Source organism: Seriola aureovittata, chromosome 22 (assembly GCF_021018895.1).
Source record: "Seriola aureovittata isolate HTS-2021-v1 ecotype China chromosome 22, ASM2101889v1, whole genome shotgun sequence".
Taxonomy (NCBI): Eukaryota; Metazoa; Chordata; class Actinopteri; order Carangiformes; family Carangidae; genus Seriola; species Seriola aureovittata.
The window spans coordinates 5,008,167-5,152,345 of record NC_079385.1 but is presented as its reverse complement, the minus strand read 5'-3'; the positions used below and the strand labels follow the sequence as shown (position 1 = coordinate 5,152,345).

Genomic DNA, 144,179 nt, shown 5'->3' with positions numbered 1-144,179 from the left:
CCTTACTATACTTTTACATTTTATTCATTACTATAGTATCACATTTTTTGACGTGTTTTGCCTTACTGTACCATGACCTTTTTATGCCTTAGTATACTCTGTTGTTTTAATGACTTTTTAGGCCTTACAAGATTATGATGCTTACTATTACTTACTATTTTTATAGGTTTTTCATTCCTTACTATACTATGACTTTGTTATTCCTGACTAAACTATGACTTTTTATGCCTTATTATACTGTAAAATTTTTATGCATTACTATACTATGCCGTTTTTATGCCTTACTATAATAGGATCTTTTAATGCCTTAATATAACATATTGTTTTTATGCCTTACTATACTGTGACTTCTTTATAAAGTGGCATGGTAGGTAGTGGTTAGACCTGTTGCCTAAAATAGAGAAGTTCTGGGTTCGAAACTCAGTTTGAGTTCTTTCTGTTTGGAGTTACTCGGGCTTTCTCCTGCAGTCCATGACATATGTTGACATTTAATGCCTTACTTTACTATGATGTTTCTGTGACATGTTATGTCATACTGTACTATGACTTTTTTATGCCTTACTATACTATGACGTTTTTGATGTTTTTATGACATTTAATGCGTTAAAAAAAAACAATTTTATGCCTACTATACTATCACAATTTAATGCCATTCTGTCCCTTAATATGACGTTTTTATGACATTTTATGCCTTACTAGACTATGATCTTTTTAGGGCTTTTTATGCATTACATTACTATGTTGTTTTTATGACTTTTAATGCCTTACTATACTATGTCATTTTTATTTTTATGCCTTACTATACTGTTTTTTTTATTTTTATGCATTACTATACTATGTCGTTTTAATTACATTTAATGCCTTACTATACTATGACAATTTTGAGAGTTTTTATGCCTTACTTTACTATGTGGTTTTTATGACTTTTTATGCCTTACAATACTCTGTTGTTTTTATGACTTTTAATGCCTTACTATACTATGTCGTTTTTATGCCTTACTATACTATGTTGTTTTAATTACATTTAATGCCTTACTATACTATGACAATTTTGAGAGTTTTTATGCTTTACTTTACTATGTTGTTTTTATGAAATTTTATGCCTTATTATACCATTCATTTTTTATGACTTTTTATGCCTTACTATACTATGTCATTTTTATGCCTTACAATATTATGACGTTTTTGTGACTTTTTATGCCTATTATAGTATGTCGTTTTAATCACTTTTTATGCCTTATTATACTATGTCGTTTTTGTGACTTTTTATGCCCTATTATACTATATTGTTTTTTTATGACTTGTTATGCCTTACTATCCTATGACAATTTTGAGACTTTTTATGCCTTACTATACTATGTCGTTTTAATGACTTTTTATGACTTACTATACTATGACAGTTTTGAGACATTTTATGCCTTACTATACTATGTCGTTTTTTATGCTTTAATATAATATGACTTTTTATACCTTTTAATGCCTTACTATACTAGGTTATTTTTATGCCTTACAATATTATGACATTTTTGTGACTTTTTATGCCTTATTATACTATGTCGTTTTTATGCTTTACTATACTATGACTGTTTATGGCTTACTATTCTATGTTGTTTTTAGGACTTTTTATGCCTCACTATACTATGTTGTTTTTATGAATTTTTATGCCTTACTTCACTGTCTTTTTTGTTACTTTTTATGCCTTATTATACCATTCTGTTTTTATGACTTTTTATGCCCTATTATACTATGTTGTTTTTTTATGACTTGGTATGCCTTACTATCCTATGACAATTTTGAGACTTTTTATGCCTTACTATACTATGTTGTTTTTATGCCTTACAATATTATGATGTTTTCGTGACTTTTTATGCCTTATTATACTGTGTCGTTTTTGTGACTTTTAATGCCTTACTATTTTATGTTGTTTTTATGACTTTTTATGCCTTACTGCACTGTCTTTTTTTTTTTAAGTATATTTTTTGGGCTTTTTATGCCTTTATTTGATAGCACAGTGGAGAGAGACAGGAATCGGGAATGACATGCAGCGAAAGGCCGTCTGATGCGGGATTCGAACCGGGGCCAACTGCAGCGAGGACTGTAGCCTCTACACATGGGGCGCCTGCTTAGACCACTACGCTACACGAAGCTCTGCACTGTTTTTTTTGTTACTTTTTATGCCTTACAATATTATGATGTTTTTGTTCCTTTTTATGCCTTATTATACTATTCCGTTTTTATGACTTTTTATTCCTTACTATACTATGACAATTTTACGACTTTTTATGCCTCACAATACTATGTTGTTTTTATGCCTTACAATATTACATACTATACTATGTCGTTTTAATCACTTTTTATGCCTTACTATACTATGTCGTTTTAATCACTTTTTATGCCTTACTTCACTGTCTTTTTTGCTACTTTTTATGCCTTATTATACCATTCTGTTTTTGTGACTTTTTATGCCTTGCTATACTATGTCGTTTTTATGACTTTTAATGCCTTACTATTTTATGTTGTTTTTATGACTTTTTATGCCTTATTATACCATTCTGTTTTTATGACTTTTTATGCCCTATTATACTATGTTGTTTTTTTATGACTTGGTATGCCTTACTATCCTATGACAATTTTGAGACTTTTTATGCCTTACTATACTATGTTGTTTTTATGAATTTTTATGCCTTACTATACTATGTCGTTTTTATGAATTTTTATGCTTTACTATACTATCACGTTTTGGATGTTTTTATGACATTTAATGCTTTGAAAAAAAAACAATTTTATGCCTTATTATACCATTCATTTTTTATGACTTTTTATGCCCTACTATACTATGTAATTTTTATGCCTTACAATATTATGACGTTTTTGTGACTTTTTATGACTTGCTATACTATGTCGTTTTTATGACTTTTTATGCCTTCCTCTACTATGTCGTTTTTATGCTTTACTATACTATGACTGTTTATGCCTTACTGTTCTATGTTGTTTTTAGGACTTTTTATGCCTTACTCTACTATGTCGTTTTCATGACTCTTAATGCCTTACTATAGTATGTCGTTTTAATCACTTTTTATGCCTTACTATACCATTCTGTTTTATGACTTTTTATGCCTTACTATACTATGTAATTTTTATGCCTTACAATATTATGATGTTTTTGTGACTTTTTATGCCTTACTATACTATGTCGTTTTTGTGACTTTTTATGCCTTACTATAGTATGTTGTTTTTATGCCTTACAATATTATGATGTTTTTGTGACTTTTTATGCCTTACTATACTATGTCGTTTTTATAAATTTTTATGCCTTGCTATACTACGTCGTTTTTATGACTATTAATGCCTTACTATTCTATGTTGTTTTTATGACTTTTTATGCCTTATTATACTATGTTGCTTTTATGCCTTACAATATTATGACGTTTTTGTGACTTTTTATGCTTTATTATACTATGTCGTTTTTATGAATTTTAATGCCTTACTATACTATGTCGTTTTTATGACTTTTAATGTCTTACTATACTATGTCGTTTTAATCACTTTTAATGCCTTACTTCACTGTCTTTTTTGTTACTTTTTATGCCTTATTATACCATTCATTATTTATGACTTTTTATGCCTTACTATACTATGTAATTTTTATGCCTTACAATATTATGACCTTTTTGTGACTTTTTATGCCGATTATACTATGTCGTTTTATCAGTTTTTATGCCTTACTATACTATGTCGTTTTTGTGACTTTTTATGCCCTATTATACTATGTTGTTTTTTTATGACTTGTTATGCCTTACTATCCTATGACAATTTTGAGACTTTTTATGCCTTACTATACTATGTTGTTTTTATGCCTTACAATATTATGATGTTTTCGTGACTTTTTAGGCCTTATTATACTGTGTCGTTTTTATGAATTTTTATGCCTTACTATACTATGTCGTTTTAATCACTTTTTATGCCTTACTATACTATGTCGTTTTAATCACTTTTTATGCCTTACTATCCTATGTCGTTTTTATGCTTTACTATACTATGACTGTTTATGCGTTACTATTCTATGTTGTTTTTAGGACTTTTTATGCCTTATTATATTATTCCGTTTTTATGACTTTTTATGCCTTACTATACTATGACAATTTTAAGACTTTTTATGCCTTACTATAATATGTCGTTTTTGTGACTTTTTATGCCTTACTATAGTATGTTGTTTTTATGCCTTACAATATTATGATGTTTTTGTGACTTTTTATGCCTTACTATACTATGTCGTTTTTATAAATTTTTATGCCTTGCTATACTACGTCGTTTTTATGACTATTAATGCCTTACTATTCTATGTTGTTTTTATGACTTTTTATGCCTTATTATACTATGTTGCTTTTATGCCTTACAATATTATGACGTTTTTGTGACTTTTTATGCTTTATTATACTATGTCGTTTTTATGAATTTTAATGCCTTACTATACTATGTCGTTTTTATGACTTTTAATGTCTTACTATACTATGTCGTTTTAATCACTTTTTATGCCTTACTTCACTGTCTGTTTTGTTACTTTTTATGCCTTATTATACCATTCATTATTTATGACTTTTTATGCCTTACTATACTATGTAATTTTTATGCTTACAATATTATGACCTTTTTGTGACTTTTTATGCCTTACTATACTATGTAATTTTTATGCCTTACAATATTATGACCTTTTTGTGACTTTTTATGCCGATTATACTATGTCGTTTTATCAGTTTTTATGCCTTACTATACTATGTCGTTTTTGTGACTTTTTATGCCCTATTATACTATGTTGTTTTTTTATGACTTGTTATGCCTTACTATCCTATGACAATTTTGAGACTTTTTATGCCTTACTATACTATGTTGCTTTTATGCCTTACAATATTATGACGTTTTTGTGACTTTTTATGCTTTATTATACTATGTCGTTTTTATGAATTTTAATGCCTTACTATACTATGTCGTTTTTATGACTTTTAATGTCTTACTATACTATGTCGTTTTAATCACTTTTTATGCCTTACTTCACTGTCTGTTTTGTTACTTTTTATGCCTTATTATACCATTCATTATTTATGACTTTTTATGCCTTACTATACTATGTAATTTTTATGCCTTACAATATTATGACCTTTTTGTGACTTTTTATGCCTTACTATACTATGTAATTTTTATGCCTTACAATATTATGACCTTTTTGTGACTTTTTATGCCGATTATACTATGTCGTTTTATCAGTTTTTATGCCTTACTATACTATGTCGTTTTTGTGACTTTTTATGCCCTATTATACTATGTTGTTTTTTTATGACTTGTTATGCCTTACTATCCTATGACAATTTTGAGACTTTTTATGCCTTACTATACTATGTTGTTTTTATGCCTTACAATATTATGATGTTTTCGTGACTTTTTAGGCCTTATTATACTGTGTCGTTTTTATGAATTTTTATGCCTTACTATACTATGTCGTTTTAATCACTTTTTATGCCTTACTATACTATGTCGTTTTAATCACTTTTTATGCCTTACTATCCTATGTCGTTTTTATGCTTTACTATACTATGACTGTTTATGCGTTACTATTCTATGTTGTTTTTAGGACTTTTTATGCCTTATTATATTATTCCGTTTTTATGACTTTTTATGCCTTACTATACTATGACAATTTTAAGACTTTTTATGCCTTACTATAATATGTCATTTTTATGAATTTTTATGCCTTACTATACTATGTCGTTTTAATCACTTTTTATGCCTTACTTCACTGTCTTTTTTTTTACTTTTTATGCCTTATTATACCATTCTGTTTTTATGGCTTTTTATGCCTTGTTATACTATGTTGTTTTTTTATGACTTGTTATGCCTTACTATCCTATGACAATTTTGAGACTTTTTATGCTTTACTATACTATGTTGCTTTTATGCCTTACAATATTATGACGTTTTTGTGACTTTTTATGCCTTATTATACTATGTCGTTTTTATGAATTTTAATGCCGTACTATACTATGTCCTTTTATGAATTTTTATGCTTTACTATACTATGTCGTTTTAATCACTTTTTATGCCTTACTATACTATGTCGTTTTAATCACTTTTTATGCCTTACTATACTATGTTGTTTTTATGAATTTTTATGCCGTACTATACTATGTCCTTTTATGAATTTTTATGCTTTACTATACTATGTTGTTTTAACCACTTTTTATGCCTTACTATACTATGTCGTTTTAATCACTTTTTATGCCTTATTATACTATGTTGCTTTTATGCCTTACAATATTATGACGTTTTTGTGACTTTTTATGCGTTATTATACTATGTCGTTTTTATGACTTTTTATGCCTTACTATACGATGTAATTTTTATGCCTTACAATATTATGATGTTTTTGTGACTTTTTATGCCTTGCTATACTATGTCGTTTTTATGAATTTTAATGCCTTGCTATACTATGTTGTTTTTATGACTTTTCATGCCTTACTATACTATGTAATTTTTATGCCTTACAATATTATGTCGTTTTAATGACTTTTTATGCCCTATTATACTATTTTTTTTTTTGACTTGTTATGCCTTACTATACTATGTCGTTTTTATGAATTTTTATGCCTTGCTATACTATGTCGTTTTTATGCTTATTATACTATGTCGTTTTTATGACTTTTTATGCCTATTATACTATGTCGTTTTTATGCTTATTATACTATGTTGTTTTTTTATGACTTTTTATGCCTTATTATATTATGTAGCTTTTATGCCATACAATATTATGACGTTTTTGTGACTTTTTATGCCTTATTATACTATGTCGTTTTTATGACTTTTTATGCTTTACTATACTATGTCGTTTTTATGACTTTTTATGCCTTACTATAACTATGTCGTTTTAATCACTTTTTATGCCTTACTTCACTGTCTTTTTTGTTACTTTTTATGCCTTATTATACCATTCATTATTCATGACTTTTTATGCCTTACTATACTATGTAATTTTTATGCCTTACAATATTATGACCTTTTTGTGACTTTTTATGCCGATTATACTATGTCGTTTTAATCACTTTTTATGCCTTACTATACTATGTCGTTTTTGTGACTTTTTATGCCCTATTATACTATGTCGTTTTTGTGACTTTTTATGCCCTATTATACTATGTTGCTTTTTTATGACTTGTTATGCCTTACTATCCTATGACAATTTTGAGACTTTTTATGCCTTACTATACTATGTTGTTTTTATGCCTTACAATATTATGATGTTTTCGTGACTTTTTAGGCCTTATTATACTGTGTCGTTTTTATGAATTTTTATGCCTTACTATACTATGTCGTTTTAATCACTTTTTATGCCTTACTATACTATGTCATTTTAATCACTTTTTATGCCTTACTATCCTATGACAATTTTGAGACTTTTTATGCCTTATTATACTATGTCGTTTTTATGAATTTTAATGTCTTACTATACTATGTCGTTTTAATCACTTTTTATGCCTTACTATACTATGTCATTTTAATCACTTTTTATGCCTTACTATCCTATGACAATTTTGAAACTTTTTATGCCTTATTATACTATGTCGTTTTTATGAATTTTTATGCCTTACTATACCTTGTCGTTTTTATGACGTTTAATGCCTTATTATATTATGTTGCTTTTATGCCTTACAATATTATGATGTTTTTGTGACTTTTTATGCCTTACTATACTATGTCGTTTTTATGAATTTTTATGCCTTGCTATACTATGTCGTTTTTATGACTTTTTATGCCCTATTATACTATTTTTTTTTTTTTTTTTTTTTTTTTTTTTTTTTTTTTTTTTATGACTTTTTATGCCTTATTATACTATGTCGTTTTTATGACTTTTTATGCCTTGCTATACTATGTCGTTTTTATGAATTTTTATGCTTTACTATACTATGACTGTTTATGCGTTACTATTCTATGTTGTTTTTAGGACTTTTTATGCCTTATTATATTATTCCGTTTTTATGACTTTTTATGCCTTACTATACTATGACAATTTTAAGACTTTTTATGCCTTACTATACCATGTCGTTTTTATGACGTTTAATGCCTTATTATATTATTTTGCTTTTATGCCTTACAATATTATGACGTTTTTTTGACTTTTTATGCCTTATTATACTGTGTCGTTTTTATGAATTTTTATGCCTTGCTATACTATGTCATTTTTATGAATTTTTATGCCTTACTATACTATGTCGTTTTTATGAATTTTTATGCCTTACTATACTATGTCGTTTTAATCACTTTTTTTGTCTTACTATACTATGTCGTTTTTGTGACTTTTTATGCCCTATTATACTATGTTGTTTTTTTATGACTTGTTATGCCTTACTATCCTATGACAAATTTGAGACTTTTTATGCCTTACTATACTATGTTGTTTTTATGAATTTTTATGCCTTACTATACTATGTCGTTTTAATCACTTTTTATGCCTTACTATACTATGTTGTTTTAATCACTTTTTATGCCTTACTTCACTGTCTTTTTTGTTACTTTTTATGCGTTATTATACCATTCATTATTTATGACTTTTTATGCCTTACTATACTATGTAATTTTTATGCCCTACAATATTATGACCTTTTTGTGACTTTTTATGCCGATTATACTATGTCGTTTTAATCACTTTTTATGCCTTACTATACTATGTCGTTTTTGTGACTTTTTATGCCCTATTATACTATGTTGTTTTTTTATGACTTGTTATGCCTTACTATCCTATGACAATTTTGAGACTTTTTATGCCTTACTATACTATGTTGTTTTTATGCCTTACAATATTATGATGTTTTCGTGACTTTTTAGGCCTTATTATACTGTGTCGTTTTCATGAATTTTTATGCCTTACTATACTATGTCGTTTTAATCACTTTTTATGCCTTACTATACTATGTCGTTTTAATCACTTTTTATGCCTTACTATCCTATGACAATTTTGAGACTTTTTATGCCTTATTATACTATGTCGTTTTTATGAATTTTTATGCCTTACTATACTATGTCGTTTTAATCACTTTTTTTGCCTTACTATACTATGTCGTTTTTGTGACTTTTTATGCCCTATTATACTATGTTGTTTTTTTATGACTTGTTATGCCTTACTATCCTATGACAAATTTGAGACTTTTTATGCCTTACTATACTATGTTGTTTTTATGAATTTTTATGCCTTACTATACTATGTCGTTTTAATCACTTTTTATGCCTTACTATACTATGTTGTTTTAATCACTTTTTATGCCTTACTTCACTGTCTTTTTTGTTACATTTTATGCGTTATTATACCATTCTGTTTTTATGGCTTTTTATGCCCTATTATACTATGTTGTTTTTTTATGACTTGTTATGCCTTACTATCCTATGACAATTTTGAGACTTTTTATGCTTTACTATACTATGTTGCTTTTATGCCTTACAATATTATGACGTTTTTGTGACTTTTTATGCCTTATTATACTATGTCGTTTTTATGAATTTTAATGCCTAACTATACTATGTCGTTTTAATCACTTTTTATGCCTTACTATACTATGTTGTTTTTATGAATTTTTATGCCTTACTATACTATGTCGTTTTAATCACTTTTTATGCCTTACTATCCTATGACAATTTTGAGACTTTTTATGCCTTATTATACTATGTCGTTTTTATGAATTTTTATGCCTTACTATTACTATGTCGTTTTAATCACTTTTTTTGCCTTACTATACTATGTCGTTTTTGTGACTTTTTATGCCCTATTATACTATGTTGTTTTTTTATGACTTGTTATGCCTTACTATCCTATGACAAATTTGAGACTTTTTATGCCTTACTATACTATGTTGTTTTTATGAATTTTTATGCCTTACTATACTATGTCGTTTTAATCACTTTTTATGCCTTACTATACTATGTCGTTTTAATCACTTTTTATGCCTTACTTCACTGTCTTTTTTGTTACTTTTTATGCCTTATTATACCATTCTGTTTTTATGGCTTTTTATGCCTTGTTATACTATGTTGTTTTTTTATGACTTGTTATGCCTTACTATCCTATGACAATTTTGAGACTTTTTATGCTTTACTATACTATGTTGCTTTTATGCCTTACAATATTATGACGTTTTTGTGACTTTTTATGCCTTATTATACTATGTCGTTTTTATGAATTTTAATGCCTAACTATACTATGTTGTTTTAATCACTTTTTATGCCTTACTATACTATGTTGTTTTTAATGAATTTTTATGCCTTACTATACTATGTCGTTTTAATCACTTTTTATGCCTTACTATACTATGTCGTTTTAATCACTTTTTATGACTTATTATACTATGTTGCTTTTATGCCTTACACTATTATGACGTTTTTGTGACTTTTTATGCCTTATTATACTATGTCGTTTTTATGACTTTTTATTCCTTACTATACTATGTAATTTTTATGCCTTACAATATTATGATGTTTTTGTGACTTTTTATGCCTTACTATACTATGTCGTTTTTTATGAATTTTAATGCCTTGCTATACTATGTTGTTTTTGTGACTTTTTATGCCTTACTATACTATGTAATTTTTATGCCTTACAATATTATGACGTTTTTGTGACTTTTTATGCCTATTATACTATGTCGTTTTAATTACTTTTTATGCCTTACTATACTATGTCGTTTTTGTGACTTTTTATGCCCTATTATACTATTTTTTTTTTGACTTGTTATGCCTTACTATCCTATGACAATTTTGAGACTTTTTATGCCTTACTATACTATGTTGTTTTTATGCCTTACAATATTATGATGTTTTTGTGACTTTTTATGCCTTACTATACTATGTCGTTTTTATGAATTTTTATGCCTTGCTATACTATGTCGTTTTTATGACTTTTAATGCCTTACTATTCTATGTTATTTTTATGACTTTTTATGCCTTATTATACTATGTCGTTTTTATGACTTTTTATGCCTTCCTCTACTATGTCGTTTTAATGCTTTACTATACTATGACTGTTTATGCGTTACTATTCTATGTTGTTTTTAGGACTTTTTATGCCTTATTATATTATTCCGTTTTTATGACTTTTTATGCCTTACTATACTATGACAATTTTAAGACTTTTTATGCCTTACTATACCATGTCGTTTTTATGACGTTTAATGCCTTATTATATTATGTTGCTTTTATGCCTTACAATATTATGACGTTTTTTTGACTTTTTATGCCTTATTATACTGTGTCATTTTTATGAATTTTTATGCCTTGCTATACTATGTCATTTTTATGAATTTTTATGCCTTACTATACTATGTCGTTTTAATCACTTTTTTTGTCTTACTATACTATGTTGTTTTTAGGACTTTTTATGCCTTATTATATTATTCCGTTTTTATGACTTGTTATGCCTTACTATCCTATGACAAATTTGAGACTTTTTATGCCTTACTATACTATGTTGTTTTTATGAATTTTTATGCCTATTATACTATGTTGCTTTTATGCCTTATATACTATGTCGTTTTAATCACTTTTTATGCTTTACTATACTATGTAATTTTTATGCCTTACTTCACTGTCTTTTTTTTACTTTTTATGCCTTATTATACCATTCTGTTTTTATGGCTTTTTATGCCTTGTTATACTATGTTGTTTTTTTTTTATGACTTGTTATGCCTTACTATCCTATGACAATTTTAAGACTTTTTATGCTTTACTATACTATGTCGTTTTTATGACTTTTTATGCCCTATTACACTATGTTGTTTTTATGCCTTACAATATTACGATGTTTTTGTGACTTTTTATGCTTACTATACTATGTAATTTTTATGCCCTATTATACTATGTCGTTTTTATGACTTTTTATGCCCTACTATTCTATGTTGTTTTTATGACTTTTTATGCCTTATTATACTATGTTGCTTTTATGCCTTACAATATTATGACGTTTTTGTGACTTTTTATGCCTTATTATACTATGTCCTTTTATGAATTTTTATGCTTTACTATACTATGTCGTTTTAACCACTTTTGATGCCTTACTATACTATGTCGTTTTAATCACTTTTTATGCCTTATTATACTATGTTGCTTTTATGCCTTACAATATTATGACGTTTTTGTGACTTTTTATGCCTTGTTATACTATGTCGTTTTTATGACTTTTTATGCCTTACTATACTATGTCGTTTTTATGACTTTTAATGTCTTACTATACTATGTCGTTTTAATCACTTTTTATGCCTTACTTCACTGTCTTTTTTGTTACTTTTTATGCCTTATTATACCATTCATTATTCATGACTTTTTATGCCTTACTATACTATGTAATTTTTATGCCTTACAATACTATGTCGTTTTTGTGACTTTTTATGCCTATTATACTATGTTTTTTTTTTATGACTTGTTATGCCTTACTATCCTATGACAATTTTGAGACTTTTTATGCCTTACTATACTATGTTGTTTTTATGCCTTACAATATTATGATGTTTTCGTGACTTTTTAGGCCTTATTATACTGTGTCGTTTTTATGAATTTTTATGCCTTACTATACTATGTCGTTTTAATCACTTTTTATGCCTTATTATACTATGTCCTTTTATGAATTTTTATGCTTTACTATACTATGTCGTTTTAACCACTTTTGATGCCTTACTATACTATGTCGTTTTAATCACTTTTTATGCCTTATTATACTATGTTGCTTTTATGCCTTACAATATTATGACGTTTTTGTGACTTTTTATGCCTTGTTATACTATGTCGTTTTTATGACTTTTTATGCCTTACTATACTATGTAATTTTTATACCTTACAATATTATGATGTTTTTGTGACTTTTTATGCCTTACTATACTATGTCGTTTTTATGACTTTTTATGCCTTACTATACTATGTAATTTTTATACCTTACAATATTATGATGTTTTTGTGACTTTTTATGCCTTACTATACTATGTCGTTTTTATGAATTTTAATGCCTTGCTATACTATGTTGTTTTTATGACTTTTTATGCCTTACTATACTATGTAATTTTTATGCCTTACAATATTATGTCGTTTTTATGACGTTTTTGTGACTTTTTATGCCCTATTATACTATGTTTTTTTTTTGACTTGTTATGCCTTACTATACCTTGTCGTTTTTATGAATTTTTATGCCTTACTATACTATGTCGTTTTAATCACTTTTTATGCCTTACTATACTATGTCGTTTTAATCACTTTTTATGCCTTACTATACTATGTCGTTTTAATCACTTTTTTTGCCTTACTATACTATGTCGTTTTTATGACTTTTTATGCCTTACTATACTATATCGTTTTTTTGTTACTTTTTATGCCTTATTATACTATTTTGTTTTTTTTTGACTTGTTATGCCTTACTATCCTATGACAATTTTGAGACTTTTTATGCCTTACTATACTATGTTGTTTTTATGCCTTACAATATTATGACGTTTTTGTGACTTTTTATGCCTTACTATACTATGTCCTTTTATGAATTTTTATGCCTTGCTATACTATGTCGTTTTTATGACTTTTAATGCCTTACTATTCTATGTTATTTTTATGACTTTTTATGCCTTATTATACTATGTAGCTTTTTTGCCTTACAATATTATGACGTTTTTGTGACTTTTTATGCCTTGTTATACTATGTCGTTTTTATGAATTTTAATGCCTTACTATACTATGTCGTTTTTATGACTTTTAATGTCTTACTATACTATGTCGTTTTAATCACTTTTTATGCCTTACTTCACTGTCTTTTTTGTTACTTTTTATGCCTTATTATACCATTCATTATTCATGACTTTTTATGCCTTACTATACTTTGTAATTTTTATGCCTTACAATACTATGTCGTTTTTGTGACTTTTTATGCCCTATTATACTATGTTTTTTTTTTATGACTTGTTATGCCTTACTATCCTATGACAATTTTGAGACTTTTTATGCCTTACCATAATATGTTGTTTTTATGCCTTACAATATTATGATGTTTTCGTGACTTTTTAGGCCTTATTATACTGTGTCGTTTTTATGACGTTTTTATGACTTTTTATGCCTACTATACTATGTCGTTTTAATCACTTTTTATGCCTTAATATACTATGTCATTTTAATCACTTTTTATGCCTTACTATCCTATGACAATTTTGAGACTTTTTATGCCTTATTATACTATGTCGTTTTTATGAATTTTTATGCCTTACTATACTATGTCGTTTTTGTGACTTTTTATGCCCTATTACACTATGTTGTTTTTTTATGACTTGTTATGCCTTACTATCCTATGACAAATTTGAGACTTTTTATGCCTTACTATACTATGTCGTTTTTATGAATTTTAATGCCTTACTATACTATGTCGTTTTAATCACTTTTTATGCCTTACTATACTATGTCGTTTTTGTGACTTTTTATGCCCTATTATACTATTTTTTTTTTGACTTGTTATGCCTTACTATACTATGTCGTTTTTATGAATTTTTATGCCTTGCTTACTATGTCGTTTTTATGACTTTTAATGCCTTACTATTCTATGTTGTTTTTATGCCTTACTATACTATGTTGGTTTAATTACTTTTTATGCCTTACTATACTATGTCGTTTTTATGCCTTACTATACTATTTTTTTTTAATGATTTTTTGTACCTTTTAATGCCTTACTATACTATGACAGTTTTGAGATATTTTATGCCTTACTATACTATGTCGTTTTTTATGCTTTAATATAATATGACTTTTTAAACCTTTTAATGCCTTACTATACTACGTAATTTTTATGCCTTACAATATTATGACGTTTTTGTGACTTTTTATGCCTTATTATACTATGTCGTTTTTATGAATTTTTATGCCTTCCTCTACTATGTCGTTTTTATGCTTTACTATACTATGACTGTTTATGGGTTACTATTCTATGTTGTTTTTAGGACTTTTTATGCCTTATTATATTATTCCGTTTTTATGACTTTTTATGCCTTACTATACTATGACAATTTTAAGACTTTTTATGCCTTACTATACCTTGTCGTTTTTATGACGTTTAATGCCTTATTATATTATGTTGCTTTTATGCCTTACAATATTATGACGTTTTTGTGACTTTTTATGCCTTATTATACTGTGTCGTTTTTATGAATTTTTATGCCTTGCTATACTATGTCGTTTTTATGAATTTTTATGCCTTACTATACTATGTCGTTTTAATCACTTTTTATGCCTTACTATCCTATGACAATTTTGAGACTTTTTATGCCTTATTATACTATGTCGTTTTAATCACTTTTTATGCCTTACTATACTATGTCGTTTTAATCACTTTTTATGCCTTACTATACTATATCGTTTTTGTGACTTTTTATGCCCTATTATACTATTTTGTTTTTTTTTGAATTGTTATGCCTTACTATGCTATGACAATTTTGAGACTTTTTATGCCTTACTATACTATGTTGTTTTTATGCCTTACAATATTATGATGTTTTTGTGACTTTTTATGCCTTACTATACTATGTCGTTTTTATGAATTTTTATGCCTTGCTATACTATGTCGTTTTTATGACTTTTAATGCCTTACTATTCTATGTTATTTTTATGACTTTTTATGCCTTATTATACTATGTAGCTTTTATGCCTTACAATATTATGACGTTTTTGTGACTTTTTATGCCTTATTATACTATGTCGTTTTTATGAATTTTAATGCCTTACTATACTATGTCGTTTTTATGACTTTTAATGTCTTACTATACTATGTCGTTTTAATCACTTTTTATGCCTTACTTCACTGTCTTTTTTGTTACTTTTTATGCCTTATTATACCATTCATTATTCATGACTTTTTATGCCTTACTATACTATGTAATTTTTATGCCTTACAATATTATGACCTTTTTGTTACTTTTTATGCCGATTATACTATGTCGTTTTAATCACTTTTTATGCCTTACTATACTATGTTGTTTTTGTGACTTTTTATGCCCTATTATACTATGTTGTTTTTTTATGACTTGTTATGCCTTACTATCCTATGACAATTTTGAGACTTTTTATGCCTTACTATACTATGTTGTTTTTATGCCTTACAATATTATGATGTTTTCGTGACTTTTTAGGCCTTATTATACTGTGTCGTTTTTATGAATTTTTATGCCTTACTATACTATGTCGTTTTAATCACTTTTTATGCCTTACTATACTATGTCATTTTAATCACTTTTTATGCCTTACTATCCTATGACAATTTTGAGCCTTTTTATGCCTTATTATACTATGTCGTTTTTATGAATTATAATGTCTTACTATACTATGTCATTTTAATCACTTTTTATGCCTTACTATCCTATGACAATTTTGAGACTTTTTATGCCTTATTATACTATGTCGTTTTAATCACTTTTTATGCCTTACTATACTATGTCATTTTAATCACTTTTTATGCCTTACTATCCTATGACAATTTTGAGACTTTTTATGCCTTATTATACTATGTCGTTTTTATGAATTTTAATGTCTTACTATACTATGTCGTTTTTATCAATTTTTATGCCTTACTATACTATGTCGTTTTAATCACTTTTTTATGCCTTACTATCCTATGACAATTTTGAGACTTTTTATGCCTTATTATACTATGTCGTTTTAATCACTTTTTATGCCTTACTATACTATATCGTTTTTGTGACTTTTTATGCCCTATCATACTATTTTGTTTTTTTTTGACTTGTTATGCCTTACTATCCTATGACAATTTTGAGACTTTTTATGCCTTACTACACTATGTTGTTTTTATGCCTTACTATACTATGACAATTTTGAGACTTTTTATGCCTTATTATACTATGTCGTTTTTATGAATTTTTATGCCTTACTATACTATGTCGTTTTTATGAATTTTTATGCCTTACTATACTATGTCGTTTTAATCACTTTTTATGCCTTACTATCCTATGACAATTTTGAGACTTTTTATGCCTTATTATACTATGTCGTTTTAATCACTTTTTATGCCTTACTATACTATATCGTTTTTGTGACTTTTTATGCCCTATTATACTATTTTGTTTTTTTTTGACTTGTTATGCCTTACTATCCTATGACAATTTTGAGACTTTTTATGCCTTACTATACTATGTTGTTTTTATGCCTTACAATATTATGATGTTTTTGTGACTTTTTATGCCTTATTATACTATGTTGTTTTTATCAATTTTTATGCCTTACTATACTATGTCATTTTAATCACTTTTTATGCCTTACTATACTATGTTGTTTTTATGCCTTACTATCCTATGACAATTTTGAGACTTTTTATGCCTTATTATACTATGTCGTTTTTATGAATTTTAATGTCTTACTATACTATGTCGTTTTTATCAATTTTTATGCCTTACTATACTATGTCGTTTTAATCACTTTTTATGCCTTACTATCCTATGACAATTTTGAGACTTTTTATGCCTTGTTATACTATGTCGTTTTAATCACTTTTTATGCCTTACTATACTATATCGTTTTTGTGACTTTTTATGCCCTATCATACTATTTTGTTTTTTTTTTGACTTGTTATGCCTTACTATCCTATGACAATTTTGAGACTTTTTATGCCTTACTACACTATGTTGTTTTTATGCCTTACAATATTATGATGTTTTTGTGACTTTTTATGCCTTACTATACTATGTCGTTTTTATGAATTTTTATGCCTTGCTATACTATGTCGTTTTTATGACTTTTAATGCTTTACTATTCTATGTTATTTTTATGACTTTTTATGCCTTATTATACTATGTAGCTTTTATGCCTTACAATATTATGACGTTTTTGTGACTTTTTAAGCCTTATTATACTATGTCGTTTTTATGAATTTTAATGCCTTACTATACTATGTCGTTTTTATGACTTTTAATGTCTTACTATACTATGTCGTTTTAATCACTTTTTATGCCTTACTTCACTGTCTTTTTTGTTACTTTTTATGCCTTATTATACCATTCATTATTTATGACTTTTTATGCCTTACTATACTATGTAATTTTTATGCCCTACAATATTATGACCTTTTTGTGACTTTTTATGCCGATTATACTACGTCGTTTTTGTGACTTTTTATGCCCTATTATACTATGTTGTTTTTTTATGACTTGTTATGCCTTACTATCCTATGACAATTTTGAGACTTTTTATGCTTTACTATACTATGTTGCTTTTATGCCTTACAATATTATGACGTTTTTGTGACTTTTTATGCCTTATTATACTATGTCGTTTTTATGAATTTTAATGCCTTACTATACTATGTCGTTTTAATCACTTTTTATGCCTTACTATACTATGTTGTTTTTATGAATTTTTATGCCTTACTATACTATGTCGTTTTAATCACTTTTTATGCCTTACTATACTATGTCGTTTTAATCACTTTTTATGACTTATTATACTATGTTGCTTTTATGCCTTACACTATTATGACGTTTTTGTGACTTTTTATGCCTTATTATACTATGTCGTTTTTATGACTTTTTATTCCTTACTATACTATGTAATTTTTATGCCTTACAATATTATGATGTTTTTGTGACTTTTTATGCCTTACTATACTATGTCGTTTTTATGAATTTTAATGCCTTGCTATACTATGTTGTTTTTATGACTTTTTATGCCTTACTATACTATGTAATTTTTATGCCTTACAATATTATGACGTTTTTGTGACTTTTTATGCCTATTATACTATGTCGTTTTAATCACTTTTTATGCCTTACTATACTATGTCGTTTTTGTGACTTTTTATGCCCTATTATACTATTTTTTTTTTTTGACTTGTTATGCCTTACTATCCTATGTCGTTTTTATGAATTTTTATGCCTTGCTATACTATGTCGTTTTTATGACTTTTAATGCCTTACTATTCTATGTTATTTTTATGACTTTTTATGCCTTACTATACTATGTCGTTTTTATGAATTTTTATGCCTTACTATACTATGTCGTTTTAATCACTTTTTTTGTCTTACTATACTATGTTGTTTTTAGGACTTTTTATGCCTTATTATATTATTCCGTTTTTATGACTTGTTATGCCTTACTATCCTATGACAAATTTGAGACTTTTTATGCCTTACTATACTATGTTGTTTTTATGAATTTTTATGCCTTACTATACTATGTCGTTTTAATCACTTTTTATGCCTTACTATACTATGTCGTTTTAATCACTTTTTATGACTTTTTATGCCTTACTTCACTGTCTTTTTTTGACTTTTTATGCCTTATTATACCATTCTGTTTTTATGGCTTTTTATGCCTTGTTATACTATGTTGTTTTTTTATGACTTGTTATGCCTTACTATCCTATGACAATTTTGAGACTTTTTATGCTTTACTATACTATGTTGTTTTTATGCCTTACAATATTACGATGTTTTTGTGACTTTTTATGCCTTACTATACTATGTCGTCTTTATGAATTTTTATGCCCTACTATTCTATGTTGTTTTTATGACTTTTTATGCCTTATTATACTATGTTGCTTTTATGCCTTACAATATTATGACGTTTTTGTGACTTTTTATGCCTTATTATACTATGTTGTTTTTAGGAATTTTTATGCCTTACTATACTATGTCCTTTTATGAATTTTTATGCTTTACTATACTATGTCGTTTTAACCACTTTTGATGCCTTACTATACTATGTCGTTTTAATCACTTTTTATGCCTTATTATACTATGTTGCTTTTATGCCTTACAATATTATGACGTTTTTGTGACTTTTTATGCCTTGTTATACTATGTCGTTTTTATGACTTTTTATGCCTTACTATACTATGTAATTTTTATACCTTACAATATTATGTTTTTGTGACTTTTTATGCCTTACTATACTATGTCGTTTTTATGAATTTTAATGCCTTGCTATACTATGTTGTTTTTATGACTTTTTATGCCTTACTATACTATGTAATTTTTATGCCTTACAATATTATGTCGTTTTTGTGACTTTTTATGCCCTATTATACTATTTTTTTTTGCCTTGCTATACTATGTCGTTTTTATGAATTTTTATGCCTTACTATACTATGTCGTTTTAATCACTTTTTATGCCTTACTATACTATGTCGTTTTAATCACTTTTTATGCCTTACTATACTATGTCGTTTTAATCACTTTTTATGCCTTACTATACTATATCGTTTTTGTGACTTTTTATGCCCTATTATACTATTTTGTTTTTTTTTGACTTGTTATGCCTTACTATCCTATGACAATTTTGAGACTTTTTATGCCTTACTATACCTTGTCGTTTTTATGACGTTTAATGCCTTATTATATTATGTTGCTTTTATGCCTTACAATATTATGACGTTTTTGTGACTTTTTATGCCTTATTATACTGTGTCGTTTTTATGAATTTTTATGCTTTACTATACTATGTCGTTTTAACCACTTTTGATGCCTTACTATACTATGTCGTTTTAATCACTTTTTATGCCTTATTATACTATGTTGCTTTTATGCCTTACAATATTATGACGTTTTTGTGACTTTTTATGCCTTGTTATACTATGTCGTTTTTATGACTTTTTATGCCTTACTATACTATGTAATTTTTATACCTTACAATATTATGATGTTTTTGTGACTTTTTATGCCTTACTATACTATGTCGTTTTTATGAATTTTAATGCCTTGCTATACTATGTTGTTTTTATGACTTTTTATGCCTTACTATACTATGTAATTTTTATGCCTTACAATATTATGTCGTTTTTGTGACTTTTTAAGCCCTATTATACTATTTTTTTTTGCCTTGCTATACTATGTCGTTTTTATGAATTTTTATGCCTTACTATACTATGTCGTTTTAATCACTTTTTATGCCTTACTATACTATGTCGTTTTAATCACTTTTTATGCCTTACTATACTATGTCGTTTTAATCACTTTTTATGCCTTACTATACTATATCGTTTTTGTGACTTTTTATGCCCTATTATACTATTTTGTTTTTTTTTGACTTGTTATGCCTTACTATCCTATGACAATTTTGAGACTTTTTATGCCTTACTATACCTTGTCGTTTTTATGACGTTTAATGCCTTATTATATTATGTTGCTTTTATGCCTTACAATATTATGACGTTTTTGTGACTTTTTATGCCTTATTATACTGTGTCGTTTTTATGAATTTTTATGCCTTGCTATACTATGTCGTTTTTATGAATTTTTATGCCTTATACTATGTCGTTTTAATCACTTTTTATGCCTTACTATACTATATCGTTTTTGTGACTTTTTATGCCCTATTATACTATTTTGTTTTTATGACTTGTTATGCCTTACTATCCTATGACAATTTTGAGACTTTTTATGCCTTATTATACTGTGTCGTTTTTATGAATTTTTATGCCTTGCTATACTATGTCGTTTTTATGAATTTTTATGCCTTACTATACTATGTCGTTTTAATCACTTTTTATGCCTTACTATCCTATGACAATTTTGAGACTTTTTATGCCTTATTATACTATGTCGTTTTAATCACTTTTTATGCCTTACTATACTATGTCGTTTTAATCACTTTTTATGCCTTACTATACTATATCGTTTTTGTGACTTTTTATGCCCTATTATACTATTTTGGTTTTTTTTGACTTGTTATGCCTTACTATCCTATGACAATTTTGAGATTTTTATGCCTTGCTATACTATGTCGTTTTTATGACTTTTAATGCCTTACTATTCTATGTTATTTTTATGACTTTTTATGCCTTATTATACTATGTCGTTTTTATGACTTTTTATGCCTTCCTCTACTATGTCGTTTTTATGACGTTTAATGCCTTATTATATTATGTTGCTTTTATGCCTTACAATATTATGACGTTTTTTTTACTTTTTATGCCTTATTATACTTTGTCGTTTTTATGAATTTTTATGCCTTACTATACTATGCCGTTTTAATCACTTTTTATGCCTTACTATACTATGTCGTTTTAATCACTTTTTTTGCCTTACTATACTATGTCGTTTTTGTGACTTTTTATGCCCTATTATACTATGTTGTTTTTTTATGACTTGTTATGCCTTACTATCCTATGACAAATTTGAGACTTTTTATGCCTTACTATACCATGTTGTTTTTATGAATTTTTATGCCTTACTATACTATGTCGTTTTAATCACTTTTTATGCCTTACTATACTATGTCGTTTTAATCACTTTTTATGCCTTACTATACTATGTCGTTTTAATCACTTTTTATGCCTTACTATCCTATGACAATTTTGAGACTTTTTATGCCTCATTATACTATGTCGTTTTTATGAATTTTTATGCCTTACTATACTATGTCGTTTTAATCACTTTTTTTGCCTTACTATACTATGTCGTTTTTGTGACTTTTTATGCCCTATTATACTATGTTGTTTTTTTATGATTTGTTATGCCTTACTATCCTATGACAAATTTGAGACTTTTTATGCCTTACAATATTATGACGTTTTTGTGACTTTTTATGCCTATTATACTATGTCGTTTTAATCACTTTTTATGCCTTACTATACTATGTCGTTTTTGTGACTTTTTATGCCCTATTATACTATTTTTTTTTTTTGACTTGTTATGCCTTACTATCCTATGACAATTTTGAGACTTTTTATGCCTTACTATACTATGTTGTTTTTATGCCTTACAATATTATGATGTTTTTGTGACTTTTTATGCCTTACTATCCTATGTCGTTTTTATGAATTTTTATGCCTTCCTCTACTATGTCGTTTTTATGCTTTACTATACTATGACTGTTTATGCGTTACAATTCTATGTTGTTTTTAGGACTTTTTATGCCTTATTATATTATTCCGTTTTTATGACTTTTTATGCCTTACTATACTATGACAATTTTAAGACTTTTTATGCCTTACTATACCATGTCGTTTTTATGACGTTTAATGCCTTATTATATTATGTTGCTTTTATGCATTACAATATTATGACGTTTTTTTGACTTTTTATGCCTTATCATACTGTGTCGTTTTTATGAATTTTTATGCCTTGCTATACTATGTCATTTTTATGAATTTTTATGCCTTACTATACTATGCCGTTTTAATCACTTTTTATGCCTTGCTATACTATGTCGTTTTAATCACTTTTTATGCCTTACTATACTATGTCGTTTTAATCACTTTTTATGCCTTACTATACTATGTCGTTTTTGTGACTTTTTATGCCCTATTATGCTATGTTGTTTTTTTATGACTTGTTATGCCTTATTATACTATGTCGTTTTTATGAATTTTTATGCTTTACTACACTATGACGTTTTTATGACTTTTAATGCCTTACTATACTATGTCGTTTTAATCACTTTTTATGCCTTACTATACTATGTCGTTTTAATCACTTTTTATGCCTTACTATACCATTCTGTTTTTATGAATTTTTATGCCTTACTATACTATGTCGTTCTTATGCCTTTCTATGCTATGTCGTTTTAATGACTTTTTATGCCTTACTTTACTATGACAGTTTTGAGACATTTTATGCCTTACTATACTATGTCGTTTTTTATGCTTTAATATAATATGACTTTTTATACCTGTTAATGCCTTTCTATACTACGTAATTTTTATGCCTTACTCTACTATGTCGTTTTTATGACTCGTTATGCCCTATTATACTATGTCGTTTTAATCACTTTTTATGCCTTACTTCACTGTCTTTTTTGTTACTTTTTATGCCTTATTATACCATTCTGTTTTTATGGCTTTTTATGCCTTGTTATACTATATTGTTTTTTTATGACTTGTTATGCCTTACTATACTATGTCGTTTTTATGACTTACAATATTACATACTGTACTATGTCGTTTTAATCACTTTTTATGCCTTACTTTACTATGTCGTTCTTATGCCTTTCTATGCTATGTTGTTTTAATGACTTTTTATGCCTTACTTTACTATGACAGTTTTGAGACGTTTTATGCCTTACTATACTATGTCGTTTTTTATGCTTTAATATAATATGACTTTTTATACCTGTTAATGCCTTTCTATACTACGTAATTTTTATGCCTTACTCTACTATGTCGTTTTTATGACTCGTTATGCCCTATTATACTATGTCGTTTTAATCACTTTTTATGCCTTACTTCACTGTCTTTTTTGTTACTTTTTATGCCTTATTATACCATTCTGTTTTTATGGCTTTTTATGCCTTGTTATACTATATTGTTTTTTTATGACTTGTTATGCCTTACTATACTATGTCGTTTTAATCACTTTTTATGCCTTGCTATACTATGTCGTTTTAATCACTTTTTATGCCTTACTATACCATTCTGTTTTTATGACTTTTTATGCCTTACTATACTATGTAATTTTTATGCCTTACTTCACCATCTTCTTTGTTCCTTTTTATGCCTCATTATACTATTCCATTTTTATGACTTTTTATTCCTTACTACACTATGACGATTTTAAGACTTTTAATGTCTTACTATACTATGTCATTTTTATTGTTATGCCTTACTATACTATGTCGTTTTTATGAATTTTTATGCCTTGCTATACTATGTCGTTTTTATGAATTTTTATGCCTTGCTATACTATGTCGTTTTTATGACTTACAATATTACTTACTATACTATGTTGTTTTAATCACTTTTTATGCCTTACTTTACTATGTCGTTTTTATGCCTTTCTATACTATGTCATACAATATTACATACTATACTATGTCGTTTTTTTATGACTTTTTATTCCTTACTATACTATGACAATTTTAAGACTTTTAATGTCTTACTATACTATGTCATTTTTATGCCTTACTATACTATGTCATTTTTATTGTTATGCCTTACTATACTATGTCGTTTTTATGAATTTTTATGCCTTGCTATACTATGTCGTTTTCATGACTTTTAATGCCTTCCTATACTATGTCAATTTTATTTTTACACCTTACTACACTATGACATTTTCATGACTTTTTATGCCTTACAATACAATGTCTTTTTTATGACTTTTTATGCCTTACTATACTATGACATTTTTAAGACCTTTTATGTCTTACTATACTATGTCATTTTTATGCTTTACTATACTCAGGCGTTTTTTATGCCTTACTATACTGCAAAATTTTTATGCCTTACTATTCCAGCCTCCCTATTACTAAAACTGCAGGCACAAACTAGAGACAGGAACATACAGAAGGACGCCAGACACAGATGCCAAATCAAGAATAAGTTTATTTCAAACACAGCCAAAAATGTAATATACTCAGAAAATTAAAGGAAACAAAGTTGGATTGGAGATCCCGGCCAAAAAGAAATATGAAGGGAAGGCCGCTGAGCCATCTTCGACATGGGCCGTCGCACTCAGCGACTGACCTCTAAATTGCCCAACTCAAAATGAACCTAAACCAAAACAAAATTTGATAACTGAACTACTGGTGATCTTCAACCCTGCAACTAAAATAAGAAACAAAAACAACAGAAACCAGCACTTTGGTGCTGGAGAATGAGGATCAGGTTGGGAAGAGATTCCACGCCCAAGCACTTGACAGGTAGGTGGCAACTGTGACAACAGGGCCCTTGCACTCAACAGGACCCTCCTTTTATGTCAGGGCGTAAGTGACAGCAGGTGTCGACAGGTGCTGGACTCCTATTGGAGAGAGGAGAGAGACAGAGATAAAGAGAAAAAGCGAGAGAGTGACAGCGTGAGAGAGTGAGGGAAAGAATAGAATAAACAAACCCCTGCGAACAGTTCACAACAGCGATCTGGAGCTGTGCGTAACATTACTGTTATGTCGTTTTTATGCCTTTTTATGCCTTCCTCTACTATGTCGTTTTTATGCTTTACTATACTATGACTGTTTATGCGTTACTATTCTATGTTGTTTTTAGGACTTTTCATGCCTTACTTCACTGTCTCTTTTGTTACTTTTTATGCCTTATTATATTATTCCGTTTTTATGACTTTTAATGCCTTATTATACTATGTTGCTTTTATGCCTTACAATATTATGATGTTTTTGTGACTTTTTATGCCTTATTATACTATGTCGTTTTTCTGAATTTTTATGCCTTACTATACTATGTCATTTTAATCACTTTTTATGCTATATTATATTATGTTGTTTTTTTATGACTTGTTATGCCTTACTATCCTATGACAATTTTGAGACTTTTTATGCCTTACTATACTATGTTGTTTTTATGCCTTACAATATTATGATGTTTTCGTGACTTTTTATGCCTTATTATACTGTGCCGTTTTTCTGAATTTTTATGCCTTACTATTCTATGTTGTTTTTGTTACTTTTTATGCCTTATTATACTATTCTGTTTTTATGACTTTTTATGCCTAACTATACTATGTAATTTTTATGCCTTACAATATTAAGATTTTTTTGTGACTTTTTATGCCTTATTATATTATTCCGTTTTTATGACTTTTAATGCCTTATTATACTATGTTGCTTTTATGCCTTACAATATTATGACGTTTTTGTGACTTTTTATGCCTTATTATACTATGTCGTTTTTCTGAATTTTTATGCCTTACTATGTCGTTTTAATCACTTTTTATGCCTTACTATACTATGTTGTTTTTGTGACTTTTTATGCCCTATTATACTATGTTGTTTTTTTATGACTTGTTATGCCTTACTATACTATGTCATTTTTGTGACTTTTTATGCCTTACTATTTTATGTTGTTTTTGTTACTTTTTATGCCTTATTATACTATTCTGTTTTTATGACTTTTTATGCCTTATTATACTGTGCCGTTTTTCTGAATTTTTATGCCTTACTATTCTATGTTGTTTTTGTTACTTTTTATGCCTTATTATACTATTCTGTTTTTATGACTTTTTATGCCTAACTATACTATGTAATTTTTATGCCTTACAATATTATGATATTTTTGTGAGTTTTTATGCCTTATTATATTATTCCGTTTTTATGACTTTTAATGCCTTATTATACTATGTTGCTTTTATGCCTTACAATATTATGACGTTTTTGTGACTTTTTATGCCTTATTATACTATGTCGTTTTTCTGAATTTTTATGCCTTACTATGTCGTTTTAATCACTTTTTATGCCTTACTATACTATGTTGTTTTTGTGACTTTTTATGCCCTATTATACTATGTTGTTTTTTTATGACTTGTTATGCCTTACTATACTATGTCATTTTTGTGACTTTTTATGCCTTACTATTTTATGTTGTTTTTGTTACTTTTTATGCCTTATTATACTATTCTGTTTTTATGACTTTTTATGCCTAACTATACTATGTAATTTTTATGCCTTACAATATTATGATATTTTTGTGAGTTTTTATGCCTTACTTACTATGTTGTTTTTATGACTTTTTATGCCTTACTTCACTGTCTTTTTTGTTCCTTTTTATGCCTTATTATACTATTCCGTTTTTATGACTTTTTATTCCTTACTATACTATGTCTGTTTGTTGTGGAGAGGAGGAGACATTTGTGGATAATTCAGCAATAGGTAAAAACCATTGAACCACTGACACTGAAGGAATCTAATGATGAAGACAATAACTCCCATGATCCCACACTACTTCACGACATCACCAAACGCCATCTTTTGTTATTGTTTTGACTGAGGGTTGGAACAAGATACATACTGTGCATTTAATGGACCAGATAAAGATTTTTTGTAGTTGTCTGATAAAGAGAGAAAATACATTTCTATTTATATCCATCAGAGTGTTGATTGTTTCTTTACATGCAGAATATATAATGTTACCAGTTTTGCTGCTGGTTTTGTTGTGTGACTCTCCCTCTGTCTCTCCTCCTCCAGACAGACTGGTTATTTGATTATAGTTTCAGATCATTCTGTTACTGTGGGTGAGGCCACATACTGAGCGTGTGCTTGTATGGGTCTTGATAGCCTATTTGGAGCCATAGTTTAATCTTGCATTGTTTCTTCAGTGTTTTTTTTTTTTTTTCCCTCCACAAGTTACATTTTACATAATCATGATAATGATGTTGTGTTTCTCTGGAATTTCTCACATTTTTTCCCTCCCGACTTCAACCACGTTTACAAGAGTCTCAGTAAAGACTGAAAACTCCTGGCGGCTGTCGGGCCTGCATCGAGTGAAATCCATCAGGACTCAGAAGATTATTTTTCTTCACGTAATGATACACAAGAGGAACAAGTGGCAGAATGAGCCTGCGCTGATGACAGATGTATTTGGCTCTTAGCCCGAAGCTTCCTACTATGTTCCCAGTCGGTAGTAATCACTCAGGAATAGTTGAACGACTTCCAGAACAAATAGTTGAAGCACTATCTCTCTATCCTTCTCTTTACATAAGATCTGAGGACAGGGACCAAAACAAATTTGGGAAAATAAAGCAGTATCTGTTATTTTCATTATTTGTCTCTGACTACAGAGAACCAAATAAAGATATTTTCCACCGCTGGGCTTTAGGATGATAGAGCAGTAAATAAAAGCACAACAGGAATGGCAACAATGTGAAATGTGAACATGGCAAGAAGTTAAAGTTAAATAAAGATAAAGTGCGCTATAATTGGACAAAGGTCGTAGAAACTCGTCACCTTTCTTATTAGTTTATGTTTGCTCTCATCAGAGAGGTCGAAGGCTGTTGTGTTCACATGATGTGAAGGGATGAGTTGTGTCTTCTAGTGTAGTGTGTGTAGTGTTGGCAAATTACGGTTTGGACCATGAAGCTTCATGGGAAAACTGCACCGGCCACATCGCTGTGTCCATGAAACCAACATCAGAATTCAGGAAAAGTGTTTTGCACAAGCTTCTTAACCTCATAAAATCTTACATTAACTCTCCTAACTATAGGATAAGCATTAATCCGTTCTTTTACTTTTCCACCACTTAGTGAACGTGTTTCATCCATATGGTTGCTCTGTTATTGCCTTTACACAACCAACAAAATGTCAACAGGTGGAAGGTATTCACTGAGAGGCTCCCTGATGTGTTGCGGTTTGATGACAAAACTCTTGGGAACGCTTTTATCCCACTCTATCTCTTGTTAACTGCGTTTATGTTCTCGTAAATTTCCCAAAGAGAACGTTGTTGAATTTTTTTTCTGGAGCTGTTATCAACACTTCTGACTTATCTCTCTGGACGTTAAGCCCTTTGTTGTTTGAGTTCCATTTTTTTTTGTACGTTTCAGTGAGAAATCCAAAGGGTTACATTAATACTTCAGTGAGACGAGATGAGAAAAGTAGCATCGGTTGCTAGGTAACAGACATAAAAGTTGATAACTGATGTTGCATTGAGTATTTAGGATTTCCTAACCTCATTTAAGACAAAGACAAAGTTAGTCGGGTTTTGCTTCTGTACCAATCCTCTTCCTGTCTTAACTTCAGACTTAAGGGAGGAAGCTTCTGTAATACGGCCCCTGGAGAATAAAAGAAACAGCAGCTGAATAAAAGAAATCAGATAGGGTTGTGTACGTCAAAGATCTTCTTCTAGGTTGCTGGTGGTGCTGAAGCCTAATCTATCTGATTTCTGATTTCCTCGCCAAAAGATGCCGACATGTAGGTTAAATGGAGGTTAAATTTGTCTGTATTTTTTTTACAGATCTGACTTTTATATAACTGCAGTTTCAGTAATATTTCAATGACAACATTTCACCATTGTAGTGAACAGAATGCAGAGTCTAGATTTTTAAAAAAAATGTATTACAGTAACTTGGAAATCCCCCGAACAACAAAGACACTCTTTCTATCCTCCTCGACTTCTCCATTGGACCAAGGTTGTCTCCCAAAGGGCACCACTGTAATATTTACTACACCTAACAGCAGTTTGGAGAGTCCTGCTCCAAATAAATGGGGCTTATTTATCAGCCAGTACAACCACCAAGCCTCAGTCCCCATTTCAAAGAACGCTCTTTATTACCAAATGAAATCTTCGTTATGTAACTTTGTGCTGTGAGCTCTCATCTGCAGCCTCTGCAAATTATCACAGTTTAATCACTGACATTTTAGAAGAGCAGCCAGCTGATATCTTATCTGGACCAGATTCAGGACTGAGGATCATCACTTCATCCATCAGAGGTTTGCACACTGAGCTGCACGTCATCTCCTATAGCAATGAAACTGCAACTTAAACAAACATGATGTCCGTTTAAAATGTTGCACTGGTCACATTCAGCATGTCACTAACTACTATCTACTGTTAAATAATTACAATCAAATGAATGGTGCATCAGATGAAAACTGTGGTCTGAGATTATGAACTGAAGTCGGATTTGTTCGCAGACACACAATGAAATTCATCATTAAACGACACAAAGTTGGATGGTTGTTAGTCTACACAAGTACACAGGACATTTCAGTCCAGAACGTTCTGCAGTACAGGATGAAAATCATTTTTGATGAATGGCAAATGTGCAAGACCGGGCCAGTCCACACAAAGCTACAGAAATCAGATAGGGGAGGTTGAAAGAAGTGCTGCAGACACACACTTCATGGTCTTACTTCTTAGCCAATCCTGTGTCTCACAAAGCTCATTCATAAGGAAGATTTATGTTTTAAAAACATAAGTTTGGAAATAACTGTAACATTACATTTACTCATTTGGCAGTATTAAATCTATTCAATAAGTTCAAGGAGATCGGATAAATAAGCGCACAGAAAGTTAAGAGCTAGTCAGACATGTTGGTGTGTTGGAGGTGTTGGAGAGGAGGTGCTCTCTGAAGAGATGAGTCTTTCAGAGAGTCTTGAAGATAGAGAGGGACGCTCCTGCTCTGAAAGCATTCAGTAGCTTGTTCCACCATCAGAGAACCACAGACCAGAACAGTCTGGACTGAGACCGTCTCGTGTGCAGGGATGGTGATGCCTTTAGAGGAACGCAGTGGCTGAGAAGGAGCATAAGACTGTGAGATTTAGTCGAGTACACTTGCCACATTCACATCATATCGAAGGCCCACAACTTATTAATCACTTCAGTAGGTACATCATCGGAGCATTAACAATTATACCAACTCATTACAGCCTTTAAAACAAATTCCAGTTATTTCTCTGTTTTTGATGTATTGATGCTGCAAATTTCAGAGATTTCAGAGGCCTGTGTCAAAAAGCATTAAATACTATATATATTCAAACTACCGTTAAAACATAACGAAAATAACTATTCAGTCTGAGATATGTTGAAATTCAGAACTGAGTGTGTCGCCACCACAGGTTGTTTTCTTACATTCTGTGTGTCTTAAAGTAACGTGAGCTTGTCAGTGGAGGCGCCGTAGGTGAACCGAATATCACTTTCACGGTGCAGTTCAGACATAGGCAACTTCAGCTATCTATCTTGGTATGAATCATGTGTCACTTTTATTTGAACTTTTAAGATAAAGATAACATGCTGTAATACAGTCGGACTGAGCTAAACGTCGAGACATTTTCACCGTGCGAGATGCACTGATATCCTGTTGATGCAGCACCTGTCGTACTAATCAAAGTTTCCTAAGGTCTTCTACACCAGGCCTCCCACCTTCTGACTTACGGTGTCAAACATACTACCACACAAATCCTCCTGCATCATTGCATTATGGGGAACAACAGCCCGTATGGTCCAGACACTTTGACGTCATGTCAGGGAGGCTTCCACCGGGGCAAATGCTAGAGGATATTGCTGTGACGTGCAAACCACTTTATGAATGGACGTCTGTTGTTCAGCGGATGAAAAATGCCTCATAATCCACATGTCTGATTTTGAACAGATCTGATATTAAACCCACTCACATCCACTTGATCTCCTCCTCGTCCTGTGTCCTCTTCACACTCTGTTCCTCTCGTCCTGTTCCCTTTCACCACCGCCCAGTTTTCCAAAATCCCACTCCATCAGAGCGGTGAGATTCAGAGTAAAGCCCAAACGGATGTATTCACTCCGGCGGGGACCACGGGGGTGGGAGGGGGGAGCGGCGATGGCGGGGGCTTCCCTGATGATGTTGTAGGAGGATTAACGGCCTGCTCTGCCACCTCTGTACTAGATTATGACCTTCAGATTATGTCTGCATTTAACCACAGAAAAAAAACCCAACCAAACTGACTCTTAACCCTTATAGACGCAGATCATGGACTAATTTAACTGGGAGCCAGTTTACTGGTCATGCAGCTGTGGGGGAAATCAATCAAATCTGTGTGAGGACAACTTTTGCTTTGCTTATACTGTACGCCAGGATTTCCAAGTCATCTTCTAAACTGTGTTTCAATTGCTGGAAAATCAAAACTGATGCATGAAATTTTGCTGAGCTCCTTAGAAAATAAAAAGGAAAAATGTAATAGAACAATGATTATTACAGCAAATGATTTGTTAGCCAACTTGCAATACCTTTGTGGCCCACCAGTGGGCCCTGGCCCTTATTTTGGGAACCACTGTACATCAGCCAGGTTGATAAGTGATGTTGCCCATATTTCATCCTAAAAAAAATAAACAAATAAATGCACTTGCAGTACCAGAGAGTGCTACTGTAATATTTAATATCTAATATTTATTTTTATATACACTGAAATGAACTGAAAGCTGAAGGCAGGGAAGGGACCCAACTTTGGAAAATGTTCTACAGTATGTAAAGTGTTAAAGTGTTAAGCATCAGTTGTGCATTAGTAGTGAAATAATAAGCAGAATATATTAATATGAAATAAACATATGCATGTGTGTGTCTGTATTTGAGTTTGTGTGTGTGTGTGTGCCTGTGTGTGTGTGTGTGTGTGTAATCCGTGCGTGACATCAGAGGAGCAGTGATTAACGCTCATCTCTACTTCCTGGTGGATTAGTCTCCGAGCATCGTGTGTATCGTCACGACAACGGCAGGAGGATGTGACCCGTTATGGGGACAGTGCCCCACCCCTCGTCCTCTGCCTCTCCATCCCAACATGGACTGCTGAACATTTCATTCAACAATAAGAGCTCGATTCTGGAATGTCATTTCTGCTTGTACGCAGCTTGTGTTTCTTAGGTTTGTGTTTGGCTGTTAACGACACCGAGAGCATTTTACCACTGCAGCAGGATTACAACTGAGACTCTTGAACAGTGTGACAGTCCATGAAATTTTCATTTCATGGCTGTAAGATACCAGCAGAGATACTGAGACATAAGCCTTGTAGGTAAAAAGTGAGATTTGACTGGTCACTCTCTTTTCTTACCATCTCCCCTCCTGTCACTGTTTATTATTGTCTTAAAGCGGACTGCAAATAGGTTATATTACCTTAACAAGTCTTTTGGGGGTTGCAGGGTCTTCTGCCTGGGGGCTCGTTTTACTGTCTGCGGTGGCAGATCTTCCACCAACACCACATCTGCTCGCAGCCGTGATTAATGAGGAGATGAACAATGGGAGTCTAGTTTGTTCAGCCTCAAGACACGAATATTATGAGCCTTGTTAAAGGAACAGTCTGACATTTTGGAAAATGCACTTGTTTGCTGCCAAACACAGAGTCACATGAAAGGATCAACAGCATCTGTTATAGGGATGAAGCTGATATCTGTCTTTTAGAGTAAAAGGTCAAACAAGTATATTTTTACAAAATGTTAGACAGCTGCTTTAACACTTCATTTGTTGACAGTGAGACGACCGTCCAGGACGTTTCATTTAACTTTGAACCAGAAGTGGGAGATATAAAATTCTCTATTAATTCTGAATGACAGTAAGATTTATATAAAATAGAATTAGAAGTTTTGGACAATCAACTGAAAAATTGTTAAATAAACATTGAGCAATGATTTTTTTTTTCAAATCAAAGAAATCAAATACCTCACAATCAAGATACCTCACTACCTGGAAAAAAAATCATATCGCAATCATATACCAAGACGAACACAATGTCTACAACAGTGGTTCCCAACCTGAGGGCCTGGGGCAACTGATGGGCCATGAGGGTATTGTAAGTGGGCCAACAAATCATTTGCAAAACCGACAAAAACGACATTGTGTACTCATTTGCTATCTCAGTCTGATTGTGCATTAACAGATGACATCCATAGCAGGAACTGGAGTATCAAATGGATAGCCGGTTAGCAACCAGGGGGAATTAAAAGGAAAGACAGTCAAGAGGCAGATGGTGAATCAACAAGTGATCTTTCACATGTCAAACAGAAAAAAAATATTGAGCTTCCCACATGTTTCCCCAGCTTTCAGTTCAGTCCTGAATGTTCGATCGTTATCGTTAAAATTGGGAACTGCTCAGAACCAAACATGCAGTCACTGCAGTTGTGTGTGCAAGATGGAAGTAAACAGATTTAAAACGTAAAGACATCTTGTGGGTCGTGGTTGTGTGAGTGTAGCCTGAATCAGATGCTAGCGATCACACGGCCTGTTTAGACAGCAGGAACGTCCTTAGCTTCACAAACTAAAGTTTTGGACTGATTAAAATTTGCACCTAATGAAGGCGCTAAAGACAAAGTTAGGGGTTCACAAAATGTATTCTTAGTGGGGACATGATTATCTGCACCAAACTTCATGGCAATCCATCCAATAGTAGGATAAAAGTGTTAGTATCTATGCTGCTAGCACGTCTAAGAACCGCCATAAATTTAAGCTCAATGTCCTTTGGTGTGTTTACTGCTGATTTTTCATATAGATATTTTGAATCAGCACACTGTCAGTTGACTAGATAAGAAATAATTTAATGCCAGTATACGGTAAATGGGCTCTTGGTGGGATCACAGCCTCAGGACAGCACTATGGCCAGCATGTCCTCATGAAAGGCGCTTCTTTTGCGATCTCGATTACATAACACTTGCTCCGTTAATGTCAGCCAAACCCACCATTGGCACCAAAATAATTTCAGTAGTCTCATGTGGTGTCAAGATGGCATGAAGAACAAGTTTGTATTTATGTGCTAAGTGGGGTTTTGTGTTTAGCCTTTGAGCATTAGGGGATTTTCAAGATCTGAGAACCTGTAGCACTCAGCAGAAAGAGACAGAAGGAGGTTAGAGCACAGAGGAGACAGCAGGGCCGAGAACTTAGGTCACTTTTGTTCCTCATTATGTCAATAGACAGAGGTGGTCTTGAGTTGGCTCGACTCTTTGCCCTACATGCCTGCTTTGAAGGAGTAGGGTTATTGCAAAAGTGGATTACATAAGACTACAGTAGAGTCAGTGATGTCCACAGACACTCTGCCTCTTATAATGCAGTTTTACTGCAGCTGTTATGAAATTCTGAGCCTGTTTTGACACCTACGGTTAAACCAGGATGCTGCTCACGAGGTTCAGTAATGGTTGATAACAGAGTCTTATTGTAACAGCTCAACAGTGCACTTGTCTTGTTTCCATTCAGCTCTGAACACAGACCTGCTTTCATTTAGAATTATTATGTCGTTTATCTTTATCATACATAGTACCCTTGTCTTTTCAATAGGTCTATCATTACTCCACTTCAAGCTCTTCCACTACTTGGAAGTACAAATAATGACAAGCTATGTTGAAAAATGAATGCTTTACTGAAAAAATTGTAGATGGCTTTCCAGTCAGTTCACTTTAAAGGTCCTATATTGTATGAAGTGAGATGTCCATGTGTTGTTTGATTATAAATCAGGTCTAGGTTCTATATTAATACTGTGAAAGTATCAAAGCCTCAGTCCACAGAGAAATGCACACAGCCTGTATTCAGAAACTGAGCCTTAAAATGAACCATCAGGACTGTAACTTTGTGATGTCACAACTATACAGTCACCGCCCTCAGCTATGCCCAAAGTCCTGCCCACCTGGACCCACTGTCCAACCCAGCAGGATTTTGTTTTGCTGATTGTTTACCTTAAATCTGCTATATTTTTAATCCTTCAGAAAACAGGCTCACCGACCTGTTGTTACTGGAGCTCCAGAGAGAATCCTGAGAGAGGAGACGTAAAACTACATTGAGACGGTTTTTGGTTCGTAAAACCACAAATATATCTTCTTATGGCTCAACACTTTAATTAAAACACAAGAGAAGTGTAAAATATAATTTAGCTATTTTAATCGATGCACATTTAGATTGCATAAACCTAGCGTTTTGTTCATGACTGCAATGAACCATCTGGAACCCAGATTTAACACTTCTAACTGGTGTATTTGGTACTGTAGAATTTTTTTTTTTCACATAGCAAATAAGAAATAAGTCTGTTTCTCCTTAAAAGTATAAACATAACCTATGTCCATGAGATGACCCTACAGTGTATAGTATCAGTTAGAGAGGAAACTATGAAAAAAAGAATTCACGGAACCACTTTTTGTCACATTTATGGCAACATCATTCTTGATATACTGATGTATACAGTATGTCATATATTTTTGTATGTGTTCAGTTCATCACTATCTCAAAAACAAACAAACAACAATAACAACAACAATATTTATTGTTTGGAGTATTCTATACACCACAAAGTATTCAGTATTAAATCTTCTGATAAAATAAACCAATATTATTTAAACCACATTATTGCTTTATAAAGCAGCAGTAATATACTGCCGTGGTAATGCTTTAACATTTTTTTTCTAGTTATTCTATTTATATTCATTATTATTATTTATCTATTTATTATATTCTATTCATATTTATTTATTGTAGCTCATTTGTTTAGTTTTACAGCATCTGTTTACCATTCAGTTCAAACTTGCCACTTCCTGCCCAGCACAAAACAGCAGACGTTCCCAGCTCTGTTGATCATAGTGGAGCGTTAAGTAGCTAAAGAGCCTCACATTTTCCTAACGCTACATTCATTTTCGCGATGTTTACACCTGGCGTCCACCACCACCACTACTACTACTACTACTACTACTACTACTACTACTACTACTACTACTACTTTCAAGCCTGTAAAACTGAGACGTTTGGAAACACTGCTGACTTTTTTTTAGTTTGAAAACACTGCGGTTGCATTTTAGTCTGAAGACGAAGACACAGACACTCACGTTCACCTCCTAATTGGGTCTTATCAGTCACGCCTACCAGCCGTGAATGCAACATGGATAACGAATTACAAGTGCTGCTGACCTTGTTGTCTTTACTAGCGGCTGTTTGTGCATTTGTTGTTCCTCTTTTGTAGTATTTTCCGCAACTAACCAACTGCAGAGTAGACAATCTGCATGTGCATGCTCGGTGCATAAGTATGGACGCCCTCTTGATGGAGATCGTTTTGGTTGTACAACACCATGGTATTAGTGTGGACATAACCTCAGAGCTACAGTATATACAGTGTAAGACTGAACTGATGCTCACCAGGTCCCCAGAAATATGAATTAAAATGAATGCTACTGCACATCAATATGACTTTTTCCTTATCGTGCGGCTATACACTGAACCTTAGATCACTTCTGTGAGCGGACAAGTCTGATCCTGAATTACTTAATAGTTTTTTCTATGGGCATGAAAGAGATTCACTATTGAAAACCTGATTTCATAACAGGGACTGGACTGGCTAGAGGCACTGAAATACAAAATCATAGACCTCTTTTATTACAGTGATGTCACAGAACAATGAAACATTTGGAATCAGCAATTTAACACCAAACTAACTTTGACACCAAACAAGAGCTTCACAGAAACTCCTCACAAGTGCTGTTAAGTGTCCTTAATGTCACAAGCTCTGTCTTTCTATTAATACTGTAAGTGCTGGTGTTAGGGGAATTTGGAGAGCGCAGTGTTGTGCGTTAAAGCAGCCTGTTTGTACAATGATACTGTTGTCGGCCTGATTTTCTCCGGGATCAGAGACTGTGATGAGAGCATGGTCTATGATCAGAACGTATCCTCTCTCTACCTCCTATACACTCCAGGCTCTCATGTACATTAGTCCGCAGCGATGCTGTTTTGCTCCCGAGCCATATGTTCCTGCTGACCTGGGACTGAATCCCACTTGTGAGAGTTTTCAGCCGCGACGTCCCCAGTTTATCTCTCTCTCTGCTTTCCCACTGTCTAAATAAAGACAAATGACTCTGAAGGAATGTGTCCTTGCTCACCAATTTTCTAAATTTGGCTGTGATTCAAAATGATGATTAATTATAGTTTGACATTATTGGTTATCTTGGCAAGAATTAGATAAGAAGATCAAAAAAGCTACACGAAGCTTTCCACGTTAGCTTAGCGCAAAGACTGGAAATAGAGGAAAAAGAAAACAAAATCTGCCTACAAGCACCGTGAAGCTCACTTATTAACATGTCACATCTTGATTGTTTATCCAAGGAAGCTGCCTCGCCCAGCAAAAAATAGTCTGGCACATAAGCCTCCATACAACCACATGTCATCATTACACAAGTCTTTGTGAGGAATAAATAAACAAGATATAAAGAAGAGTAAAGTGTGTTTTTAATCCATTTTTCAAAGCCAGTCGGCTGTTTCTTACTGTTTCCTGTTTCCAGCGAACATTTGCTGGTTTTAGTTTTGTATTTAGCGCACAGACCTGAGAGTTGTATCAATCTAATTATCTAATTCTCAGCAAGAAAGCAAAAGGGTGTATTTCCAGATATGTATAAGCTATTTAAAAAAAAGAAAAAAACTTTTAAAATGTTGTTCCCATCCTACTTTGATGTCCCTTGACTGGGGGAGGCCGGGGTTGGTTGGCATAGGCTTACGGATATTTTCTGGTCCTTTGAAGGTCACAGAAACAAAATGTAACATCAAAATGTTTGCTTTCATCACCGTATCTACTACATTAAAACATCTGGAAAGCACTAACTCTTTTGGTGAAGGTAACATTTCAGTTTTATAGTATCAAAAGTAAAAAAAAATGGCGTATTGTAAAACTGTGTTAGATAGAATTATTATAAATGCGTTACTTCTACTTAATGGACTTAGGAATCAGCTACATTTTGATATGAGATTTGAAAGTCCGTGATGAGCGTTGGTAGCTTTGTAACATCATTTCATCACAAAGTTCGGTCAAATGTGAGTGTGTGTTGGTTTGCACTCTATCCTTAATGTAACAATGGAAAACTGGGTGTGAAGCTCATATACACTTACTTCCTAAGAAAATTGCTGTCACTTCCTGGTCATCACAGTCTTGTAATCCTGAGGTGAAAGTAAATATAAAAATTTTCATGGTATTTTTATCGTTATATATTGCTGTTTTCTTAACATTACCAATTATAAATTATATTTGTTAATGAAAGCTAATTAGCTAATTTGATCACAATTGCTGGTTGCTAACTTTAACTGGCACATGCACACACAAACAGCAGCAGAGCGTGTGTATGTTTCATCTATAATCGTGTAATCATTCAGACACACACACACACACACACACACACATGCACACAACATTTTTTCCCAGCAAAAAAATCCCCCAAAAAAACCATCGCCTTCTGGTTTATCTTCTGCTACTGCAGTACGAGTGCATAAATTCTTCTCTGGACGTTTTCAACGATGTCTTTCTTTATTTCTGTACAGTGTTCAGGTTGTTGAAACATTTCCTTCAATTGATCATCAATGGTGCTGCTGGAAATATCTGGAAATGAAAATCCTTGGCTCTTGTGCACACACAAATCAGCAGACACCCTCCACTGGCATAAGGATGGCGAGCTAGGAAACAGCAGCATGGCTCAGCGCCGCTCATCTACATGGGAAAGAATTCAGGAGCTATTCCCAGCCGTGTTATTTATTTCCCCATATGTCAAATCTTTGATTCAACCGGCAAAGGTGAAACAGGGTGACTGCATCCAAATAAAACTGAGAGAGATTCTACTGATTACGTTTAATATGTGGAGCGATCATTTCTGCAGTTGGCTATGAAGTACTCAAAACATGTAGACTCTTCTTGTTCTGCAGTTTTATGTCGTGTAATATTTTGATGTGGATTTCAGATGCCAACAGTAGGAAGTCTAACTTTAGCTCGCGCTCCCATAGCTTCACATTCAAACCAGGATTTCTCTCCTGGGAAACAGTGGTTTGTCATTTTCCCCTGTAACACAGATCCACAACAGGCCACTGTCTGACATGCTCATTAGAGCAGATTAATATGGTTATCTGCAGTGGCTGTGGAGGCTGTGTGGGTGTGGTTTTAAGGTTTCTTAAAGATGGATTCCACTGAGTCACAGTTTTTCCCACAGCTATTTCATTGAAAATATTAATGCTAGACTTCTATAAAATCAACACCAGGAATATTCTCTTACCAACCTCTACAAAAACTAGAAAAGTTGTGTGTTTCAAATAACACAACGGATGGGTGGGAAGCAGGTGACGGATTATGGTTTCGTTGCCTAACTAGTGACTGCATTTGGTGGATGGTGCCATCTGGGGGGATATATTTCAATTCAATTCAATTCAATGCAATTTTATTTGTATAACGCCAAATCATAATATAAATTATCTCACTGCACTTTAGTACTTTTACCCAACAGTTTCCACAAAGAGCAGCGCTTGGCAACAAGGGCGAGGAAAAACTCCAACAGAACCGGGCTCAGGGTGGGCAGCCGTCCGACTCAACCTGTTGGGTTTGAGAGGAGAAAGGGGGGGTGGGGGTGGGGGAGGAGGTCAGCAGCATACACTGTTGATTGATATCTTTATCTGATCAGTCAGAAAGCAGTCTTCTCTTCTGAATGTCTTCAGTTTTCTTGCGTCTGAAACACAGGAAGTAAGATGTATGGAATGGTCATCATGGCTAACTGCATTGGGACTTGTACGTCTTATGATGGTTTTCCTAAGATTTTTATTGGCATTATTGTCACACCCCATTAAAATTACACAGTCACACAAGTCGAGCCCACTCTGGTGGTCAATCTGAATTGATCGTAGTGTGTCAGCTGCATAGGTGTAGTGCTGCCAGAAATAAAACTGGAAGATCCCATCATCAATGAAATGTATTTGATGCAAGAGAGCCATTGAAAACAAATGGAAAAAGTTGTCATATTGACATTTAAGGTGTGCATGAATTGAATAACACACAGGAAAACATTCCACCTTAAAAGTTGCCGTTAGCTGCCGGTAGCCTCTGAGCTGCACAGTGAGTCAGCTCACCCTCCTTTGCAACACTCCTTTATATCAGGCTGGACGCTGCCTGGCTCTGGTGACCTGGTGTCTCTTTTATGATGGATGGAAATCACTTATAGTTCTATGGTTTAACAGTGGCTATATGGAACTACACTGCAGGCTAGAGTCTTAACACTTACAACCCCACTTTAATCTGTCACCGCTCTCTCATATCAGACAGGAAATTAGAAAACTAATGGCGACCATGTGCCCAGGTGGTCTGTGTGTGTCCAATTTAGAAATTAGGTTGAAATGTGTTTTAATGTAGGTTACAGATGCACAATTCATTGAAAAAAAATCTAACTACTGACATCTGAAATGTCCTAATCCCAAATTAAAACATCTCGAGAATGAATGAAACATCAAGGATACTTCGAGACACTGTCACAAACTGTGTGGTGAAGGGATTATACAAAGTCAAATATTATTTTCCTGCTTTGTAAATTCAGCCAACAGTTTTCCTCCAGTTTCCAGCTCTGTATTATTAAAATCACTGACAACTTGTAATGAGCTGAAATCAGATCCTTGGTCTCTCATCACAGGGGCCCGAACAGGCACCTCACAAGGGAACACAAACAGATTTATTTCATTATAAAACAGCAACAGCTCACACAGAGGATTCAAGGAAACATCTTGAGTGGAGCCACGAACTCGAGGGACATGAAACAAGAAGAATTCAACCACTTCCTCACACACGAGCTTTCTCAGCTGACAGACACCGAGAGAGGTAATGAAAGATGAATGTGGGCCAGCTTTACCAGAAGAGCCACGATCACTCTCTCTCTTTCTCCCTCCATCCGTCATCCCCCCACCAGACAAAGTTTTGACATCGCTGTCTGCCACTCGCCCCAACACTTCACTTCATCTCCATTATCCCTCTCTGTCTTCATCACATCCCCTGCTCTCACAAGCTGACTCGTCCCGCTCTGCCTCCCGCTCGGTCACACTCTCCGGTCTTGATGGTCCACACAGGAAAACCTCTCAAAACCAGAGTATTAATGAGCATGACAGCAATAATCTCCAAGAAAAATAGAGCATTCTGAGACTTTCTTTAGGTTCACTTAAACTAAATGCTGAGTGTCTTCATGGTCAGATGAAATTTTAGGTCATGGAGACATAATCAGGCCGAACAATAAACAAAGAAGCTGCATCTGAATGATTCAAAATACATAATGATATCATGGAGATTTGAATATTGTGTAATGTATATATGTGAAAGATAGAAATATGCTTACAAAATAGATGTAGATAGGAAGCCCAATGTCTATACCATGGACCATGGACCATGCATGGGCTTCATTGGCAAGCAAGACTTTGACATTGGACACCAGGGTTAAGCATCCTGCATTTGGCGTGTGATTAACTTTCAGCTTTGAAAACACCTGATTAAAGAGTGAGTGTTTCCACCTTGCAGTGAACCAATGACAGTCTCATAATAACAGATTCAGACAGCCAGGGTTTCATACGTCACAAACCTCAGGAACCAATCCTGTCAATTTGTGGGGACGGGGGGCGGGGCTAAATAAACCTGAAACCTTGTCAGTACAGCGAGAAAGAGTTAGCATTAGCACAACCACTAACACTGTGTCAAAATATTAATCGTAACAGTCCCAAAGAGAATTATCACCCCCATTCTTTATAGAGCATTTTAGCATCTTCTAGGTGATTGTTTTGGTTTTCAGCCCTGGAATTAGCCTGTAGTGTTAAGGTTCACTCTCCCCAATTAGCGTTAGAGTTAGCGACTAGCTGGTGAACATAGTGGAGCCTTTAGCAGTGTGCAATATTCAATCTGAAAATGATTATAACGTTTACGGTACTAGTTATAGCACTTTTAAACTGTGAGATATGTAGATTAGACTACAAAAATCAAGAACATAGGAAGTGCTGTTGTGCAGTGAAGGTATCTGAGGTGGCTTTACTCTTCAGTTTCTTAAGCCCCGAAGTTTCCTGCTGTAAGATGGAAGATGTGGAGTGACTCTGCTGTCCTGAATCCATCCCTCTGCCTCTCCATACAGGACAGGGCCGTGGAAATAATTAATGTTGTGTGTCTGTCTTCTCTGTGAAAAAAAAAAAAAAATGCTGCAGACATGTCTGGGACGAGAGGAGATGGGAGGAAAAAGGGAGCAGGATGAAGTGGGGAGAGATGGATGGGGTAGAGTGAAAAGAGCGTGTGTGGGACAGAGAGAAACCTGTCAAAACTTGGCCTCTTCGCTGCTTCGCCAACTGCTTTTAGCATACCGCTCCTACTCTGGGCTGTGTGTGTGTGTGTGTGTGTGTGTGTGTTTGAATGCTTCAGAGTCAGACCCCCTGATCTCAAATCCAATACTCAACTTCTGGCAGCAGTTTTGAGTCAAGAAAATTAAATTCTTAAGTAGAAACAAGCAGATAAACCCACGGTTCTACTTTACAAATACTGAAATTGAGATATTCATCAGATTGAGATCTAAAAACAGCCATACGTGATGCAGTGAAATCTAACCAGCATTATTTCCTCACACACATAAACACTCCGAACATTCTTCCTCTGCTGTCTTGAGGCAATGTTGGCCAGACTGTGTAAAACAAAACAACACATACTCAAATCCTGCTGCCATGACCAGAGCTTTAGTAATTTGTGTGTGTATGTGTAAGCTCATTATTATCTTGAAAACCTCTCACTGAACCTCTTTCTATAACACAGCAACCTCCTGAAATTTCCCATGGACCTCTGGAGCCGCTTTAAGAGCATTTACTTATATTATTCTGAGCTTTTAGCTCCTAACGATTATGACATAAACCGCTACAAATAAAAACTTGGCTCTCATAGCTCCTCAGGTTACCTCAGGTAAGCATTTCAAAAAGACCTGACTCCAGGGTGCCTCTTCAAGAACCAAGAAACCCACTGGTGATTTTACTGGAGGTGTAGCTGTAGCGAGACAGAGGCTAACAGAGTAACTGCAATTCATAAATGAAAGATAAATATTAAAATCATCATATTTCTGTGTGCAGTGTCGGTTAAATTGTACATAACGGCTCAACACACGGACACAGAGTCCCCATGTGGTGCAGAGGATGTTCGTAATGAACCTGATACTGTTTTGGTAAAATGTTCAGAAAGCATCATAAGAAGAAGAACTTGTAACCATTAACTAACACAAGCACGTAGAGGACTTCAGCGGTTGGACCACCGATCAGTCAGATCAGTCAGTGTAGTCAGGAACTCTTCGGTGTGTCAGGAGGACAGACGGCAGGTGTCAGTGTCATTTCAGTTTCACTTCAGCTTTCATTGGCACACGAGCAAAAGCCTGCAAGTGGCTAACCCTGACGTACAGTATACGGGTGTGCCTCTTGGTTGAATTTACTCTTTGGTTTTTCCATCTGTCAGCAAACAGATCAGCCCCACAAAGTGTCCACAAACTGACCGTGGTGAGTGTAGACCTTTACAGTTAATTCAATGCTATTTGTCTAGCGGCCTCGCAGAGCGGAGAAGCTCTGCGCTCTGTGAGGCCGAGGTTGTCGGTTCTAATCCATTAATAACTTAATCCCGTTTAAACCTGTGAGAGATAAGAGTGGTGTTATAATACTGAGCATTTACAACTAAACCTGTCTGTCTTTCTACCTCACTTTCCTGTCTGAACACACACACACACACACACACACACACACACACACACACAAATGACCAGAGGGTAGCTTCTATTAGGGCATGATACTATACATTAGATTAAAAAGGAATAGGTTCATGTTACTGTCAAAAAAATCACATGGCTCTGATTACAGGCCAGAAGGACTGTGTGTGTATGTGTGTGTGTGTGTGTGTGTTAGTGTACCTCAGTCTAATCGGACTTGTTTATGGTGTGGTATTTCATGTGACTTTGAATTAACTATTTGACTGCAGTGTATATTTGGAGCAGACAGTTCTACATGCCAAAGAAAACGACACACAATGAAGATGTAGCCGTGAGTCAATGCAAAGATTTGTCGGCGCTAAAGTTTTCATCTTCACAACATTTGTCAAAGAACAGGCTTCAGTGTAAGACAGGTGATGGAGAGGGAAGTCACGAGGGAAACGATAATGGAAGGGATAGAGAGAATGATACAAAAAAATAACTCTCTGTTGTTCTCTCTTTCCTTCCCTTCCTGGCACTGCAGTCTAGGATGCTAATTTAGTAATTGATCCTGAGACGCTGCGCTGAGGTTTCTCTCTCTCTCTCTCTGTGTGTGTGTGTGTGTGTGTCTGGGGTTACAGCCCTTCTTGTTCTGAATCAAGGATGTGGAAGAGAAGGAAGGGTCACTCCCTGGGAAAAGAAAGAGAGAAAGGAGGAAATTACAGAAAGAGAAAGAGAGGAAAACAGAAACTACTGCACAGGAGAAAGGGATGTAACTGGAATAGAAGAAGATAGAAAAGGGAAGTGATTATAGAAACAGGGCTGCTCTGGTGGTGAAGCGGGTTTTTAAGGTGCCGACCATGAACCAAAACGTCCCCAGGTTCAAGATTGGCTGGGGAACTTTGCTGCATGTGACTGCTTTGTTGTGACATCACAAAGTTACAGAAATCTGGACAGCTGGTTTTAAGGCTCAGTTTCTGAATACAGGCTGTGTGCATTTCTCTGTGGACTGAGGCTTTGGTACTTTCACAGTATTAATATAGAACAATAGAAGTTACAATAAGTCTACAATAAAGGGTTAAAGGAAACATTGTATTAGTCACCAAAGATTTGTCTACAAAACAAATGAAGACCTGGTCATCCCTCTACAGTGGGTCGGTTTTAAGTATCCAGGGAGTAAAAGAACAATAAGCAACAAACACAGGTGCACAGGTAGCACATACCACACACCAAGGTCCTTCCTGCAGCAGCCTGGGCCCTTCGTCAACCTCTGCCTCCTTTCCTGTCTCTCTCTCGAATAAAGGCAAAAAACACAAAGTAGCAGCTGCACTGAGCTGTTGGATTAACACCTCCATTTCCTCAGGAAGGAAACCTATTTCACTGTGTCCTGCTGTTGTAAAGAGAAGCACTAACGCCGAACTGTGCAGAATTAAATCACATCAAGGTCGCAATTATTTCCGACTGACCTTTTCAGAACGACAATGTGAGTTACTGTGTCTCTGCTGTAATGTGTGTAACAAATCACCGCCTAAGGAGAAAAGCACACACACTATTTCAGAGGTAATGGACGGCTCTTGTACCTGCCATGAATGGACACTTCACTGACTGTCTAAAATGGTTGAAAGTGACCAAAGATAATAGGAAGTCTTTCCCTTTTTCCTCCTTTACTGGCAGCAGCAATCTCATATTTATGGAGGAGGCGCCTTTAGTTTGCATATACCACCATATATTATTGCAAATGAATTGAAATTGCATCCGTCCTGGACGGCATGCAAGTAACAGAGGCCTCAGGGTGGACTTCCATTCAGTCACAACAAGCAATTACAGCATTACAAATAATTCACAAACAGTCTTAACTTTCTTTAACACAACTTAAATAGTCTGATTATGACCAGTCCCCAATTAAGGCCAAGAATAATGCTGTTAGCAGGTAGGAGAGGGTCAAGACGCCGCAGTTCGTAATATAAAGAAGAAACCACACAGTCTGACCACAGTCCAATTAGACAGAGGGTCCGTGTCTTGCAGTAGCTGAGTGAGGATCCACAACATACAATCCACAGAACTGAATCCTCTGTACAGTCCCCACAACTGTGTTCACATAAAGGCCAAGGATAACACTCGATATGTACAGCATTTTAAATATATGAGTGTAAATAAACTAAAGCCATCACAACTACCAGGTGAGCACTTGTTACGCCCCACCCTTGGGTGGCCCTAAGCAGCGCACAACTCTCCACCAGTGACCCAAAACAGACTCACAGAACACGCCCAGAAGGGTTTATTTAATGTATATGGGCTAAGCGACCAGGACACTAAATTAAGACTACGAAAGACACGCAAATCTGAACACGACAACAAAACCCCCCAGAATGAGAGGCAGCGAGACCAGCTGTCCCCGTGCTAGACACCTCTGTCCCTTCTAATGCTGGAACCAGAGCTTTTAAACCCTTCCTTCCCAGGCCAGGTGCCTCTCGTGGAGTAGTTCTCAGCTACAAGGGAGACGGGACAGGGAACCAGGACGACATGCTGCTGTAACTCACCACAACAGACACACTGCAAAATGAACAGAGGTGGAAATCTTTAGGTTTAAAAGTTAAGTCATCATTTTAATTAACTGACAGAGAAAACTATTCAACATTTGTTCACTAAAAGAAAGAGAAAAAGAAGGAAAGAGGGTTACAGGATCTTTTGGGCCCGGTTGCATGATTAGTAAGGGATATATAGGAAAAAAAGAGGAAAGAGAAACAGAATAATGTATTCCATGCCAACACTGAGCCGGTCTTAAGAGGACACATGTGTTGATGTCTCACTTTCTGTACATCATGTGACGCGTGACCCACTGTGCTGCCAAACGTCCATGCTCTGGATGTACACTTATAGCTGACGGCAGTGTTTCCCGCTGTTACAGAAACACACTGATCGGAAGGCTTTAAGCAGAAAGCAGCTGAGGATAATGGCAACAAGGCTTCATTCAAAATAAACGCAATAATCTTCTGCTTCTCAATTTATTTATATGACTTTTTTATATTTAATACAGAACAGACCGGAGGCGTAGCAGACATAAAATACATCATTTTTAATATTAATGATTTAAAATGAAGACTGCACCAGCTACAAAGTAATTTGCACCGACGCTAGATGTCATTGAAGTTGCCTGTTCCTCATCAAATCCCTGCTGCACTCATTTGTTAGCTATCACTCTCCATGTGCCAACGATTGATGAAGAAACTTCACTGTTGAAATCAGAAAAATGTAGTCAACTCATGTACATCCAGCCCGCAAACACGCATGACCATGTTTTTTATTATAAATTCAATTTGGATTATATTCTTAAAACTTTTTTTTTTTTTTATGATTTCAAAGTATCTCCAAGGCTGAGGGAGATCAAAACCAGAGACACAGATGCAAACTTTGGCAAAAACAGAAGCCAAACAAAAATAGATTTTCACTGACATTCTTCAGATTTCTGCAGATCCATATATAGATAGATATACAGTATATACACATTTTCCATGTATAGAAATATTTTTCATCTTTTAATAATGGGGCCTTTTATAACAGGGATATCAAGAATTTAAAACATAGTACCAAAATATGTTTTGCCTACCACTATAGGGCGTTCTCCTTTTACAGGTAATGCAGTGCAGATGAAAAGTTACACTACAGTGTCCTATAGAAGATATTCCTTAAGGATTTTTATAGAGTTCTCTGATTGAAAATTAAAAAGGTCACATAAAACATGAGGGGGCTAAGACAACCGTATACACCAGACACAAAATTGGATATAATCTAAAGAAGATGATGTTTCTCTAGTTTCCTGCAGTGATGATAACGACTTGGCTTTTTGAGGTTCACTTGCACAAGGACTTGAGTGGTGTAATGTAATTTTCCCAGCCTGCCCGTAACATTTACTACAATGGGACACGCGGGAAATGAGCATAAATATGTTGGCTGCATCCATGGAAAGACTGTTTCTAATCTGTATAAAATTGGCCATTTTTTGACACGCTTCTCAAAATTACGACCTGGAACCATCATGACACCAAGATATTTAAAGGACCGGTGTGTAGGATATATTGGCATCAAGCAGTGAGGCTGCATGTTGCAATCAACTCAGTATCCCTACCCTCACCACTCCCATTCCAAACATATAGGAGAACCTATGGTGGGCATGCTGTAATGTAAAAACACTAGAGCCATTGTTTGGTTTGTCCCTTCTTGGCTACAGTACAAACATGGCAGTGGAACATGGAGGAGGAAGCGCTCCCTATGCAGATGTGAAGGACTCATTCTGACCTAACAAAACCACGTGATGTAATAAAAATACAGCAGATTTCAGGTAAACACTCAGAGAAACCAAATCCTGCAACGTTGGATGTGGGTCCAGGTGGGTGGAGCTTGGGGCAGTGACTCCTTTGATGTGACATCACAAAGTTACAGAAGTCCTGACGGCTGGTTTTAAGGCTCAGTTTCTGAATACAGGCTGTGTGCATTTCTCTGTTGACTGAAGCTTTGATACTTTCACAGTATTAATATAGAACCTAGACCTGCGTTATAATCAAACAACACATGGACGTCTACCTTTATATGATATGGGACCTTTAATATATAGATTAAATAATAGGGGCCTAACTTGACTTCATGTGCATCATTAACTTGAACTCACTGTATCCTGTTAGATAATTATGTCATGATGAAACTGTATCAAACACTTGACACAAATCTGAAAATACAGCAGCAACCTCCTCCTCCTTTACCGAGCCTGGATTTCATTTGCTCTGTTAGGTGTGAAGCAGCTGTTTTGGTGGAATGATTTGCTGTAAAGCCAAATTGGATGTGATGTAAACCACCTGTGTTAAGCTAAGCAATAACCTTCTTAGTCTCTCCTCAAAAATACCCACAATATGACACTGCAGATAGAGTTACTGAGCATGCCCACAGGCCCCGCAGAGGTCAAAGGTCAGGGTCACTGTCACAGTTAGAGTTGGAGTAGCATTACTGAAGGTATATAGTCACCTGCAGGGGAGAGAATTGACTCTGTAACATTTTCTTCCTCTCCACCACTCACAACGTGTTGCCCCATTGAACACTTCTTCATACTGACCTGACTGTCAGCACTTTCCTCCGACTGTCCTTAATGATTCATTCAGTGTGTGTGTGTGTGTGTAAGAGAGAGTGCATCTGCATGTGAAAGTAATTGGAAACAAGAGGGAGGGCTGATCTAATACAGATTAACGTTAAAGGTATTCTGCTTTCAATTTAGTGCCATTGAAAAATGGATTTCTGGTACTGCCCAACATCTGTGTGTTTATATGTGTGTGTGTGTGTGTGTGTGTGTGTGTGTGTTGTGTGTGTGTGTGTGTGTGTGTGTGTGTTTCATGGACTGAGAGAAAAAAAAAAGAGAGAAACTTGAATCTTCACACACAGTGAAAGAGATCATGGAGGTCAGAGTTGAAAAAAAATTATTAGGTTTCATATATTCCGACAAGCAACCAATGCCACACACACACAAAACACACACAACACATGCAGGGAATTTTCTAGCATTTTAGTTCCTCTGCTTGATGTCATGGTAATTTCCCTGTATGTATGTGTGTGTGTGTCTGTGTGTGTGTGTGTGTGTGTGTGTGTGTGTGTCTAATGCGTTGGAGCATACTTTTTAAAGTGAGTTTAATAAGGCTATAATTATCTTTTTCCTGCTGTTCAGAAGGCACTTATACCAGATTTACTATTGTAGTAAGTATTGTACCTTTATTCTGAAAGTATGCAGTGATGTTATCAACCAATGTCTTAACTAGTGTTAATGTTTTTACTGGTGATGTCTTGCCATCAGTCATTTTACGAAAGCATGTGTTGTTGGTTTAAATGATGAAGGTTTTACTTAAGCTCTTCAAGCATTCATTCATTTCCTTGTATGGCTGCATAATTTGAATGTGATTTTGAAATAGGTTTAAGATAACAGCAGAAAAGTAGACACATGGTGGAAAAGCATGAGATGCCAGTGTGTGTGTGTGTGTGTGCGTGAGTGTGTGTGTGTGTGTGTTGAGTCCCTGAGCTGAGGAACGTCTGTTTTTCATCATTTCAGCTCCAGTTGTCGGCCCAGGCAAAAAGTAGCAGCCGGTCAAACTGTCAGCAACAAAATCCCACTGAGAGGAGCTGAGACTGACCTGAAGCAAACTTGGGCTGCTGTCAAACTACAGGAGACACACACCTAACATCTTCTTAAAGGCTTAACTGTAGCTTTCATAGTCGCATCCACTTAAAATGACCTGCTACCAGACAAATTGTTTTGTTTTCTGATGGCTGAGCAGAAAGCTTTAGTGTTCTTCTGTAACACTGTGGAGCATTTCCCTATTCTCTAATTAAAATGAACTTGGATTCAATCAGCCATTTTGTGCTCTCAGCTCCAGATTCAAGATATTTGTAGATTATTTATTTTGTAGTTTTGAGGGTAACTTGCGATTTGTTTTGTAATGCAGGTGTATGAAATTAGAATGAAGCATTTTTCATTTATTAAAAATGTAATACACTAATCATCATAATGCAGCTCAACAGAGCCCAGTGCAGTCAAGTAGGCTCCTTACAGCTTGTAGTGGCTGATAATCCACAAAGGTTACACACATGCGCTTTAAACAGTGTTCATTGAACGCGTTCATGCACATCACTGGATAAGACCCAGTCAGTGAGCGATTGTGTGGTTTTTACGGGATTGTTTCCAAGGGTTTTGGTTTTTACCCATCCAGAATAAAACCCAACCCCAGAGTTTTCAAGCCAAAACGGGTCCAGCATCGTTTTCAAAGGTCTCCGGTTTTGGCGCTCAAAAACTCTGGAGTAGTGAGGACACCAGGACGGAAATAATAAAAATGAATGTATTAGTGTGGTCGTAGCCTTAGTGTGAAGACATGAGAGTGGCATAAATCTTGTCATCTAACCCTCAGGAAGAATGCATCAAAAATGTAAAACTATTCCTTTTACAAGGTGTTTACTGACCTGAGTTTTAGGATAAAAATGACTTGTTTGATAGCGTAGAGTAAATGTGTCTTTCAGCAGTGATAACAGAACAAACAGCACATAATCTTAAAGCTGTCTCATGAGATAAAACAGTGTGGAGGGACAAGTTGCCAAGTGCTATGAGAAAAATGTTAATGAAATTCAGTTCACACTAATTTTCTACAATAAACACAGCTTTGTTTTGTCAAAATTGCACTAGTGCCTGACACGTCAGGACTATTTTAAAAACTGTTGGGTGTCAAGGCTGCTCTGACACCCGAGCTTTCAGATCGAGCTTTCAAACAGCAACAATTTAAGGCAAGACTGCAACACGACACGTGTTTGCTTTGTTTTTGTCCTCTGGGTTTGATTTTCTCAGATCACAGCTCACAAATGTCATGTCAACAGACTGATACAAGTCACACTGAGACAAAACTAACTTCCTGTGTATCAGGATTTTCAAACCGAAATGAGATTTTTAACCTACACATGACCTAAGTCTGATCTTTTTCATTTCAGGTCTAACATGCAAAACCCATTAGCAGCGAGTCGGAAAAATCTTCCTGTTGTGTAAATCCCAGCATAGATTACCACATATAATCTAATTATGGTGTAACAAAAAATAGTTCCAGGAGGCAGACACATTATGAGGCGGACTGACCCCATGTTGACCCCTTATTATCGGTTTTGTCTCAACAGCCAGTCTGAGATTACTGGCTACTGTAGTTCGGTGGGACGGCAGCCAACGCACTCATCCAAAGTAGGAAATAGTGCAGTAATTTGTTTATTAATACTTAGTCAAGTGTAACGAGATGATTGATCACTCTGAGTGCCAGTCCCTTGTCTCTATTCAGCAGCCATGTCAGAGTAAGATGAAGGACCCATCTTAACCCAGACAAACAAAAGATGCAGAAGCTGGATTGTAGAAGCACAATAGACGACTGCTGGTGTATAATGAAAAAGATGCAGTCATGGAAAATTAAATTGACAAAAAGGTTGTGCTTTAAAGGGAATGTCACTTAGTTGATTTATGCAACAGTATAAAGACAGGTTCATTTATTGGTTGTTTTGAGAGAAATTTGAGGAGTTGTGTGATTATAATACATTTTTCCTTGTAGCTTTTGATGGTTCAGTTGCTGCTGTTGTATATTTTTGCCAGAAATAAAAAGAAATCTTTTCTCAGTCCAGCCTCTTAGAGTTGCTTGCATGGCTGCAGACTCAGATGGATTAATACTACAGGAGTTTTGGGATGTAACACCTTTAATAAACTGCCAGGGACTATCCTAACAGCTTCCTTTCATTTGTCTCACCATGAAAAGGCTTCTTGCTGTCATAGGCTATGTCAGGCTGCAGCTTCACATGTTAGCAGGGAGAAAATGATTCATTCTTGCATTCAACTCCTGCTGGGCAATTGTTGCTGATTATAAAAGGTAAAACAACAGCAGTTTTATTCTTTAGTTTACCTAAAAACCGGGAGTGGGTGAGACTCCCCGCCTTTGAATACATCATGCTGCCATATTGTGTGTCTGCTACCGCTGCTGCCAAGCTCAGCTTTACAAAGAAATGCTTTGAAGTAGGTAATATTGCTTATAAAAGGTGATGAATAGCTTCTAACTTCATGATCTCCAGTTATTATTTCTTTCATTACCTTCATTGGCTGGATTTAACTTTTATGATCTCCCCTTAAATTACCTTTAACTTTCTGCTGCCGGTCAAGCATTTTTCCCTCCTTCTCTGTTTTTTAATAATTCACTCTCATCATCAACTTCTCTTCCAGAGTGGAATCACATTTTTTCTTCTCCTCTCTCTCACCCTCTCTCTGCCAACTGTAATGAAACATAATGAAATGCTGACTGTAGGTGGTAGGCCCCCATGCATTTATTCTCTATCAATCACACTTTATGACCATAGGCAAGCTTTACCGGGTGTCACAAGCCAAACCATTTTAATATAACACAGAACAGTCTGTTATTAAATGGTTCCTTGTAACGTCTAATTACTCTTGGGAAGAATAATACTATATATAATATACTCTCCAAACCACCCCTCTTTTGGAGACCCAGCAAAAACACAGGTAACTGTGAGTTCACACTGGCTCCCTCTGTAAACCAGACTACAGTATGAAAACAGCTGAGGAATAAAAGTTGAGCACTGTAAAATCAGATTTTAACCATGGCAGATACACTGTGAGATTTTACTGTTTAACTTTTGTTCCACTACGAAGACAAACTGCAAAGGACAAAGCAAAGTCTGCTTTTGGAACAGGAACCAGGCCTGAGAGTCTTAGGTTACAACACATTCTTTTTTAAATACTATTAAGATGGTGTTGATGTTGTTTATAAACAAAATTAGAGGGAAGAACAAAAGTCTGAATGTGACATATGTGTGAAATTATATTGGATGATAAGCCTGGCTTTTATCTCATACAGTATCTCAACAAGTAGAAAATACACCAACTTCTTGCAGGTGTAAATGCACTGTAAGAGGAAATAATTTTTTCAGTGTTTTACTGCAGAGCGACACTGAATTGTAGCATTCTTTATATTCCTAAAATACTACGACTACTGACAAAAAAGAGGAAAACAAAAAATACAAAACAGAAGGTTTTACTTTTACCTTTACAGAAGCGTATTGCTGCCACACCAGAAAAAAAAGTAGTATAGTAGTATACTATGCTATGTTATAATGAGAAAAGTTTATTGTAATAACGAGATGTTTTCACGTTATTACGACATACAGACTTATTACGTTATAACCAGTATTGTGCCAGTTCACACTTAAAAGAACTCGTTCAAAGTTCAGTTCATTTTTTTAAATGAATAATAATGAATAAATAAAACATTCTTTATCAATAGAACCTCTTTCTACCCATCCATCACCAGCCCCAAATCATTGCCACTCCCAAAGTGAATGAATTACTGTATACCACTGAAGAATCACAGACATGAGTTACATTTAAAATCCGAATATAAATATTACCCGTCTGAGTCTTCACTTGTTTGTTCATAAAACTGCTTCAAATGCTCAAACAAACTGGTTCAGCAGTAGCAGATGTGTCTGTACCGTCTGTACTGCTAGCACTAGCCAAGCTGGGCCATATCTATGGAGACGTCATGTGGCATGTCGTAAAACGTGAGCCACCGCTCACATTCATGTTCATCATTTGTAAACTGATTGGTTTAGTTCGGCATTCACAAAAAATATGAACGTGTTCAATTAACACATTCATGCACAACACTGGTTATAACAATATAATATTATATTGTTATAACAAAACATTTCACATTATAATGTGTTAACTTATTGTTATAACGTAAAACATTTTACGTTTTAATGCGATAACTTCAACCTCATGTTTGAATGAGGAAAAGGCGTGTGGAGAATAAACTGAGAAATATGGCTCATGTACAGGACTTGATCAAGTTCTACTTCCTGCTTAAGACATGGAGAGATTCTGTTGTCATGACACAAACAACACCTTGTTCCTTATATCTTATTATAACAATCAACTTTTCATGTTATAATGTGATCATTCTTTTTTTTCTGGTGAGGCAGCAATACTGAACTTTTAATAGCACCACAGAATGTATTCATGTGTTATTGTGAAGCTAGCAATGTAGAGTTTTGTTGCAAGGATAGTTATACAGTTATATAATACAGTAAGTTCACACAGTTTATTTAAAAGATGTCTGACTCTTATCTCATCTCTTCACTGTGAAGACGGCTCGCTATTGGTTAAGGGTGCAAATTTCTTCTTAAGGATATACCCTTCCCCCATGAGTGAAACCTCTAATTACTTCAAATTTGTTCAAATGAACTGATCTTGCAGCTGCTGGTGTTCGAGCTTTGGATAATTCAAAACAACCTAAAGAAAAATAAGCTGTAAGCTAAAAGTAAAATAAACGTAACTACACTAGTGCTGGAGGAAAGCCGCTTTAAATTGTTCTTGTAAATGTTTCTGCCTCATCAACAGGGCAGACAGAGCATTCAGCCGCACCGCTCTGCCTCTCCTGGTTTACAGATGAAGAGGATGAGATATCATTCAACTGCAACATACCGCAGTAACATGTTGGTCTCAATGAGCCAGAGACAGACATGTGGCTTTGAATGTACAGTATAATAATAAAAAAAGCTAAAGCAATAACGGGCAAGAGTTTCAGGAGGCAAAATAACAATATAACAGAAAGGCAGGCAATAAAGCCTGAGAGAAGAGGGACAGAAATTAAGTAAAGTTAAAGAGAAAAGAAATACAATATACTTTTAAATTAATAAAAACAATGGAATTTAACATTTCTATTATGGAGCTTGGGGCTAGCCCCCGTCATGCTTTAAAAGTGAACAGTAAAATCTTAGAATCAATTCTAAAACAGACTGGGAGCCAATGAAGAGAAACCGGGATTGGGGTGATGCAATGTTGTCTGTTAAAATCTCTAAGAAGGGAATATGTGTATGTTGTTAGAGTAACAATGAAGAGACACCGTGGCGTTGGATGACTTAGCCGAGTGGAAGCATGTCAATGGAAAATAAAATTTGACCTAAAATTGAACCTTGCGGTACACCACAGGTAATGCAGGTTGTAGAGGATGAGTAATTACCTATGGTGACTGAGTAGGTTTTAGGCATGATCTACAGTGCCAAAGGCTGCACTTTCATCTAAAGGAAATAAAATTGTGCTTTCTTTATATATGTTTTTGGACTGGATGTGGAGGAGTGGAGCTAATGGGAGGAATGTGGCAGAACACTGTATGGTTGAATCAGCACCTCTCTAAAACAATTTTAACAAAAACCTAACAGTAGAGCTGTCATGAAAGTAGGGTTTACTGCAAAACTATTATATTAAACTGTAGTTAGAAGTTAGCTAGAAAATAATACGTATGAAAAGAATTTTCAAAATAACAATAAAATGAATTAAATTGAGTTTATATAGGATGTTTGAAATCTTCACAGTAATGTCTGTTAAATAAACAGTTTTTTTCCCTTCTGTTCTCTTTGGCTTTTCAGGACATTATACATCATAGAGGAGTTCATAGGACACATAGAAGGTCACTACATTGAGCCAGCCCCACACACTCGCACACACACACACACACACACACACACACACACACACACACACACACACACACAAACACACACACACAAACACACACACACACACACACACACACAAGCACCATACTTCAGTGTATGTGTGTTGTTCAGGAAGCTGCTGTGTGGGCAGAGAGAATATCAGCAATGACTTCCCCTGATTAAAAGAGAGAGAGAGAGAGAGAGAGAGAGAGAAGTGGAATGATGACGCAATTTAATGCACAATGCCTCATATCCCTTAATCACTGATAAGGACCAGTGGTGCAGCTGTGTCTGTGTGTGTGTGTGTGTGTGTGTGTGTGTGTGTGTGTGTGGGCTCAAGGTCGATCGCTCTGTGTGTTCACCCTCTTGACTCTGTGTCTCTATCTCAGCATCCCTCCCATCATCTCTAGCTCTGCTCTCTGACCCTGAGAGTAAATAACTGGCATTCACATGTGTATCAATTAATTAAATCTTCCAGCTAATCTATTGACAATTTAAAACAGTGACGTTAAGGCTTAAGGTCAAAGATATCATGCTGTCATATCCTTGTAGCAATCAGGTACCGGAATCACTTTGTTGAATAATCACAATAAAGGGACAGGAACTTGTCATGTCATGCTGAAATTGGTGCACAGCCAGTGGGATGTTTTACATGTAATTGATCACTGCTTTTGGCTGGAGTTGTTGAAATATTTCAGCTAGAGCATATTTGTTAGTCTGATTAACTGACTGACATTTCCATCCCAAGAGCTACGCCACTAGCTGGCTAAAAATGCTACGTTGCTAAACCTGCTTAGATGCTACATGCATAGTGTGTCCTGAAGACTAATGTACAACTCAAACTCCTGGCTGCTCTATCAATAATATGATCTGAAATACAATAATTCTGTCACCATTTGGTTTGTATGTTTGGTTTTTACCAAGTTAAATTTAACAGGTGTCCATGTTTTATGGCATATTATAAGCAGGTTCTAATGAAAACTCCCTTTTGAATTTATCTGAATGGAAAAATGAAAAAAGGAACAAACAAAAAAAAACAACTTGAGCTCTCTGTAGAGGACTGAGAGGAGGCGTGTCTTTGGGCCCAAATCCAAACAATAAATACCAGAGAAGTGTAAATGGCTTCTCAGGATTTACATTACACCTCTTAAATTGCACCATTTGGATCAAGAGATTCCTGACAACTGCATTGAGTTCAATGTAGAAATTGGTTCCTTCTTTCACCGCATGTGGGGATGTCAAAAGATCCATATCAGACTGGAATCTAGTCAACAGATGAGTGAGATGTCTTGAAAGCTGGCACTAGAAAAACTGATCTACATAGTAAGAGACAACATTTGATGAACGACTTGACTGTGCAGATGCCTGTCATGCCTGTGCCGAATGATACACTTCAGATTATTTATTAGTTATAATGCTTCTGTGATTTCTGATGTATGTATGCATGTAGCCTATATACAGTATGTATGTTCTGTTTATTCTGTTAATTCAAAATCAACAAAATATAAATAAAACTAAGTATTGGAAGAAAGTATTATATCTATGTTAAAATAATTAAGTAGGGCTCAGTTAACATGATGGGACAAGTTTTATTTTTGCAGTATATAGTCGGTCTATAGTTCAACTGTAAATGAAGTGTTGACGTCCATATCAAGGTAAGAATGTTGGACTGATTCTGTGTTAGTCTTGACATTATTCTCTTGAATGCACAGCTTAAAGGGAACCAGTATGGACAGCTGTGGAGATTTTACATAATACAGCCACGTGTTGCTTCCATGCTGCTCACGCCCAGGTTAGACTGTGTCAGAGCCAGGGCGGTGCTGGAGAAAAGTTCACTGAGTAAATAATGCTTGAAAAGATATCTGATGGAGTGACACTAAAACTCTCCTGAATGGGATGTCTACGCTGACTATCAATTGGTCTAGCCAGTTCTTCACGGTAGCAATGAAAACCAAAAAAAAAAAGAAGAAAAGAAATCCTTGGGAGTTCCTTGTACCTTTAAGGGCAAAGAAAACTAAACTCTTTCAAGGTGCCTGTAAGAAGCATAACAGAGAATTGCCAGTCAAAACACTGCAGAGAACACAAAGTGCCACATAATGAACCTCAGAGAAAACATTCTGGTTTGATGAAAGCAAAGTGAAAATGCTTGTTGACTTAGTCACCTGGTGGATTATGTGTTGAAGGAATTCTTAATACACACACACACACACACACACACACACACACACACACACACACACACACACACACACACACACACACACACAGAGAGTTAGCACCTGCAAGCTATGGTTATGATTCTTTCTCCCTCAACACAAATTCCAGATCATGAATGGTACACAATTAAGAAATGACTGCAGCTGCAGTGTACTCCATGACTACTGCTACTAGTCCTACTATGGCTGCTTCTGCTTTTTTCAGTCAGGTAACCATAGTAATTGTCACTGGGGCTCATTAAGCAATTTAAAAAAACAAGACGAGGTCAAAACCTAGTGTCTGTCAGGACCCCCATATCGTCAAATCCTGATTCTATAACTGCAACGTCGTCTGACAAAATCACCAAAATATACATACATAAATTAAAGTCAAACACTGAACTGTGATTTTTGGCTGTATTTACGATCACTCAGAGAGAAAGTTAGAAGAGGCAGACTGTCTTTCTTTTTTTTGTTATTTTTTTTCAGGCTTTTGCCTTTATTACAGTCTTAGTGAGAGTGAGACGGGAGAATTGGGGGGGCGAGAGGGTGACAAGCGGTAAAGGGCCACAGGTTGGACTTGAACCCTGGCCGCTACAGCAAAGACTAAGCCCAAATGGCACACAGCCCATGAAGTGAGCCACTGGGGCGCCTAGAGGCAGACTATCTTTCTTATGTCGTCTATGTCTGTCTGGGATCCACAGTAGTTTAGTCTTAATTTACTTCCAAATCCAGGATGTAACAGACTTTTATTAGGGGCAGTTCTTTCATTTTCATTTTCAGGTATTTTTCAACTCCCTCTGTTTGATTTAGATGTATAATTAATCAGAGTGGTTAGTACAAAGCCTTGTTACCAATGACTTCACTCTCTCCTGCTCTCTCTGCTCGGTGTGTCTTATGCTTAGGGATTCCTCTGCCTCCTTTAGTGAGGATGATACATGTAATGAAAGTAGTTTATTCGAAGGCAAGGCTCAGTGCTCCGTGACAAGAAGTGTAGCCCTAAGCATCTCATTGGCATCCTTACATAGTCCAGTCATGAACCAGGTTTATAATATATATAATAATATATAATATATTAACCCAGTTTGAAAAAAGGTCTCTAATCTAGCAACAGTGAACTATGTTGGAAACACTGCAGACTGTAAACACCCCCCTGGTAGAACATGTTTGCACCAGAAACTCCAACTCAGTGACGAGCCACTCGACCGACCAGTGGAAGAAATATCATCACTCAGTCAGGGACAGTCCATATTATAGGGCTGGCCCCGCTGTTGCGGTCTAGCCAAAAAGGCTTATGAATGAAGATGTCTCTGTAAAATACACCCAGCTGTATAGTGTGTGTCCCTGACAAGGTAAATGTTGCAGATTAGGCTTTGCCAACATTACCGGTTCCACTCAGAGTTAACAAGCCTGAATCCAAAGAACAGGACATGCACTTTTATTAACATGCCAATTAGTATAATTTGTCTAATTTTACTGATCTGCCAGGACTTGCCAAACATGTGAAGACAGACACACACACACACACAACACACACACACACAACACACACACACACACACACACATAAATCATAAAACTGAAGCTATTGCTCATGAATTTCACTTTCTCAAAGAAGAACAAACATGTTGGCACATACTAGTGTCAGAGCATGAAGTGTCTGGTTGGGTATTTCTCTTGGCAGGGGGTGACGGACATCTGAAAACAGGTGTTGCTAAGAGAAACACTGTCAACTTCTGTGGTGTGCTACTGACTGTTCAATTGATACAAGCTGTCTGGACCTGGATTATTATACTGCTCAGTTTGTACAAACCTCAATTACCTTTTGATATGTAAAAAAAGAATTGTGGTTGAATTCCATTTAGCATCTCTGCTATTGTGCATACTGGCTCACCACATATGTCACCAACTGCCTTTATTTGTATTTTCAATTTGCGCCTAAAAATTCTGATTTCTGATGAAATTTAGCTAATTCTCTGATAATTTGGCTTGCAGCTAACGTTAGCCGTCTCTCTTTCACTGGTCCAGTTGTGGTAATGGCAGAAGCACAGGCTGTCAAAACTCACAGTACTGGGTGCTCTGGTTACCTCAGCATGTTACTTTATGATTTGAATCATGACACAGATTACCATATGGAGTAATGTGTGGAGTGCTGAAATCACAGATGGGATAAGCGACAGCTAGCTACGTCCGCCCCCAAACTGGTTAACTATTTGTGTGGCTGCTGCGTGGAAGTGATATTGCAAAACTTTTTTAGTCCTTCCCTACGGTGACCCAGACAGGTCAACACAATGGAAAAGCCACAACACAATTGTCTTTTTTTCCATTCCTGTTGTGGCTTTTGTATTTGTGTTGTTGTGTTGTGGCTTTTCGTGTCGACCATTCTGACATAGATATTGTAATAATCAAATATCAGTCAAAACTCAAAAGAGGTGTTGAGGTCCTGATAATTACAATAATTACAATTTTGACAAAATAAGTCATGACAAACACCAAGGGTATATACTGTATACTGATACTGATAGCATCACTCAGATTCCTGAGGACAAGATGTGGAAGTTATGGGAAGAACTTTGCTTTCAGCAAGTTGTACTTTGATTTCTTGGCAGGGAGCAGGACGCTGTCAGGCAGGTATGAATCACATTGATTTATGATAAGGCATTTCACTTTGATGAATCCAAACAAAACCATGTCAACAACGCTCTCTAGATGTTTGCTGATTTTGGAAAAGTTCAAAGATGAGCCATTCACTTTGAATTAATTTATTCATATTAAATAATATATGTGTGAAATCATTTGGATATTGGAGATCATTGGGCTTCCTTTGTATAAATTACACATAAAACATTACAGTCAGCCATTCTGCTTTAATAACAGGTGATCTCTCAGGACACCACAGCCATGAGCACTTTGTGACAAAGAGAAATGAACCTGTGGATTAATAATTCAGCTGTTTGCACTAATCAACTCAAAGCTGATAAATGCATCAACAAGGTCTCTGCAAGGCAACAATAATACAATCGGGGCGTTGGCTGCAACCCTGTGACCCCTCCTATACCCTGAGAGGAAACTTCCTGCTCTCTCTGACCCTCCAGCAGGTGAAAGCACTGCACAGCCGTGAGAACATGAGGTAGAAAGTAAAGTTGACAATAAAAGCCTGTTCATTTCTCTTCTGCTTTTTTCCTTGAGGTCGATGTTCTGAGAAGAGGCTCCCTCTCTCTCTGCCGTATCACTTTACGCTGTTATCTGGAAACGTTTTTTGTTTTGTTTTACACTGCAGCAACACTGGTGGCAGATCTCCCTGGTTTCTGTCAAGTACTTGTCCTTACTTGTTAAGTATCGCAAATTTGCTTCTGTCACTCGCTCTGTTTGTGAGTTTCTCTTCAAAGAAAAACAAACAAACAAAAAAACCAATCACAATTCAGTTGACCTCTCAGTTTATATCTTTCAACATGTTAAATATGCGAACATTGAAAACCTGGACTGATATTAAAATAGTTTTGTTATTGTGGCCTATATAAAGTAAATAGTTGTAGTTTGACTTTGTTGAGACTCTTTTTGTCTTTTGTTCTGAAGTGTTAGCTCCACTACTGGTGCCGTCTGAGGCGGTTTTCAGCAGGATGGGGGACCCACCCAATAAACCATTCAACCCCATGGACGTCATAAATGCAGCGACTCTCTCTTCACCACGACAGCTAACCATTAGCATACACACAGGCTCTGTCAGAGAGAGCCACGACTACGCTCGCCAATCATGGGCTAGCAACAGCCTTGACAACGACACATTTATTGATTGACACACATACAGACCAGTCTGTGTTGAATTCAGATGCTTGGTGCATTGTTTATGTTTTTATCTTAGGTTGGGTAATAATGAACAGTAGAGAACTTGATAAATATCTGTGCAAGCGCTAAAAACAAGTAAAATATTTTGTGAAAACTGGGACAATTTAATGGGACACTTGAAATGGGGACAATTGTGGACAAGCCGGGATGTCTGGTCACTGTTGTCTAAGCTATTTGCCATCACCTCAACTGGAGCTAAGAGACAGCTAACGCTAGCTAGCTGCCTCCTTTTTCTAGCTTGGGACAAACGCAACCTGACTGTGCATGAGCTGCCAACGAGTGGGTGTCAAATTAACTCTACTTGGTGGGAATCAGTGCTAATGTTAGCCATTAGCTTCCACATCCTGAGTGGAAGCTAGGTAGCTCATCATTGATTATACAGTCTCCAGCTCAGAGGTGTCCGTCAGCCACTTCCATTCAAAAACAACTTAGATTCTGGTTCCACATATCTGTCCGAAAACAGTTTTATAAAATGGAAAACATGGATAATAGCTGCTGTTAATCTTCTGTTACTAAGTGTTATTCTTTTAACCATCATAAGCTGTGTTATACTGTAACTACATCAGGCTTAACTGACATAAATGTTACATTAGCTGCATTATTAAAGATTGTTTTTCAACACAATGGCAGCACATGAGACAGTCACTCTCCCCTCAGGGCGACATCCCACCCAGCCACACCCTGCAACAGACCCCAGTCGGCCGGCATCACTCACCCGGAGGTGACACGCACGCCACTTGGCCAGAGCTGTTTTGCTGCCACTGTGTGCTACTGGTTTACAGTGGAAGTGACACTATTGTGAAATATGAACTTACTTTCATCAAAAGGTTGATTTAGAATTAAAAGTGAGGATTCTTTTCTGAACGGCGTCACCCTTCTTTTGAAAAGAATATGTTTTGATTGATAAGTTTCGTTATATCCCACCTTCTAATTCCCACAAATCTATAGAATCACAGAGTAGCAGACCAGCTGTCCTGCACGTCACAGCTCAGGGTAAGAAATGAAACACATTGTCAGGCCGGTGGGTGAGAACATTTAATAAATCTCACCCTGACTATCCATTAGGGCCGAAGCTATACAGCATACGCAATCCGCATGCATGACACCCTTCCTGCCTGCATTTTGCCGCTGCTGTTGATTGTCACTCTGAATTCTCCACAGGCCAACACCCTTTTCCTCTCCATTGTATGTTTCCACCGCTCTCAGCGTGCGCTTTATGGCCTGTTGCTTTATCAGACGCAGTGTCTTTGTATGATGTGCTGCTGTATGGTTCCAGTGACAGTAAACACCAGTGCAGTTAATACCGGTGTGGAGCAGTGGGACGGTTTTACAGCTTCCTTAAGTTTACAAGCTGAACTCTCTGTTCCCTGCAATGAACGGGATGTAAAGCAAAGGCCAGGAACAATACCAACACAAATGACAATTAATGCATGTGTTAATAACATCATTTTTGCTATTTTAAAATGCCAATCTTAACCATCAGATTATATTTTACCAATGAGAGGGTATTTTAATTCATTACAGTTTTCTCAATAATTTGCTAAACATAAAAACAATTAAAATGTGCGAATGTGCATACGAAGCCATTCGACTTCTGTTTTGTGCATGTTTTTTCTCTGTAGAGCAAGGATGTATGTGTGTGTGTGTGTGTGTGTGTGTGTGTGTGTGTGTGTGTGCGTGTGATTGCTAGGTAATAAAACAGTTCAGCTTCAATCATAAAATCAAATATCACATACATATGTGGCGTTGAGTGTGTTTATGCTGCAGTTTATTGCCTCTGTATCATGTGCTTTCACTATGTGTTTTCACTGCAAGCGTTGACTGAAAACTCAGTTTCCCTTATGGCCCAATAACATTTTGAACTGAAACACCACAATGCAAACTATGCTGTATAAGTTCACTTGATTCAGTTTATCTTGTTACGAAGCTACAACGAGGTGTCAGGCTGAGTGGGCGTCTCCATGTTGGCTCATGTAGGCGAAGCAGCGGAAAAGATGGATAATAGATAATAAAACATGTTGATGATTATATGACCACATCAATCCACGCTGTACAGTTTTATCTCTAACACAACATGAAATGCGGGTTTTTGATCCCACATAACCAGCCTGATGTGTGCAGTATTGCAGTTACAGATAATACTTCACTCCCATTTTAATCTTCTTAATCTTCGTCTCCTGAGAAAATAACCACTGAACTTCAAAACACATAGTAACAAATCAGGGTTCTGCTTTCTGTTATCAGCCCTGACTCTGACTGTCAAACATCTGAAGCAGCTGCGCAGTAAAACTCACCTGAAGGAACCTTTACTTGTTCGGCCAGAGTCAGATTAGACCGTCCAAAGACTTGGACCCGAGTGACACGAGTAAATAATTCTTCCAGCATTCACAGATTAAATGTGTCACAGAGCTAAACACAAACATCCCTGTGTTTTTTTGCTTTTTTTTAATCTAGCCTTTTGATAAGCCTTTGGACTACAAGAGATTCTGAGAGAAATCAGCATCTGTCACACATCAGTGTTAAAACCTCCTACCAATAAAACCACCATATTTTTCAACCATCCCATGACTCCCCCCATTAATCTCAACTGCCTTTTTCATACTAAATAATATTAGTCAGTACAGGACTATCGGCTGAAATTGCCCTTGTTTTGAGGGAACAAATGGAACAGAACAGCATCTCTGTACAGAACAGAGATGCAAAAATGAAGAAGAAGAAGAAGAAGAAGAAGAAGAAGAAGAAGAAGAAGAAGAAGAAGAACACAGGCAGTCTGTCCTAAGTGCACACCAGAGGTTCATTTGGCAAACTTGTCATTCTTCAATATGTATGATATGTAATAGACTCAGGCTGGCGTTACAGTCTCAAGATGTGCTGTCTGACTGGAAATCAAATATGTTTGTACTTTATGAAAAACACATTCTACAAAATAAGATAATAAGATTATAAGATTGTAGGTTTGTTCTTTAATGCTGATGTTTTATTTTTCAGTGCCAGTACAAATAAAAGTTTTTCAGGGGGGGGGATACGCAATATTGTTTCAAAAACACACAGATTAATAGCGTTGCACTCTGTTGTTCACATTAAAAGTGACAAAACCAGTTGTGAGAGAGAAAGCGGGAAAAGTTGGGTCACTTCATTTTTGAATTTTTTTTCATTCCCAAACTTCATAAAAATCTTCCAAGTTTTCTGATTTTATAATCATTTTTTTAACAAAGGCAATTTAAAGTTGTCTTGTTTCTTCACTCAGCAGCTCACCTCGGCTCTATAAACGTTTCGATTGCCTTCTCAGTCCCCCCTCCCCTTCTCATTGAAGAGAAGCCTTTATTTATTCCAGGAGGACCACTTATTCTAGTGTTACCTGTTACCTTCCTACTCCCATATGGGAACTGCAGACTTATCAGACTGGGCAATCTAACCCGACAACTCTCTTGTGCTCTTGTACACTCTCCTACACACACACACACACACACACACACACACACACACACACACACATATATAAAAAAAACCCTCTCTCCTATCTGGCAGGGTGATCAAATGCAGCAGCTCTCCTGCCGTCTGGCTGCCACGACAGGTAAACTAAACCTGTGGCCTTGAATTACCCTCCTTTTCCCCTCCTTCTCTTCCTCCTCCACCTGTCTTCTCCTCCCTTTCCCTCCTCCGCCCTCTCTCTGTCCTCTCCTGTTTCTTTGACTTGCTACATGCTCTCACGCTTTAGATTAGTCAGTGATGTGTGGTATTGGACTTGCCCTTACAACAGTCAGTCTGTTTGAGTGTGAGTGTGTGTGTGTTTGTGTGTGTGTGTGTGTGTGTGTGGGAGAGAGAGACTGAGGGATAATGGTAACTGAGACAAAGCACATCCACTTTTCTTAAGCTGCAATACTCCTGGAGGAAGGAGGTTTATTGTTAGCCCTGCCCTCCTGCGCTCTGCTGGTTAAGTTCGTACCTCCAGCAGCTGTCACTCAGCTGTTATTTGAACTGAGCTCTAATTAAAACGTCCGCAAAGCCTCCGAGCCAATGTCTTTTTCCCGCCAGACGACCCCACAGCCTCTGCTCGGGTCTTGGCTTCTCCCTCTGACACGTCCACATGGATGAAGGAACACTACCATCAACTAAAGCTCTCTAAGGACCGAACTCTTCAGTCATCCCGGCTAATCAGTCTCTTCATCTCTTACACCGGCCAAGGTCGCAAGAAGCCTGGGTGTCATGTTTGACAGCTGGCTCTACTTTGCACAACACAACATCGGAAAAAAAATCAGCTCTTCTGGTGGGCCTTCCTCAACACACAGTGAAACCCTTACTGATGGTCCAGAAGGCAGCAGCCTGTCTGCTCTTTGATCAGCCCAAATGGGAACACGTGACTTACACCAGGGTCTGTGTAAATGTAAATGTCTTTTCAAAATTTACTCCAGAGAGTAACCCCACTGTTGCTGTCATGTTTGTTCCACTCATGCACAGAACTGTCTTGTTTTACCAACTTTTAGTGGCTATCCATAAATATTATTCCTAGAAAGCACATTCCATGGCAGTCAAATAGCTGAGGAAAGACTCGATGTTGCATTAAAGGGTCATGTCAAATGAGGATGTTTGTTCTACAGACGGCAGATGAGGATGTTAATGTGCAGATGGATCTCATGCTGTCCTCAGGCGACTCCCTGGTTGACAGTTTGAAGACAGTTTGTTTGGAAGACTCCCTCCATTAGCTGTCAGACTTTTACATGTGCAGCTGCAGGACACAGAATGAGATACTGTCACTGCCAAAGTCCTTTCTCTTTGCTTTGTTTGCTTTGTGTGAAAGTATTTTACACTAAATTGGCCACGTTGTTTCCACAAAGGCAGTAAAAGTTTTTTACCAGCAGTTAATCACTACAGTGGTGACACAAATAAATAACATGAAACAGAAACTGAAAGGCTTTTCTTCTCTATCATCTGTTGTAAATTGTCGCATCGTTGTAAAACGTAATACAGATGAATAACAAATGAAATGCTGACAAACTACAGAGAGAAATGGGAAGGGAGGTGGAGAATTCAACTGTTTGGATTTTGTTTAGACTTAAAGTTCTGCATAATTGAGGGCGTGGCCACTTTGACTGACAGGTGGGTGAACGTATGCTTGCTACAAACTGGCTTGAACTGGATTTTTGGATTAACCAGGAGTTAGGGGCGGAGTTAGGCACTGCCAAGATGTTGACATCGCAGCAGCTCACTCTGAGCTGGGACCTGGGACTTTTTTGGGGGTCGATCAATTACCCCGGTACTAAATTTAGACCCTGGTATAGTTCCTCAAAAGGTTCCTGGTTCAGCTCCTTTATTATATATTAAGAATCTCTCAGAGTAAAAAAAGTTGGAGATCTCTGGTTTAAACTGATTCCACCACTTTTAACCAAATTCTTTTCACTCCCTTCGTCCTGAGAAATCTCAGATTCCTCAAAACATAGTGAAATAAAACCAAACCTGTCTGCAGAGCTACTGTTAGTGGAGGTGTCTGAACTTTTTTTGTAAATTTGTTTTGTAATTTGGGTGAACTAGAGTCTGAATGAATTCACAGTTGATCCACCTTTAACTTTTTCCCTCCTCTTGTATTCATGCCCTTTGAACACAACCAAAAAGGTCAGCTTGAATTCAATCACTATGGCTGTCTCAGTGTGTGTGTGTGTGTGTGTGTGTGTGTGTGTGTGTGTGTGTGTGTGTGTGTGTGTGTGTGTGTGTGTATGTTCAGACTGGAGAAGGGACACTGTGTACCAACATGCAGACCTTGAAGCAATGAAACCCCTCTGGGTGCACATGATGGCTATATTATTCTTTACACTTTATGCATGTGCTGTGACACTGAGAGTGTTTGAGGTTTGTTGTTGAGTATTTGTGTGTGTGTGTGTGTGTGTCTGTGTGTTTCTGTTCGCGGTCTCCACTGTAAACAACAGCAGACATACGTATCCCGAGTCTTTGATGAAATGTTGAGTGTAAGCAAAAGAGTGTTTTCCCTCACGGATTAAATGTTGCTCGTGTAAGCGAGAGCATGTGTGTGTGTAAGCAGAAGGAAGAGCGAGTCAGGGAGATAAAGGCAGTGTGTGTGTATGTGTGTGTGTGTGTGTTGGAAGAGTGTAAATCTGAGACTGAGCCAACAACTGAGCCGAGGAATCGAGAGGCCCCGAGGGAAAAGTCACAAACTTCACAGTGGGAAAACTTGCACCGAGCGACCCTGGAATATTGTATGTTTTATTTCTTCTTTTTAAATATATTTTTATTTGTTTTTGCTTTTCTAAATGACTCTCTATTGTCTATTATTGTCTTTAATTAGTCCATCATTGGCTGTTCCACTTTCCATAATGTTAAACGCTTCCTTTTTGACTTCATCATGATGTTTTTCTTCATCATCATCATCATCTTACATGGATCACCTGAGTTTCCTCAATTTCCTGTTAAACAGTGGACACTACTTTGTGTTGATGTGTGTGTTTCATGTCCGTGTGTGTGTGTGTGTGTGTGTGTGTGTATGTGTGAGTCAAAGTGGGATAAAAAGCAAAGTGACGACCCGTGAAACTGAAGAAATCTGATCCAGACAGAGTAAAAGCTGCTCTCCTCCTCCTCTCTGTTTTTGTCTCACCTCTTGTTTTTTTTACCTCTATTTCCTCTTCTTATCTCTTTCCCTCATCTTTCTTTCTGCTATATATCTTTTCTCTCTCCTTCTTCCTGCAATGCGTCTCTCTCTCTCTCTCGCTCCCATTCTTTCTTTCCTCTGCACATCTCCTCGTCCCTCGCTCCTGCCTGTTGCTCCAGGCCAAGGATCACTGTCACTCGCCAAACACACACTCACACACAGAGACAGAGGAATGCAGTAAGGGGAGAAGAGGGTCTGGGGTAAGTGTAGACAGTGTTTAAAAAAAAAAAAAAAAAAGGTAGAAATGTGTAACTGATGTGTGGTGCTGCCACACCATATAAGGGGCAGATGATAGTGTTTGGGCACAGGCAACTTTTTGAGGGATGTTCTATAAAGCAGGTTGGCATGCTGGAGTATGAGCTGAAAAGTGATATTTATTAGAAAACTATTACCAAACAGAGGAAAAATGATCTCAAGGAAATTAATTAAAAGCCTTAACGACCAAAAACTAGAATTACCTCCTTGTTGTTGTCTGTCTCCGCCACTGAGACTAGTTTCAGGTTACATCACTGTTTATCCAGAGGGGAGATATTGTGTTCACAAGGCCAAAATCATGTTTTTCTTGTGAATCGATTTTGTTCAAAATCGAATCAGTTCATCCTTGAGTCCAGGTGAACATTTTTTTAGTTCCGTCCAGGCGTGACTGAGATATCATGTCCACGAGAATGGGACATACGGAGGGACAACCTGAAAACAATATGCCTCCTGATCTGGCTGTCGCCGGGGCAGAGGCAACAGACGGACAACTGAAAATATAGAAAGTGGGCTAACCCTTCCAACAAAGCAGACCTGCAAAGAAAGATAAACCACATCTCACAACCAATGTATTGAATAATCAACACCTGAAAGATTAAGTGAAACCACCCCTGATTCTAGGCTGCACTGAGCCGATTCAACACAGTCAGCTCAAACTCCAAATATATAAACAAGTCATTTCTATTTCTAAGAGGGTGTCTGTACGGCAGTATATTACCGTGAAATCTGGCAAAAGTGATGACGTTTGTTCTGAGCAGAAATAGGAGCTGCTCACAAGGACCGCTCCAAAAAAGTCGAATCATCTGAACTTTTGTTTGGGTAATAAACTAGTGTCACATTCACATTTTACCATTTTGGTACATTTTTGTTGCTCCTGCTTGTTTTTCCTGATGTTTTTTTTTGTCACACTTGTTTAAAATTTTACGCATATGTTATTTAAGCTGCACCCTTGGGAGTTCTGGTGTTTTTTTTTTTGGAGTGGGGGGGTGGGGGGTGTAGCTCCTCAAAGTGACCTCGGGCAAGATACTGATCCCCAAATTGCTGGTGTATGTGTATGTGAGTGAACGGGTGAATGTGGAAAGTATTGTAAAGAGCTTTGAGTGGTCATTCAGCTACACTACCATTATGCAGCAACTCTACTCTCAAATCGTTTACACCAGGGATCTGATGAGCTCGTTGAAGCCGTCCGACATGGCGGCCTGAACAACATACACCCCCCCTTGAAATCAACAGGTGGACGCATACGGGATGCAGAGGAAGAACGAGGCGATGAGGGAAGAGAGCTCGGTCCAGACAACAGAGACTGATGGAGAAGAGGGAGGAGATATAAGCAGTGTCGCCCTCCTGTCGTCACGGGTAACGTGACATCCCTGGACATTAAGATCGATGAGCTCGCAGCCCTTGCGAGGAATCAGAGGGACTTTCCTGAGTGTGGTGTCATGTGTTTCGCTACAGGGGGACACTCCGAATTCCATCACCATCCTCGGCGGCTTTCAGACGAACTTTTCTTCAGCTCAGACATCGAACCGACTCTCAGTCCTAGGGAGTTCTCAAACTTCATCACCACAGAGCTTCCTTCGTGATCTCTCTGGCGACTTCAACTTGACAAGACTCTCACCACTTGCATTCAGTTTGTGGACGGTACTGCCAGAGGAGATAGGACCATGAAACCTGCTAGAGGACAGCCTCACTCCCATGTCGTCACACACGGATGCTTGGTCGACACGCAGGGTAATGCGATAGGAGTCAAGCAGACTGATGCTTGTCGTCTTCTAATGTATTTGGGGGGTTTTCTGTATCTGTCTTTCCCTAACCTTAACCAAAGTGCTTTTGTTGCCCAACCGAAGATAGGACTCCGAATGCAAACCCCAGTTTCTCATGTGACAGTCGTGCACTTTGTGCACCCACTGTCCACTCCAGCCGCCTCGTCTACATTGCCATTGCGTAACGCCAAGTTGTCCTGACCAAGTGTCCGTATGTGAAGAGTTGGGTGTGAGACTGTGTTGGACTTTTTGTACATTTGCATTTGTACATTTTTCCTATCTGCTCACTGTGTGTTTACTGTTCTTTCTATTTTTTAGTATTTTTCTAGTTTTATATTTTCCTCTGTGTTGCGCAATTGTAATAAAGCAATTTCCCTGCGGGGATCAATAAAGTTTTAATGACTTTCTCATTCTGATCATTATCTGTGACGTGAAAACATCTGATTTTCACACAGCCAAATAAATAAAATGTGTGCGTCATGAGAGAGTCTCTCTCTGTTGCTCCCAACAACCCTGTCTGCCACTTAAACTGGATGTCGGTAGAGGAAAGAAAACGCTGATAATGATGCACCTAAAGAAAGTGCTACGATTCAACTGACGAGTTCAACTCGAGGGCCCAAATTGACACCATCTGCTCAGCCAATCAGAGCCATTCTTAAGTTTCGTTTGGGACTAGGAGAAATAATGGCTGTAATTTATGGACTGTTTACCGTCCTGTTGATGACCTTGTGCGACTCTTTGCAAGCTCATGCATACTGGAGCAGGCATGTGGTTTTTCTAAACAAAGGACACTGTCCTTTCTACAAAAACAACCACAACCCGTGTCAGACTGTCCTCTCATGAAAAACAGTGTAAGTCGTTTCACAAGTGCCCCACAATGACACGCTACATGTTTTTTCTGCACACCCGGAGCCTACAATTCCTCTGCTCACATTTGGGTCAGTTGACCAGCCAAGATGTAGACCTCACACTGAATGTAAGAATGGACAAATTATTGTTTAGCTGGAAGCAGACCAAAATTTCTGACATGCCAGAAATCCATCCGATCATCCAGGAGCCAGATCGTTGGTGGTTCAGGTGATGAATCGGGCGCTGTGACCATCTCATACTGCACGTCAAACAATGATCTGGCCAAAACTTGCGCAGAAATAAGAATCTGTCTGGTTTAATCTTATCAAAGTGGGCATTTTATTCCAAAGCACATAAATCTAACCCAAACCACAATTTTCTCTAAAACTAGCCAACTTGTTTTTCTGCCTTAACAAACCCTCAAGAGTCACCGATCAAGGCGGTGTGATCAAATCACGTGGCTGGTTCAAGATGTCACAGCATAAAAACCAAGTCACATGGAGCATTGCCGCCAACTTCCGTCAAACAATGTGCTAATTTGACTTGAAACAATATGCTATTTGGAAACAATATATTACTCAGAACTAAGCAGAAAGAGAGAGAGGTTGTTTTTTTTTTTTTTGGAAGATTTGAGTTGGAGTTCTTTGTGTGGGAGAAAATTAAGCAAACCTAGTTTGACTTTGTTTCGACCTTTTTATGTTCTTTTGAACTATTTCGGAACCCCTTGCGCTCTGGGAATACAAGCCCTATTATGAGCAGTAGTTCTCTGTCTAATCGTGTACATAAACTTTGAGATTTTTTGGAAGGTGCAAACAAACCGCATCACAAAAGGCTTGTTTGTGCCGATCTATATCCCAACTCCATGACCGCAGTTTTTCCCTGACCTGAATCAAGTAGTTTTAGTTGCCTAAATGAACCAAACCTCAGCCATAGAGGAGGTGTATCAGAAAATGTAATCAGTTGCACAATAGGTTTTTGAAGGCACCAATATACGCTGTCATACTGCTGGTTAGGAGCATCAGATAAGAAAATATGTGTAAATGACATCATCTTATCAAAATGTGTGTATCATTGCAGTAACACAGTTTAATCTTTCTTCTGTGTATGTGCTCCACTTTCCCAGTGTGAACATAAAACGTCTTTCATATCGTCTTCCTGTAGTTCTGGTCCACCCACCATGTTGAAATTCCAGCTGTGTTAATTGGCTGCAGATGTTGACTGACACGGAACATCTACCATATCTTCGGTAAGCACAAGACATTTTCCAAAACATGGGAAGGAAAACACCTACACAAATACTAAAATGAGGTTGGGCAAGGCACAAAAGACTGTCCTCTGTTTATAACAGCACAAAGCTGCAAGTGTGTGCGCGCGCACACACATGCACACTGAAACCTGGTCGTGTTCGTCAAACCCAAACATCCAGGCCGTTAATGAAATCAGAAGAGGTGTTTTGACAAGACTTAATCTGGATGAGACTGAAAGAGATTTCAAACCACTTTTTAATTCAATTACAAGATCATCCAAGTTTATTATCTTGTCGATGACTCCCACACCATCGCTCACTGGATATTTATTGAATAAATAAAGATTCTTGGACGAAACCCCTGCGACCATCAATGCATCAAAACTCGTGGTTGGGGGTGATGTTGAATCCCAGAGAAAAAAAATCAAAGGAAGATATCATTTTTCCCTGGCTGGTTTCTCCCAGATGGAACTGATCTTATTTAGTACTATTATCAGATCTGGTTTATTTTCTCATACTTCTGAAATTCAGCTCCTATTATATTTAATAAATATTTGGGCTGGCCCCTCAGTCAGGGATAAGATAGCACAATCGCTCATAATTCCTCCTCGAGTCTATTTACTCCGTAGTGTGCCATTTACTTCTTGGGATTATACATTATTTCATACACAAAAAAGTTACAGATTTCAGAGAAATAAATGCTCTCTTAAGTGAATGACCTTGCTAACTTCCACTGTCCAAGCCAACAAGCTTACTAACTACTTCTAAACAAATTATAGATAGATAGATAGATAGATAGATAGATAGATAGATAGATAGATAGATAGATAGATAGATAGATAGATAGATGGGGAAATTTAAAAGGGGATGAGGGCCTGTAATGGGCCCTTATACAGCAGAGTTGTTCTATTAAATGATACATATACACATTAATGTCAGACTGGTAAAGAAATTCAGCCATGGACCAATCTACTGGGATTGAGGGGATTAAATTGCTGTGGCGGTCAACGAGGATTTGTCCCATCAGTCCTGATGGCCAGTCTGACATACAGCTCTCTGTATGTCTCTCTGTATTATCCAGAGAGATTGGCTCTCTGGATAAACACCCAATAGAGGCCCTCCACACTGAATTCTGCTGTTCAAAGAAAAACACCTCCCGAGCGAAACTGAGACATTTCCCGTTAATGCTAAACATCCAGAAACAGGCAATGACATTTTGGACTCATCATAATTCAAGTCCAAAAGACACACTGCCATTCAAAGCACTGAAGGCCCAAGAGCTGAACCCTGAAAACAGTCCCCTAAGTCAGCTGATGGTGAAATTAACCAATCAAGCAAAACAGGAAGATACAGGCAGACACGACTGCAGAGACAGGAGCGAGAGTGTGGTCACTGCTCGACAAGGGAGGGAGAGACAGCGATGGACACTTCCTCCTCCACTGTGAGAAGCTCTGTACAGTGAGAGACTTCCACTATGGGGAAATACCAAACTTTCAGATGTTAACCCCAGAGGAGAAAATATCGGTTCATTATATGTATTTATATCATTATATTGTATTTATTGTACAGAACAGTGTAAAATAGTAACTTAATGTGACGTAATGATTTTTTTAAAAGTAAATCCAGCTGACAGGCTAACGTGACACCAGCAGCCAAATCGACTCAGAGCCATATTGAGGGGGTACGAAGGGGGTGAACAATGCCCCCACTGGTGGACTGTGGCCTGTGCAGTGGTGGGGGCTCGTCTCTGATGTGGTCTGAGTTTTTTTTATTTTCTGCAGTGAAGACACACAATTAGACTTTATTATAAATATTTAACAAAACAACAAATAAGCATTTTCAGTCAGACAGATTGGACCCAAGGTGGCCCCTGAGGGCCTGGGGCCGCTCACTCTGAGATGGTTATTATTTTCCTTTTGAATTCATTGATTTCACTGCTAAATTTTGCTGTTTTAAATGCTTATTTAAGCCCTCAATTTCTTTCTTGCTATTTTCTGTTAGCTCGTTTGAAACAAAACAAATTTGACTTGAGGATATCAGACATTTGTCAGAAAAGAAAATAGAGAAAACCAAAAGGCATCCAGAACTTATTTTAACTGAAAATGATTTATGAAAAAGATTTTCCATGTGGACAGAGCACGAAGCTGCTGTGGCCAGTTATATCCAAAACAGCTTGAATCTCTGCCCCATTGAAGTGGCCTGATTCCTGATTCCTGATTCATAACAGATCCGTCACATGTATTTAAATCCTGCCAGACACCAGTACAGGTGCTACACAGAGGAAACGCCTAATTTAAAAGATATTGGTTCAAATCCCAATGTCCCAGTTTCAGTCTGTTGTGTCTAAACGCAGTTAAGTCACCGGGTTATTGTTTGCTCTCTGCGGTAAATCGATTTTCTTAAATGGCGTGTAAATGAAAAGCTGGTTTCTGTTGGTGGGGTAAGGGATTTTGGAAAACCTGGTTGACATTATTTCTGCTGGAGAAAACCTAATTTCTTGGCGACTTGTTCAGAAGTGCATGACCAAGACTTCAGAAAAGAAAGTATTTCAATAGAATTTATTTCTACAGGAACGACAACAAAATAAGTGTATTGTGGGAATCCCTCAAAACCACTGTGACTATACTGTGTGGTATACAGTTTGTTGCGACTGCGGCTCAGGAGGCGGTTTAGTTCCTGGCTCCTCCAATCAGCATGTCAACGTGTCCTTGGCCATATACAATTTGCAATGCCATTATAGAGCTTTAGTTGTGACTCACCATTCAAGGAAAAAATAACTGCACATGGGTGTTACCAAGGTGCCACTTATGTGAACTGAGATCTGTTGGTTCCTGCTTTTGAGTTGAATGTTATTTGAAGGTTGTGTAGAGAAAATGAACGGAAAGCACTAACTGAAAAAGAAGTAGATCAGGCAGGTTGCTGAAAAAAAGCTGCTCCACCTCAGACACACATTTTTTTTTTTTTATCAAAGGAATCAAATATGTTTGATCAAATTTAACAACAATAAAAAGGTGCATGGTGCAATTGATTTTTCTATCAATTTCTGTCTATCAGGGTTTCCTTCATTTTGGTTACATCAGAATCAGAATACTTTGTTGATCCCAGGGGGAATTAGGTTAGGTTACCGTGGCTAAGTCAGCAAAGAAAAGAGAATAGGAAGTAGATTACAAAATAAGAAATAATCATCAAATACAATCATCAAATATAAAAATACTTATGTTATAGTATATTAAACAAAAAATTAGAAATATATAAGGATATGTGTATAAATTGCACTTGTATGAAGTGTCAGAATTGCACAGTTTGTATAATTACATATAAATTAACAAATTATGATGAAACGTCAGACACCCTGAGGAACAAGTTGTACAGTTTGATGGCCACAGGCAGGAATGACTTCCTGTGGCGCTCTGTGGTGGATCGTGGCAGAATTAAGTGGCTGCAGGTGGTAAACTAACCTGACCAAAGTTACTTCAATTTGATGCAGACTTGGTTAATTTAAACGTGTGCAACTGGTGATTTTCACACTAATTTCAGCCTGGTATAACACTCAGAAGGTGTTCTCGTTTCAATAGGCTGCTCTGAGGTGAACGTACGATGTTCTGAGCAATCACCTGCTCAGATGAATGATGTAGTAACGGCCTGTCATGTGATGTAGCACCACTGCTCGCTTCCTCTGAGGCTTTGTTCCAGTGTCAAAAAAGATCATCTTTATTAGTGACAAGGTGGTGCACCTCCACTCTAATACGCTGTGGGAAACCCTGCGTGCTAAAGGCCTTTCCACACACACCAAATCTAAGTGACTCACACAGTAATGCATGCACATGAGCGCACACACAAACATTCATACCCTCTGCTTTCACACAGTCATTTGTAAGGTGGGTAAACAGATATTGTCATTTTGTTTGTGTTTGTGTTTTTTGTTTGTGTTTGTAGCCTACTGATTTGAAACTTCTGAACTTTGGAGGACTTATATTCCTAAATACAAACTCAGTTTCAATAAATTATAAGTGGTTCCTTGTTTATTCAGTTGCTGCTTATTCCTGCTGGAGCCTCACCCAGAATGAACTGGGTGAAAGGCAGGGAAATACCTTTGGCAGGATACCAGTGTACAGTAGTGTACAGACTGAACTATTTTAATATATATTATAATGTGAAATTCATGTGCTTAATTATAGCAAGTAATTGATGAGACATACATAATACATGCCGTGTCTGTCCACCACAACATACGCACAAGAGATATGCAGATATTGTCCTTCATGAGTATCATGGTTTTACAGGCAACATCTTTCTTTTGATCTCTGGTTCACTCTATGTGTACAGTGTGTGTGTGTTTGCATGTCTATATTAAATTAAATTAACCTTTATTTACTCAGGGAAGGTTCGCTTAGCACAAATGCTCCTTTACCCACGCCCTACTTCTCATTCACACATACAGGCAGCCCAGTATGACCATGCTTTGATGCAAGTGGAGATGCTTCTTCTATTGTTGTAGGGATTAGTCATTAGTCATTCACACTTGGTGGGGAGTATTTTTGCATGTCCAGGTTCCTTTTCTTGTATTCTTTTATCCTTGTATGTCATCCAGTGGAACAGTATTTGTATGACCTGAATGATATTTATTCACCAGCCACTTATCAAACCTTTTCTGATGACTAAAGGCCTCGTTATGCCAGAAAGTGACAAAGTGAAATTAATCCACTCATGTTTGCAAAATGTTTAGCTATAGAAGCTTGTTGATGTTACTAATCACATGGCTAGCTGAGGAACTGTTAGTAACATGTTTGAGCCTCAGTCAGACCCGGACTCAGATGAGGAGTCTGTTGAGACCAGAACCAGAGACTAGCAGACAGATCAGAACCGTTAGCGTAGTTAGCATCTTTTATTTGTTTATGTTGTTTGTTAGCTTGTAAGTGGCAGCGGATGACGCAGTGTTAGTGGTTGTGCTAATGCCAACTCTCTCTCTCTCTACTGACAAGGTTCAGGTTTATTTAGCACAAGTTGACAGGATTGGTTCCTTTGGTTTGTGATGTATGAAACCCTGGCTGTATGAATCTGTTCTTATTTGTCATTAGTTCACTGCAGTTCATGATGGAAGTACTCAGTTTGTCTTGTATAATGTAAAAGAGGAAAAAGCTGTCTGAGCTAATGAAATTGCTAACTTAACCAAGTTATCAAGCTTCTTATTTCAGTCACCAATGGGCAAATAAGTTTACACAGTTTATTCAAAAGAAATTATCTATCTTTACAATCTGCAAGTAAATATGAATAATATGGTTTTCTGTGCTACCAAAACAGGCAGGACCTCCTCGCAACCATGAGGACTTGGGAAGAGGTTCGCCAACACATACACACAAAGGACAAAACTCGAGGACACCATTCACACAGTGGGAGGGGAGATGAGGATTTATTATTTATTAACCTCGGCTAATTCATAACGCACTGATGCACTTCCGCACACAGGCATTTCTTGGGGTGTAGCATTTACTCTGTGCTCAGCTTACCAGCCAGCTTTAATTTAAAATCCTTTAAAACACAACCTTCAAAAGTTAAAAAACAGATTCGCCTTCTCATGTTACTGTACATTCCTTCTCCGTGACGTCTTCTTCTTTTCATTTTAACTGTCATCACAGTTGTATGTAACTCAAGCAAGGCAAACAAGCAGGCCTTATATGCAAATGTGATGCAGAGGCAAAAGAGCCAATGAGCTCATTTCAGTGATTTCATAATAGTCTGTCATTTAGAACCTGTCACCAGCTGAGGCCTTAAATATAAGCTTAGTCCTCAAAGTGTTGTCAACAGATGCAGACATTTATCCTGGGTTACATAAGACTGGTTGAGGATTAGTTTCTACAGGTTTTAGAAATATATAATATAATATTATTATTTTTATGAAAGGAAATTCTACCTTTTCAGTCAATAAGTTGTGATTTAAATATAGTATGTGTTTAATGTGTAAAATTTAAACATCAGCTTTCAGGTTTCTACCACAGGTAATTATAAATGCCAGTTGTGTTGTCGTGGTTGTGAGATAAGATGCAAAATTATTCAACTGTGTGGCATTTCTTTTAACAATCTTAATTATATAGTAAAGTTTTAAGTACAAAATATCTGTTTTAAGCAGTATAAGGCATCTTTGCCTCTTGACACTAGCATCTCTGTTGTCCAAGAATAAAATACAACAACATTTCACTTGAAGATGTGTTAGGTAAACACTGGAAAACAAATAGTTTTAAGTTGGAAATGAAAATTTTGTGACATCATCAATGTGCAATTCCTGAAATTGTTACCACACATGACTCTTTCAGTCCTGTTTTTTAAACATTATTTGCTCATAGTATTTAACTTAATGACTGCTTAAACTAGCAGCACTATAACCTTTGAAAAAACAAACACAAAAGTCAAATAAAAAGTATCTCCTGGTTTGATAAAAAGCTGGAAAACCACAGAAATACAGTGGTGTCAGATGAAGGGGGGCGCAGGAAATAAGCAGAAACTCCAATCATGCCTGACATGACAGTAACCTTCAATCATTTGTTGTACTTTTTTTCCCTTCTTCACTGACTTTCAAACACCACCTCCGTCATACCTATGACACAACTCCAATTATTCCTGTACAAACTTGTACTGTACAAAAGCACAGTCACTGTCTCTTAATTTTGATGTTGTAAAAAAAAGGTGAACTGCTGGATTTTTCACCCTGGTAATGTGCACAGTGTGTGTTTTCTTAGGAATGTACATGTCAGAAGCATTGAACCATTCATTTTTATTTAAATGTACCATATTGTATAAACGTAGATTTGCATGTTTTCCTTCATTACAAAGCAGGTCTAGGTTCTATATTATGCTGTGAAATATCAAAGTGCTCAGTCCACGGAGAAATGCACACAACCTGAGAAACTGAGCCTTAAAATGAGCCGTCAGGACTTCTGTAACTTTGTGATGTCACATCAAAGCAGTCACTACCCTTAGCCATGCCCCCAGCACGGCACACCTGGACCCACCATCCAACCTTTTTCTTGTTTGTCGTTTAAACGTTATTAACAACACAACACCAAGCAGCCATTCTGTCATTGAGCTAGCAGCTAAAATCTCCTCTGTCAAAGTAAACAGCACCACTAACAAACAATGGTTTCTCTTTATAGCAACTGAGCTAAGCTAATGAGTTAACCGGCCAAGCAACAAGCTTGCTAATTTACCGTCAACAACAAAGCTATTACGACTGATTATAGCGCTAGCTTGGCTTGTTTGTGTGTTGGCAGTTAGCCTGCCAGCTACAACAGGTCACCAACTAATCCTACGAGTAGTTACCACTTCACCGTCTGTTGTTAGCATCACGTCTCTTATCAACAGTCAATGTCAGTCCTTTTAAACATGTCCAGTCTTTCTCTAACCTTACACGAATGGTTTTTCTTGCCTAAACTCAACCAGCCAGAAAACAGTATGAATCATGAACCTGTATGAAGCAGATATGAACATTTCATGTTTAAAAGAACATTGATGGGATGCTAACAACAGTCTCCTTTATCTTTGAATACATGCAACACTTTCTCCTTCCACCTTTGCCTCCTCTGCGTCCTCATTTACCTCTCAGATCTGGTTTGTCCTTCCTCCTCTGTCCTCCAGCACCCTCCTTTTCTTTCACTCTCAGTCTCTCCCCTGCCTCACCTCCTGTCACACCTCTCCTCTTTCCACGTGTCCACTTCTTCCTCCTCCTCGTTCTTTCTCTTCCTCCTTTTCCTCCTTGTCTCCTCTCTTTGTGGTCTATGCTCATTTCTCCTTCTTTCCTCCCTCACCTACTTTTTTTTTTTCTACATTCTCTCACTCCATTACTTGTCCTGCTTCTGTCTCTCTCCCTGGAGAACAGGATGAATAATGCAGTGTTCTGCTCTGATAATCATCATCATCATCGGTCTTCCCTCTGATAGTTAGTAAAACATTTCCTTATTTCTCTCTGTTAGCCCAGACTGTCAGGAAAAATCACTTCAGAGGGGCACAATTGTACGGAAGGGCAAGCGAGCAAGTTTGTTTTTAGAATGTATCTCCTTTCTGAATTGAAGGTCACATGATAGTGTGTAACATATGTTGTACATATAGTAAAGCTCTTTAAGACAAACCTGTGACTTTTAGCTATATACTTTCTGGCATAGCAGATAATGTAAACATCAACACAATTGTTGGTCATAGCTGTGAACTCATATATATATATATAAACATAAATTGAACAAAAATGTATTGTACATATAGGCAATATATATAAACATATATATATATATGTTTATATATATTGCCTATATGTACAACACATTTTTGTATATACATGAAATATACTGCACTTATATAAAGCTTTTCTAGTCTTATCGACTACTCAAAGCACTTTTCACTCATTCTCACACACACAAACACACACACACACACACACACACACACACACACACACACACACACACAATATCAGTGTCTTGCCCAAGGACTCTTTGACATGCAGATTGGAGGAGCCAGAAACAAAACCACCGTCCTTCCAAGTAGTGGATAACACGCCCTGCTTCCTAAGCCACCGCCGCCCATAAGTCCATACATACCACAGCTATGTTTGGGGTATTGGAGAATATTTGTATTTTACTTATCTGTTTTTTGTATTGGAATAACACACACATGTATTTGTATAGCTACACATTGATGTTGTACAAATATAAGTGATTATATTAATTAGGATTCTCCAAAAACTACTAAAACCTAAACACACAACACAACACACACGCACGCACGCACACACACACACGCACGCACACACACACACACATGCACGCACGCACACACGCACGCACACACACACACACACACACACGCACAGACAAAACACATGCACACATTCGAACAAGAAAAAAAAAATTCAAGCTCTCTAACACTGACATACACACACGTATACACATAGTATCTCACAAACTAAGCACAACAAGTACTCCAGTACTCTATAATCAGTGCCAAGTTTGGGCTTGTGTCAACACAAACACACGAGTCTGCATGTGTGTGTGTGTGTGTGTGTGTGTATGTGTGTGTGTGTGTGTGTGTGTGTGTGTGTGTGTGTGTGTGTGTGTGTTCAGGAGCATGTAGGGAGGCTTCCACTCTGTCAAAGCCACAGGCTCCAGGATCATTAACACACACATGTGCTGCTGTGTGTAACCCAAAGTCTTCACTTTCTTCGTCCTGTGTTTATTTGTCTAAATGTCTGGGAGGCCAGTAGAACAGAGTGGCCATAACTTCTTCCTCTTCTCCTTCATCTGATTTTCTCTTCCTTCTTTTCTCCCTCTTTTCCGTCTCTCTCCATTTACTCTCTCCCTCGCCTCCTCTCTTTCTCCACTTCCTGCTTTCCTTAATGTCCCCCTTCCCCCTGACTTTTTTCACCCCTTTTTCTCCTTCCTTTCCTCACCTCCTCCCTTCCTCAACCCCCCTCATTCATTTTAATATCTCTCTCTAGTGTGTTTGTTTTTTATACCAGCACACATCTGTCTCTATTCATTAATAAGAGCGTGTGTTCGCATCGGTCTTCCTATTACAGTTTGAATAAGCCTGTGTTAATATGTGTGTGTTTAATTTTCCATGCGACAGAGAGCGGCACGTCACGCACAGTACCGTGACAAAATCATTGTCCCATCAATTATTTGCTGTTGATATTTTCAACAGGAACAGTGTTGGTGGCTGGGATTGTTCGCTGATCCCTATCACAGTGCAAACAAAGAAGGAAGTGTGCAGTGTGGGCGATCGCAGCATAAAGCACATGGAATTTACTGTGCAAACAAATCTGATTCAGTTCATGTAATGCAAGATGTTGCCTGTGATCTTGTGTTGTCAGAAAAGACTCAGGCTCCAGGGTTTGGGGTTATCTGGGGGCATCCCAACATGGCACCACTGCTCCGCCCTCTAGGAGACAACTCGACATTTCACATGTCTACCCGACGCAACAACTGGAGTCCAGTCAAGTCACTACAAGACATATTAATTTATGAGGAAGTTTAAACAAACATGAGCACAGACTAAACAAAAACAAAAGCATGAAGAGAATCGTAATTCCCATAGAGAGCTAGGTTGTTCTCTGTGATTTTCAGTTTTTTCTGAGAGGTTTTCAGTCTTAATCCTAGTTATTCAACCCTATAAGTGGCTACAGTTTTAAGGTTTCTGATCATGTGTGTGCAGGTCACGTCTTCATATCTCCACCACAATTTTTTTTTTTTTTTTTTACCAACAGAATGACCTCTGGATAAGGTGTTTACATGCCACAGTATCCTGGTTTCTATCCAGCTCATATCCAGAATTTCTCAGAATTGGAATAAGGCCTTACCTCAGGTTTCTAAAATCAGGATGTTATGTTTCCATTCACAAAACATCACCAGGGTCATAACTCAGATACTAGTGTGCATGTAAACACACACAGTTTTTTTACTGAAAAATGCACCAGAATTGATGTGTATGGCTTCAGACTTTAATGCAGGAGACTTGAGTCGTGTCCTTTCACAGACTTTTACACGTTCTTTTTTTTTAATAGGCTGTAGAAATCTTTCACTAACCTCAAACTAGTGGACAAAAACTACCCAAGAGGCAGCATTTTTCAGTCTGACCTTCATTCAGTACTGTGCCTGAAAACATCCAGTGATGGAGGACTAAAGCTGCTTATATACAATACAGTTAAATCTAGACATTGTGTAACCTTAACCAGAGTCAGTCTGCTATTACCAACCAGCATCAAATTGTAGTTTCAGTCAGTCAGCTCACATGGAAGGATTATTAAGTCACTGCAGAATATGTATGAGGCTGATATTTAGCATTTATTCTCCTTTTCATTCCCCACAAAGATGCAACCAAGTATTGAGGAGTGATAGTTAAAAGTTGAGTGGTGAGGTGAGAAGTGTGCATTTAGATAATGCACTGGACATATGTCACATGAGAGTATCAGGAGGCAAGTTTTGCTTCAAGTGTTTTCTCTTTTAGTAGTTTAAAGGCAACAAGGAACCACTTTTGAGAGAAAAGGCTAAGACTATCCCATAATAGGACTCCCATACGAGGAGCCTCACAGCAAGACCCCTCAATATACTCCAGTCCCATTGAAGGGAAGTCCACCAGAGTCTAGTAGACTATCATTAAGGAATCCACCAGAGACCCAATAGAAGGAGGATCCCTGTATAAGCCAGTGCCTTCAAAAACCCAAGGGTGGGAGTCCATCAGAATCAAACAGACTCAGATAGATGATGCCATAGTGAGGATTGTAAAAGGTAGGTGTGATATCACTGTTGATGAATTCTTCAGGCTTTAAGATTCAGGAGATTTGAACAAACCTTTATCTTTAGCTAAAAGTCCAGACTGCCTCACTCCTGATGGGAAGAGGAGAAACCTGAAGCTGGATGCACAGCAGACAAACAAGGATGGATGTTCAGAGTTTAAGTCTCAGAAGACTGATCCTTGGTTTGTCATCCCATCCCAGGATGGAGAAAGAGAGGCAGAAGAAGAAACAGGAGAGGAAAAGTCTGTGTAGGGTGCACAGTAAATTCTCTAATGGTCACACACAAGCGTAGGAATAATGGTTTTAAATAAGTTCTCCATAAAATGTATTAAAGACAGTTTCATATAAAACAGTTTTATACTGACCCAACCCAGCATGATACATATAGTTTTCTGTTCTGGACTGGGTTCTGCACCAGTTGTGTGTTAGTGTAAGGTCTTTCCTAAGTTCTTAGAAACTACTAGTTAGTTTTAAACTAGTGTTTTACTAAATTCAGTTGCGCCAGTAAAATCTACATGATGTCTTAACAAGTAAAAACTTGAGTAATGTGTGAATCAGTCACAACACAACATCTGTTGGCCAGTGATCAAAAATTTGATAATGTAAAAAAGGACGTCCGCTGCAGCGACACATGAAGAAGTCATGATATCATTAACTGAAGGAAAATAACTCACTGCTCGACCTGTTCCTCAGTCAGTCAGATGTCCTGCGAAGAGATCAGCCTTAATGGAGGACGCTGAGATGTTGAGATTCTGAAATATCAGGCAGAGAAGAAAGATTTGAGGCATAAAGAAATAATAAACTCAACCTTGAAATCATTCAGATTCAGATTCAGATTCAGATTCAGAATACTTTATGAATCCCAGACAGGCAATTCATTTCTACAATCTAACCCATCCATATAAAGATTGAATAGAGTAAAGTACATCAGCTGTAAAAAGCAACTAAAGGAAACAATAAGAACACAGTAGATTTAAGAATTGGTAGACTGCCGGGTCGCACACTTAGAGCGCCCCTTCCACAGGCAGGGTTTTCTTAATCATGACAGTACGAGAGGAACTGAAGCCACTTGTCTGCACATTTAATAAAACTTAGACAGAGGGTAATAAATCAGAGTAAATTCTGTTAAATGATTCATATGATGGGTTTATTCAAAGTATATTGTTTCCAGCGTTTGTACAAATTGTACGAAACAATATACATATAATTTTTTAACATTGAAAATATAGATTGCAACATGTTTGTTTCTATTGACAATCCTTACTGTAGATTGATTCCTTATGTCTGATTCATTATATCTTTATGCAAATGGTTGCTCCTGTTGGCTATAGACCCTCCTATAGACTGGCTCATCCTCATCCTGTTCCTGTTCCTCCTCAAAGCGAACTTTCAATAACACAACATGGCCATATTGTGAATAACAACACAACATGCTACCACATGGTACAACTGCTACCCTGTCAGGATCCATTGCAGTGTCTGTCAATATAATGAATGTTTTTCATTAACAACGGGAGTGACTTCATTCAGCTGGACAAATCAAAGTGTTTACAGTGGATGCATTAGAGTAAAGACTACATTTGGAAATAAAGAAGAACATTGCAACAAAAGTGTCAACAACAGATAAACTACAAATCCACAAAAATTTGGTCACTATTTCTATCAGATTATTTTTACATTAACCTTTTTTTTTCTTTAAAACATGTCTCTTTTAAAAATGTTTGGTAATCGCTTTGAACTCACTTACTTCAGGACCTTGGACAGCAACTGGCAGGCAAGTGCCACACAGTGCAAATCTGCTGCATCGCTGACATTCTCTTTTTTTTACCTCTTTTTTTTTTTTTTTTACATTAAACTAGTCCTTCATGTTAATCATGTGTTTTATATTTTAATCAGCCCTTTAGAAATGAATTATGTAATTAAATAGAAAGGACTCATTTATAGTTTTGATGATAAATGTAGAATGAGGAAATTATTTTTCCACACTTAGTTTTTCAGCCACTTCAAAAAATCTGTGTGTGACAAGGGGGTGCCTTGTTCCCGATGGCAGCTGGACATAGTTACCAACTTGTCTTTGTAGTGCAGGAGCCAGTCACCTAATGGCTCTACTCGCAGATCTCTTGTGAACTTCAATTGTGTCTCCATGAAACCAGGCAAAATACTGAAGTGCAATTCAAACTTGTCGACTTGGTTAAAGTGCACCATTATGATCTGTTGGGCGCTTTAAGTCAGCTGGCAGAAGATCCATAATCCTCATTGTAACGGGTGGAAATATACATGTCATCATATTATCCACTGACAGCGAATATGTCGTCCATTTTTAATTTGCCTGTCTAGTCCCTCACGGCTGGCCATATGTTATGCTGTAGCAGGCAAATTGGTTCAGTAGCTATGCAGTACATTTGGTAGTTACTAGGGGTAAAGCTTATGTAAGAAACAGTTACTGTGGAGCAACCCGTTGTAATTTAGTTATGGGTAAATCTCCACTGGGTAAACACATTAGAACTAGGTCAGGTTCGAACTGAGGAATAGGTGGTGCTGGTCCACAGTGGTTAACTTGTATAAAGGTATCACGAATACTTTGCTACTTCCTGAATGTGCTAATGTGAAGGCAGTGGGAGGCCTTCACTGTGAGTGCTGACACTAACTGTGGTTAGCTAACATTATCCAAGATTCACTCCATATAGTTTTTCTAACATGAAATTTAGACATATTCTGTAATTCTCTCAGAAGGTTGTTTTGCATGGGTTGGAATATTACGTCTTTAACAGTGCTCCAGCAACTGGAGCAAAAATCCAAGATCAGTTCTGGACAGGGCAAAAAGACAGGGCCACGTACAGGTAAAGGGATTTGGTGAAGACATGTATGTAAATGCACTGACTGTAGCCTTTATTAAAACCTTTATTAAAGCCTTTTAGCCTTTTCTTAACATTTCTAAAAGCCTAAAAAACATGTGGTCAATGAATTTAGCTAAATGATCTTCTGCTTCATTTTAGGTAACACATATCGATCAATAGTAGGATAAAAAGTCAGATTGATGCATTGGGTGTGCGAGAGGGAGTGGTGGTACTGATGATGTGGGAAAAGTAATGAGGGCAGATGCATGTCTTCTGTTTCTCTACATGAAGTCATACAATCAAATATGATTTGGCGTGATGAGCTAACCCTGCTCATCATCCTGTATAAAACCACACTTGACCATTAGCTTTAGGTTTGTAATAGCTACCATAGCAGCGTTACTGGAAGAGGTGTATTTGGGAAATCAATTGCTAAAAATTTTTCTTACAATTGCCCTCAATATTCACAGTTGCCCATGGTTCACTCAGCTACAAATCACACACACAAACTTCAAAAAAGTTCTGTTAGCCTGTTAGCCTGTGCTATCAATGCTCAATTATCAACTTGGCTAAGCAGTTAGCATCCCATACACTCGCTAGCTTAGCGGCTAATGAACACACCAGTGTTGACAACAGCGTTCAATGGAAAAAATGCAAAAGCTGGCTTGAAAAGTCGCTAAATGTTGCTAGATGACATTATAGGCTAATTAGCATATTCATGACATCATGTCGTATTTGCATGCAGCATAGTTTCAGCCAGTTTCAGCCCTTTATTTGTTTGCTTCTCCCCTCCTCTCTGTGTTAACATATAGCGTATTTTAATACAGCTGGATTCTCAATAAAGCCGTTCTCATTTACATGTTTTTCTGTTTCTGTTGTGACTGAAGCGTGGCCTGTTCAGACTACATGTTAACCAGCAGTCACTTCCAGCTGCTCCGCCTGAGAGGTGGAGTCACTGAGCAGAGTAGACAGAGACATGTGCCTTTGTTCAAAGGGCAGTACTGGTGACTCACTGAAAAGGAGCTCATATGGTTTATCCAAAAAGTCTCTAGATTGTGATTGAAAAGTTGTTAAATCTAGCAATAATGATGCTAAGTTGGCAATACTGCTGCCATCACTGTATGACCACTGATAGTGATCAATAAAAACAAAGGAGATGAAACTGAAGGTGGCTTCTACATTTTTGTTGTAGTTACACCTGTTTTCCTCTGATATTATTCAGAACTAAATTATTATTAAACGGTGAAGCCAAAATATATTACATGACAATAAGAACACAATGGAGCAAAAGAACCAAACTCTGCAGAGATTCAGGTGGTAGTGAAAGCTGCTGAAGGACATAGGAATAATAATACTAGAACAGATATAAAAGTGCACTGTTTCTCACTTATTGCCTGCAAATCCACAAACGTAGGCCACTTAGGGGCAGCAGAAACAGGCTGTAAACATAACAGCGACATATCATCATATTACATTGATAGTAAACAATTGCATATTTGTACAGCAGATTTGGACACACATTAGCATTTATTTGAAGTCATGTTTTTGGCCGCCTGGCTACTACTCCTTCTTTTGCCCTTCATCAACTATCACTTACCTACCGAACAAATAGTAGCTAGTCCCCAACCTTGTCTGGACGGGTATCAGGTGGGTTTATCAGAGCTCTTTAATCTGTTTCTCCTCTCACTTCTCTCTCTCCTTCCTTCACTATCTTTCCTCCCTCTGCACCCCCACATCTCCCCTCAACTCTTTGTTTCAGATCTCTTACCCTCCTCTCCATCTTTTCCGGCGTCTCCTCCTGGTCGTCACCCTCCCCTCTCTCAGCTGACTCCTTTTCTTTTCTTGTCCTCCGCCTCTTCATCCATCGCTCTCCTCTAAAACTTCCCCCCTTCTCCCTTGCTCCTTACATATTTGATGATTTCGCTGCGGTCCAGGGTAATAATTACACAGTTGTCACGTCACATGGGGAGCCCGAGGGATATGCAGGAGATGTGTGTTGCCATTGTGCTGATTAAAAATTGAACACGTCCTTTATAGTGATGATGCTGAATGAAAGGCTGGTATTAAGGGACCTCTTATGATGTATGACTAATGCTTAGTCATAGAGGGGGGAAAAAAATACAGTGTAGTCCTCATTTTATAACCTTCAGCGACAAATGAAAACAACATGCAATGTTTCTTTGTTTCTAGTCTCTTCAATACTGTCTGTGTATACTTTTACCATATTGCATAATGCTAATTATTCTTCATCCATGGACCATATTGCACATTAATGTACAGCTCTTTTTTTTTTTTGACATGCACTGATTTACAGTGTATTTTAGGATATTATCATTATACAGTGTATATTCAACACATAGTTATTATGGTTCTACCTTTAGTCACTATTCTGTTTTTATTTTTCTTCATTTATTTAGTACTGTACTTAGTCTGTGTTGTTGTTGTAAATAATTTAACCTTTAATTGTATTTGTCCATCACCTACCTCATTGTTTTTGTGATTTATGTGAAGTGGCTGCTATAACACTACAGTTTAAGAGAGTACTATTCAATTAAGAGAGTACTATTTTACCTATTCTACCTACCTACCAGCCAAACTATCTATATATCGAACTACCTACCTACCTGCTTACCTACCGACCTACCAAACTACCTTCCTATGAAACTACCTGCCTACGTATCTACCTATAGACTGAACTACTTACCTACTGAAGTACCTATAGAGAGAACTACCGAACTACCTACATATAAAACATGCCTATAGTGGGGGCAATTAACTAGGAAACTTTGTTCCCAGTCCAGATTAAACAGTCTGAATCCAGACTGGGCTCTGCCTGTTGAGTATGTCTGGTCTATAGAGAGGGTCCAGACACTGGAATAAACTAATTATGGTAAACGTTCTGTACCTTTAGAAAAAATACAACTTAAATAGTTGAGTTGAATCATTTTGAGATCACAGTCACTAAAAAAGATTGGTGACTTTCTTCAGGTGGGAAAAGTTTTAAAGTTTGTCCAAAACTTGATAGATTTGTTGTGAAAAAAGTGACTAATGGGGTCTTAAAAGTTTCCTGGCCTAGCATGAAATTTTAAGGTTTGCTAATCTTTCTTCTCCCCAATTGTACTAGGGTGAAGACAGAAAAGAATAGTTTAGTGTAGTATTAAGACTTCAGATCTAAATGAGCTCAGCTGCAAAGCAAAACATTTTTTCCATCTGAACTTGGAATATTGGTTGAAAGATTAGATATTTTTGGAACGACACGCAGGCATCATGCAAGAGCAAGGCTACTGAATGTGTCAGGAAATATTAGTTTAATGGTTGAGGAAGGAAAATTTGTGCTTAGTGAATATATTCTTTGGAAAGAGTATTTCTGAAAACAGATAAAAACACAATGTACTGCCATACTTAATAATAAGTATTACTAACTGCTTCTATCATATCACCCTGGGCAGGAGCGGCTATGAGCCACTGTAAGTCAGGAGAATGAGCAGAACAGTAAAGTCATGTGAGAAATAATATTGCTGCTCCTCTGTGATGTGGTGCTGAAATGAGAAATGTGTGATGCTTCTTTTAATTTGTGTTTTTCTTTCTCTCATTCACTGTTTCTAGTTTGATTTCACACTTCCCAGACGTTATATTTAAGATGGAGTTTCCTCTGTTGCAGTGGTACAGAGAGTAAAAGTTTTGAATTAATTCTGTATTTGTTGGGCAGCTATTGTGATCTACTGGTTGGAAAATGCCTTGTGTTTAATTGAAGCTGTTCAAGTTGGAAAAATATCTTCAGAGATGCTCCGAGTTTTGACTGAATCCTTTCTTTGTGACATTTCTGTATATAAACACCTGTGGATCAGAGGACCTGTGCAAAACCATTGGCACAAATGTGTTAAAATTGTGATTGTACATATGTGTCTTCAGGTGTGTGCTATTAAACCTCAAGATACAAATCAGATTGAGTTCCCATCAAAACGTGGCTCTGTAGCACCACTAGTGGTCATAAGCTCCAAAGGGTCTATTTAACATTTTTTGAATTTGCCATTGAAGCGAGACTTTCTTGGGTTTAGCATCTCAGGCAGAGCCTCTGTTGGTTTGTGTAGAAATCTGCCTTCATGATTGGGGTTTCAACTTAACTTAGCAAATATTTGATTGGCAGAGTTTTAGCACACAGCCCGATTGCAGGTCTTGGCTGCCAGCCACTTAACCTTCTACGTTTGAAGTTTAATATCAATCCACCCACCTGTCCAGGTCAAGACAGATCTTGCCTCCGTACATTGGCCAGTGGGAAAAACATTTATATCTTTACCAGATGTGTTGTTGAAATTGACAAGAGGCAGGAGCAGATGTGCAGCTAACAGATGCTGCCAAATCTGTTTTGATGTCTTGGGCTGAGAAATCTGCTCAGACACGAAAATAGAAGAAGAGTTTGTCCAAATGGACACCTCCAACGAATTAAACATTTAGTGTGTGCACAAAGGGGAAAGATGGGCCTAGTCAGATGGGTTATTGCAGCAAATCTTCACATCCAAACAAAACAATAGGCAATAACACAATTTTGTTATTGCTGTCCAAAACAATCCATTTGAGGGGAATGGTTGGAATAACATACACAACAACTCCTCCTGCCTAAATGACAAAATAGATCTTTGTCATTGCCTTGCAAACTGACCCACATTACTTCAAAAATGTATTTACATTAGTGTTTTATTGTCTACCGCCTCTGCTGCCGAGCTTTGGTTAAAGGTCCCATATTGTATAAAAGTACATTTCCATGTCATTTTTGATTATAAAGCAGGTCTAGGTTCTATATTAATACTGTGAAAGTATCAAAGCCTCAGTCCACAGAGAAATGCACACAGCCTGTATTCAGAAACTGAGCCTTAAAACCAGCCGTTAAGACTTCTGTGACATTGTGATGTTACACTAAAGCAGTCACCTCTCTCAGCCATGCCCCAAGCCCCGCCCACCTGGACCCACCATCCAACAATGCAACTTTGGTTTCATAGGAGAGATTTAGAGCCTCCTCTCCTCTGATTGGCTCAATAACCACAAAAAAACTGAAATATTAATTACGCTTTAAAGTGATTCCACACAATTTTCTCAGTTTAAGATGTGAGCATGATTCGAAACATCACAACTGGCTTGGATGCTAATCCTGGACCAATAAGCTACTTGAACAAGTGTTTTGTGGAAAGTTAAAGGCTGCTGCTCACACACACTGAGGATGGAGTTTCGCAGTGAAGATGAAGACATTTTGTGTCCAGTAGTTTAAAACAAGCAGCGCATGCATATTCCTGGAGTTTGGACCTTTCGGTGCAGGACAGGGAGAAGATTGAATTTTAGGAATCTTTGATAAGGTAATTGAACATTTTTGTGGAAAAAACATCTGACACAAATTTATCACTAAAAGCAGAGTATTTTTATAAGCTATAAAACATGTCTGGTGGTCAGTCTGTAACTTTTCATCATTATAAATGTTCCTTTTTAGGAATGTTGCATTGACTTTTACCGTCTGTATCTACTACAAGCATTTTTTTCTTCTTTGCTCCAATGATATCCTTGTGTAATCATTAGTGATGATCACATTCCTATTAATTTTAAACCTGCTAATGACTTAAGGTTTTTTTTTTTTTTTATCTTTAAAAGAAACAACAGACCTCTTTGACTTAAACGTTCAGTCTCTACCAAATGTCAGCCAGGACTTCAAAAAGACCATAAAGATGTAAGGTTGCATTAGTCACGCACGCACACGCACACACGCGCTCCTAATTCGATGTCCTAATTCATGTCAGCAGGCTTGCTCCGCTGACAGCCAGTGGCAGCATGCATGCAGGTCTTTGCAGTAACATGCGCCAAGAGCCATCTGTCCTGTAACAGAAAGAGCCGCGTAGATTATGTTGTCCAGAGAGAGAGAGAGAGAGAGAGAGAGAGAGGGAGGGAGGGAGGGAGGGAGAGGGAGAGAGAGAGAGAGAGAGAGAGGGAGAGGGAGAGAGAGCATTACGCACACCCTGATCCTCTCCACACAGAACCAGTGTGGCGCACAGGCAGGCGGCAGCCCTCAGAAAGTGGGAAGTTTTCGCCATTCTGTCTAAAAATTAATCACCTTCATGTCGACTCTGTTGGATACTAACCCGCCGATGCTATGGTTACCTTTATTACGGTAGGAACACCTTTGTTTGTTTGTATTTGCTGCTTCATGGGGCTTTTTTTTTTCTCGCCGAGGAACTATTCGGTTGTTGAGGACTCTGGCACGAAGGAGTGACAGAGAATGAGCCAAACTGTTCAACATGTTCAAGGTGACAACAACTCACAAAGTTGTACTTGACGTGCATCAAATGCTGTGATGAACACGGAGTTGCTGGAGTTACAGTTTGCACGAATAGCTTGAAAAAGTTTTGGAAAACTGAATTTGGCACCGTAGTCGGGTCTAAATTGGTTTTATGTGCGGCGGATTAAATTTTTGATTTTGGTACAACACGGGTGGTGCGTGATGTATTCAGGGACTTATTTCTTCCTCTAAACTTGAGCTTTGGCAAGTTGAACACACGCCGTGCGCTGCCTCAAGGCAAAGCAGCGCGGAGAAACTCACTTCTCCTGCCTCTCTCTCTCGCTCTCTCTCTCTCTTTCTGTGCACAGGTAGACAAAAGGGCTGGGTCTTTCCACAGCTCGCTTACGCACACAAACATTAGAGACTCCTGCTGTTTTCAGTTGCACCCGGGAGCCTTGCTCCTTCCAAAGGCGTGCGCTCCCTGTTGGAAGGAGCGGAACTGGCCCGATGCGCACGGGAATCACCCTCAGATGTGGTTCAGTTTGTGTCTTTGGATTACTGCCGCGCTAATTGTGCCCCGGCTCGCTGTTATAGTGGGAATGAAAGAGGATATGTCACAGTTAACTCCCAGCACAAAGGCGGACTCTGCGTCGAGTCAACCTTCCTTCCCGCCCTGTGCACTCCTTGGCCCGTGTGCATGTGTGCATGTGTGTTTGTGTATGCACATAGACTATAGCCTGTGCGCAGGAGCTGGAGCCGGGGGGCTGCCTCTGAGCGCGAAGAGCTCCTCTCTCACTTCTGAAACTTACCCAAATTTGTCTTTTTGGATAGATGCAAATGATAATGAAAAAAAAAAATTGTATCTGGAATGAGTGGGTGTAAATAGTTCAAGTGCCAGTAACGTCCAGAACAAGAATATGTGTCTGAAGTAATAAAGTTTTGAACTTGTTTAAAGAAAAAACGAGGCCGGGTTGTGTTGATGTATGTGTGTGGATCCATTCTGCACCTTGTTATCCTGGAATTACAGCCAAATAGTCCAATAACCCAAAAATGCTCGTGCTGCCTGTGCGCGTGTGTCCAGTCTGATTAAATAACTTGGATGTCTGTATGTCTGACATGACATGTGCTGTAGGCAGCTTTGCATAATGGCGCGCATCAGTGGGCGTCTTGAGCCTTTAGTGGATGCTTTCCTGCTGCTGTTGGAGTCCACTTATATGTGTGTGTGTGTGTGTGTGTGTGTGTGTACGTGCGTGCGCGCGCGCAGAGGCCGCTGAAGCAGCTGTTGCAGCGGCGGATTTGACGCAGAGCCTCTCCGGCACACAGCAGGACAAGGAAACTAGGACGCAGCGAAGGAGGCGAGAGAGAAGGACCAGTTCCATTCTGTTAGTCCCCTTTATGGGCACTTGAGTAAGAAAAAAAAAAAAGCCTGAGAGAGGCTTACTACTACAGCTGTGGGCTGTTGCGTGCATGTTAGAGCTCTGGGTGCAGTGCAGCTGGAAGGTTTAACAAGGCTCATTTTGTGTTTTACTGCAGGAGAAAGGAGAAAGGAAAGAGTGAGGGGTGTGAACAGATTAGGGGCTGGACTCATGGGGAGAACATAAAGAAGATGAGCATAAAAAGGGGCCGAAATGGCTCCCAGGTGGTTTAACAAACTGCTAGCTGAGAGTTCCTGTTGTTCCTTTTTTGGTTCTGCATTCCAACCTTTTTGTGCTTTCTCCCTCCCCTCCTCTATCTGCTCCACTCTCCCCTTCTTCTACCTGTTTTGTTTGTTGGCCCACTTTCTTCTATCTGTGATGCAGGATGTGTCGCCTGGTGACAAATAAACAGCGTCGCTCTTATAGCATCAAGGTTCAGGAAGCAGTTTAGGACTCGAGGTTGCGGCAGGAAAAGTGGCAGGAAAATAAGAATGAGTAGAAAATTCTAATATAAAGACTGAAGTTTAAACTGCAGTTTAACACAAACTGATTCTGTTCAATGATACTGCACAAACATCTCATAAGGTTAAGATATATGTCTACCTGTGAGGTGGGGATTATGGGAAAGTACGCTTTATTAACTTTCCTTTCTAATTAGAGGTTTAAAATTATAATATGGAACTTTTCCACGTTAAAATATTTAAAAGTGACCAAACCTTTGTGATATATGTTGTTGAGTTGTGTTCTTACATTCTCCCAAATGTCTCCAGCACTTTTCAAACCAGAAACATCAGTGATTTTAATCATGGTAAAGTGTCATTTAGTCGCCTGTTAATGACGTCATATCTTCTGTACACATGTGTCAGTGTTGTGGTCGTCTTCCAGAAGCATCAAAATTGACTTTTTATCCAGTTTTAAGTCACATTTTTAAGATTCACATTTCAGATCTTGGTTGTTTTTGATTGATATTTTAACCAGATGAAGGATTTTAGTCATCAGGCGTCTGGATCTTGAGATATCACAAAAAAAAGAAAGAAAAACTGAGCAGCACCTCGGCTCCCAGCCCCTCCAAGACGTCCTGTGTCCACTGAACAGCTTCAGAGAATCACTGATTCTTTAACATGGAACCACTTCATTCAGAGTTTCTACTACATTAAATCACTGGGTCTGTTTGTGTTGGAGGGGAGGAGACCTCTGTGGATCTTTTGTCTTAAAGAGGCAAAAATCTCCTCAATGACTGACATAGAAGGAATCCTAATGGTGGTGAAGACAACAACTCCCATGATCCCACGCTACTTCATGACTATTGGTGATTGAGGGACCCACAGCGGCAGAAAAAATGACATATTGTGCGTTTAAATGAACAAAATAATGTTGGTCAATGATGAATTGTGAGTGGATCAGAGCAGCGGCCGGAGGCTTAGAGATAAAGGGTGGATCGCTGGTGTCAACCCATCACAGATGTTTCATTAATTTTAGTTCATGACACCTCCAGAGGGACTGACTGGAAGTACTAGCGTCCTCGAACCTCCCTTTTCTGGAAATCTGTTCGGTCAACACATGATGTTTCACATTTCTTCGCCTCTTCTTCTTCTTCATTGCGTGTAAATCAATTTACAGCCCACATTTCCACATTTCCAGAAGTTTTACAATTAAATCTTCCCCAGAATAGCAAATCCACTTTGATCGTGTCACAGAATCCGAGACAGTCAGAGGAGGAGATCACTGATGTTAGAGAGAAGTGTCTGACCTGCAGCAGCAACCTTTAAGACCAAAACACACAGAAAAACCTCATCTCAACTCAACAAGAGCAGTGAGAGTGAGTAAGATTTCCACGGGCAACTGTCCAGGGGGCCTTGAAGGGTCCCGAAAGTACTGCAAAGTTACTGTATGTCAGCTGGTTTTGGTTGAATTTAGTTTTTGCCTTGATGAAAGTATTTCATGTTTTTCTCTTAAGGCTTCGAAAATGAGAATATCTCCCTGCAGGATCGGGCTGAAAGAGTTTCATATGTTCAAACTCTACTGTCGTTCTCCAAAGACCGGTGGTTATATTCAGGCCGATACGCTAATTATTAAAGTTTATATAGTGCTCACATGGTGCATATTCCTAAACAAATCTAATCTGCCACAGACTTACACACATACTTAGTCCATCACTTGCATGTAATGTAATGGGAACTTGGACGTGTCAGGGTCTATCTATAACACACAGAAGGTGGTGGATGAGGCCTACAGGCAAACTGTGACCCGGTCTGTCACCAGCTGGCAGAACTCAGACTGTAGGAGATGTTAAGTTACAGGTGAGGTGAGCTGAAGTGCGATTTGTCAACCAGTTCACCTGTGGCTCGAGGGCGCTCTGATTTAAGATGCAGATCTGCAAAATCATGAACGCTTTTATCTTCTGGCTTCGTAGAAGCTGCATTTGAGTTTAGAGCATGTAGTGAAAATCTTAAATCGTGAACTTACAGATCATCCGCTCAAACGGCTACAAGTCAAACATTTATTTAAGAGACATTTGAAACACTTAATATACAAAACTGAAGGAGGAAAAGGATGATGTGGGAGAGTGAGTGCGAGTCTTGGATTGTGAACTGTGTATTTTATATAATGGGCCTTTTCCACAGCAGACACTGATTTAGGAAAAGTACAGGTGTCACTAATAATGTGAACATAACAGCAGATATTCACTAAGTCAGGTTCCTTTGCACTTCGCGCATATTGTTTTTTTTATCAATACACCAACTTGCAGAAAAATATATTTTTTTTTTTGCCATATTTCAACTTTGAATTTCTGGCGTTTCGACCCACGTCACCGACAGAAGCACCGGCAGTAACTCTTGTTGTTGTTGTTGTCGTACAAGTCCCATCCATCACTCTGCTGCTCCAAAAGCACTTCATGCTACTTGCACGTTGTTTCTGCTTCTCAAAAGCGTTTTGTAATTAAAGTCAAGTGGCGCTCAAGTGCTTCTCTAATAGATTTGTGTTAAATGTGGTGTCAGGGTGGGGGTCAAGCATCTGAACCGTGTTCAGGCTTTTGTAGCTGCTCTTCAGACGAGCTAAGCTGTTGAACATGAGCTTACAGGATTTGTGGGTACTGAAGTCAAAAAGAGACGTAATATACTTCTAGATAGAAGTATGAGCAGGAGTTGGCCTGTGATGTTTCATTCCAAATGGATGAGATTGGAAAGATGTTGGTGAGTTCAGCCTGTGTTTAGGCCACACACACACACACACACACACACACACACACACACTTCAGTTGTCCTTCTAGCTGTGCCTCTCATTCTATATGATTGCAGATCCACAGCCCAGCCTGCTCCGGGATGGTTTACACATTTAGCCGAGTGTTTATACGCCGCACATTCTTATGGCTGCTTAGAGCAAAACATACTGTGAGGATGTGGACGAGGCGCAGGCGGCCCTCTCTGCCGTGTGGAGCAGAGACAGCACAGTGCAGAGGAGTGCAGTGCTCACACATATACATGTCAGGACATTCATTTAGGATATTCATTCATTTAAACTTTGACCCCGCCTCTTACTTTGATGTAAACGATGCTAAATCTAAACTGTAGTCCTGACGACATGAAACTTTCTCTCCTCGTCTGTTTTTATTGTCTTTCCTACATTTCCCAGTGAGGCAGATAGAGATCATGTGGTTTCAAGGTGAGGCCCAGACTTCCCAGCAGTTCAGTCATATGACGGCTCGGTTCTCCTCTTTCTGTCCATTTTGACCCGCTAATCCGCCTCACTTCTGTCTCAACAATTTTCTTTATCTCCCTCACATCCACCATCTGGATCTTTATGTTCCTCGTTTTCTCCCCCCTTCCCTCTCTCTGTCTTTACACCCCCCCCCCCTCTCCATTTCTGAGTATCCCTCCCAGCCGGTTTCTTACCATTCTCTCTGTTTCCACATTAAAAGGTAGCCTCAGTGACCTCCTGATAACATGCCCATCCTGATACTGCTGATCGCTGATAGAGCTGACCGTGTCACATTCCCGTACAAGCTTTCTTTTTATCTTTCATTTAGTCAGATTAATTAAAAACCTAGCTTTTTATCTGTTACACTGTCCTGTGAAAACTGTATTTCCAAAATGTCCACTTTTCACGAGCTAAGAGAAACAACAGCCCGGGTTTGTGACAATGCATTTTTCAGAAAAGTCAACTGAGTTTTAAATGATTAATTAGCTCGAGAAGAACAAGACATTTCTCAACCCACACATGAAAACTTACTCCCCCAGTTCATATGAAAGATTCATTATCATTAAATTTAGAGATACATGGTTTCCACTGGACAGCGACAGTGTGTCGGTGTGAATCTGTGGCCATTCCCCCACATTAACCCAAATCTCAAGCTTGATTCCGTCTGGATGTGATGTAGCTGGATTGTATTTAAACCAGTAGCCTCTATGACACCACCCTCAGGTTTCTAAAGAGCAGTTTTGAAGCTAAGAGGGAGCTGCTGTGCCATCGCCATCTTGGCAGTGCCTGACTCTGCCCTTAACTCCTGGCTAATTCAAAAATGGGCAAAGAGGTTGTGCGTGTGTGGAGCTGAGACTTTGGTGCATGCTGGTTTATGGCAAGCACACACTCACCCACCTGTCACCCAAAGAGGCCATGCCCTCAATTATGCAGAAGTTTAACCCTTAATGAAGTTTAATGAAAATTGTGTAACTTTGTGATGTCACAACAAAGCAATCACCGCTCTCAGCCCTGCCCCAAGCCCCGCCCACCTGCACCCACCATCCAACCTTGCAGGATTTGGTTTCTCTGAGTGTTTACGTGAAATCTGCTACATATTTGTTGGATCACTCAGAAAACAGTCAGCCAATCAGAAGAGGGGCTCAGAGCCTCCTCTCTTCTGATTGGCTCACTGACCTGTTGTTACTAGAGCTCCAGGGAGAAGCCTGAGAGAGGATGTAAAACTACATTGAGATTGTTTTTGGTTCTTAAAACCAGAAAATATATCTTCTAATGGATCAACAGTTTAAATAAAACACAGGAAAAGGACCTTTAATATTTGTAGTTAATATAATTAACTTATTCAAATGCATCTCAGCTGCTGAAGTGATTTTAATGTTCAACATTGTGGGTTAATTTCCAACTGTTTGTTTTTGTATTTTATGTCCTTTTAATCAAGTTACCAATGAACATATTAATAGACGCTGCAAAGTTATTAATAATTATTATTATTGTAATTATTATTAGAATATTAGTGTGCTCCCTGTATCAATACCAGTGGTGGAAAAAGGCCCTGCACACCCGCACAGGTGTTTCCAATTACTCTACTGACAAGATGGATTAGTCAGGTTGAAGCTGATTGGACTCTGTTGGGTGGATGACTGTGTGAACTGTCCCGCCCTAACAGATGTAACAAAACCAACAGGAGAGAGATGGAGTTTGGGAGCCACTGGTTTTTAATCTTTTATAATTCATTGGATCTTTATTGTAAAATCTTAATCTGAAAAGTAACTAGAAACAACAGTTTTCAGATAAGTAGAGTAAGAAATACAACAGTTCCCTCTGGCATGTAGTAGACTAGAAATATAATAAAATATGAAATAGAAAATACTCAAAAAAGTTAGTTTCCACTGCTGACCAGTACCTATTGAATTTAACTGCTTGAGCTATTCCTGCCAAAGAAAGTACACATGCTCTTGTTGGTTAGTCTGACTGTCAGCTGGCTGTCTAAAAAAGTTACGCACGCATTTTCATTGAATGTGGTGGAGGATTATATTTGGTGATTATATCAGATCAAGATCTCAGCCCTTTAGCCATTAAGATGATTATTGTGTCCCAGTTAAAACTATGAAACTCCAGCCGAAGTCAAGTCAAATGTATTTCAAATGTGTGAGTTTCAGTCCAGTGTTTGTTGAAGGACTGTTGTGTCTCTTCCTTGTCTTACATAGATGATACTACCAAAGAGACTGTTTTACCTCTCAGATGGTTTGATGCAGTAGTTATTAGACGAAAACGTAGGAAGGTCAGTGTTGGTGTCTCTTTTGATGCTTTTAATTCTTTACTGGGATGAAAGGACACAGCCCCAATGTGTCTGTGCCTGTTGTATAATCACAGCTCAAATACTTGGGAGCGGCCATTTTCATTCTCTCCATATAGAATGAGATGCCTATAGGTGACGTCTTTGTGGAATGATGTGTCAGGTTAGTGGCCACCTTTGATATTTGAGCTGACAGATGTTCAAAAAGGCCTGAGGGTGAAACCTGCTGCCCGGTGTCTCAACCTCACACTCACACACACAAACTCAATCCCTACGTGTCCCCTCGTTTGGTTTTCCTCTAACCCCAACATGAGACTAGTCTCAACTTTAATCTTTACCCTGAAGCCAAAATCCTAAACCTCACGTCGGCTGCTGAAGAACTAAGAATCGTTGAATGAAGAAATGTTCTCAGTGGTCTCAAACATATGGACCATGTGTTCTACTTTTTGGGTAGCCATGTTTACACACACATACACATTGTGAAAAGTCATGTTGTAGAGTTTGAAAATTAGCTTGAGATATAGTTACTAATCCGTCACAGTTCTTTTTATGTATCCTTTGTCAAAGTTAAAGTCACCCTCCACAAATGTTTCAAGACATAAAAATTCACTGTTTTGAATAATATTTTGTATCTTTTGACGTCTCTTACTTCACCGAAAAGTCCATTCTCATTGTATGTGCACTGGAAGCACATCGGATTTGGGAAAACTGCATTTTGAATAGCGACCGGCTCCAGACTAGTTGTGATGTCAGAAATTCCTGCCTGTATGTCCACGTCTTAAGCGCCATTCGTACTGGATTTGTTTCTCTAAAGGGGGGGGGGGGGGGGGGTGTGAGGTGGTTTTGATAGTGTTTGTGTTGGTCAGTGATTTTAATTGAGTCAGGAGTGTGTATGGGGGAAACATATAGGCCTCATGGGAAGCAATACAAGGACAAAAAAATGTAAGCCATCAGTAGAGAAAGACCTCATAAAACCTCATTAAATGTGCTGTTGTAATATCAGCTACAGGTAAGGATTGGTATTTTCTTTTGAGCCCTGTGTTTTCTTTCCTGTATTTGTTTCCAGTTTGGCACCATTAAAAATAGGCTGAATTAGCTATTTGCAGTCCCTGTTTGCAGTGCACCCATGATTGTAGAGACAACTATCACTGGATTACTTTGAAACTGGAGAAAACTTTAAAATCTTCTGTTCTGTAGCATCTGTATTTTATGCTTTTCAAAGTGGATTAGTGAAGGTTTAGTTGCAACAGAAATCAAGTTAATAATAAGATAATGAAATCCCCAGGAAGTGCAAATCACGCTGAATTATATCAATTTGTTTTATGTCTGTGTGTTACGATGGGACTGAGTTATGACTCGGAGAGGGAGAATGATTTATGACACTGATTCACTGCACGTAGTGTCTTTATCATTCAGTGCCCCTGAGGAGCACAGTGGATATTTATTTCTCCACCTCCCTTCTGTCTGAACGGGGCTTTAAACTCAGATTAAAGGTGAACACAGAGAAAAATTTCTAGTGTTAGCTAGCTATTATCTAGTGTCAAACTCTGCGTCACTCAAAAATCCAAGTGAACTAACAACAGGGAGAGCTAATTCTGGAGGGGAGGGGGACTTTAAATACATTTTTTGGGAGGTAATGTCTGTGGGGTGTGTTCATGTGCTGGTTGGAAACTGGGACACAAGTGTGGGGATGGTGGACGGGCAGCGGAGGTAAAGTAGTGCCATTCAAATCCAGACAAGCGTGCTGCTATTGGAGCATCCGGCTGAACGCTAGGTTACATAAAGTTGTTTTCCATCCAATACCAATCCAATATCTGTGCACGGCACCTATGGCACGCTGATAAAGTCTTTTCAAAGTGGATGCTGTTCATTCCGCAGTTTCTGTTGTCAGGAACTCCTGCCTCTTTAATGTCCCTGCTCAGGCCTGACGGGTGATTGGATGTTTAGTCTGTCGACTAGCCTTCCCCAGAGCATTAGCTCAGTCAATGTAATCAATATTCTAAAAGCTCCTATCAGATCAAAATCTACTCTTGTGCACGACCAAATGTTGCAGGCTCCTCTACTTTGGTAGAAACTGTTTTTGATCCCAATAAACTGATACCACCCTGCTTTTATTATTCAGTTGTTTCCCATCAAAGCTTGAGTGGTTTTAAGCACAAGTGCAGGGCAGATGAGAGATACATGCACAGAGACTATTTTTAGAACTTGTTCGACTTCAGTGTGACATCTCTCTGGAATAACAGCAGCCCAGTGTTTAGTAAAAACAATTAGTTAAAGCAGAGGGGAAGAAAGGCTCCCTGCACTGCTCACTTGTGGTACAGAGCAACACGACTTCTTGCCACAGTGCGTGAGGAAGGATGGTAGGGGTGAGTTTGGTTGTGCGTAATAACCACCGCAAAACACAAACCATAAATCAGGGATTAGACTGTCAGACTTGTTTTGTACTAGAAGTTACTTGCAGCTCTTAAAAAGGAAAATAATTGGAGTAAATTAGTGCCATTTTGTATCAAACACTGATGATATTCCAAACTACAATAGCTGAGAGCAAGGTTATAATAGCTTCGACCTTTGGTTTTCAATTTTGGTTTAATTATTTTAAAGCAAAGCAGGTTTGCTCGTTTAGTTTTTATTTTTTGAAAATGCTTAGTTTTAGTTTTTTTTTTTTTTGTTTCAGTGATTTTTGTACTATTGGAGATTTGCTATTGGACACAGCAACTACTTGACATCATTGATACAGTGAATGTTTTGGACATTTAAAGTGCACATGCACCGGTCGTACACTGAGAGCCAATCAGCTGTGAGATACTGCTCCATCTGCACAGCTAAAGAATTGGAAGATAGATTTCATGTCTGATCAAAATACTCTAGTTTTGTAAACACACAATACAGTTTCAGTTTTATAAAGCCTCATTTTAATTTTTATTTCAGTTAATGAAAATATTTTTTCAGGTTTAATTTTCATTATTTGTAAGTTAACGATAATAGCCTTGGCTGACAGCTGCTGTTTTCACCCATATTTAACTTTCACTTACATCATTGTTAATGTACTTTCACAGTGAGGACATATCCTGCCTGCATACCTGTCATCTCTTCTGTATATTATTTGCATGAAACGTGGTAAAATGTCAAACTTGGTAGCGTACAGAGTGGAATTCAACCAGTGAGAGAATGGGACAGAAACACAGATGCTCCAGTGCAGCATGCTACAGTAGTTTTACTTTCCTCACACTGCACAGAATTTATGTTTATATGTTATAAACACAGCCGTGTAACAAGGTAATGAGAAATGAGCTCTAAGCATAAAGTACAGCTAATGTACAGAAATGTTAGAAACAAAGCGCTCCTTATAACTTCACTGAGAATTGTCACATTTTGAACTTTTCTTCAGTAAGTAAAACATTGACACTGTACTGCACATACAGTACATGTGCACACTGCAAACAGGAAATGCTAGTAGCTCATTCTGCAGACTTGTAATGGTGTCAATTCGACAAAATGTAAACAAATATAAACAAATATAGGCTTTGCTGGGACAACTATGTCAGGGGATCATGAAAGTCATTAGAATGAATCTGTAGGGACTTTGAATATATGTAGGAAGTTTCATGGTGATCTATCCAACAGTTGTCAAGATGGAGCCGGATTCTGACAAAACTTTTTGAAATATTCAGGGTTCAGTCATGTCGGGCTTTTAACGGTCAGTTACACGATTCCCACATGTGTAATCAGGGTGAACAAGCTGTGAGCATGGTAACAACAACAACAACAACAACAACAACAACTGCGTGACAGGGTAACACGAACCGACTGCATTGGACTCGGGTTGGGTTCGGACATAAAAAAACAGAACAGCCTTTCAAGTTCAGGTCGGGCTCGGTTACTACTCTGTCAAACTCAGGTTGGGTTCGGACAGGTGGAGCTGCACTCTACACCGGACCACAAAAATCAACCTCATGGTGGCGCTAAATAAAAAGTCACTATAGTCATTAGGATTCAACCTCTGGGGATTATGAATGCCTGCACGAAATTACACAACAATCCACCAAACAGTTGTCGAGATCTTTAAGTAAGGACCAAGCAAACCGACGGACAGACCCACCGACAACGCCAACCCATAGAGCCACACCATAGCATGGCTAAAAGGAGTTTGGTACATTACATTCTGACTATCTTTACAATTCACACTGCCTTGCGACCATCACAACTTTCTACTCCAGTTGGGACTGAAATCTGAACTTGAAAATAAATTCAACTGAGCAGATCAATCACAGTTTTGGCCGCCGATGACCGAAGAGGACAGCCCGAGTAAGACAAATAGCACCATGGTTGGTTTTTGGACACAGTCCTCACTTTAGACACGGTCTAAATGCTTGCATCAAAGCTTGTATTGAAGCGGAAATGTGGCTTCTTTTGTCACAGTTGCTCATTATTCTTTTCAGTTATTCCTCGTGGTGTGACAGCAGCCATGATGTATCCACGCATGACCAGATGATTATGGCCCGGCCAATTTGTTTCCTTTGATGTTAGATTGCTTAAGTGCTGGTTTGGATGGAGAACGTTGTCATATTTTGAGTGAAGAAAATAAATTCCAACAAAAGTTTAGTCCCTTCTGAAAAACGGACATTCCTTCTTCTGAAGTGATCGCTGGCCCAGGAAAAGTAGACGCCAAAACACTGAGCTCGAGAAAATGCTAATTTGACATTGAGAGCTTGCCAGGAACTTTGAGTAAGAGATGTGTTTTTGCCATTTAAACATCTGTTTTGACTTACTGTGTATTTTCAGGTGTAGTATTTACTGTAGTGTGTTTTTGGAAGGCAGCCCCGCATATCTTTAAACAATAGCTCGTCATCGCTTCACAGTTTGTGGTAGAAGGGAAAAAGTTTGCTTCTCACCAGTAACTAATTCTGAGATGCTGCAAAGCCAGAAAATGCTTCTATTGGCAAAGCAAAAATAAAACCAAATAGTCTAGAGCCAAACAGTTGAGAGATCATTAATCATCTGTCATGTGATGCTACCTGCTGTCAGAGATCAAATAGATATCGCCTGATAAGAGATTAAACGTATGATATCCGTGTTCCTGAGTAGAAGCTCACTTGCCACTGCTTGAACACTGTGTATCTCACTTCAAGAGATTTTTTTAGATGAGAACCAAAAACAACACAACACAAAAAAAAAACTTGAATAAATAAATCTGATGTCTCTGAAAAGTAGTGGAGGACAGGATACTGTTCTCCAGCACACAACACATAAAGCAAACTAGGTGCTCCCGTTAAAGCTATGACTCATCGTACGACTGCTGCCCTGAAATAGTTAGAACCTGAAAGATGTTGAAATATTGATGAATGTCAGACACAAAGTGTTTTACAGTGTAAACACATACATGTCCATAGTCATGTAACGTATAGATTGAACTGGTTGAGGGATGCTTTTATCCAAAGAACCTGACAGCACAGTTACTGCAGTTGTTTTTAGAACTGGCACAAACAGACTCATATGTTACTTATGGTGACATCATTCATACGGAAACTTTTACACTCACCTAAACTTAAACCTGACCCTCTAATCTTGAACTCACAGTCTGTAACTTCTATCACTCGGGGTCTCTCAATGAAAGCAGTAACAAAAGACGGTGTTTGGTGACGTTGTGAAGTAGTGTGGGATCATGGGAGTTGTTGTCTTCCCCATTCCCCCACTCCTTCAGCGTCAGTCTTTCAGGAGGTTTTTACCGGGAGCTGAATTATCCGCAGAGGTTTCCTCCTCTCTAGAAGGAACAGACCAGGTGATTATAACCAGTAAAAACACTGAATAAAGCAGTTTGACATTAAAAGTCAGTTTGTCGCCACTGACATGTGGCGTCAAGGGAGGGGCTGGGAGCTGAGACTATCGCTAACCTTTGTTCTGATTGTTTCTCTGATAATTTATGATCCAGGCGTTCAGGAGGTTTTTTTACTAGCAGCTCAATTATCCACAGAGATGTTCTCTTATCCAGAACAAACAGACCAGGGGATTAAAACAGGTAGAAACATTGGATAAAGCCGTTTCACATTAAAAATCAGTGATTCACCGATGCAGTTCGGTGCACTCAGAGCTGAGCTGTCAACATTTACTTGGCTTGTTTCTCTGATAATTTAAGATGCAGTCATCCATCTTATGACTAAAATCTTTCATCTGTTTAAAACACATAGTTGAAAACAACTGCGGCTTTAAAAGTGTCATCTTAAAAGATGTGGCTTAAAACTGGATAAAAGTCAATTTTGAGCTGCTTGCAGACAACCAAAACACTGACATCCACATAGGAGATATGATGTCATTGACAAGCGACCAAATGAAACAGAGTGTTGATATGATTAAAATCACAGATTTTTCTCCAAGTTTGAAAAGTGCTGGAAACATTTGAGATAATATAAGTGCACAACTCACCAACATATATAACATGGGTCTAGTCACTTTTAAATATATTTTAAAGTGGAAAAGTTACATTATAGCTGCAGTGTACCAAGTGTAACCCTTTATGTATTCTTGTATTGCATCTTCCACATAAAGTACTTAGGTTTAACTCCTGATGTTTTTATGCTATTTAAATGAAAAAATAGTGACTTAACTAGCTAGGAACAGTGAAACGTTCTCATGTTGGAGTAACGTCCTCAGAGGTCTGATCTTTGGGAGAACATTTGGTGATCTTAAAGCGAGCATGTGTAACTTTACATAAACATGTGGCCAATGGATATAATAAACTAGAGCGGCACTGAGAGAGCGCAGACCTCCGCCAAGAGCGATGACAAACAACATACACCAGGCTCCAGAGGAAAAAATTCAAATTCAAATCCAAATCCAAATTTAATGGGTTCATCCCTGGTCCAGGCTCCAGCCCCCCACCAAGTTCGGTGCAAATCGATTCAGTATTTTTTGAGTAATACTGCCGACAAACAGACAGAGTGAAAACATAACCTCCTTGGTGGAGGTAATTATGGGATGATGGTAAATGGTAAAGGGTAGTGTTACAGCAGGGTGAGTTGAGAAGAGTCAGGAAGTCAGTGAACTGATTCTGTAATGTCTGTTAGCAAATATCTGGTTAACATTAGCCACCATAAGCTAACTTTTCGTTTTTGTACAGTTCCATAGTTTCACTTCAAGTATAAAAAGACAAAGTTTCTGACGCTCTTTCAGACAAACGGGAGAAGAAATAATAATAGCATAATGTAGTTATCAGTGTAGTTGTCAGTCTGGCTGTAATTTCCACCATCTTTCTTAGAACCATGGGAAAAAAAAACAAAAAAACTGTCAGATGACAAACGGAGCCTGGGAGAACAAAAACAGCAGGGCAGATCCTATCGAGAATAAATTCATCATGACTTTTGTTCCAGAAGCTCAGTAATTGTCTGAAGTTGTTGTTGACACGCTTGTGAAAATTTAGTGCAGCTCATTCTTTCATCACTCGGGCGACGGCTGATCATGTGCGCTGCATGTGACACATTGCGGTGAAGACGCGTTAGACTCTTCTACCACGGTCTGAGAGCTAATTAATGGATATTAAAGGATTTCAAAAGTTTAAAGGAAACAAAAAATGAAATAAATAAAAGATGTTTTAGTTGATGGTTGTTATAACATTATAAATAATGCTGTGTCTCCGGCCACATGAAAAGGCCTCATGGTTAAAAATGAGCGGCAGAGCCTCTATTAATGCGCCTCTCCTCAGACCAGATGTGCAGTGTGTACAGTTTTTTCTATGATTGATCTGCTGTGTGTTAATTTGAATAAACACATTCAGTCAGGAATATGCAACATCAGCGCGCCTCGGTGGCTCACCTGGTAGAGCGCCTACCACATGGGCTTAGTCCCAAACGCAGCGGCAGCGGGTTCCAGTCCGACCCGCGGCCCTTTGCTGCATGTCATCCCGCTCTCTCTCTCTCCTACTGTGCTGTAACAATAAAAGCAAAAATGCTCTAAAAGTTAACTTTAAAAAAAAAGGAATATGCGACAAAAAAAGCAAATCTTAGATTGTCTTCAAATAGATTTTGACATATGAACCTTCTTCAAGATCAGGTAATAAAACAGAACCCAACTTAAAATTTGCAATTAAACTAGATCTGCAAGCAGGTAAACTGGGGTCTACGCTCCCGACATAAATGATAATGGCGCATCAACTGTAATGGGGAGCATGGGTTCACTGAACTCCGACCCTCGTTAAACTCGACCGCCAGCCGGACGCAAACAAACTGATTTTCACCGACTGTTGAGATCAGGTGCTGGTGTTGAAGATCTCTCCAACTGGAGTAATCTTGTCATCAATACATCTCATCTGAGATCAGTTGTCTGCCTTTACTCTAAAACGCAAACACAGTCAGCCTTGGGTTTTGTGGGGCCCTTTCAGTTCTAGGGTCCAGGGACGGTTACCTAATTTGCCCATTTTCCCCGGGCAGTAATCTAACCATGGCCCCTCGACCATTAATCCATTAAATACTACCATAATACACACACACACACACACACACTGAAGCAAGGTCAAAGCCACTGTTGAGCCCTGCAGTCTATTCCTGTGTCTTTGATTCTATTAGTCCTGACACTGGATTAGCTCCCCTGATCTCTGCGGCTGATTTGGGTTGGTTATTATAACCTATTACTGCTCGCTCTCTCCCGGTCCGTCCCATGCGAGTGTTCAGATCACACAGTTCTCAGTTGTCAGCCCATTCCTGTGTTCAGTCTCACTGTTTCACTGTCCTCCTGAGGCTCTGTGTCAGGCCTGTGGAGACGTTGTGCATTTAAGTGTTGGTGTGATATAAAGTCAGGTCTACTTAAATGTAACTCTAGAGAGCTTTCCAGAAACAAATGTGTCACAAAGTGCTCGGGGAGAAGCAGAAAACTGATTAAAAGACCAAGGAAGAAAAAGCACAAACCCCTGTTCAGTGCGTGTGTGTGTGTGTGTGTGTGTGTGTGTGTGTAAACAGAGTCAGAGTGGACCTTGTCAGATGCAGGATATAATGGAAACCACATCAAAGCAGTAATGGATTATTTTCCTTCATCCTCTGAGCAAAAGCGCAGACATGTGACACTGCGGCCAGTCTTTGTTTTGTCTGTGTGTCCTTTAGTGGACAGAGGCTGCCGTCTTCTGTTTCTTCACCTCTCTGTCACACACGGACTAAACAGGCGTGTGTCAACACTGCTGCACTCGTTTATCCGACGGACCAGAGAGAGAGAGAGAGAGAGACAAAGAGAGAGAGAGTGGCACAGAGGGTTAGGAGGCTGCGAGTTCGCTTTGCCGCTCCAACGCTTCAGCAGCTGGTTTCACTCATTAGATCAACTCCTCAGCTCAAAGTGCGATGGCTCGGATAAACACGAACACATTTCCACTCGGTTATGATGAGACCCTCATACTGTGGCCCGTCAGTGGTGGCATGCTCACCTGCTGCTGCATCAGTACTGTGAGTTTACAGAGTTTAATGCCACATTTGGCAAAAACCTTTAAAGGACAATCCGCCAATTTCACGTCAAAGCAACACATTTGCACTTTTTAAAAGGTCCCATATTTTACACTTCCTGTGTTTCATTTGAAGTGTTGATTCATAAGAAGATATAGTTGTGATTGGGCAGGGCTTGGGGCATGGCGAAGAGCAGTGACTGCTTTGTTGTGACATCACAAAGTTCCAGAAGTCCTGACGGCTGGTTTTAAGGCTCAGTTTCTGAATACAGGCTGTGTGCATTTCTCTGTAGACTGAGCGCTTTGATACTTTCACAGTATTAATATAGAACCTAGACCTGCTTTATAATCAAACAACACATGGACATCGATCTTTATACTATATGGAACCTTTAATTATTTAGACCACAAAAACAGTCAAGTCAGCTGACACCACGTCTGCTTAGAGAATACAATTTTATTTCATTTTTTAATCAAAGAGCCTGCGTCATAAACTGAGCATGCAGACTTTGAAAAAGGTGTGTGTCCACCCTGCAGAGAGAACATGCTTATGAGTTGCATTATGGGAAATAGAGGTCGAAGCATACTTAGCACTACAATTCGTCATATCTCAACTGCTGCTGGTTCGATTCTCTCACAAGTTCCAAAACCTTCATGTATGTGCAATAGTGAATAAGCAAAGTCTTTTTTTAAATTTAAAATTAAATCTGTTCACCAGAAACACATCGTTACTTTGTACCAGTTTCTGGAGGATGTTATAGTCACTTTTGTTTCCACAGGAAGATCCAGTTAGTTTCACAAGAGTAAATCCAAACCATACTCTAAACAAAGGTGCCCTGTGGACTTTTTCTGATTACATTCAGTGTTACTCAATAAAATACTGTGTTTGAATCCTTGAGTCCCTATGAGCCTGAATCAATCACGTTCGTCGTAAAACACTGGCAAAGCAGGTTTTGCTTCACATAAACTGTATATTTTGGTTGACCCGCATGGTTCCCAGCCGTGTTTACGCGCCTGCAGTCATATTCTCACCCGCCTCTGCTGGCACACTGCTGCGCTTCCTGGTGCACGGTGGCTCACGGTGGAAGCACTAGCTGGGATGTGTGCTGCGTTGTGAATGTGCGTCCCCTTGTGCATGAGAGCCAACAAAACAAGCACCCACTTGTAAAAACACACAGTGCTACTAGAGTGAAGTATTCTTTCTGCCCCCCCACCCCCACCCCCCACTAACCAGCAGGGTTCATGTGCAAACTACTGATGCTAAAGTTCAAGTGTCAAAAAGTTCAGATTTCTCAGTGATCACTTGTTGCCATTTGGAGCTTGTTATTATCCCGTTTCTTTTTTTCTTTTTTCTTTTTTTTTTGAGGTGAAATCATTTAACCTAGCTTTACGGGCAACCTCAAACGTTAGTGCTGTTATTTTACCGAGGTCAGTCCTGTAGTAAGAGTCCATTTGAATTTATTTGATGCTTGTTTTCTGGTCTGTAACATTTATGAGAACCATCTGTGCTCAGCTGTGATTGTTTAGTGCAGCTTTTAGCTGACGGATCGAGACGCTGACAGACAGTAAGCAGTCATGAGGTCCAGCACTTCTGATGGGCTCCCCAAAACAATAAGGAAGTGAAGTGTGGTCAAAAGTAAAACCAATGATGTATCCTAGGTTTCCCTTGCTGCACTCTCTCCACTACAATGGTACTGTTTCTGGCCAGTCACACTGGATGTTAGCGTGATAGTTCAGGTTATTTGAGGTGGGGTTGTGTGAGGTAGTTATCTACAGTCAGTGTGTTACCTGCAGTGGATTCAGATCAGCGCTCTGCCAGTTTAGAGAAGCAGCAGTCGCACCGGCACAGGAGCTGAGTGATGAGCTGCTGCTGGCAGGGACAGAAAAAAAGAATGTTTCAGCCACTTAAAAAAAATGCCCACAGAAAAACACTAATATCAGTTGTAGTGTACGTTTTATTTTGAATATTTTCCCCCACTTTATCTTGCTGTCAAACACACCTTTCCTATGGCATTACACTGTTCAACTGTTGATCCCCCATATTCCCATACACAAGTACACCTAGCTTAGCTCTTTCTAACTCAAAGATCTACTCTGTGGAGTGATACAGTAGGTGCCGTAGTTGCGGTTGTGCATAGGAATGCGGGCAAGATAAAGTGGTGAAAAATATTCAAAATAAAGCGACACTTCAGCTGATATTTGTTAGCTCATCACTCAGCTTCTGTGCCGGAGCTATCACTTTGAAAGATCAAACGGGGGGTCACTTTTGAAAGCGTTTCAACATATGTTGTGGTCACAAACACCTTCCTGTTTGGATGTGCCTGTCTTTAGAATCTAATTAAGCTAAACGTTGTGTAATTAGATGTGTGCAGCAGGAATAGTAATAGTTGAGCAGGTATTTAGAGAGTGACATTCTCGCTTGTGCAGTCAGACGTGTGTTTGTCTTCATCTGTTTTCTCCGTCAGGTGAAGGAATGTGTACCTGTAGGTATGTACATGTGTACGTACATGCACTCTGCGTTACAGCTCACACTCTTCTTAAACAAGTATCACTTTGATCTCAACCTGCACATAAACTCTGCCTGTTTTTCCACGCCACACACTTTAACATCACTTTCCCTCTCACACACGCACACACTTAACACACACACACACACACACACACACACACACACTGCACTGCAGCCACTCACTTTTGCAACCACACTCGTGCACAAACTAGTTTTCTCGAAGGATAATCACCATAAATGCAGATGACTCACCTGGCTCAGGGCAGCAAAACATTAAGAGGGTAAAACACTGTTATGATAGGAATTCTGCCCTTCCCTGCACTTACCTTATCACCCTGGAGGTGAAAAGAGAGCGAGGTGGGGGGGCTGGTGGTGCAGGAAAACAAGGAGGACAAGCCACTGGTTGTTACAGTGTGGGGGGTGGTGGTGGTTGTGGTGGTTGTTGGGGTTGGGGGGGTCAGATTCGCTCTGTTTGCTGGTGTCACTTCTCTGCCTATACAGAAAGGGACAAGTAGAAAAAGTAGATTTGCACCTGCTTGTTTTTCACTCAGGTTTCTCATCCAACAAAAACACACACTCATTTTTCAACTCCTTTAAAAGGAAACTTGCACCTCAAGTTTCCACGTGTGTAATCCAAGGTTTCAAAACTCCAAGATATATCAGGAATTCCCTGATCATTGGAAAAACCTGCAGCAGAGCCTTTCCAGAGCTGATGGCAGGACGTTTGAGAAAAATCTATTTCATTTAAATTATTTTTTTTTAATTTTCTGTATCTCTTTGGCTGTCCAGAGCCACATAAAAATACTTTGGCTTTCATTTGCAGTAACCTCAAGACCACAGAAGCCACTTGTAAATAGTTGTGTGATTAAATGGAGCCATTCAGCATACCTTGGATTCCAAGCATACAGTAATTGCAGCTATAAAACTAATGTGACTGGCTGTGCTGATCACTTTATTTCTGTTTATGTTGACACCTCCACCAAATCTTTTTTTCTTAATTTCAAAGAGCTACAGACTGGATCTCTCCTTCTTCCATTCTCTCTCTCTCTCTCTCTCTCTGTGCCGTAACATCTGGAGTCAATTGGACAGTATTAGGGCTCAGACATTGCCGGGTCAAAATCCCTCAGGAGGATTTGTTGGTTTGGCACACTGCTCCGCTAAGCCCCATCGCTAAATGCCCTGACTGCATCATCACTGGGGTCTCCACGGTAACTACAACACACACCATTCACGCCACGGTCTCAAATTGACACAGTTGTGGCTTCCTGAGCTGGCAGGTTTCCGCTCGGCGCCACAAGGAGAAAAGAGTTTTAAGAAATGGGTCAGGGCTGTTTTTATTTTTGATTCAGTAAAATCCTGCTTCATGATGATCAGGAGTGCAGCCAGTGTTGAATCAGGGTCTGACTTACAGTTTCTGTGCCACATGTCATTTTTGTGCCAAAAAGCCCCACTGAGTTTAGACTCCAACTGTTTACAGTGTTTCAGGGGGAAACTGGTCAGACGCTGCTGGTGGTCCACACTTTGAAACAGCTGTGTCCTTCATCCTATGTGGGCTCTGGGAACCTCACACACTGATGACTGTCATCTGGGTCACAATCCATAGCTGTGTCTCGAGTCATTCTTCGAATGATGCATTTAAAGACATTGGAGCGACTAGGGCTTCCCGTTTCAAAGGCTCCTTCAGATACGGACAAAGATCATGGCTCAACCCATCCTAAGATTCATCACATACCAGTGATGAATCGCTGTGGAATCACTTCTCAAAAACAGGAGTGTGGGAGACTCTGCAAATAAAACTGCAGGCTGGGATAATTAGGAAATTCTCCGTGGACTAGACCGTCTCATTTTGGTTTGGCCTCCGCAGATGATGACACGTTCATAGGCATTTGTAGGATGAGCCACAGCGTATATTTAGACATGGGAAATTTTTTTTAATGCCAACTGTCTTCATTCTGTGATCTTTCCTAAAATATAATATTAAAAATGAACATTATACTTGTATTCAACGCATAAAGCTTTTGAACAGAATTCTGTCCGCAATTATCTACTAGACTTTCAATGTAAATGCTCCTCTTACGAACCTTTGTGTTGTACTGTTGCTTCTGTCCTGCCTGTCTCATCTGCGTGTTTTTATTCTAGATATTTCAAGTATATTCCTAATACACGTCATCACCAGTGACTCCGACTACAGCGACTCTTGTTCTCTATCCTCTTCTGTGCTGCCCAGAGGCCTCCACACACTGTAACCGCCCCCTGTAGTGTCGAGGCAGAAAAACATTATAGGCAGAGAGGAATCCTGCGTTTCACCTCAACGACACTGTCGCCCTTGTTTGACCGTCTGCGTTGCTCCGTGAGCGTCTCACTACCAAACTAAACCACAGAAAGGGTTCGGGTTTCACGCTTGTGACACTATTATTTGGAAGTGTGAATGTCAAAGCAGCACCTCCTCAGCCTTTAATAGGTCTTTATTAATGTCCAACACCCTTAAGGCCTAAGCGGCGGCTGTTAAAACTTAATAGGTTTCTCCACTTGTGCTGTTCATGTGCAGGTTCAGCTTTTTATTTTTATTTTTACAGTTAAAGGGAGCACCACCTATTTCACACATCAGAAGGTGTTTACAGGTGTCGGGGAGTACTACTGTATGCTTTAGGCTACGTTAGCTGCTACTAGCATAACACACCCAAATCTCAAATTGTCTGCAGTTAAACTCGGGGTAATGAAGGTGCCAGGTTTGGACGAAGCCACTGGATTTTTTTTTTTTTTTTTTAAACGATCCATTGTACGACGCCAAATCAGTGGAGTGTTTTTTGGCAGAGCCACCGTGAAGCATATATAGCCTAGCTGTGCTGCAGCTCCAGCACAGTGGGAACCTGTTTGACTAATCTGATTGCTTTGCTGAAAGTGTTGGTTGTGTAACTGAGTTAGTAGAACACATGCACATGTAAAGCCGGCAGCGTCCGTCTGAAACAGGCAGTAAAAACAAAAAGGCTTGGAGGGCCTGTCTGAGAGCGTGACAAAAAAAAAAAAAAAAAAAGATAGAAAAAGACTTGAATTAAAGTGGCGTGTTTGTTGTCCCTGCAGGGATTTGGGAGATCTCAGCGCTGATCTCAGAGCTGTGTTTGCACCATCAGGTTGGGATGACTCCATGAACAGAGATCTTTGGAGGCTGGTGGGCAGAGCACGTCATTACTGCTCTCCTCCTGCTGCACATGCAACAGTGAGTCTCTGATTAGTTAAGAGCAAGTGTCTTTACATTTATAGCCTGGCAGCCAAAACAGGAGTTTAATCGCTTGCCCTCAGACCCAGGGCCAGGACAACGTGGACACATGGAAGGTAAAATTTGTTTGATAGGATTTTTTTTTTTTTTAAGCATTTCCTTAATTGCAGGTGTGTTTATCTAAGAGGTAACTTCTCATGCTCGTCTTCCTCATGACTTATTTCCATGTGGACATTAAGATTGCTGTAACATACAGGCTCAAATGCGTAAAAGTCTGAGTTGATTTCCTCCTCCTCTTCCTTCCCTCTCCTCCCGAGGTGTCTGACAGCAGTTGGCTTGCCTTATTAAGCATTACTGCCAGTAGATTACCAGGCTGGCGTCCCAGTTACAATCAGTTCAGAGGTTAGACAGTGATTTGCTGGTCACTGTTGTTCATTCCAGCTTCTTAAAATAGCTTAATCTCCTCCCACTTTTATTTCTCTTTTAGCCTCCCTGCCATATTCGATCTTCAGTTTCTCCTCTTCCTGCTTCCTCTCCTGTTTTTCTTTTTTCTCCTGCCAGATTACAATGTTCAGCGTAGCTTTATGTTCCCCACTGCCACTTTGTTATGAGCCTTGTTCTTTTCCACCCCCCCCACCCCCCCCTCATTGAATTTTACAATCAGCAACCTCGGATCAGCCAGACCTTCTTGTTAAGCTCATGGAGGTTGGGAGGAATTCTTCAGTTTCAACAATAAGATCTCAGTTTTCTAATTTAAGTGATTTAAGTACTCAACCTTGGTCACCATCAACTCCTGAAAGAAATACTGGCTCTTGAACTGCCAAGTCCAGACCAAGGCCCTGATCCAGACCAGACCATGTGTTACTTACAGTATTACAGTTATGTTAGGACATATTTTCATTCCTAGTTCAATTTAACTTGTGTGATTGAATGTGTGCACATAGCCTACTTCAACACTAGTGTGTGTGCATGTGCGATATGAAATCAGATAGAGCCTCTGTTGTGTGTGTGTACCAGTTCCTATGTGTGCCTTCCCTCCAGTTCAGTAACAAGAAGCGGAATGTTGCTACCATGACGACGAGTTGTCACCATCACTTAGGGTGAACATTACACACCGATTCAGCAGCAGGATGTTGCTCTTAAAGTTTTTAAACAAAAGAAAAACTGATCCAGAGAAAAGAGAAGTGAGTGTGTGTTTGTACCACAGCTGCTTGTCTCTGTCTGGCGGCCACACGTGCCCAGATTTAGGCACTGGCTAGCTTACAGGCTAAATCAGCTGTCTTCCACAAGCCATCATGTTGGTGTACTGAATGTGTTAGTTAAAGTTCCTCTCCAGACATGTTTTAAATACTCTAGTGTGATTAATATTTTGTTTAACATGGTTAAACTAGGGCTGAAAGCACATGTACGTTTACTTCCTCTTTGAGAAATTCTGAAGTTTCATCAGAGAGACTCAGCCACATGTTTGAGCCTCAGTCAGACACAGACTCAGATGAGGAGTCTGTTGAGACCAGAACCAGAGACTAGCAGACGGATCAGAACAGTTAGCATAGATAGCATCTTTTACTTGTTTATGTTGTCTGTTAGCTTGTAACTGGCAGTGGCTGCTACAGTGTTAGTGGTTATGCTAATGTTAACTCTCTCTCTGTACTGACAAGGTTTCAGGGTTATTTAGTCCCGCCCCCCATCCCCACAAGCTGACAGGATTGGTTCCTTAGGTTTGTGACGTATGAAACCCTGGCTGTCTGAATCTGTTTTTATAAGACTCATTGGTTCACTGCAGGTCAAGGTGGAAACACTCAGTCATGGAATTGACTGATTATTTCACTTATCATATGTCTTGTATTATATAAAATCATCATATGGATGTTGAGGTTAAAAATAGATTAAAAAATAGCTGCAGGAGCAGCAGAAACAAATAAAGGTCACTTGCTAATAAATTAAAAAAATTACAGAGGGGGGTGAAAATCTGTGGCTGACTACAACAGCTCACATGGTAAATTAAGTATTATATCCACTTCCTACTCTTATTAGTTCCAGTCTTTTCATCTTTGTAAATGAACTGTGAATAAAACACAAGACGTCCTGATGTTTTTTCACATTAAAAGCTGACCTAAAAAGGGAAGTTTCTTGAGCTTGACATCGCCTGACGTGACTCTTGTTGGACTGTTGGAATGAGTGCTGTGGAAATGTAATTTACATTGTTTATGAAATAACCTTCATTCATGATGGTGCATCTGGACATCTGAGCTTAAATTCATATTTGGATCTTTAATAAAAAGCTTGCGCACCACTTGGCCTAATGCTGCACCATGTTCATCAGCTGGTCACTAATGTTGCAGGTAACCAAAGGAAAAAAGGAAAACCAAAACCATGAGCTAAAAGATGCTAAAATGCAGCTTTAATTTCTCATTCTTTCTCTCCTTTTCTTCCCTCTCATCTTTCTTCTCCACATCCTGGCACATTTCCACTGCCTCCCTCTGTTCCTGCTGCCTCACTGACCAGACGTCCACCAGGCTGCTCCTGTCATTACTCCTGTTAATCAGACAGACGGTCGCTGCCGGTAAACAGAGCTTCGCCTTTTGGTGCCCCTTACAATCCAGAGTTCACCAGGGTGGAGTGGAGGGGCGTGTGTGCAATTAGTTGTGCCAGTTGAGAGGATTAAAATCACCACCAGGGCCTGATGAGCCCACAATGCATCTGCACTCTGAACTCTGTAAGTCACTCACACACACACAGAATAAGTCCGGTAGCATTCTAGCCCCTGAACGATTTTTTATTCTTATTATTTATTATCTTATTATTATTTACTTATTTCTCTTATCGATTTAGTATTTCAGAAATTATGTAATATCTTCAGATATTTGTGTTGCAATCACATCGAACCCGACCTGTGGCCCTTTGCTGCATGTCATCCCCTGTCTCTCTTCCTGACTGTCCTGACTCTCTTTCACTGTGGCTATCAAAACAAAGGCTGCCCAAAAAAAACACTTTAAAATCTTGTTGCTGACAGCGAGGTGTCTGGATTTGCTATGCTTTACAAGCAGAGGAAAGATGAGGTGGATTACTCCTAAAGCAATGGTGTTCTATTGATTTCTTCTTTCCTTTTTTTTTTTTATAAATAGAGGAGCATTCATCCCACCATCCTGCCATAGTAAACGTTCAAGGACTGGTCCATGATGTTCCTGGTATTAGGATGTAAAATGATCTGTTTGACTGCAGAAGCATCACGTCTGCGTTTGCCTGGAAGCGACGAGGCCACTGTTGTGGTCTCATGTTTGTTTGAATTGGCCTGCAGTTCTGTTCTGTCTCTGTCCCTCAGGATCCACCGTATACACAAAAACAACCGCTGACACGCACATGCACATGCACACGCACACACACAAAAACAAACAAGAAAAGGTTCCGCACATATTTATTCAGATACACACACACGCACACACACATGTGCTGTTCTGATTCATGTAGTCTACAGCTAACTTGGCAGATGCAGTGTGTACCCACTAATAAAAGCATATATAAGAGCTATACACACACACACACACACACACACATACACACAAACAGACTGTTTTGTCTCTGTGTTTCCCTCTGTTTCAAACACCAGTGTGTGGCTGCTCTCCTGTGTGTGTTAGGTTTACATTCCTCACGGTGGGCCACATCACTCAGAAATGCTCACACACACACACACACACACACAGACTGAGAGAGAGAGAAATAAAGCAAACCCCGACATGATCCGACTAACACTGCCACAGGCACATGCACATACACACCCTGACTCATGCTATGCTTTTTGGTTGGTCGGTTGTTTTAAAGACTTTTTCCATGTTTTATGCTGAAAAGTTTCATTTCATAGACGTGAAAAAAGTAAAAATCTGAAATCGGAACATGTGGTAAAGCCATGTTGTCTGCGCCACTGCTACACTGCTGCCGCTGCACACAACCTTATCTTCACTTTTTTAATGCCACAGTTGAACCTTGGAAATTAGAGAAGAGGATGATTGCAAAACATCTTGATGTTGGAGGGAGACAGAGAGCAGGAGGGTGGAGAGGAGAGGAAGAGGCAGCTGATGGTGAAACAGGAGGAAGGTTGAAAAACTGGGGCCAGGTTGCACAAAACACCTTAAGTTTTTGACGTAAGTAGCACACTTAAGATTTAATTTCTCCTTAGCTGAGGGAGTTACACAAAGGTGTGTCGTCCCCTTGTTTGATGGGAACTTCACTATGGTGTTCAGCAGACAGGTAAGAACGTTTGTTACTCAGTTATTGACATGGCACACCGTTGATCTGTGGAAATGAAATACCTCACCTGTAATTAAGTGGAAAGATCACATTAACCCATTGAGCCGTACAGATCAATCATTAATTGTAAAGGAGCTGGAAGAGCACAGCTGTGGAAAGTAGAGCGATACAACTCTTGACTGATGGACAAATCATAAATTGACTGCCTGTCAAATCTATCATGTAAAATCAATTACTCATTGTCCTGCGTTTATTTTCTTTAATTATCGCCATAAACTCCCTCAATTTGGTTGATTTTAAGTGATTTTTAAAGGTCCTATATGTCTTCTTTGATTATAAAGCAGGTCTAGGTTCTATATAAATACTGTGAAAGTATCAAAGCCTCAGTCCACAGAGAAATGCACACAGCCTGTATTCAGAAACTGAACCTTAAAACCAGCCTTCAAGACTTCTGTAACTTTGTGATGTCACAACAAAGCAGTCACCGCTCAGAGCCTCCTGTCTTCTGATTGGCTCACCAACCTGTTGTTACTTGAGCTCCAGAGAGACGCCTGAGAGCGGAGATGTAAAACTACATTGAGATGGATTTTGGTTCTTAAAACCACAAATATATCTTCTTATGGATCAACATCTTAAGTTTAAGACCAAGATTAGTAGAAAATCTTTAACCACCATAACACCTTAAGGGTGTTTTGTCCAACTATTTTTATTTTAAGTAATCCTTAACTCAGCCTTTAAGGCAAATCTTAACTTAAGGTGTTTTGTGCAACTGGCGCCGTTTTTTTTGGAGGCGATGTGGAAAACAAACAATTGTTGATATCACCGTTTAAATCTGAACATAATGGTGCACACTTTCATTCATAGTGTTAGACTTCCTTGTGCACACAGAAAGTGACAACACACAGTCTCAGAGAGACACACACCTGACACATCACTGTGTGAACTGGGTGTGAATGTTGGATTGTTGGTTTTGTAATGTAACAAAAAATGGGTGAACACAAGACCCCGAAATAGGACATGATACACCTGAGGGGGGGGTTTCACACACTGTGTGACAATCCAACAAGCTCCTCTGTTCTCTCTTTATTCACTGGTTAAATGAGAGTTTGAAGATTTTCTTGAAGCTTTGGAATGTGAGAGTAGTAGTTGGTGATTTGCTTTGCACTGCATGACTTTTCTGCCATAAGGCTTTGTTTACACTGAAGCTCAAATGTGACATTTCCTTGGAAGTGTTAGGCTCATTGCAGCATCACTTTATCATCTCTGCTGTGGATATCCAGACAATGCACGTTTGTGACTTCTGGGTTTTTTTGGTGGGGGCTTGAAAGTAGAATGGGCTCTGATATCCCTTGTTATTCGCAGTGATCAGTATTATCCTCTGAACTGTGATGCCTCGTCCCCTTTGTGTTCACGCTCAAAGAAAACATGGACTCCACACATGCTGCACAAGCGCTGAGGTGTTCCCACCGAAATTTGGAAGCTGTTGAAAGTTCCCATGCGGGTGAGATGGATCTTTGCGACAATACATAACATCATCACATGTATGATAAGTCTATTAGCCATCCATCACCCCGCAGTGACACAGTCAGTGCAGCCGTACAGTACGTCACTGCGGAGGAAACCCGTCTGTGCTCCTGCTAAGACGCTGCCACACTCAGGCTGATTATCTGAATCAATCCCTCGGGTGTTAAAAGCTCAGAGGGCATGAGTCTGCAGCGTCTGCCTCAGCCTCCTGCAGACTGCAAGCAACAGGCACACTTTTTTTTTTTGCAACTATATCCTTGTGGCAGTACTTCCACCTTATATACCCATCACTCCGCTCACATCGGTGCACGGCTATCATATGCATTCATGCGCATTTCTGTGCGCAGCAGCTCTAAGCTTCAGCGCAGGCTTGTAGCAGATTAACAGCTTCAGTGAGCGTGGAGAGCAGGTGAGACGAGGATCTTGGCAGTTCATCCAGGTCTGTTTTCCAAGGAATGATTAGCACAGGTCTCTCAGCCGCAGGGAGGGAAAAAGAAAGTGAAATACAAGCACACCACGCAGCATACCTGTATGAGCTCTGCTGCACGGCACTATATTTTGGGGTGTTCAATGATTTTTGAGGTTGAGATTGTGCCTTCACTTTCTGGACAGATCTGCCTCCGTTCAACTGTGCAGCTTTCTCCTTTTCTTCGCAGATGTAGAATTTTGTTCTCTCCTCCCATCATAAAAACTTGCAGGGATGAACAGGAAGATGAAAACTGACTGAGTTGCGGGTAGTTGATCATGCAGGGTGGGGTGGGGTTATGAATTATATAATACTCGTCCTGTGTGAGAATTAGGCTTCAGAGAAGGATGAAAGCACAAGTGCAGAAATGAGTGAAGTGAGGATGAAGGAGTGTGAGATGATGAGCGCATGAAGGAGGGATGATGTCAGGAGGAGGGGGAGGCTGGCTGGACACTGACCTGATGGCTCTTGAGCCTCCCGAGCTGAAGTTATGAAGGGAGCAGAGGGAGGACTTTTTTTTAACTTCTATTTCTGCAACAAGGCTTTCTTTTCATTTGGACGCTGAGTCCCTACAGATGCCTCCTGTGACCATTCTGATTTGACCTGAAGCTTCTGATTGATCACTTTTATGTAACGCAGGTCTTATGACGGTGAGTTGGGAGAAGTTGTGGTTTTTGTTTGTGTGTGTATAAGGTCATTACGTTTCTCCCGATCTGGTGAGACTAAGGTTATTGAATGATGGCTTCTTTTTTTTTTTTTTTTTTTTTTAAGAATTTTTTAATCAAGATTATACAGAAATCTTGGGTTTTTTAGGGCATTTTTTGCCTTTATTCTTATAGTTGCAGTGCGAGAGAGACAGGAGAGTCAGGGAGAGAGAGAGAGAGAGAGAGAGAGGATCACATGCAGCAAAAGGCCACAGGTCGGACCCGAACCCGACCGCTGTGATTAGGACTAAGCCTTTATGGTACGCGCTCTACCAGGTGGACCACCAGGGTGCCCCTAGACATTTTGAAACATGGAAATACAGATTAGAGAAAGACAGAAGAAGAAGAATGTGTACATGTGAAAAAGTTTTCTTTTTTTTTTTACCTTGACCAACAGCTCCTGTGTTGATATGCTATATTAACTAAGTATATGAGACAATTTTAGTTGAATTTCAGCATAAAAATGGAGTCTACAGTGGTAGGATGGGTTAGCTATGGGTGTCAACAGTTGCATCAGATTCCGGTTAATGACATTACTCAATCATACATTCATCTCCACATCCTGGAATGGGCAAGGCCAAGTGCTGCTGCTTGTTATTTTCAGGGTCAGAGTTTGTGTAATAAGAGGTTGGAGTTTGGGGCTGACTCTCTAAGAACTGCCTCATCAAGCCCTTGCCTGTCAGTGACAGTGAGTCAAGGCAGATAGAAACAAATCAGCCTTTGTCATGTGGTGGCTAATGTGCTACCAACGGTGTGAGTAACCATGAGAAAAGCCCTCAGGTTTACTGAAGGGCTGTAGATGAAGGTCAGGATCTCCTGGTGTGAGGAGTTGTTTCTGACTGGAGGTGAGGTGGAGTGTGTGGGACTGACAGGTGAGACGTCTGCAGGGATTCAGCCTGATCAGGACTGTTCTGTTGAAGAGGAAGCTGCGCCTGAAGGGTAATCTCTCAGTTTACTGCTATGTCTATGGTCATGAGCTCCCGTTAGGAGCTAAGAGGATACGATGAATAAGTCTGTTTATCTATGATATTGTTGGATGGCAACACTGTGAGCAGGAACTGTTGTGAAACGATCCCGGTTGGTGTACTGAAGGAAGCTGAGGTGGTCAGAAGAAAAACTTTTCTGTTTTTTCTCAAATGGAGCTGTCTGCTTTTCTTTTTCTTTTTTTTCCAGCTGGAGTTTGTTTTGGTTGAATTAATCACCACGTGTGTGAGACTGAAATGTGGCTGGACATTCATTCAAAAGACTCAAAATGAACCAGGACTGATAATTGAACATGATCATTGGCTATGGGGATATACACACATGATTATAGAGCTGACCATATATCATATGATTCCTTATAGTTACAAACTCATATTCAGATACTTCCTACAGATAGATCGAACATATGCATTCTGTCTCGTCTTCAACTGAGCTCTGAAAAACCCAAAATGAATAATAAACTTGATCCTGCACAGATTTTAAACTCTTACACCTGTTGGCTAATAACTGTAAAAGACACAATCAAACAATTAAAGTTGCAAGCAGACCCTCGCACTGTCACGCACATCGCAGCCATTGGACACCGCGCTTATGAGCAAGATGTCATTTCCTGTTTGGCGGCGGACGTATTGCATGTTTTGTATTACCACTTGTGTCCACTGTGTGGCGAGTCATGGGTTACTTCCTGTTTTCAGTAGGTGGCGCCATGACTATGACATCATGTAGATGTCTTCAGTGACTGCTATCAAACATTTGCAGTTTTGGGCAGATTGGTCAATGTATAATAACAACAACTTCCCGTTTCATGGCGAAACATTGATATTTCCCGCGCCGCCACAGCTACGCCGTTCAACAAAAAGCATGTTTGATTTAACGAGTAAGAGGCTGTAGGTGCTTTGAGCTACATGCTAACATCAGCATATTAATATACTCACAATGACAATGCTAAAATGTGTGTATGTCATGGTAATGTTTACCACGCTCAACATCTTAAGCCATGATCAAACTCCAGGACCAACACAGACTTACACGCAACCAGCGGATGAGCTTCTGTGGATACTAATCATAATAATAATAAGAATACATACTAAATGCACTGCATGAAATAAGTGTCTTTAGTGCAATATTTAGCACAAGTGCAGACGGTCCACTGAAGTGCAGACATTTAGCGTGGTCACAAACTTGGGGCTACACACAGACCTCCACACAGGGATCCATTCAGCCCTTCACACGATCTTCAGCAGATAACAAAGTTTACTTCACATGGACCCATGTGGCCAAGCAGAGTAGTGGAACTGGCCTTCAGTTTAGCATGCTATCATTTGCTAAGGAGCGTTGGTCGTATAGTCATTAGTTTTATAACTATTTGTCTCATAAAAATGGATTCAGTCACTTTTTATGTAGGAAAACCATCTTAAAGAAAATATTAATCAAAGCAGAGTCATTTTAATAGAATTTACAACATGTCTAGAGAGAAACTTTAAGAATTTGACTGGCATTAAATTAAAAGTTAAGGTATCACCACAGTCATTAGGCTTCATCCTCTGAGCATCATGCTTCTCTGTACCAGATTTCATAGCAAAATCCAAGTAGTTTCTTTCGGATAGTTCAGTGTGGACCAACCAACACTGTGACATTTCCATCACAAGAGCCACTACGAGCCACGACTAAAAAATTACAGCAGCTATGAGCTCAAACATGTGCAGTGATTCAGCTTTAATTTAATTTTTTGTGTTTTAAAAGTCTGTCAGGAGATTATTTATAAGCTGCACAGGCTTGCCTTAAAGTTTAGCAACTCTTTAAAAAAGAGAAGCCGATCAAGACAAAGTCCAGCTGAAACACGTCTTCAGTGTCTTTATCAGGTACTTTTGATTATGTATTCCACACCTCTAGCACAGGAAAGCTTTCTAACATAGGCGCCTCCTTTAAAATCTTTATAGTAATTAAAGGAAACAAGGCCCTATTTGTCTGTGGCAGGATGTGTGATTTTTAAGGGAGAGATTCATTGTTCAATCCAGGCAGATTTTTTTTGACTGGAGCCGTCTGGTTCAGAACACACTTAGCCAATATTCATAATAAATTAATGGGGAGTCACATGGTGTTGTGGTGGTGGGGCACGACAAGGCCCCAAAAACCTGCATTCCAGCTTCACCCAGTTCTGTGACTATTTTCAGGCCACAGTACCATCTGAATGTCACATGAAAAATATATTTTCCTTGAGCAATTATCCATTTAAGTGTGAAGCACAGCACTCAGAGGCACACGGTGAATTTCTTGTAAACATGCCTACTGCTGTGTCGAATCCCTCCCTGTCTGAGGGGGGGGGTCAGTTAAAGGAAAAGTTGTGAGCTTGCGAAAGAGATGCTGATGGTTATCTCTCCCTAAAAGCAGTCACGTTACGTAGTCCCTGTGCTGATAACCTGTAGATGAATGTGAGGAATCCCCTGAATGTTTTGCTGTTTCAAATGTTTCTTCTTTTCCAGTAATTTACAGTACGTACACTGCACTTACTCTAGAGGTAACACACAAGCTCGCATTCAGAGGTTAAAGGGCCATCCACACCAAGAACAATAACAATGTGAGCATTCACACTTTTTCTCAAAAGGTGGCACCAAACACACACTTCATACTCCAGCTGTGTCAGAGCAAAACACAAAACATTGATTCTGAGGGTTAGCACATCTGCGTCCCAGCTGTTGTTCTTATTAGCATCTTCATAAATATTTGTTTTATGAAACCGTGGGTGGGTTTTTTGAACATCAATGATGACTTTCTCAGCCGCTGTGTTGAACATGACGTGTTAACCCGTCCACCAAGTGGCATACTTACCACTTTACTTCCGAGTAACGGGCCAAAGTGGCACTAGTGGGTGCAGCAGGCTGGCAAGTAAGTGGTGCTGTATTGACCTAGTAATGTTATTATTATGGATGGCTCAATTGATCGGCCGATTTCCATTAAAAATATATGAAGCAAAGTCTCAACTCCACACACGCTCCACCTCTTTGCCATTTTTTGGATTAACTGGGAGTTAGGTAGAGTCTGGCACTGCCAAGATGGCGATTGCAGAGCAGCTCACTTTGAGCTTCAAAAGCGCTCTTCAGAAACTTATGGGTGATGTCATGGAGGCTAGGTCCATCTTTATATACAGTCTATGGTTCTACTGTCTATAGATTTATCTGTAATTTATTGGCTGTTAGTATTTCGTGCAGGTTCGTCAAATTGCTTTTAAAATGATGCCAAGGATATCGTTTACCACAGTTTGGTTGCTGTCATCCACTTGAGTCAGAACAATTTTTACAGTTATTGTTCTTGGTGTGGACAACCCTAAAGAGGGTTAAGAAATTCTCAGGCTTTTTTGGCTGATGACAACTTTAAATCCAACAGAAAATCATGAACTTGCTCAGACCTCAAGCTCAAGGCAGTGCTACTTTTAGTGCATCCAGTAATTTTGGCAATGAAAGGGTGGTAACTGGTTTCTAACTTGTATGCTACCAGTTCCAGCCAATGGTAGGGTCAGCAATACACTTGCAAAGAGTAAAAGTTGGGGTATGCTCAAACACACAAAGTTATGTGAAGCCTGCCATCTTAGAAAGGTGTGTGTCGAATCGTACAAATGGAAATGACAACACACTTTTTAAATCAAAAGGAATAGTGTTTCACTTATACACACAAATTTGACAGAGGTAGCTGTATGAAGAAAAAAGGTCCTGTATACACACGTCATTTGAAATGTACCGTATGTGGAATACACTTTAATTTCCACTTGCCACATCTATGCATCTTTGTTAGCCTGATTGCTATGTCTTGGTTTTCTAGGCAAAATTCAAATCAGAACAGATGCAACCACATGCATGATTCACAATTATAGACATTTATTAGACTTCCTCAAGCTCTAAGTCACCCTGCTCGCTCACCCATAGAGATCAATGCTTATCATGTAGTCGCACTGATCGGGGACGAGATAATTGCAGTGCAGTCCATATTCCATATGATTTTATGAGTTGAAATCACTGGAGCCGCCTTTCTTCCCGTCTCCAGCAACGGGGAGAATGACGACTAATTTTAGTGGAATTTCAGTGCAACTTTATCACAAGGGACAGAGGCCACTTCCACAGACTTGGGAGGAGTAAAGACACATAACTGAATGATTCTCGGAGCGATGAAGGCATTTAGACCATCTCAACATCTGGTGAGCAATCAGATTTCAATCCATTTTGAATGCTTGCATGAATTTACACAGAGCTTTGCTTTGAGATAAGATCGAAAAAAAAGATAAAAATTAGAATTTGGACACTTTCAGCTGCTGTGTGTGAATCGAGGCAACTAAAGACAGGAAAAAAGAGCTTGTCAGTTTTGTTGTTGCACAATCGTGTCTGAAAATACATTCACTTTGATGCCTTTGAAACAGGTGGACTCATAATATCCTGACAGTCTTTTGCTGCACACCAATATATTTTATTGCATTTTGTCTTTCGGGAGCATTAACATCTATCACCTTGTTCTATTTTCCCTTATCTCTTACACACATACACACACACACACACACACACACACTTTGACTTTCAATGACTAAATTTATTCCCAAACCTTGGTGTAACCAACACCTCATTATGAGCCTAACCCTCAACTCAAGTCCTTGTCCTGAAATAACTTGTGGTACTGCTGAGGACGGGCAGAGTGTCCTCACTGGGGAGGTGTTTCCTCGTTTTCTTGTCCTTGAGCAGACATTTGTTCCGACAATACGCATAGAAATACAGAAGACACACACACACATTTTCTCATTATCACCCTGCTCACTGAGCAAATTATCACTCACCCACCAAGCCTCATTAGCCTCTGCCAGCCTGAATGTCAACATCATAAACTACAGTGAAGGTTTTTATGACTGTGATTATGGCAGCAGGAGGGGAAATTAATTTGTCTGACTAAAGGCAGTTTCACGGGCCAGGCGCCTGATTTACAAAGAGATCCTTATTCATACACTTGGATTTAATAACTACAGCAGACGGAAAGAAGCCGAGAGAAAACTGAAGGTTATGTCAATGTCACATTAAGTGCTTAATGTCACATTATCAGAATGTCATAACTTTGACTTTTATAACTTTGGTGACCAGGGGTTCTGCCTTTACCATGCAGGAGTAGCTTGGGACACTGTGGAAAAGAGGCTGGAGCAGGATTAATGCAGTGGACTTAGAACACGTGCTCTTCTTACTCCTTTTAGAAGCAGCCACAAACATAATGTACCTATGAAACATGATGTTATATAAATAGATATAAGTATGTGATGTTCAGATATGTTCTGAAACAAAAATGTTGAAATTACTTTTTGAGCAAACTATGTGTTTTGTCTGGGCTGCATTTATGTGCAAGTTCTACTATAGATTAATGAATAAATCATGAATCACTCATTTGTTAAATCCATGAGTCATGGTTGTTTACATTCACGGCAGCAAAAGAAAAGTTTCATATTTAATTAATTTAAGACCTTTCATTATGGTTGGTTTTTAAATAGCTTCAGTCACCACACTGAAGTGTTGGTATTTATTCACGGCAGTTTACTGCTCAGTTGTACCGCTTTTTAATTGATTGGGTGGCTAAAACTGTTTTTTGTTGGCTTGTTTTAAATTGGGCTACTCTTTGTTAGATTGGGGTTTGCTAAACCAAGTCTATGAATGAAATGTAACACCAGTAAGTCAGTGAGGTATAGTGCTTCGTATGTAGTGCACTGATGACACACGGTTTAGTTTAACTTATCACATAATCAAATGTTAGACTGATTTTATGATCAGTTTCATCATGTTCAGAAGATGAAGCAGAAGCTAAACATCTAGCTAAGCAGTATTATTGGACAATAACATGGATGTAGTTGGTTGTAATTAATGTAGAAATCAGCAACATAGGTGATTGAACACAAGTAGTTTGTATTGTGAATGATTTTATTTACTTATTTGTGTCGAGCAAATGAAGCAGCATTAGAAAAATCCATTCAGAGGATAATTTGCAGTGCAGGAAGAGGTCAAAGTAAGCTAATAAGCTAGGCTATAACATAGCTAAACTAGCTTTCATTTCCACCAGCACTGTGGAAGCAGCAGAAGCTGTCCAAGTGTAACAGCCTGACTTTGTCATGTTTCTTTACAAATGAAAAGAAAGGTCAGAAGAGTGAATGATGACTGAGAGCATATTTTGCTGCTGTTTCATCCCTACTTGGTAACGTTAGCTAGGTAGAAAAAAAATTGAATTCACTGTGCTGCTCTGAAGCTACTGGCAGATACTGGCAACTTTTAAGGTGGAATGTTTTCTTGCGTGTTACTCAGTGCATGAGTTGATGCTGTGAATCAATCAATACACCTTAAATGTCAATATGACAACTCTGACCACTCCATTAGTTTTTAATTAGTTCTCTTGAGTAACATATGCTTTAGTGATGATTGGATCTTCAAGTTCTTAAATTTCAACTGGAGTTGTTAAAGTGCAAATATTCTATTTCCTTACTTAAGATATAAAAGTGGCGAAGTGTTAGTGTGGTGTACTCCTATAGCACTACACCTGTTGGTGAAGTGAACCCACGCACAGTGCACACTTTCATGTGCACCCTGAATGACAGGCACACAGAGAGGGTCAGTGGAGAGACTGACACTACAGGGCCAGTAAAAAACTTTACAAATTTCGTTGAAATCCCACCGGAATTTGCCCTGCCATGCCCGATGGTCAGCCCCACTGTGAAAGGCTTTCTTGTACCTGGGTAGTGTGTGCGGTAATACGCTAAATATACCTTTCTCTCTCCTTTCTTTCTCCTCTTCATGGTGTTGCCACATGTCTCCACTTTACCCATTGTTTCAAATTAAAAGCCCTCTGCTGAGTAATTACGACTTGCCGACAGCGGTGGCAACAGCTGCTCAACAAAATATCACATCCCCCATCAGACTTAAAAAAACTATTTTATTTCATTCATGTTGGACAGACCAAAAACTCCTCTCCAATATGAAACAAGTAGTAGAAAAAGCTGTACATAATGACAATTGTTTGGGTTTGAGCCTCTGACTGGGCTATTTGGTGTAAGACAAATCTCACTCTGTGTGTGTGTGTGTGTGTGTTTGCACGCGTGCATGTCTTTGATTGTAAGGTGACATTGCTGCTGAACAGATGCCCCTCCCCTCATTAACAGATGTATCATTAAGTCATTATACTGCTGATGGGAACAAGTCACCTCTTTTTGTTTGCTGCCGTCTGTTTGTTCAACCCACACCGCTTCTCTCCTTCTCTCTCTGAAAGACATGGGAACCTTTAGTTTTACAGAGAATGCGTGTGTACACTGGATTGCAACATAAACAACTTCCCATCCCTCTATAAAATGCACATCGCCACCTGCTTATCTGTAGGAATACCATAATTACTCTGGGTGACACAGAAGAAAAGCATGCTGGTATTTTTTTAAGGTTAAGGGCTTAATTCATTTAAGTGTAATAATTTGAGGGGGCTGTTAATTTAGCAGAGGGGGCCCACACATCTGAGGGAAACCCCTGTGGTTACAAAACATTCTTGTGCTGTCAAAGCTGAAAAGTTAAGAGGGAAATCTGCTTTGTTTTTACCCTGCAAGTCAGAGAGAGACTGTTCTTCTGATAGTTGAGGAGAATTTCAAACGTGTAAAAGGGGCATGAAAGTGCAGCAGAGAACACGAGGTACAATTCTTTTCATTCTTATGTTGCTGGTGACCAAGTTTGGGTCACATAGGCGAGTGCACAAATACTGAATAATGTTTTCTCAGAGCAGCTTCATGAAGTGTACAGAGATGAGAGTGGTATCAATCTTTACCTAACTCCCAGCAGATGAATGCAAATAATTAATCCCCATGTGTCCCAAAATGTCAAAACTCTTTAAATGTTTAAATGTTGGAGGATTATCTGAGTGACAAAAAAAAAAAAACTGAAACGAAAGAAATGAATTGAAAAAAAGAACAACAAAAACACTTCCAACATGTTCATGTTAGCTGCTGGCCAACAGTGGAAGACTGTGGCGGCAGTTGGAGGCTGTTCATATGTGGAACTTTATGAATGAGGGTTAGTCAGTCTGCTTTCCTCAAGGGAAAAAAAAGTATAAAAATAAGACCAAAACAGTTTTTCTGAGAACTCTTAAGTAGCAATAACACCTCCCTGGGGCTGACACCACCAGCCCATCCTGATCCACGCTGACTGGGAATAAGCATGTGGCACATCAACATTGAATTTTCAAGGCATGCACAGACATACACAAGCATAAGAATACTGCTCTCCGACATGATGTTATTCCGTGCAGATCTCCGCTGATCACCACAGGGGTTTTAAACTCAAGCGACCAAAGGGCTCCAACTTCTTAAGGCTGTTTATGGCACCAGAGCTCAGGACATAACCTCAGCCAAAAGATGATTGCAGTAAATACACATGTTCTTCTGTGGGAGGCCGTAAGCCGAGAACCACGGCGCAGCAGCTGTGATGCAATCTGTAACTAACATGTCCAACACGTGTGTTTTTGATTGACTCCACATCGAGGAGTTGTAAGGAGCCATGAAGACTGCAGGAGAAAAGAGACACCATGACTGATACTTTAACAAAAGAAGAAGAAAAAGATAACCTGTCTACTTAATAGCCCAGTTGACTTAAACGCTGATTCCAGTTGTTTGACAGCCTAACCTATCATTACATATAAACCAGAACAATTTGACCTTTAGTAACTCTCTTATAAACCAACAGCAGCTGGGTGTTCCCATCAGAATCATCCTGCTGGTCCAGGGATTCAAATTGGCAACTTTCCCATCACAAAACTGCATCTCCACCATAAAGGGACCTTATTGAGACAGGGCTGTGTGTGTGTGTGCACGTAGTGTCATTCTGCTCGCTTTAAATGCTCGTGCCAAGTGTTTCCATGTCTCACTCTGAACAGAATTGTGGGTGTTTTACAGCCACATGGTATGTTGTACATGTAGCAGCATGTTCTTCTTCATACCGAGACATGCACACACAGCTGCTGTTATTTACATCATGGTAACTGACAGGAAACCAAAGGATCCCACAAGAGTTTCACAAGGCTCATCAGTGAATGGTGCAGAGAGGCTTTTTGTGGTTATTATTACTTAAGAAGGAAAATGAGTTAAGTCTGTCTCTGTTTGTCTTTTCAGATCTTACAGGTGAATCTAGTGATGTCCATCCTGCTGTATGTGATGGTCCTCGTGTACCTCTATGGTATCCAGGCAACCAACATGGATAGCAGTCACCAGGGGCAACAGCAGCCGAGTCCCGATCCTTTAAACTCTCTTATCATCCAGCTGCTTCAGGCCGACCTGACGAGGGGGAAGATCAGGGCGAATCAGAGCCAACAGGGTAAAAGCAGGGACACGGAGCCCCAGGACACGCTGCCTCCTCTCCTCAGTGCTAACTTTCCATTAGAGGACCAGGGCGATGCGGAGCAGTGGGGGACGGGGGGTCGCAGCGGCGGGAGCAGTGAAGGCGTGATGGACCAGCAGGTGATGCTGTTGAACTCTGACCTTATCAGGCAGCACAAGCGGTACAACTCACCCCGGGTGCTGCTGAGCGACCGACCGCCCCTGCAGCCGCCGCCGCTGTATCTCGCTGACGACTTTGTGAGCAGCGGACCGGAGGGCGGGGCGGCGGGAAACAAGACACGAAGGAAGCGTTACGCTGAGCACAGAAGCTACCGCGGGGAATATTCTGTCTGTGACAGCGAGAGCCAGTGGGTGACAGATAAAACCCAGGCGGTGGATACCAGGGGGGACCCTGTTACTGTGCTGGCCAAAATTAAAACCAGTGCCACGCAGGACATTAAACAGTACTTTTATGAGACGCGCTGCCGGACCCCCAGGCCCTTTAAGGGGGGCTGCAGGGGCATTGACGACAAGAACTGGAACTCGCAGTGCAAGACGACACAGACGTACGTTCGAGCGCTGACGCAGGTTCGCAATTCAGTGGGCTGGAGGTGGATACGCATAGACACGTCGTGTGTCTGCGCGTTGTCAAGGAAACGTCACAGGACGTAAACACAACAACCCGAGCCCTGCTGGGGACTACCTGTTTGGAATTCTACTTCCTATGTAGGATTTTACTTCCTGTTCTCAATGCTCCCCCACCACAGGATTATGTGTCACGGTGGTGCAGAGCAACAATCTGCTAAACAACGATGCTTCTACTGAAGAAATCTTGGGTCCTTCAAAACAATATTTCACATTAACGTGCTGAAAATCCACAAACCGGCGCTGCACCGCTGTTATGGAAGAACTCGCTCGAGAAGGGGCAGGGAGGGAGGGCCTGAGTGTGTGAGGGAGAACTGTACATATAAATTATTTAAATTATATGAAATGCATGTAGTTTTACATGTTATTATATATACATATATATATATATGTTCGTGTATGTATATATATATATATATATATATATATATATATATATATGTGTGTGTATATATATATATATATATATATGACGTATGAATATATTTGTGTTATTTATTGAAAGAAGTTTTCAAAAGGAAAAAAAAAATGTCTATAAAAAAGGAATGAAACAAGCTATGAACTCATTTTGAGACTATGATACAGAGCTGGGCTGCAAAGGTGCTTCACAGTAAGACTTTACATGTGCCTTGACCAGAGTGGCTGCAGAGCAGAGAGATATGACACAGAAGCTCACAGACAGCAGTTGCCACATATGTTTTTTTGGGGGTGAACCTGAGAAGTGACAGAGCTGCAGGGGCCTCTTCTGTCCTGCAGCCCAATGTGGGGCCCAAAATCGTAACATAATGACACAGGTAACTGCAGTATATCAGAAGGTACAAGGAGTTCTGTGACCAAAAACACACTGCTCTGAGATTTGTGACCAAACATCGACCGTACTGTTATGTTGTAACACACCTCACGTTCGTTCATTCCACTCGGGGACAAAATAAAAGTTCTGGTTTTCCTCAGGCCACGTTGATGCTGTTCACCACATTTTAATCTCAACTGGTATCATGAGCTGTTTTTTTTCTTCCTATTAATAAAATCATATATTTCTAAAAGTTGGAAACACTTCATTAACAAATACCCATTTCATTTTTTTTGGAAAGAAAGAAATATATAATAATATTGTGATGAAGATGATGTAGGTGAGACCATATTACACTGGTGTTACAAATACTACAGTCCTTCAAAACATTAGTTGTGGTCTGGCAGCAGTCATTGCAGAAGTCCCTCCCTCTGCTCCTGTGATAGAGTTGGGTTCATTTACCAACACCTTCCTTTGAGAAAAAGCTTGTTCATGGCTTCATGATGATGAGATGTTTTCTTTTAGTTTGTTAGCCTCTGTATTTAACATGGAGATTTCAACAGAAGCAACACAGACTAAATAAAACATGATGTTTCCCTACGTACGCAGCACAAAGGATGTTCTGGTTTACGCTGAAGGATCAGTCTGGTGATATATTGTGCTGTTAAAAAACACCAAAACCAACACTGGATTGATTTTAGTAACAAGTAGAGATGTCCCGATACCGATTCAGACACATGATTGATAGGATCTTTCTTTTTTTATCCAATTTGACTGTTAATCAAAAAATAAATCGATTTTGAATTAAATAACACTTAAATAACACTTTCTACATTAGTGCCGCCCTGCCACATTAAAGCCTTGCATACTGTACACATTGCCTTTTTACTAGTGGGACCATGCTGCGAAATTGCTGACTTAGAGCAGCAAAGAAGAATTGATTTCTGGGAAAATTGCTGTTTTATAAGAATGTGTAACTTTACATTTAATAATAAATGATGTGGTATCCGATCGCTGCATAGATTTGCGTACTCACAGATATCCGATACAGTATATTAGGCAGTATTGAGGGCATTTCCTATATCGGTATCAGGACAACTCTAGTAACAAGTACTGCCTATATCTTACTCCTCTGAGCTCCACTGTGGTCTGAAAACAATTAAAACACATCAGTGAGATGCAGTGTCGCAATGGCCGTCATGTTTCTTCATTACAATGAACATGGACACACAATACGCCATCTTTAAACGTTCTAACCAGATGCAGCATTTACTCCTGTTTGAGAACCTTATGACAGTTTCCAGCTGTTTTTTTATATTTTTTTATTTCGCCTCTTTTAAAAAAGAAAATATTATATATATTATAATATATTTACTGAGTGATGGACTAATGCATGGTTTTGTCTGATTCAAGCATAATAAGTAAAGGTTCCGGTTGTGTTTTCCGGTCTGATGTTGAGGAAAGTCCAGGGAGTCCACAGTTCAGCCAAAGTGAGAAACAGTGATGGTTGATCAGAGGTCTGATCAATAGTCATTTATTCTGCTATCTGATCAGATGTTTCACACTTCACTTGTCTCGCTGGTTACAGCACATAGATGGAACTAAATCTTTATCAAATGGGGTCAGCGGTCAAAAGATGTGTGTGTGTCTGTGTGGCGTGGGGCGTGGAAGAGAAGAAGACAGAGGAAAGAAAGTGTGTGCAGGTGTGTGTATGAGTGTGTATAACAGTGATGCTGCAGCTCCAGCCTCCAGCTGCCTTGCATCATTTCACTCACATTGCAGACAGTATTGTTCTAAACAGATGGCAAAAATCAATTACGGGCAGGACTAATGCAAAACGGAGGCAGGAAGTATCTAGAGGGACTTCTACAATGGCTCCCACTGTGTGCAGCACTAATGCAGGGTAAATGCAGGATGAACTCAGTCACACTGGTATCACATACAGTATTTAGAGTTTGGACAATGCAGAGGGACATGCTTTCTATTCTTCATAAGCAAGTACATTACAGGGTTTACAGGGTATAGGTTCTAATCAGAACTGAAAAAAGAAAAGAAATATCCTGCCTCAAAAGAGGAAGTTTCAGGCGTAGTGAAAAGGAAAAGCTCAGAGACAAACCTGATCTCTTGTCAACGGCCATATCCGTGGTGAAAATGGTACAACCCTCTGAGAGCAAAGTGGGAGATCAACGAGTAAAGGACGACCTAAACGCAGAGAGACTCGTCAGACAGACAGGCAGAGAGAAAACAGAGGAAACTGAAAAATCGACTAAAGCAAATCCCCGAATTCACCGTGAGACAGAAACAGTCCACAGGCAATGAGGTTGACAAAGATATGAATCAGTCATTATCAAATTCCTCAGAAGTTACTGCGGGGCACAGAGATGCATGTGTTCACAGTAAAGGTATGTTGTGTGTCCATCAGTGCCCGAGGAGATAGAAGGACTTCCAGTTCGAGAGTAACACACAACAGATGATTGCTTGTGTGACAGCAACATATGTGCTGCGTTACTATGAAGTATGAGTCAACAGTCAACAGACTTTTCAAACGGACTCATTTCCCGGGAATAAAACGTTTTCAAAAATGCATATAAAGTGTTTCAGGCGCAAAGCGATCCACAGAGTCAGGTTCAGAGGACAGCTGTGGGATTGAAGAGGGGGATGCTGCACACATGTTTTGTTTCTCGCCATTATCTAGGGAGGATTGGTATGTATTTGTTTTTTGTCAACTTGAAACTTGAAAGGAGAAAAAAAAGAAACTCCACCTTTGAACACTAATGAGACGAAGGCGGGTAAGGTCCTTGTTTGTGCAACCAAAAAAAAAGACTCTTTTGTTGTGTTTGCATTCTTCTTCATGGATCATCGGCCAAACACTGGGCGTCATGTCCAGATGTTCCTAAGAGCTCAGATAAGAGTTTAACAGCAAAAGGTCCAGATTTTGGTGTCAACAAAACAGAACAAAACAAGCCCTTTAGAATTTGCTAAAGCTACTATTGTGCATCAGTGGTTAGCACACGACCGCAAATTACCCCTGGTAACTATACAACACCATTAGCCTGATACTACAACCTCATCCCTATCATCATCATCCTGACCAAAAATGAACACTACAAAGCCCTTTAATGTATTTTACATTTGCCCACAAGCTTGTTAGCTGTCGTTAGCAGGTGACACTGAGCTAGCATCGCTGCAAAACATCCTGTTAGTCCACCAGAGCATGACTGAATGACAGGCTACTATCCTCACCACCGTTATTGACGGGTGAAGTCAATGGGAATCAAATGGACGCCAGAGCAGATAGCATGAAATGGGTATGTGAAGTGATAGAGGAAGTGACGAAAGAAGCCTGCAGCAGAGCGCACATTACACTTTTGAAGATGGATTTTCCCCCCTCAAAAGGCAGATATTATGTTGATGTAGCTGTGTTCATTTTCCCTGCACCCTGATTTGTTCTAAATGTCACAGGACTTCAGACACAAACACACCAGCATCTGTGATCTGGAGGAGGGTTGCATCTCTCAGTTGGACTGTAAATGTCTGTACCACAACACACAGGTGCCGCACAATCTATAAAAACCTCATATGCACCTTCCATTAGGTTCCTGGTCCAGGTATTCGGTTATTATGGCACTGAACTATGTGAACTGAAAGCAGACGTACGCATTTCCTGCAGCTGGATGTGGACCAAACTCAAGCACTGGTTTCAGTCATTCTGAAGTCACTGGTTATCCATATTTGCCAGATTAAAAACATTCTGGGAGCACTGAATCAGAGTGTGACTGTCTTTATTTGGTTGCATTGGTTTCTCAATGGTGTGCAGCCTGCTGCTCATAATCAAGTGTATGTATGTATGTTCTGCTGACACAGTAGAAGCCAGTGTGAGAAATTTATCCCGCTGGTTGCTTTGTGTCAATTCCTTCAGTGCTAATGAGGTATCCCTTGGAAATGTTTATGTTGGTCAATTTAGTAATTCCTGATTTACATCCAATGGCATTGTTCAGCGCCAACACAGGAAGTGGTGAGGTGGAAACTAAGGATACAGAGGTGAGGCTGGAGGATTGAGGTGAGGCACATTAGACACAAAAGCGGGAGACCAGAGTTTTTGTCCTGCCACAGATCTGAAATAAAAAATTTCCTGTTTAATAACTGTAACCAAGATCTGTCCCCAACCTTAACCAAGTTTCTTGTTCCTTAAAACCAAACATCCCTCATCTAGAGTTGATTTGCCATAATCACAATCCTTCCTTAAAGGTCAACATATACTATAAAGGTAGATGTCCATGTGTTGTTTGATTATAGATCAGGTCTAGGTTCTATATTAATACTGTGAAAGTATCAAAGCCTCAGTCCACAGAGAAATGCACACAGCCTGTATTCGGAAACTGAGCCTTAAAACCAGCCGTCAGGACTTCTGTAACTTTGTGATGTCACATTAAAGCAGTCACCACTCTCAGCCATACCCGAAGCCCCGCCCACCTGGACCCACCATCCAACTTTGCAGGATTTGGTTTCTCTGAGTGTTTTACCTGAAAACTAGTTTTCTTGTAATTTCTGAGATGTATCACCGTTCTCTCAAATCTGACCCTGAGAGTTCAAAGCACTGCAGCTTAAGAAAACACATGCAAATCGTCAAAACACAAACACAGTCTGGAAACATCTTCACAAAAAACAAGGGGGAGGCGCCCCAGTGGCTCACTTGGTAGAGCTCGTACCATGAAGGCGAAGTCCTGACTGCAGCGGCCCGGGTTCAAGGCCAACCTGTGGCCCTGTGCTGTATATTGTCCCCTCTCTCTCCCTGATTTTCCTGTCTCTCTCTCTCACTGTTGCTATCAGAATAAAGGCACTAAATAAGTTTAAAAAAAAAGAAAAGTATGTACTTGTTGTTTAATGCTTTTAACTTCAAAAGTCACAAAGCACTGAACAACAATTGCGTCCTATGTTCATCACTTCTCAGGGTCCCCTGGAAACACTTCCGTTGTGTTGTGAGTATTTGCATGTGTTTTCTTACGCTGCAGTGCGTTGAGCTCTCAGGGCCACTGAATAAAGGGGTCAGAAGGACTTGTTGAACATGGTACAATGAAAAGAGCTTGATTGAAAGCAATAGGAGGCACACATCTTGGCAGTGAGTTCAACCCGGTCAGGGCACCCTTCAAACTCCAGCTCTAGTCATGAGGTTATCCACTGCTAATTATCTCCCACTGAAGTGTGTCACAAAATGTGACAACATCAATTAGACCTCCCATGATTATCCATCCCCCCTCTCTGCCTGCCATCCCATCATCCTCAGGCCAAAGACAGTTTCCTCCCACCTGGAGCTAGGATCAAACACGCCCCTCCTGAGGACTGTTCACACAGGGGTAAACGGGGGTGTTTGATTTATTGTTAATTTGAGGCAGGTGAGAGAATTGGTTGGAGGGAGCAGCAGAATGTGGCGTCTCTAATGGCCCAGGGGTTTTACAGAGGGCTAAATCTGACTTAAGGAGATGCACATACATGCAGAGCTGGGATTTGAGGCGGTAATCTCCTATTCTAAGAGGAGCTTAACACTTGTCAGGCTGCAGCGGAGATCTGATCAGCAGCACCTTCGGTGTGCTGACTAAATGTGTGCTTACATTTAGATCAAGTGCTTTAGGTGCATCATAAAGGGCAAATTTCACTGAATGAAAGAAAGGTAAGCCTTAGGTGGACACTCTCAGCGCAGGCCTGAGCAGCAGTGAACGTCCCTGTAATTACTGAAAGAAAGTAGCACATGAATAAACACAATTTTCATTTCCGCCTTGTTCATAAATTTGAACTATCCATGTGATCCAGTGCTTTCTGAGGGTGCAGCAGCTGCCCAAAGAATTAAATCTACTTAATCTTAATGTTTACATGTGCAAAACTGACATGTTAGTGTTCTCCCGCTCACAGTGCAGACAACGCCAGCTTGTTTAATCGGTGATATCACGACAACGTACAGCTCCAGACAGCATTAGTAGGGGAACATGGTAAAAGTGGTTGTAGGAGCAGCCAGGATGATTTGCAGAGGTGTTGCTAAGACACAATGACAAGTGAAGACTTTGTGTTAGATGCCTTGATTGACTCAATAAATATGATATGAGAATCAGTTGAGGGCAAAACCTCAAATAAACATTCTTAATGGCTTCTAAATTAAATTTAAATTCACCAATGGTTTTTTCGTTTTGTGGCATTTCTTCCCAACACTGTCAGCTATGAGTAAAGGCTCCCACGCGTCCTGGAAAACCAGAATTATAGATTTCATGCAGTAAAAAATCTTCTCTAATTCAACTTTGAATCTACATTTAGCTAAAGTCCAGTCTAGATTTATCAGTAGGGAAAATTGTAGGCTACTGTTTAGTTAATGGTCTTCAGGCAGCAGTGGTTAATTCATAAAAAAAGGTAAGGCAGGTTATAAATTCATAATGATAATAATAATAATGAATATTATTTATTTAGGTTCTTGTGATCAATTTCATAATCAATTAAGCACGTAAAAGATGATTTCATAGATAAGTATAGCCAAGTTTAGAGTGCACTTATTTTAAATCAGACTCCCACAGATAGGAACATATTGGTACCGTGACATATGAGCTAGGTCATCACCGAAAATGTCCTGGAAAAAGATTGGGAAGACTGAAAAATTATGTTGCAAGTAAAGTCCATGCTTTAGTATTTTCTAACCTACTACTATAAATCTACCAACAGGTAGCATAGCTGCTCGGCCTGGGTGTGAGGCTCTTGACTTATATCCCTGTTGCACGCTTGACAAGCAAGAAAAGACGACGGATTATATGAGGAAATAGGATTCTTTCAGTGTTGGACAAAACCGAGTTGACAGACGTGGGTGTAAAGAGGGCTTGCTAAACTGCAAGAGGTTTTTCTTCTCAATCCCATGTTGATACCTTTGGGGTGGGGTGTGTGTGGGGGCTTTGCAGGGAAGGGTATTCTGTATTCTGGGCAGGGATGTTCCTGCTGAGCTGTGTGCGTGAGATCCCTGTCTTGAACTTAGACACTGAAAGCTATTTGGGGACTTTTCATACAGTCAGCTGAAAGCCTGAAGGTCACAGGTCACGAGTGTTTGCAGATGGCAGGATCACAAGGATAAGAGCAGTCAACCAGATTTGGCAACTGTCATTCTTGTCACTGTATTTCTGACCAAAGTTCTTCCATTTTCACCATAAAACACACTATTTTTTTTTTTTTTTTTTTAATCAAGTTTTTTCTTTTCAGTTATTTAATCAGAAAATCAAAGACTAACAAACCGAAGCATTAATGCAGCTGAAACTACTGCTGAGCCACGGAGGAGGTTTGTGCTCTATGTACAATGACTCACAACAAGATAAATTAGTGAGTATGAGAACAGCTGGTGGATTTGAGAAGTCTCAGGAGACCAAGGGTCTGGCCTCTGTCCCCTTTTAGAAAAGCTTGATGATTTGTGCAGGACATGGATTTGGAGGAACTGACATATCTCGTTAGAGTCACATATGAACTGTGTGCACAGCTAATACAGACCAATGGAGAGGTAAGGAGATCTCCATCACTGGAAGGAAGTGGCTTTAGAAAATAAGAGTCTCAGTATCATTGGGGTCCATTAGAGACACATGATGAGCTGCTGATATCCTTAATTTAACAGTGTAGGGTTTTTTTCAAGAGATTGATCTCAGTTATTTCAGTAATTTGGGGGATTTCATGAAGTCAGGACCGACACACAAAGAAGCCCTTTAATCACACTTTTTATCTGATGTTTAAGTTGCTAACTGTCCCAGGGCCCCAGAACCTCAGGGGCCAATATGAAGTGGGTGTCACGTGGTTTGAGGTGAACAACTATGAATGAGTCAGCCTGTTAAAGGGGCATTGTAGTCATTAGGAGCAGGCCGCCTCCTCCACCAGTCCTGTAGAAACAGCTGAGTCATGTTTTCTGTTTCTGGCTCTGGAGGGAACTCTCTCCACAGGCTGAAAAAGACTGAGACAAACCTGATGATGTCAAAGAAGTGACCAATTAGGAAGCGGGAGAATCTTGGTAAAGACTAAAAGTCAGCTTGTCTCACCCTCTCCTGTTCTGACTGTCCCCCAGCTTTATGGAAGTGCAACGCTTAACCACTGGAGTCCCCCTGTAATGACTACTACACCACGAGCTATAACGATTCAATTTTCTCCTACATGAACTTTTACATTCTTTGGTTTCTGTACCAAATTCATCAGTTACTTCCTGAGAATGTGCATCAGAAACTGTATGACTTTATTTTGGTCCTGATGGGCCTCTATAACCAATATGATGCATTACAAGCAGTGCCAATGGAATTAAATGGTACACACGTCCTGATTCAGTGGCCACGATTGCTTGTCCATTTAAAAACAATACAACACTAGATACAGTACAAAATTGTGCCTGATTTTGCCGCTTGTTTTTATCTGCTAGCTTAATATCAAATAAACCCAGAACAAGATTACATCAGTCTTATAATATTCCCTTTTTTGGGGCCAGCCCTATGTTCCCACGTTTCTTAGAACTTTTTTTTCACAGAAATTTTTGAAAATTAGGGTTAGGATTAGGGCTGTGGGAATATAGGGTTAGGATTAGGGCTGTGGGAATATAGACACACTCCCCTCTTTTTTTACACCAAAAACAGCTCAATAATAATAACAATAATAGTATTATAAAGCAAAGAAACACTACTAACTTTTAATTCATGGTTTCACGCATAAATCACTTTAAACATCTGTTTATCCAGTTGGTAAGTGACGTCTGCAGCACTGCAGCAGTGAAACCAGAACCAGCACCCTAACCCTAACCCAGAGAAGTTATTTGTTGCCAGATCTGGAGAGAGCGTGTTACTTAGACAGAGACAGGTCTAGAACAAAGTTAATTTTTCTTCTGATTTGTCTGAAAAATGACATTTTAGTGTAAAATGGTTGGACGTCTTCTAAATGTTTGGAAGATATGAAAGAATCGGTCATAATCTATATGAGGTTCACTTCTCCCAATGGAGTGAATAGACATGTTAAGGTTAAGGTTAAGACGTGACAGCTTTGACGAATTCATGAATTTGAGTCTTAAAACAACAAT

General features: G+C 38.4%; 1 protein-coding gene and 1 long non-coding RNA gene across 2 annotated transcripts; one reads left to right on the top strand and one right to left on the bottom strand.

Moving 5' to 3' along the window:
• Positions 1–25,312: 25,312 nt before the first annotated feature.
• LOC130163599 (uncharacterized) lies at positions 25,313–89,562 on the bottom strand. The gene is made up of 3 exons (XR_008826489.1): positions 89,361–89,562; positions 85,430–85,507; positions 25,313–25,730 (listed from the first exon to the last, which is right to left on the bottom strand). It is a non-coding gene; the product is annotated as an uncharacterized LOC130163599 (long non-coding RNA).
• Positions 89,563–93,624: 4,062 nt separating this feature from the next.
• Positions 93,625–134,605, top strand: ntf3 (neurotrophin 3). Its single transcript, XM_056366987.1, has 2 exons — positions 93,625–93,743; positions 133,477–134,605. The coding sequence occupies exons 1-2, from the start codon at positions 93,726–93,728 to the stop codon at positions 134,350–134,352; spliced, it is 894 nt and encodes a 297-aa protein (XP_056222962.1). The 5' UTR covers positions 93,625–93,725; the 3' UTR covers positions 134,353–134,605.
• Positions 134,606–144,179: the final 9,574 nt, after the last annotated feature.